This window comes from Typopeltis vanoorti, chromosome 15 (assembly GCF_054136105.1).
Source record: "Typopeltis vanoorti isolate ZY-2024b chromosome 15, IOZ_Tvanoo_1.0, whole genome shotgun sequence".
Classification (NCBI taxonomy): Eukaryota; Metazoa; Arthropoda; class Arachnida; order Uropygi; family Thelyphonidae; genus Typopeltis; species Typopeltis vanoorti.
In genome coordinates this window covers 24,436,387-24,580,565 of record NC_143563.1, presented here as the reverse complement: position 1 = coordinate 24,580,565, position 144,179 = coordinate 24,436,387, and the positions used below count along the sequence as shown (strand labels likewise).

Genomic DNA, 144,179 nt, shown 5'->3' with positions numbered 1-144,179 from the left:
TTATTAAACTTATTACTGTGGTTATTACGTGTGCTTGTTTAGTCAAGAATATCAACATTGAACCTCAACTATTTCCCAGTAGCGATTCCCAGTAGTCATTCATTTATTAGTAATATTATTTATATTTTCGTTTGACATTCAGATTTTCATTTCAAGGGTGATTGTTCGCGACTGCTGTTTGCGCATGAGCTTTGTGTGTGAAGCATGCGCTTTACATGCTAACAACATGGAGCACGTAAAGCGCATGCTCCACACACAATCTTGCAATGTGACGTGATCGTATTCACATAGTAATATTTCTATTATTCTTCATAGCGGCGAATGTTGTAAAATTTCACAATGTTACTTGCAAATTTTTTCACACACGGCACTGTCGTGTTATACGTCTTCAGAGCTCTCTTGCGGGATGCTGACATTTGTTTCTTTACATAAAATAAAATAAAAAACAGAAAATAACATTTTTGTATCAAATATTGATATTTCCAAATTCTGAAAGAGGGGGGGATATCACACATCTGTTTCACAACGAACAGCAGTCGAAAAAGACTTAGAAAAAGCTCCTCTACTCCACGATTAGAATCGAAGTCAACATTTTTCTTTATTCTGCTTAACGCTATGGATGCAGGCTCCTTCTCTACAGTGCAACACATGCACCGGGAATAAAAATTATATATATAATGTATATAATTAGTAATGTTTTTAAAAGTGAGTTAGCCTATCTCATACATAAATGGAGGGTTTTTCTTTTCAGAAACTCTAGCTTTTTGTCACTCAGAACAGACAAACTGGCACTGTGAACGCACAGCAGTGAGTTCACAGTGCCAGTTTTTTTCACGGAGATAAGTACTACGAAATGAACTCATTATTTGCCTGGAATGAGTAGCCAGCAATAGAAATTTATCAGTTGGAAAGTAACTCTTAAAAAAGTCAATAAGACTAACATTTTGAAACTTATTTCTTAGTTGTTACAAATCATTATTTCCATTTGAAATTCTTCGGAAACCCTTTCAACGTACACATTAAAGGGTGATGAGAAAATATCAAAATTAGTTTCATTTTCGCGTAAGTTTTTTCTTCTTGTAGTCTCTGTATTTCCTCTGCATATTTTTTTCGATTCAGGTGGATTTTCTTCTCTCTAAATTAGAAAATGAGCCATATTATTAAATTCCAGTTGTTGCCGATTCCAAATTTTTAGTTTATTTTCAAAGGCTTTTATATTATCGAACATTTCATTAATAAGTTTATTCCTTGAACATTTACATTTAATTCGTTCAAATATTGAGTAATGTCAATGCAAAGTCGCACATCCAGTCCTTGTCATTAAATTCTGGAAACGGGTTGTCTTTCATTTCAAAAAATAACTCAATTTCGCTCTTCAAATCGTACACCATTGTGCTACGACTTAACCATCGAAACTCGCTGTTAAAAAGGATATCGCTATATTTGTTTCCAATCTCTCAAAAATTCTTAAATTCGCGATGAGTCAGTCCTAGTCTAATAAAATTTACAATTTTGATGATCGGTGGAACAGCATTGGACGTTTTCAAAACTTTTGCTCAAATTTTCCTGGTGCAAAATGCAATGACAAATAATTATTTTACGTCCTATTAATCTTTTTATGTCTCGGATAATAATCCCGACAAACCAACATTCATACTAGACATGGCTCTAGCTCCATCTGTTGTTATATCGACGATCTTTTCTATTGGAATATTTAATTGATTAAGAACAGTTTTCAGTTCCCATATATATCCTTTCCGGTAGTAGTTCCTTTCAATGGAACTAAAGATGCAAATTCTTCGGTGATGTTAAAACTAGAATCTGTTCCTCTCAAAAAGACAGCAAGTTGTGCCGTATCACTAATATCAAAACTTTCATCCGAAGCCAAAGAAATCCATTCTGACTTAGATATATGTCCCTGCAAAATTTCTTCAATACTTTAAGAAAGATCGTCAATCCTTCTTGCGATTGTACAGGGTGTCCCAAAATTCACGCAAGAAGTAATTTTGATAGAAAATACAGGTTTTTAATTAAAAATTGTAATTTCTTATTGATTCATAAAGTATACAGTATAGGGTTATGGGTTATGCATGGAATAGCATATCGGGTAAATGGCCTCCACGGTTTTGCTGGCACATACGCACTCTTTTGTCGAAATTTTCCATGACCGTTTTGCATAAATGTGGCTGAATTTCGTTGATACAGCGCTCAATTTCCTCCTTCAAGGCGTGGGTGGTCGTGGGCTTGTTGGCATAAACCTTATACTTCAAAAAACCCCAAAGAAAAAAAGTCCAACGGCGTTAAGTCACATGATCTGGGCGGCCAATTCTGATCACCAAAACGAGAAATTACACGACCAGGAAATGACTCATGCAGTAATTGAATTGTTTCTCGGGTTGTATGGCATGTGGCACCATCTTGTTGAAACCACATGTCGTCCACATCCATATCTAGCAATTTAGGCACAAAAAACTGGATTATCATGTCGCGATAGCGAGCACCATTAACTGTTATTGCCTTACCAGCCGAATTTTCGAAGAAGAATGGACCGATGATGCCTCCAACCCAAAATCCGCACCAAACATTGACACGTTGTGGATGCATTTGTTTCTCAACAATCACTCGTGGATTTTCTGAACCCAAAATGCGACAATTTTGTCGATTAACGAAGCCATCAAGATGAAAATGAGCCTCATCGCTGAAGATGATTCTGTTTGAAAAATAAGCATCCACTTGTTTTTGTTCCATAATCCATTCAACGAACTCTCTTCGCTGTGTGTGTGGTCATTTTTAATAACCCTGAACTGTCAGCTGTCACGCTGTCTTTTTTTCCTCGTTTGCAACACTTTACCGCACAAATGGCGCTAAATTTAAATCTTGCGTGAATTTTGGGACACCCTGTAAATCGCGACAAGTTGATTTTCGAAATTATTGTTATCAGAGAAAGCGACATCTGCTACCGCTAGTAAGCATTCTTTTACTATTTTTCCATCAAAGAATGATTTCATTCTTTTTTGCCAAAATTTGACTACAATGTGACTTGCACGAACTGCAGTATCTGCAGTTAATGAAGCACCTCTAAATACATTTTGGCAAAAATGTATTGGCGTTGTTCAAGGTTTTTTTTTTTTTTTTTTGCAGTTGATTCGTTTTGTCTTTGCGCAAGTGTCCTTACAAATTGTCAAATTTTGAAGAATGTTTAGTTTTAAAATGCCTCTCGATGTTATATTCCTTGAGAACAGATATCTTTCACATATCAAGCAAACAGCATTGTGTTTTATGCAAGTAAAAAAAAAATAAATAGTCGCATGTCCATCTTTCGTTAAACTGACGATTTTCGCCCTCAACTTTGCGTTTTCTAGATTTTGATCAAGCACAGGATTCTGTTTGTAAAAAAAAAAAAAAAAAAAAAAAAAAAAAAAAAAAAAAAAATTAATTAAAAATTAAAAGACGCATTTTTTTTAAAAAAAGAAAAAATTACGTTACCGTTATAAATTTATGCTTTACTTAGGCTTTGAAAGAACTTGTATCGATAAGTTTATTCAAGAATAATGCAACTACTTTCATATATCGTTAAGTTCGAATTAAGAATAATGCAATACTGGAATCGTTAATTCATCAATAAACACTGGAAGTAGTATTGAATTAAAAAAAGTTGCAGGCTATGTGGAAAACCTTTTGCGAGTTGACTGTTGAGATATGTACAAAATTTCCCTTCACTTGGACAGTACATAACAGCGAAAGTTACAGTATCTTTCGGTCTTGACTATACTGGCGTGATCCTTGGCCTTAGGGCGCTTCAATTCTTGATGTTTCACCCGAGTACTTGGAATCGGTTCGTGTTATTTGATCTTTACCCATGATGCAGCAACTTTTGCAAACGGCTTGGCCGAGTTCGTAGGATTAATCCCACTCTTTTACTCGGTGTTAGAAATAAGAAGTTTAGTCATGGATCACCTGTTGGTCAGTTATGGTGGCATTGTCAGTAATAAGAGGTTGTTACACCACCGAGAACAACCCCCCCCCCTTATCCTGAAAATAAAGGAAACTAGTTAACTCACCTTCAGTTCAAGATATCCCTTATAAAACTTTTTTAAATAGTGGTGCGTTCATAATTAGAAGAAACACACGCATAAACCACAGTGAAAATTATTTAATTGTAAATATTTCATCCTAAGTATCTTAGGACATCATCAGTACAGTATTTAAACAAAAATTAGGAATAACATACAGTTAGGGCGCACGATTACAATAGAATCTCATGAAAACGTGCATAACGTGCTAAAGTAGTACAAAAAAAAAAAAACCGTTAATTATTTAACACAGTTTTGTATGATAATTTCCCGTACTTTAGGAATAGTAAGAACGTCGTTGCGGTTTAGGTTTGGTCTGTGTAGTAGGGCTTCAGAACTTTCTTTGTATAAACGTTCATGTTTAAATAAAGATCTATGTAAAAGTTTAGCCTTTTCCCAATGGATCCTATGGTTTGGATTTTCAATTCCGTGTTGAGAGAGGCCAGATTTCTGCAGTTTAAGAAGACGAATGTGGTCCTGATGTTCCGAGATGCGTTTCTGAACAGACCTACCTGTCTGTCCAAAGTAAGTTAATTTGCATGAGCATGGAATCTCATAAACACCAGGTAACATCATCTCGGAACATCAAGACCACATTCATCTTCTTAAACCGCAGAAATCTGGCCTCTCTCAACACGGAATTGAAAATCCAAACCATAGGAGCCATTGGGAAAAGGCTAAACTTTTACATAGATCTTTATTTAAACATGAACGTTTATACAAAGAAAGTTCTGAAGCCCTACTACACAGACCAAACCTAAACCGCAACGACGTTCTTACTATTCCTAAAGTATGGGAAATTATCATACAAAACTGTGTTAAATAATTAACGGTTTTTTTTTTTTTTTTTGTACTACTTTAGCACGTTATGCACGTTTTCATGAGATTCTATTGTAATCATGCGCCCTAACTGCATGTTATTCCTAATTTTTGTTTAAATACTGTACTGATGATGTCCTAAGATACTTAGGATGAAATATTTACAATTAAGTAATTTTCACTGTGGTTTATACGTGTGTTTCTTCTAATCCCTTATAAAGTTTTTTTTATTCGCGTGCTATATGGGATTCGAACCTAGATTTTTCTAACAGGAATTTAAAGCAATGAAAATCGTTGATACCAATGAGTGTAATTTTGGGAGAAATAAAGAAAACCTAAATCACCACAGAGAACTTCTATATAGCTTCCTATATAGAAGTTCTCTGTGGTGATTTAGGTTTTCTTTATTTTACCTTGGATGTAATATGCGTTAAAAATACCAAGAAATTTTCTACTTGGTTTTAATTCCTTTTCCCAAGGAAGCAAAGCAATGTTTTGCGCGTGAAATATATTCACGTCTGAGCTACTTGTATATAGAGGCTAATGACTTCATATCACTTGCCTTGGTATGTATCCCATAATGCAAAGCACCCCCCCCTTTCGGACGTATAATATATAATACTATGCATTATATGAGATATATATGCCTTCTATGCCTTCTGCATTACTTCAACCTTGGCATCTCTCCAGGGTCTGACTCCCACTGATGAGATAATATTTTATATATATATATATATATATATATATATATATACACATATTATATAATATTACAGATTACATGAAAATAATTGATATGATAATTATTCATATACTTCGGTTAGGTGACAGGAAGCTTTCTTTCTCCCCCCCTTTTTTTGGGGGGAATGATGTTAATTCTAAGTTGGAAAGTGGATTGTGATGCAGTCGCCCTACTCAGTCAGGAGTTGATTCCAGTCTTGGTGGAAGAGATTTAGAGTGTTCTTCTTCCTGTGGTGACGATGCTCATGGATGAGACGGCTACTCATCTTTTGTGACAGCAAATAGATTGGCAGTTCCCTATTTCAGTGATGGTATTATTTTTATTTTATTTTATTATGTTGAGTCCATACACGAGTGGTTGGTTGATCAACCTATAGTGCATTAGTACCGTGTATGGGTAAGGGTTATGCTAACTGCTTTTGTGTGTCGAAGATAAAAACTATATTCACTGCTTTCGTGGTAATGAAAAGATAGTTGCAGAGCGAATGTTTGTTTGTTATTTTTACTATGCGTGTACAGAATTGAAATATTCTTGTTCCAGGCTATTTAGCAGAAGTGACAGTTATACGAAAAATCTGGGTTGTTACAGCAGAAGTGGGAGGTGTCTGTTGTGCCACATTCCCCCACTGAATGTTGACATCAGGCATGGTGGCTCTAGTGTGATATGGCGGATACCAGTGAAATGGTGTTTGCTGAGGTGATACGGGATTATCTGGTGAGGTGCTTTGGTTGGACTGTTGTAGTATTTTGTTTACATTGGATGGTGTAAATCACTCCCATGCATTGCTGGTTTTTATCAAAAGACAGGCGCTGAATCTTTTGTCTCGGATGAGTCTGATTCTCGAATTCCAAGTTTGTGAGTGATTTTGGAAATTGCTCGGATAGAGAATGTCGTCCAATACCCTCACACCTTGCCAGCTCCATGGAGGAAAAGAAAATCTCTTAGTGATGGGATTCCTTACCATCGCGTTGTGGAAAATTGGCTTCATGAGCATATCAGGATGGGACGATTTCTTCAGTGTGTGCTGGAGATTTAATTCTTCCATATTCGAAGGGCATCTCTGTAAAAGACTCATTATCATTCTTCAGGTTGAAAGAGAGACACCTGTAGGTTGCAGAACTGAAATATATTTGGTCACGCGTTTCTGTGCCATCTCCTGTTGTTGGGTATTAAGGAAAAAGCGAGTGCCGAACGTTGTTATTCTGTGGTTAATAGAGTTCAAGTTTTGTCCCCCTTCTTTAAGAGAAGTACTTAACTTGCAGTAGAAAAACCAGATTGTTTGGGTCATATGAATCGATAGATGGTTGACTGTATTTGTTTGATATTGCACTGGTGTTGTGAGAATCTTTAGCGTATGCCAAAAGACACTGGTAGCTATGTGATTAACAATTATTGCTCTCCCACTTGTGGAGGCTCGTATTGCTGCCCACTTTCCTAGTACTTGCTTGAAACGTTTAATGAGTGTATCCCAGTTCTTATCCACGTAAAAGAGTACGTTTCCTAGATAAACTCCCAAGTTTTTGTTTCCCTCTGCAGACCAATACTCAGACATAGGGGGAATCGGTTTGGCTTCTTCATTTGACACAGTCTGTATGTATATTTATAGAAATGTTCCTCTTTGCTGGCTATAACTGTCACATCATCAACATATACTGTCAGGGTTATGACTTGGTAAGAATGATTATAATGGGATCCACTAAGCATATATAGATGTATATAGATAGAGTTATATATATGTGTGTGTGTGTGTGTGTGTGCGTGTGCGCGCGCGCGTGCGTTAAATATTTAATATGTTTTGATATATTTACTTTCTTTTTTCCATATTTTACAACTCAAAATATATAGTATATATTTTATAATTAAAATTAAATTCGGAGTTGGAGTTGTGCTCCTTTTAAATTTTTAAATACATACATTACTAATAATTTGTTATTAAAAATTAGGCCATTAAAAAGACAATAATAAATTATAGGAAAAGGTGGGAAATATATTACTTGTGTAATACAATTTTTTGTGATATAATTCATTTTAGTTCAATAAACTAAAAAAAAATGTTTTATTTTCACATCTAAAACTTTTTTCGTGTTAATACGATCGCTTATGTTTCTCTGACATTAGATCTGTGGCTTAAACCCAGTATTTCCGCATGTAGGGATGTTCTCGTTCAGATTAAGATCAATAAAAATCGATTGCGACTTGTCTAGCCGAGAATAAATGTATCAGTTAAACATTAGTCAGTGTTGTAAGCAGACGTTCGCTTCTTCTTCTTCCTTTATGACCTCAGCCTGTCTACCGACTTTCACGATGTTTCCGAAACCCCTTGGAGTCGTCCCCCCCCCCCAAGGCGACCATTTTGCCAACTGCACATGTAGGCTTCAGTACTATAGGATAACATACAAAAGTGAGGAAAACGATATCCCAAATGATTGGTGCCGTATCGATTTTGCTTTGGGGGTGCGTGCCTGCAAACACATCAGGAACCATCAGCACATAACACATAAAGAATATACAGAGAGCACGGTTGGTAGTTTTGTACCCTGGGAGAAAGTTCCTCTCTCAAATAATAACACGAAAATCGACTATTTTAATGCTGACAACTTGTTAAATACTTATTGTACCGCTTTGTGGTGACAAATGCATGTTTTGTAAATGTTACACAAATTCTCAAGGAAATAAGCACTCGGGAAAATGTAATCCAGCAATAAATTGTAACGGATTTAATATAATTTACTTTACGAACTTACTTTTGCCAAAATAGAGCCTTATAGGCTCTTTTACTAAGTTATGTGGGCACTTGTTGAGAGTTCACTTATGAAAATACGTTTCTGACATCACGTGATCACTACGGTTACAATGAAGGCCATCTTAGGTTACTGTCTGTTCTCTGATAAGAACAAGCAGTTAAACCACTGAAACCTAAACGAACTAATAATATGCGAAGGTATGGGTTCGTGGGCTGAGTTCGTGTCTTTTAAGTAGGCACACCAAAGCAATCCGCATGCAGAATATTATATTCTCATAAGCTCTCAAGAAAATGTAATCTGAAAATCAATATTAATGGATTTGATAGCTTTTACTTTAATATAATTATTATAAACATAGCTCCCACTTACATTTTTACATTAACGTATAAAGTCTCAGGATTTAATCTTGGACCGAGTTGAGTAGACGATTTGAGAATACACACTACGCATCACATACGACCTATGACTGAGCATCTGCAATGATCGCCAATGCATAAGTAGTATAGAAATAGAAGACACGACACAACATAAATAAATAAAATTAAAAAAAAAAAAAGAATTTTAATTAGGAAAAGATTTTTGGAAAATTTTCTAGTGTTTTTTTTTTTTTTTTCCTTTTTCTTTGGGGAGAACCAAGGTCCCCTGGTCCCCCTCTGGGTGGCCACTGTATAACGTTATAAGATACGCAATAACAACATACGCATTCTGTCCAGACCACAAAACATATGTCAACCACTGCAGTCTAAAATGGTTAACAAAATGGGAAAACTGGTTTTCCAGGAGCAAAGAGATGCCACACTCAATACGCAAAATATTTAATGTAAAACACTTATGTCACTACGCTAATTACAGAATAATCGGAACAGATAAAAAACTATCTCACATACAAATAGAACTGGGAAAAGCTTCCAATATAATTACAACAAACTGCTATTCGAAAACAGAAACCTTGTGACGTATAACTTGTTACATAGCGAGAGCTGATAACCGCACTATGCAGACACTAGAATGACACTGAAAAACAAACAGAAATTACTCTAGATAAGTACAGCAAATTTCCCACAAGTGTCAACACCAAGACAAACCACCTCTACTCTTACTTGCACTTCGCATTGGCCAAACATGGAGTAGATTAATAGACGCGCGCTGCCGCTCTTTGTGTGTGTGTGTGTGTGTGTGTGTGTGTGTGTGTGTGTGTGTGTGTGTGTGTGTGTGTGTGTGTGTGTGTGTGTGTGTGTGTGTGTGTGTGTGTGTGTGAAGCTAAAAAACGACGGAATACACTGGTTTATCCTTATTCCCGTAGTCTCCCATGCGTGTATATACTGTGTGTGTTCTTCTTACCGATTAACCTGTTTACTCAATGAAAAAACCGTACCACTTGTGTATGAGACCGGCTAACTCACCTTCAGTTAAAAACACACCCTTTTAAAGGTTTTTCTCGTTCAGACGGGAATCGAACCTAGCTCTTTTCAGCCAAAGAACATCGTCCAAACGGACTGAACCGGAAGCTGCATTTTTCAAACCCATTTCGTAAAAATCAGCAAGTGCTTATTTGATTCCTTTCGCCTGTTCGTATAACACATTAAATTGAGCAAGAGTGTAGTTAGCAAGGGTGTTAGAACTAGATTTTTGGCTTGGAGAGTGGTGAATGAGTGAAATAAGTTGCCACGGTCTGTAGTGGGTGCCATGAGTGTGAATGAGTTCAAGGCAAAGTATGCTAGATACTGCGCAAATGTTGGATAGTTCTTGACATGACGTTTAGGACCTCGATCGATGAGTTTAAGGATTCCTTGGAGTAGCCCGTAATAACATTAATATTAATATTTCACATATTTAATGAAATCATATTATACACTTATAATAAGCCTGAGGTACTGTTCTATTTTGGAGTGGAATGATCATGCACCCTCTGTCCAAAAAGAAACCGAACTTCTGATAGAAAATAAAACACAGGCCAATTATAATTATTCACATTATTTATTTCAATCAATAAACTCTCCCTCGGCTTCAATACAGCGTTTGGCACGGTCAATTAATTCGTTAAATGAGTTTTTTATATCGGTTTTTGGGATACTGTTGAAGCTCGTGGTTACTGCCGCTTGAACGTTTTCAATGGTGTCGTATCCATTTTCTTTTATCGGCAAATGAAGTCGGGGGAAGAGGAAGAAGTCACGGGGTGCTAAATCAGTTGAATACGGCGAGTGATTCCACACACAAACTTGGTTTTTGCTCAAAAACTGTCTCACAATGTTTGACCGATGAGATGGTGCATTATAGTGCAAAAGTGACCAGCTGCTTGCATCACGATATTCATGCCGTACACGACGAATTCTCGCTATCAATCGCTTCAAAACTTCGAGATTAAACTCACCATTGACCGTTTGGCCAGGCGGAACGAATTCTTTGTGGATAATGCCCTTGGAATCGTAGAAACAAATCAGCATTGTCTTTACTTTTTACTTCTCCAAGCGACTTTTTTTTTCGGATGCCCCTCTTCTGGTAGTCTCCATTCAGCTCTCTGGCGCTTTGTTTCGGGCTCATACTCATACCCACGTTTCGTCACCAGTAACGATCGTTTCAAGGAAGTTTGAGTCTTTACGAGCGGTTTTAATGAGGTCCTTGCAGTGTTCAATTCGATACATTTTTTGGTCGTCGGTCAACTTGGGGGGAACAAATCGCGAATTCAATTTACGAAGGTCCAAACTATCGGTCAAAATGTTGTGCACAGTTGATTTTGGAATGCCCAATTCACCTTCAATCAATCTCAAGGACGATTTCCGGTTTTCTTTGATGAAATCAAAGCTTTTCGTCATCCTCAAGCGTCTCACGACCACTTTGAAATCGCTTAAACCACTCTTAAACTTGAGTACGGGATAAGCATTCATCACCGTATGCTTTTTGAAGCATTTGATGCGTTTCGGTAAAACGTTTACCAAGTTTAACACAAAAGTCAATCGCAGTTCTCTGTTTGAAACTCATTTTCTGACTGTCCATCAAAACACACTGTCACTCTTGGCACTATAACTCGGCTTCTAATGAAACAGATGTCATAAACAGTTGACACAACACTAATGAAGGTGGCCGCTTTCGACAACAATAAAGATACAACAGGTGGCGCCACTAGTTTCTTCTATTTTCGAAAAGTTCGGTTTCTTTTTGGACAGAGATGTATTATATAATTATAATATACTACACTAAATTTAGAATTCTAATTCACAGGACATACATAGGTGGCGCCTTTTTCTCAATATCTCTTGTCACGAAATGCTTCTATTATCAGTGTGTGTGTGTGTGTGTTATTATTCTTGACTTAAAGAAATCTTATCGAATTCTTATCAGAAAGGTGCGTATTTAATGAATGAAAGATAAAATTTCCCTTTGCCGCTGAATATAATGCTGTGTTGAGTAGAATTGATAAGCTAAACCCACAGGTTGATGCAAACACTTCGCTTGCCTGGAATTCCCCTAATGACGTCATTAGCACTTGAGTTTCCAGTTCCGGAAGTATGTCAACAGGCATATACGTTTTACAGCCACACCCACTCATTCAGAGAATACTGTTTGCTAATACAGTAGAGATTTAAATAACAATTTGAATCATTACTCTATCCGTTTTTTTTTTTAATTTATTTTTTTAATACTACGGAGTGCTCGAGACAAATTTAATTATCGAGTTTCAGTTTTGGTGTGATTCGGATCTCAGCTAGTTGGAAACATTTTATTGATAAAATATTTTCTTTTAAGTGTCTGAGTGGATTTGAATAAAATTTAGTTATTCGAATAGAGGAAATAATTCTTTAAAAAAAAATTAAATTCAAATAAAATGACAATAAAAATATGTTGTGATCGATCTACTATCAAAAAAGACAGTATTCAATTGTCGCTTTTTAATAAAACAGTAAAATCATGCCTAACACAAACACACATATCGAAGTATATTCTCTGGGTGACCGAGGTGGATGGCATACTTGCCCCCCCCCCCCAAAAAAAAGGGTGTGAGTTTGAATCCCGCCGTAGACATGGATGTGTGTAGGTACATAGACGTGGGTAGATACTAATGTACCTACTCATGATACATAAGCATATACTTTATCAGGTGATAACATCCAAAGAACATCTGATAATGTCAGGTGTTGATCATCAGGTTCTTTAGCAGGTGTAGACAAAAACAATTGTCGATCAGAACGAATCATATCCATTGCTTGTAAATATTCACATTTGAATCCTGTCCACGATGTGCGGCATCTGCACCTTCTAAAAAAATTCTTTAGAAGAGTTTATTGACTGAAGGTAAGCCAGATTCATATGAAGATCTGCATATGAAAAACAAACAAACTAGCCCTAAAACCAGTGGCAGCTCGTACATAAGCACTGCTAGACACTGCAGCACCCCCAAGGAAAAAATGAAAAAATTAATGTTTGTGTTTATAAATATTTACAATGCTTACAACATTATACAGGGTGGCCATAAAATAACTTTCCCTCTTTGGAGGCATCTGTAGCTAAAACCAATAAACGAAATGAGACCAAATTTTATATTGAGACTTTTGAAGGCATATAAAGATGAATTCCGCGAAAAAAAAAGATTTAGTACAAAAAGTCGCCGATAGGGGAAATTTTGGCGCTGGCAGAGCAGAGCATTAAAGGCAGATAAAATGGAATAATAACATTTCGACGGTGTAAGCGACAGCCGCGTCTCTCATTCCGGCTGGATATGTGGTACATTACAATGATAATAATAATTATAATAATTAAACTAAAACAACAACTTGCGAGAGACACAGAAATTAATGTAGTTATTGAACTCACAGGAAATAATGTTTTATTCATCAGAATCAGGGTCCCCTGGACCACATACACGATTTTCAATGTGCTGACCAACAAATTGCATCTGGTGTGCGACATGTTCTACAGCTGAGCATAAGGAGTCGATTTGGATGTTCATAAGATCCAGTTTTATGTTCCCTTTCATGATATGCAAGTTGGGAATGCCACCAACATACTCAACGGATTTCAAATACCCCCACAGCAAAAAGTCACATGGAGTGATGTCCGGGGATCGAGGCGGCTATGCCTTCGGAAAGAACTGACTAATAACCCCCCTCATTACTGAAATGCTGGCGTAAAAAGCACTGCACTGAACGTTCAATGTGTGTCCGTGCTCCATCCTGCATAAAAATTATGGAGTCCGAACATTGTCTTTGCTGCAATGCAGAAATGACAAAATTTTCCAGCATAAATATCTCCAGTAATGGAGCAAGTTACAGGACCTGTAGGGGTAATACGCTCAAAAAAGTATGGTCCTATTATGAAATTGCAGTAGCAACGTCTCTTACTGTCTCTTCTTGCACTGCTTTCCGTCCTCTGCCAGGTCTAACTCCTAGTGATCCAGTTTCTTCAAACTTCTTAATCATAGCTCTCAGTGCTGCAGCTGACATAGGACTTGTATGCAGGTTATGAAGCTTTCTAAATTCCCGAAGGGCCGCTACGGCATTGCATTGTTTAAGGTAAAACAACTTAACAAGTAAAGTACACTGAGGTAAGGTAGGACGCATATTAAGCATAATTCGTCAGTCATTGGAAAATTTGCATAAACCTTTTTACCTGCATTTACTGCAAATATTTGACAGCTTTCGGCTCCGCCAGCGCCGAAATTTCCCCAATCGGCGACTTTTGGTACTAAATCTCTTTTCTTTTTCTTTTTTTTTCGCGGAATTCATCTTCCCGTGCCTTCAAAAGTCTCAATATAAAATTTGGCCTCATTCCTTTTATCACTTTTAGCTACAGATGCCTCCAAAGAGGGAAAGTTATTTTATGGCCACCCTGTATAAATGCAATACATGTTAAAGGTTACAGCTTATGATTTGACATTGACCGAATAGTTAATAATTGAAATTTGTTCGATTAACGCTTTAGATTACGAAACAAATGCACTGCGATCTAACTCAGTGTCGGAATCATCACGTTCGGCCAATTGCAGCTAGACTCGCCAATATTCGTTTGCGCTTGTGATTGCACGTTACAAGTGATTCCAACATTGCTCGTTTGGGCAGTGTCGCTTACAGATTAATCGTATGCTTGCGCGCGTTATTTCTGTTAGATACGAAACTTTTATTATTGGTGCGTGTTCGTGGTGAGGGTGAAATAATTTTAATGAAGCAATTTTTAATATGTAAATTTATTTATTAATAAATGAGGAAGATTAATAAATTAATATATTAATTAATTAATTAATAAAACTGATTAGGAAAAAAAGAATTTTTTTTATTATTTTGGATATGCATCACCCCCACTTAAAATTTTCACCGGCCACTACTGCCTAAAACAATCAATGATTTTAATCTTCATTCGAAAGAATACCAGATGAAAATTATCCGTTGGGACTCTACCAGAGCTAGGACTGAAATTGAACAATCTAGTCAAAGGCAGTACCAATTCCATAGCACCTTCTCGTAAAATGCCAGCTGACCAGCTGACATCCCATCTTCGCCCACAGTTTGTAGATCTCTACTTGGCGTTTTGCCAAGAATAGTCGATTCATGCTGAAGGACGTACGAATTGGCCGCCAAAACGCGAAACCACGTGCTTCATATTACCCTATTATCGGAATGGATTCTCCTCCTGTTGACATGCGCAGAAGTGTCGAGGGGTCTCGAATCTGTGGGCGTACTATAATCCTATAGCTGTATTCACAACAAGGTTCTTTAATAGTCTATACACCTCTACTTCCTCCTATCCTATACACCTGCACCTCTGCTTCCACATCAGCCGTTATCACATCTATTACTGCAATGTCTCCACCTCGATGATACTCCATTGCCAAGTGATCGCTTAATTCAATTATTTCTTCTGTTTCAGTCATCTCCCTACCATCATCAATCATTAAAATCTTTCTACCATATTTATTTTTCTTTTTATTTGCCGCGTACTTCGATTTTAACTTTCTTACCAAACTGGTCACCTTTCTGGCTTGTGTTTTATACGTTCGTGGGCTAACCGATCACCTTTTTGTTACACATGCTTTTTTTTTTTTAAACTCATTCTTAATGATGCATCTCATCCATTTAAATCCATCTTTATTTATCCACTCTGGGTATGCAGTCTACCATCGTTCCTTCAAACACCCCTTGGTTTCCCATCGTTCTCCGGCAGTTCGTCCTCTCATGGCACTGCGCCAAATAATCTCCTGAGTTTGTCGTAATCACCAGCTCTGTAATTCCCCTCCACTCATTGAGTTTATTTGCCTATACATACATCAGATATCATACTTTAGCTTACTTTAGTTCTTTTAGTTCAATTTTGTTTTTAATTCTTGTTTGGTTTAGTTTGGTTCTTGACTTTCTTGCGAGCAATCGATGACGTCATCTTCCTTTGCGTGCGTAAGTGCTCTTCTTGCAACACGTCCTATAAACTCTAGAGAGGAAAGCACATCCCGCTTCAAAAATATTAAAATCTGGTCGTTATATTTAGATGTAGTGGCTTTGTAGCATTGTAAGTAATAGAAAGGAGACATTTGAGCAATCGCTTAGCGAAATAAAATATTACGCAAGTAACCAAACGACTACATTTTATTTACTTCCTACTTCTTTGAATGAAACGAAAAAAGAAGATAAGAGATCTTTATTTCACGCGACTGGTAAATATAATACACGTGAGACCTCGAAGATATGTGTGCAATATCAGAACGGCTCTAAACAGAATAAATAGTTTACGAAGCTCTTATCTCGCTACTGCGCAGTGAAGAAAATGACAAGAATAAAGCAAAACAAGTTGACTGCGTGAATAGATGCGTATTCGTTTTTAGCGCCACCAAAAGAGCACCAGTGATATTATTTATAGTAAAAATATTTTATCAACAAATGATGTTCATTTTTTTCGTTCGTCATAAAAACATATTAAGCAACACATTCAGATTTTGTAAAACTTCCGAGAATACTAAAATAGTGCAAGTCCAAGACTATTCAAATGTTTATCTTAAACCGGTTTATTCTTCTTAAAGCTTACCGAGAATGACTTTTTTGCCTCCGTATGAGACCGGATAATTGACCTTCAACTGAAAAGCTGATAAAAGTTCGCGTCACAGACAGGATTCGAACCCTGTAATGCTACTTGATATTCAGTAATGAATAATACATCTGGTTTGAATGCCTGCAAGTGTCGCGCACGTATTTATTAGGCCCCGGATGTTTGTGAAGTTTTTTTGTTTTTTTTTGTACGGAATTTCGTTTTGTTCAATGCATTTTAGGTATATACTGTATTTGCTATTTCCCATAATTTTTATTGCATATATGTTTTTTATTTATTTTTTATTTTTTGTTCTTGGTGGGAGATTTTTAAAGCCGCTATAACAGTGTGAATAACACCACTATAGGACTGCGAAAGGGTGTTGGTTAGCAGTGGCTCTTATTTTGATGATTTTGGAGGACAGTAGAAGAGCCACTGCTAATTCAGCTGAGTGCTGTCCAAGAAAGTATCTGCAGAAGAGGCACAAGGCAGAAACTGAACGTATGTGTGAGAGGGGGGATCGTTAATTAGTCAGATTTAATCCTGTATCGCATCGACCAATCTTAGAAAGGATTTTAGTGCACCACCCGAAATATGGGAGCAATAGTCCATGACGGGCGGATTTGGGCTTGTATAGAGAAAGTGTGAAGTCGTGTGCGAAAAAGTACACCAAGTTTTTTGGCAGCTGCAGAAGCTATACTTGGAATGTGGTGGTGAAAGGAAAGATCTGAAGTGCAGGCCAGTCCAAGAAGAGAAATCTGATTGTGTTTGGATATCTGAGAGGGAGGGATGCGAACTCTTTCTTGCGAGAGATCAGACAGGAATTAGTTTTGATGGCATTGAAGTTTGCAAGGTTGTCTTGCTCCACTGTGATATAGTTAGGAGACCCGAATTGAGTACTACAAGGTTTGTCCAATGAAAAGGAGGAATTGAGTGTACTGTCATCGCCAAAGCTATAAATAGGATTGGAAGTCTGTGAGAGCAGGTCATTTATACAAGAGGAAGGGAGTGGGTGAAAGAACAGACCCCTGGAGTAGCTTCATTGGTGAAGAAATCTGAGACCATCTCCCATGACAAGTAGTGAGCAACCAGTGAGAAAGTTGGCGATCCAGTTGCATAGTGAGGACGGTAGACGATAGGATAGCAGTTTGTTAAGTAGGCCCCTGTGCCAAGCCAGATTAAATGCTTTTGGAATATCAAGGGCAACCACGTGAGTTTCTCCAAATTTTCCATGACTTGAGTACAGAGGTGGATGGGTGGTGAAAGCAAGATCAGCTGTAGATCGCGAGTGGCAGAATCCATACTGCTGGTCAGTGATTAATTAGTATGTCCCTAGATGGTTCAAGAGTTGGTTGTTGACGACCTTCCCCATAATTTTAGAGAGGACAGAAGTGAGAGCAATTGAATGTTAGTTCGTTGATTGATTTTAACACCTTTCTTCGTGATGGCTAGATTTGGGCCTATTTCTGTGTTGTAGGGTAGATGCTAGTTGAATTGGATAGATTGAAGAGAAGGATATGGGATAGTGTTAGTTCTGGCACAAAATATTTTAACACAATAGGTGGAATACCATGAGAATGAGATGCCTTGATTGTGTTCAGATTATTAAGGATTCTTCAGATTTCTTTTTGTCGGAAGACTATTTGAGACATGAAGGGAACCATTCTTGGTGGAGTGGAGGGATCTTTGCTGACATCATCAATGCAGGAATTGGAAGAGAAGAGTGATACCAGTAAGTTGGTCTTTTCTTTAGGTGAGGTAACTAAAGTACCATCTGAATGTGAGAGTGGTGGAAACCTGGGTGGATGGAAGTTGCGTCCAATGGCCTTAGCAAGGGACTAGGAGTGACTGTCATTTGGGCAGGAGGCAGGTTTGAAGTATTTGGCCTTTTCAAAGTCTGACTTGAACTTGGTGATGACTGTTTTACAACTATTGCAGGCTGCATAGGCAGAGTGAGCATCAGGAGCTTTTAGTCTTGAGCCATTCTGGGTAAGCAGAGATTTTTCCCTTTACAACATTGGCACACTTTTTTTGAGAACCAAGGCTTGGAATTTGGAGTGGAATAAGGGATGAAAGTCTTCATTCCTGTGGGGATGATTTCTGTTATTCAGTCTGAGCAGGTGTTTGGATCAGAACTGAAACAGTAGTTGGGCCATGGGAGAAATAGAAATCATGGAGGCCTTCCCACTTGCCACTCTTGCAGTGCCAAGCAACACAAAACTGTGAACGGGTGGGGGAAAGTTGTTCAGTGTCAAAAGAGACTTGTATGAGGTTGTGATCCATGAGGAGAACTGACAATCCCAGTATACTTGGAAAGGAACTTGTTAGAAAGAGGTCAAGTGTGTTGGCAAATTGGATGGGTTTGTCAGGTATTTTGGTAGGAAGATTGATGATGTCAGTTAGGTCATTGCTGATGGCAAACATCTCAGCATCACTGCCTGCTTGATGTGAAACTTGAGAAGAGAAGTTGTGGACATTGAAGTCCCCAAGAAGGATGACCCTCACTATTGAGGTATTTCGACTGCACAAAGTTGAGCTTTAGAGAAAGATAGTCGAAAAGGTCAGAGTAGTTGATGGGGTTTGGAGAGAGAGCATATAAAAAGGACAGATTGATTTGGTAGAGAAATTTCGAGCAAAAAGTAAATCAAACAGTGGGGATTCAAAGATTTGCAGTCTCTGGTATGGTACGTACGCCAGTTCTGATGAATGCACAAGTCACTATACGCTTCAATTACCCAAACTACACATTACACAATTGAGGTGTACAGTGACTGTTGAGGTTGCCAGTTGGGGTTCTGATGGAATGGTAATTCTAATTTAGATAACTGTAGGTGGCGGTGCACATCATATTGCTGTTTAGGCCACGGATGTTGGTGAAGTGGATGTGGAAACCTTTTTTTTTTGTAAGAATTAATGTTGGTAGGTTGTTTGGTTGTATTTCTGTTGTTATTTTATGATTTTTGTTGGATTTTTGATGCTTTTTTAATGGTTGGATTTTTTATAGTTTTTTTTAACTATTTTTTGTGGGAGAATTTTTGAGATCCACAGTAAAATCGCATATCTTTGAGTTGTGGTCCATTGTATTTGGTGAGGAAGAGATAAAAAGAAGTGGGGAAGTGAGAGGTGACAGACATAAAAACATACCGCCCACATAGATGGAACCCAGTCTCTTGTCCATACATGGCCTCGACAGTTTCTTCCCTGCAGCCTATTTGGTGTCCATCTAGTCACTAATTGGAAAATTACGTGGTTGCAGGATTTGACCTTAGCTGATCGGGAAGCCTCCAGATTCGTTACGAACCAGCGGCCGGCCTGCAGAACCGTTTTACTGCTGTAACCTCGAATGGGTAGGTGCTGTCTTCTCAGTTAATTAATTGTGCTATGAACAGTGTGTCCAGGAAGGCCTTCATCTCCACTGCTTAGATGAAGAAATCGCGGGGCCAGAACCCAGAGACTCTACACTGGGGACAAAACGTGGGAATAGTCTCTTCATGCTGCCAGTATGCAGGACGTGGTTTTTCACCGGGAGATAAAAATCATCTCTCACCTAGAGGTCTACATCCGGTTCCACTTTAAGATTTCGGGAAATGACTTCCTCACTTCTGTGAGGAATTAAAACATCGTTTGGACATAAATGGAACCCTGATAGCGAATTTGAGAGCTATGAGCCTTCCTTCTCTTTCTCAAGCCAATGTTCCTATTTGTCATAATGCTTGTTTTATTTCATTGCTTTATTTATTTTTTTTCTGATTAGTTTAACGTCAGAAAGTCAGTCAGAATGCTCTTTGAAAAATGTAATTAACACTTTCATTGCCAACTGAAAATTGGAATTTCGTGTGGTGGCCAAATTTTTTTTATTTAGTTAGCGACGTCCACGCGATAACGCGTGATTGGCCGTTTGGTGAGAACTCGCATCGCGAGATATCGCGTGATTGGCAATGAACGTGTTAAGCATCGGAAACGCCATCAATGTATTTGTCAATCTATCTTATTTATTATTTGGTGTAGTTTAATACTTTTATTTTATTAAATTATTTATTTTTATTTTTATTCCAGCATTGTATTAGATTGTATCCATTCTAGTATTTTAAAATAGTTCCACTTTTTTTTACGAGATCGTAACGGACGGTATTTACACGTACTTCTCTCCTACTACAGTTTCCCAGCAGGTTGTCGTAATCACTCCAACAGGTGGGGAGGGAAAATCTATCGAACGCTTCAGTGAAATCCAATTAGCTCGCTTTATTAACCGATAGCTCTCATAGATACGTTTAGATGATAAAATATTAAACTAAATGTACGGTTTAAATTTTGATAATAATGTTATTTATCTTTAAGCAAATAACACTTTGTTATTTGCTTAAAGCAACCCGGAAAGTGTTAATTTTTTTCTCCCATTTTCATTGCTGAAAAAATTATTTTGATTCGCGGATTGTATGGATAAATACATCTACACTTTTAGACACTTGGAATTCGAACAATGGTATTCACCAGACCAACAGAAATTCATTTCTTCTTCAATCAGAAACCACAAAGCAACATGGGCACACGTAACTAGAAAATGGCACACAATACTCGATTTAGATAAACCAGCATTATAAAGGATAATAGCGTAGTTATTTTCTTCAGATAAGTAGACAAAAAGAAACTATGAAAGATAACAAACACTAAAAAAATAAAAAAGCAAACCGAATATTTTATATTGTTTAAAAGAACAAGAGTTGATAATGAAATGGCTCTGAGTTAAGGACCTCCCACAGTTGATCTATTGACTATGAAAGGAATGCCGAAATAATTAAATATCAGCTAATGACACAGTCTGATTATATTGAATGCTGGTTGATAGATGACCATCTCTTTGGGATTGGCGTTTTTTTTTTGTTTGTTTTTTAATTCATTTTTGGCCAGAATATTTTCATTTTTAAAGATACTTGTAACCTGCATGAGGCAAAGGGTGATAGAGATAAGTAACTATGGAATAAAAGATGATAAGCAAATATTTATGTCTGTAGCTGTGTGTGTGTATTCATGGAGTTGGGTTTGTTTGCTGGATGAACCCAGATTTCTCTAACCAAAATTCTTCGTCTAAACCGACTAAGTTACCAAAGATTTTAGAGGAGAATAATCTCCATATGTAGATGTTCTACAGAACCAAAACTTCGTAATAATTATGAAAATGCGTTTCATCTTGTTATAGCGAATTCAAATAATGATAATGACAGAGGTTGCACATGGAGACCTAAAAACCACTCTAATCTTCCATGAAATAATTTTCTCTTTTCTGAAAAAAAGCTTGCTGTAAATGTGCAGTTGGTATCATGCTCGAATCGTATTTATAAAGAATGAAATTGATGGGCAGCTACAGAAAAGGCTGTCCTTGATATTTTTTCATTAGGATTACTTCTGGAATCAGTTATTAAAGCATAGTGTCTGCGCAACCACTGATTCTTCTTGGAGTTTAAGACAATTCTAAATTTTAAAGATTTTGAAATGGATTGTGCCCATTTGCATTTAATCTGCTAAACACCCCTCAACAGCTGCAATCACCTCTTGATTCGAAGAAAAACGCTGACCACCGAGGAAGAGTTTTAGTTTTGGGGAATAGGGTAAATGTTCCAATAATTCATAGTGCAGATCCCTTAATTTTCCCATTGCCAAACCACCTTTGTGGGCAGTTGCTTTGTCCTGATGAAAGATGATTTTTTCCCTCTGAAAACCAGGTCTTTTCTCACGAATTTTTTCTTCCAGTCTGGTTAAAAGATCGGAATAATATTCCCAAAACACCGATACCATGACCTTTCCTGCTGATGGAACCGACTTTGTCTTCTTTGGCGCTGAACAGCTGGCTTCTGTCCACTGTTTTCATTGCTGTTTGGATTCTGGTGAATCCAAGTCTCATCCATAGTAATAAATCGACACACAAAATCAGTTTATTCTTTTTAAAACGCTCCAAGCACTGTTCAGAGATTTTCATGCGAGCGCGTTTTTGATCTGCTGTGAGCAAGCGCGGCACCCATCTTGCGCAAAGCTTTTTCATTTGCAATTCTTCATTCAAAATATATTACTATTTATTACTATTATTACGGGCAACTCCAGGGAGTCATTAGACTCATCGAGGGTATAACCCCAAATCATATTCATCACAACTATTTGACATTCACACAGTATCTATCATACCTCGCCTTAAACTCATTCACTGTCACAGCATCCACCACAGACTCAGGGAGCGCATTCCACTCATTCACTAATTTAAAAGTAAAGAACCCAGCTCTAACACCTTTACTAACCACACTTTTGCCCAGTTTCCATGGATGTCCCCTAGTCCTCCCACAACCAGCCCTGTTCTCAAAAATATCTTCTGAATTAATTTTATAGACACCCTTCAGTAATTTGAATGTCTCAATCATATCTCCCCTCCTCCGCCTATCAACAATATATCCCTACACGTTCTTTTGAAATGCCCATAGTCTCAGCAATTTCACGCACTTTGACTCGCCGGTCATCCAATACCATACAGTGCATTTGATCAATGATTTCTGACGTTGTTACACTTTTTGGACGTCCTTCACGTGGATCATCTTAAAGACTGGTACGGCCACGTTTAAACTCGGCAGCCAATTTCTTAACTGTCGAAAACGAAGAAGAGTGCCCAGAAACTTTAATGAACTTCGAATGAATTTCTTTTGCCGTTAAACCTTCTTTTGCAAAGAATTTTATAACTGCACTAAATAAACTCAATTTTATCCATTTCAAGGGATACGGACAACACTTTTGCTTCAGACAGCTGTATAAAACAAACTACTTGATAGAATGACTTGCAATTTCACATGGATGCTTATGACAGATGTACCAACTTAAAAAAAATCTTGCCATCTATGATCGAGAACTTTTCAGATCACCCTCGTATATCAACCTACACGTACATCATCTTTCTTTTTATAGGTGCAACGTTTTATTATTATTATTATTTCGATTTTCATTTTCCCGGTTTCATATTTACATAAGTAACGCATTTTTTTGTTTTTCATTTGAAATGCCTTCTTTTGAAATATTAAATTGATTTTAAACTGACCAAATATTACTCGATTATAATACGCTTCCAGCTAGGTTCACGAAACAAAAACCGCTGAATCTTTTGTTGTGAGGCAGGGTGTTAAGAGAACATCTTATACAGCATGGGGTCCATAAACTCTTCAATTCATTGTCCCATGAGAGGTAATTAGACATCGTGCGGTCACTAGAATATTTAAGTCAGAAGACAACAACAATTTTCAATCGTCTAAGGATTTTAGGAACCAGATTTGTAAAAGAAGAAAGACCTTTGAAAACGCCGCCACAGATTGTGAAAGTAAATTTGCTCTTTAAGCAGTTGGATTACAAGGAATTTTTACACCTTTATTAGCAGATGAGACTATTGTAGTCTTCTTGCTATAGCTGTTCAAACTAATTGATACTGTCAGCTTAAAGAATAAAGCTTCTGTGTTAGAGATATCCCGCAGTGTTAATCTGTACGTTGGTTTTGCTCTAACAAGAACGAAATTTCCGTTTAAATATGTGCACGGGTATTTGTCTTTCTTGTCTTTGTTGAGAAGGAAGAAGAAAAGAAAGAGAAATACATTCTTTACCTAATGTTGTGTATCCCTTTTTTGTTTCCTGTATTTTAGAAATAAAAATACTGCAGTGGTAGATTCAGAATAATGAAGAATCATAATTACAACGTAGTTTAGCAATATAGGCATAGTATAAAAATACTCCAGCGTCGGTTCAGTTATAATCTAGACAGAAGAAGAAGAATTACGAAAACAAAAGAAAAATAAAGCGAGAACGAGGTTATGTGATACATAACCTAGTTCTCACACAAATTAAATAATTACGTTATGTAGATTGATCATAACGCCTGTTTTTCAAAGATGACGCAATGCTTCCTTTGGTTGTAAAACCAAACAAATGACGTAATTAGTTTCACTAAAATAAAAATAAAAAAAAAAGGTTTTATTTAACCAATGTCAAAATTTAACTCTAAGTTAACTACTTACTGTCATTAAAAATATACGTATGACATGTTATTTTGTATATTTGCGTTTTTTTTTTTTTTTTTTAATTCTTATTTTAAAGAGGGCGCATAATTCGCAGTAAACATTGAAAATGATCGTCTGCTATTTTATGTCGAGCTTTAGTTTGTTCAATTGCAAGGAAAAGTTTGCTTCCGGGTGTATGATGAAAGCACTATTAAATAGGGTCTGGTTTAGTCCCGAGGGGGGGAAGAGGGGGAAATAGTTCCACTGAATAAAGGAGCATCCATGACTATTGTTGCAAATTACCGACCGAGCAGTATATCAGGAGTCGTTGTCAAAGTCTTGGAGAAAGTAGTCAAAAGAAAAATACAGGAATGGATTGATGAAAATGAGATACTGTACGGGGGGACAGCATGGTTTTGTGAAGGGTAGATCATGCCTCAGTAACTTGCTCAAGTTTTATAACACAGTGAACGGCTGAACTGGATAAGGGTAATGGGTTTACAGTGATACTGCTGGACTTGGCTAAGGCATTTGATAGGATACCACATGGAATTCTAATCAGTAAACTGCAGTATATGGGGATGGATATAGGGTTAGTGACATGGATAGGTGGCTGGATGATGGAGAGATATCAGAGAGTAGTAGTGGTGTGAGAGAATAGTGGTATGCCGCAGGGTTCTGTTCTTGGACCACTACTATTTAATTTGTTCATTAACGACATAGGAAAGGATCTGAGAGGAACAGTTCATTTGTTCGCTGATGATGCAAAGTTGGGTAGGGCAATAGTGAATGCAGAAGATGTCAAAATTTTGCAGGACGACTTGGATAGATTGGAGTTCTGGGCTAAGGAGAATGGATGTCAATTTAATGTGACAAAATGTAAGGTTATGCATTTTGGGGTGAAAAGATTAGCAGCAGCGTACCACATTGGTAAAACTGTACTCCAGGAGATTGATGAGGCCAGGGACTTGGGAGTGTTGGTGGATAGGGAGATGAAGTTTAGGGTGCATATTGCAAAAGTGGCTAAATCAGCTCATCAACTCACTTGGTTGTTGAAAAATACTTTGACGAGCAGAGACAAGGAAGTTATTGTACCTCTGTACCGAGCCTTGATAAGACCTCATCTCGACTACTGTGCCCAGATTTGGTCACCTCTGTTCCTTCTTGATGGGGAGGAGGTACAGAGTATCCAGAGGCGAGTGACCAAGATGATAGCAGGTCTATGGAATGAATCTTATGAGAACAGGTTGAATATTTGTGGGTTGCAGAAATTGGTTGATAGGCGGAAAAGGGGAGATATGATTGAGACATTCAAATTGCTAAAGGGTTTCTATAGGATTAATTCAGAGGATATTTTTGAGATCAGGACTGGTGGTGGGAGAACTAGGGGACATGTATGGAAGCTTGGCAAGAGTGTGGTTAGCAGGGGTGTTAGAGCTGGGTTCTTTACTTTTAAAGTGGTAAATGAGTGGAATGGGCTGCCAGAGTCTGTTGTAGGTGCTATGACAGAGTGAGTTTAAGGGTATGATAGATGCTGTGAGAATGTCATATAGTTGTGGGGATATGATGTTTATGGCCTCCCTCGATAAATCTAAGGCCTCCCTGGAGTCGCCCGTAATAATAATAATAATAATAATAGAATTTAGTAGTAAAATCAAAGTAAGACAGTTTGGCTACTGGCCAATGCACTTGTTAACTTGTGTCAATGTTAAACAATTGCATACAGTTGGTGTGCACGAGCTCTTTATTTCACATAATTGTTTTTAAACCAATGTCTCCATATATTCTTGCTGATCGAATTCAAACTGTAGGTTACCCACCACTGCTGTAAAGCATCAGAATCCAAAGATAGATAGAGAGAGAGAGAGAGAGAGAGAGAGAGAGAGAGAGAGAGAGAGAGAGAGAGAGAGAGAGAGAGAGATTTATGAAATGTAGCATTCAGTGACCTCTGGTGACTTGATATTCATACAAAGTTTAATGAATATCGTATTCATTCCCGGATTCAAAGTTATAAAAACACACACAGACACACACACACACACACACACACACACACACACAAAAAAAAAACGTAGACATGGTCATCTGATAGCTGGTTTCTTTATAAAAACTAGGTTAAAAATAACTTAATATATTTGAACTATAGAACCGTTACTCTTTTGACCCCCACCACCACGTATCACTGATTGACGATCACTTATTTAAACAAAAGTTTTCATTAATAAAAACATCAGGTCTAAAGTATGGAATTTTGTTTTTCAATAGTGAGATCCTTTTCATTATCGTTAGAAAAATAAACTGGGGATTCTAGGAAGAAATGGCATCATAATCCATCGTAATTATGAATAAATATGTGTTCGTAAATTATATTCAAGGCTTTATACGCAAAACTGTAGTCTCTATACTTTTTATATTAAGAGAAGTAAATAGTAGAGAAACGATTAAATATCATGAAGTATAATTTAACCACTCACACAGTCCATAAATATTATTTTAATATTTCCGGTGTTTTACTTATGCATATAAATAATTATGTATTGACCGTCGAACAAATATAATCGATTTTTCAATGCTAATTATTTATGTTACCAAATATAATTATAAATATATTTTGCACTTTACGCGTACTGTGTTCATCAAATTTACAGCATTGTGTTTATCGCCATACTGTTGTGAAAATATCATTGGCGCATCATTCCTAAAAAAGCATGACGTCATCCTTACCAAACGACGTGTATGTGTGATAGATACCTCAGCAAAATTGCAAATGTAATTTGTCGTGTTTGATCTTGCGAAACAGATATGAAAGGTATTTTATGTATATAATTTAGATGTATATAATTTTCGTGGTTATTCCATTAGCAAAGAGATAATGTTGAATCGAATGTGGCGAAGAATCGGAATTAAAGAAGGCTGAATCCTATCCTTAATGATTCTTGATAATAAGAGAAGTCAGTGACTCACTTCAGTTCTAGGCTTAAGAGTGATTTGTAGTTATTTCTGATAGTGATTCAAAAGATACAAAATGTAACTTAAAAGTTCAGGAAGCAAATGTTGACACTTTGCTTTTAACATCGCAATTCATGGCGAAAGGATTCTTTGGTTACAAAAAATAAAATAATAATAATAAAATAAAAATAAATAAATAATCAGATGATGAGCTGTCTGGAAAAATCTATCCCACAGGGGTGGGATAGATTTTTCCGAACCAAGACTCTGGATCTGTCCTGGATCGGTTGTTCTCTATAGGGCTTCACATTGTCCTGAAGGAACATGCCTTTGCAGCTAATCAGTGTAGACTGTTTTGGGAGTTTTCATCGACTCCATTGAGATGCGATTTCTTTCTTTTAATAGCTTGCTCATCTTCCATATCTGATGATTCTCCTGTAGCAACAAGAGGTAAAGTTATCTTTCAGTATGAAAACACACAGTTTATAAAAATTGTCTGGAAAAAGAATTATCAATGCACTGACGCAATAACAGATACGGAAGTAACATTCCCATATCCCCTTTGTAGCATCCCCGTACCTTTTGTAGAAGCTCAAAAGGTTAATGAAAAGTGGAGCAGCAATGCACGATTGGTCTAACAGCCTAAGAAATTCTTAGCTGGTTTGTCCAATTAAAAAGAAATTCCGTCTTGGCTGGCTTGCCTGAATTTGGAATGAAAAACCGGAGTTTCCGGAAGGAAAATTTTCCATCTCTGTATGAGACCGGTTATCTCACCTTCATTTCAAACTACCCTATAAAGATGCTTCCTAAAGGATTGGAACCCATGTTTTTCCCCTCAACGAAAGGACACAGTCGAAACCGACTGAACTACAGTGTGTGATAAAGGCATCGGGATGACAGTGCAACAAACAACTGCTTGCTTCCATCTTGTGATCCTTGATCATAAATCGTATTGTCAAAACAACATTCTACAGTCGATTTTTTTTTTTTTTTTTTTTTTTTGCCAGCCAATAAAGATTATTGAGTAACAAGCTGAAAGTTTCTCTAGTCAGCGACAAGTATCGAATTTATAGCGATCTTTTTCTGAAGGTTTAGCATTCATTGCAGTATGGAATTAGAAACTTGGCTCAAAGGCTACACAAGCATCTGCGTAGATAGAATGTACATTAACACATCGCTACAGAGATACACTTGATTTAAAAACACAGAAAAATAAGCATAGAAATCCAGTGACAACGTCACATGTTTGTATCACTTTCCATACTCACTGGATATTATCTGCGATGTTTTCCCCAAAATGAAACTACAACGTTTGGTAATGTTCATTAGTTTAAAAAAAATATAAAAAAAAGATCAAAGCAGAGATGGATCCTCATCCCAATCCCCTCTTTGATTTCTAGAGCAAGAATTACGAGTAAAAAAATGAAAAAAAAAATTAAATCCTTATTACCCCACCTTATTATAGTATTATAATACGATTACACATTTTGGCCAAATGACTACAGTCTGCAATACAAACAACTAAAGATAATGTTTCAGATTTGTGCAAACGGTGATTGTCCAAACGAAACACAAAACAAGTAATAATAACAAGTAAACGCGCCATATAACGCGAGGTCTGTTTTCAGCCATCTGGTGCATTATATCAGTAACCAAATCCCTATTCATTCGCTGTTTGATAGCTGGTGCCATTGACTGTCTATCCTCTTGTGTAGTACTTCCAAATAAAGGACGGAAAACCCAAAATCTTCTATGGTTATATGACGACCATTTTTCTGAAAAACATTTTAAAATATTTGATTTACTTTTTTTTTTATTTTTATTTTTAATGTAATTATATTTTAGCAGTTTCTTCCACATAAAATGTAACAGAATAAATGTAATCATGAAAAAAAAAATAATAATCATTATTACTAAATTATCACATAGATTGTTTTTATCATTTACCTTGTTACATTTTTATTCTATTAATATTTTACATTGTTATTATTTTATTTAAAACATTTCAAAATATTCGATTTACGTTTATTTTATTTTTTATTATTTATTTTCATAATGTAACGTAGGACAGATGTAATGACATTTAAAGAGAATTTTATTATTATTATTATTATTATTATTATTATTATTATTATTATTATTATTATTATTATTATTATTATTATTAAACCTATGGAGTCAAAAGACTCATTGTGCGGAAATTATTACTAAATTACCAAAAATAGATTTTGTGTTGTTATTATTTTACGAGAAAGATGCCCATAAACCTTTTCTATCTCTAAAAATGGGGAAAAAATGTATAAAATAATACCGCTCGATGAAAAAGTTTTCTTTGAAATTTATTTTAGCCTACTGATTTGTTCCAAATGATAATAATTATTGTTTCTATTAGCATTCTTCCTCGTTGCTATACTCAAGTTCAGAGTATACTTAGAATTATTTTTTCTGTACTGATACTATTATATAGTACACTGACTATATAATAACACGTATGCCACAGTAAATAACTTTATTATGTAAATATTTCGTCTTATGTATCATAAGACATCATCAGTACACCTATCGAACAATAGGAATTGAATTCAAAAAACAGCAGTGCGCGTGCTTAAATTGGAAAAGTCTTCCAATTAATTCTAGTTAATCTTAAATCTTCCAGTTTAATCATGCGCGCTACTGTTTTTTGAAGTCAATTCCTATTGTTCGATAGGTGTACTGATGATGTCTTATGATACATAAGACGAAATATTTACATAATAAAGTTATTGACTGTGGCATACGTGTTATTCTATAGTCTTTAAAATTAAAATTAAATGTTACGCTAATTACGGGTATAGACCATACTGGTCTGTTCCAGTCTCATTATCCATCTAATATCCTCTTTTGAAGTCTACCCGTTCTCTTTCCAATTGGTTTATGTTTTATTAATTTAGAATATTGGGTGTTGGTCATAAAATCAATACAAGAAATACATCAAATTGTTGAGTATTTCTTGTATCGATTTTATTTTTTGTTCTTTTAAAATATCTTCGTTGCTTTTTTGTCTAATAATAATAATAATAATAATCTAATTTCACTTATTTTTATTCTTTGTTTATTGCCCAAATTTCGATGCCATTTAGAACTCAAGTACTGTATATTTTCAAGCGTGTTTCTTTTTGTACAATATTTGGATCGAGTGTCCTATTTATTAGGCCTAAGTTTTTAATTTTGTCTTTTTCTCCTTCCTATGATATTTCACATCCAAGATAATCAAAAGTATTTATCTGCTCTATTATTTTATTATTAATAACTATTTTACTGGAATTTGTCCACAAAATAACATTTACGATAAAGAGCAAGAGGCTCTTTATCGTAAAGATTTTTTCCGGAGGCGTAAAATAAGTTAAGGGGATAATAAATCCCTCATTATTTTAAAGCCGGATACGAAACTCGGAGATCGAAACTCTTAGATTTCAATCTGCGAGTTTCGTATCCGGCTTTAAAATAATGAAGGATTTATTACCCCCTTAACTTAAAATAACATTTAGTTTTATCTATGGATATTTTCATTACAAACTGTTCTACTATTATCAAACTGTTTATCTGAAAACCACATATGCACAGAGATGATTTATTTGATTACTATTCCCCAATTGTTAAAAAAAATGTTACAAGTTTTTATCAAAAATAAGTTTGTGAGTATCTAAAATTGGTATAGTTAATTCACTTTCCATTCATTCACTTTGTTGTATGTGTCATTTGTATACATAATGCTGTTTTTCTAAACAAAGGTGAGATTAAGTGAGCGAAATAAAATTGTCTTAAGGATGGTAAGTTGCCAATGTGATCGAGCATGGCTAAATAGCTTTTATTAAATCACAAAATGGCAATAACCACGCCAGACTCGGTCGCTGCGTTACCGCCAAAAAGGAGACGCCGTGAAGAACGAATGACAACGTACCTTTAGTGGCGTGATGCTCTGTCGGCTGTTCCTGTTTTTATCCACCCTCCTAAAATATAGCTGATGCAATATTACCTTTTTCTTCATCAGCCGTAACAATTTCAAATAAACTAGCAAAGCTTTATGCAGAGTGTCATTTCTGATTATTACGTTTATTCACTAGGTTTTTTATGCATCTTTGTGTCGTTTTATTGCGAAATATGTGAGTACTATTAAGGGGGAACGTGCACTGAAGCATCCATTTACGCGCACGTTGCCTGTTCAAGTAATGTGGCTATCGAACCGGCATCGGTGTCGACGTCACCTTAAAAGCTGAGGGAGTGGGTTATCTAGTGAGATTTGGGTTTCTGGATCTCATACTGTGTGATGAGGGGACATAGAGTTAGACAGGAACTGTGCAACAAAAGTTTTCAAAATATGGGTATTCTTTTATCATGGAAGTGTACTGTGTTATTATCAAGTATTTTATTAGTGTCTTTAATACAAAAAACTTATGGTAAGTGTTGTTTCTCCCCCACGTTAAGTTGATTTTTTTTGTCTCTTTTTTAAATTCTGTTTATTATATTATACATTTTACTTTTTTGCAGTAAATAGTAATGTTTATGGATAAATCGTGTATGTTATTCATTAGATGTATTAATATGATGTATACGTTAGTGTTGAGCATATGGCATCGTGTTAAAAAGGCATTTAATACAATCTGTAACTTTAAATACCTCATGTACGGCTTTCATAAAATAACCTCTACAAATAATCCATAATTAGTGTGTTTCTAAACTGTTGCTTTTCTTAATTTGGTCTTCTCTCCGTGCAAGATGTCGCATATTTTTGACGTGTGTCTCTTTCTCTCCACTGATCTTGTGGAGCCGGTAGTACTATATGATACAAAAACATTTGCTCATCAAATCCAAGAGATCGAAATGGAAGTTTAATTATTTTATATTAATAAAAAATTTTATTTCTAAATCTAATACTGATTGTAGACCTTAAACTCTCACGAAGTATCTTCATCTTGAAATCGCGATTGTCTGAAGACTTACATCGGCTTATCCAAATGCCACAGGAAATATATAAACTGTGGTCATCAGGTCATTTGCCTATTCTTTCTTTGTGGTACTGTCTGTGGCTTCCAGTTGGCTGAACTCACGATAATGCTATGAATATTGAGTTCTAATATATCATTTAATATGTGGATGTTGATCTATTTTGCAGTCAAGTTACGTCTTGGCCAATTCTTAACGTTATCTTCAACGTATATTTCAAATTTCGGAAGTGAATAACAGAGTGTAATTGAAACTCCACTGCATTTTTTTTCTCTGAATTTAATATATTGTTGAATCTTAAAAAGAATTATGTATAGTACAGTTGTGTAGCACACATTATTTATACCTGGGATTTAGTCCTTAGCTCCTTATGATAGAGCCGATGGCCTTCACTTCAGGCCTAAAATAATGCCATACGTGTACCTTTCAGCTACAGGCAAACAGGCCCAGCCTTCTTAGGGGTGAAGAGGATGCAAGTTATTATTATGTGACACCTCCAGGGAGTCCAAAGACTCATCGAGGGAGAGTGTGCCAACAGCATCGAACGATTGATCCCCTTCCTACTACTAACCGCGCTAAAACTTGCTTAACTTTTTGCATGAGCAAAAGTTAAGCAATTAATAACAGAGGCTCTACCAATCGACCAATCTTTGTTGGCAATTGTAGGGTCTCACTTCGTACTGAGGCCCAATTTACAAACTTTGGCTCTGCAAATCAGTATAACATTAGTTTAGTTCGAGTTCGAGGATTTTTTTTCTCCTATCTTAAACTTTATATTACTAAATTGCCTTTTGATATAATCTCCTTTAATCAAAGTTAGTTAAGAATGACCCCTTCCTACTACTAACCGCGCTAAAACTTGCTTAACTTTTTGCATGAGCAAAAGTTAAGCAATTAATAACAGAGGCTCTACCAATCGACCAATCTTTGTTGGCAATTGTAGGGTCTCACTTCGTACTGAGGCCCAATTTACAAACTTTGGCTCTGCAAATCAGTATAACATTAGTTTAGTTCGAGTTCGAGGATTTTTTTTCTCCTATCTTAAACTTTATATTACTAAATTGCCTTTTGATATAATCTCCTTTAATCAAAGTTAGTTAAGAATGACTTATCTTAAGATTGTAATTTAATTTGTTATTACAAACATTGAATTTTATGATGTGCTTGAATGCATACTCCTTTTATTTTTAATTAGTTCTGGGATGATGGGAAATGATTTGATCAACCCAGTATTTATACTAGTTGTGTAAATATTAACTGAAATTTTAAGAGTGATTGATGTAATCTAAACTTATTCCAATTATTTAAATAATTCTGAAGCTTGGATTTTAATTCCTTCTAGGACAATGTTCCTCTCATCAATTCAAATGTGGTAACAATAGGTGTGTTCCTTTGTCCTGGCAATGTGATGACGATGATGACTGTGGCGACAAAAGTGACGAACAAAACTGTGGTAAGAACGCTTGTCAGTTTAAAAATTGATTTCCAATTTTGTATTTGGTCATCAATAAAAAGGATAGTCATAATTGAGGGTAGGTTTCTCTCTTGAAATAATTAAATGCTCATTTCATTCATCATGGGGGGGGAGTGTTCTATGAGTCTTACTTTGGTTGCTTGCTCAGCTTCAATTGTCATTACTTGGATAGTGTATGCTGCTGCTGATCTTGAACTACTTGAGATGGGCATATTACAACTAGTTCTTTGTATACTTTTGAGGCTAATTTTACTGCTGCTCTCATTGACCTGGAAAGCTATTTATTTCTAAGGACAGAATGCAGTTGTCAAATTAATGCTTGCTTACTACCAACCAAGCTAAAGTGGTAAATATGGAGAGAGAACATGGATCCTTCATTTATAGTTATAAACATATAATCTCTGCATGAAATTTTCATAAAAAGTTGAGTAAGAATACAGTAATTTTGTGTGTTTAATAGGAGTTTGTTTATAATGTTTATGCCAATATGGAGAATATACTAATTTTCTATAGGCCAACTTTGGATCATAGAAATTGGAGATTATACTAAATAATAAGCATTCCTTTATATTGTGAGGATCTTTTTAAAGAGATGGTGACGTGACAGCTTGTGATCAGTAAAACTGGAGTATTTGAAGAATTATGTTAACAGTTACTAATTGAATACAGAGTGAAAAAAATTAGATAACTGAATGATCTTGTGATTTACACTGTCTTGATCATATTCACTGTTATACAGGCTATCTCAAAGTGATATAGGAGTAGAACAACCATTGTTCTATTTCTAGATAACTGTACTTGATCCTAGTTTCATCTGATTTGCATTCTGTCTTTGTCTTGATCCCCCCCCCCCTCTTTATTTATGATTGGCTGAGACAATAGCATATCTCCTCTGACTAGTAATTTGTAAGTTTAAATCCAACATGATTCATGGATAACTGAATTATTTAGTGATCTAAAGCAGCTTGGAAAAGTACTGTTTGGTTCTGGAGATTATCTAACCCTTGGCATCATGCATAGTACAAAATATGCATAACTGTCTTCCATAGTAGGATTCTTGTGGGGAAATTATTTTCCCTCTGAAGAGTACTAAAATTATTAGTCAGTTGATGATCCTTGCAAAAAAAAAAAAAAAAACTTTAATATTTCAGACTGCAAGTTTCAAGAGTTTCCTCTTGAAACTCAATGCTGTCTCAGCTTCTTTGAGAGTGCTGCTACCTTATTTCAGACATTATGAAGTCTAGACATTACATTATTCAGAGTAATATTAATTTGCAAATCAAATACTGCAACCAAATAAAGCTCTGCTGAAAATACTGGAACTCGGTAAATTTAAACATGCATATTATAAATAAAGAAAATCAAATTTTATAAAATTAATAACCTTAAGTTTCACTTAAATTACATCTTTCTCTCACTCTCACTGAATTACTATGCACACAAGTAAGATGCTTATTCCTTTTCATACTACACCATTACATTAAAAACTGTCTTCATTTCAGAAAAAAAACTTCGGTGAAATATGAAAAAATTCTGTTTATGTTAAACAACGTTTAATTTTCTTGACCAAAAAGGTCTGGAAAGACTTTTAATGGGATTATATTGATCAAGTGCATATATAATAAACAACTATGTTATACCAACTAGTTTCACCAACTAAGGCTGTTGGCTTCAGGGTACATAACTGATGTAAGGCACTAAAAAGTAAAAAAACTGTTACAAACTATAATCAACCGATTCTAATTATATTAAACAAAGAACAGAGCGAATACAATACATGCATAGAGCGTGCATGATATCACTTGTTATTTAGGAAGGTTCTATAGTTGGCACTGTAATTCAGTTCTGGTGAGTTGAAGGATCTGATAAGGATCTTCCAGATCACGGACAAGATTAATCCTTGGTTCCTGTTAAGGTTTTGTATACAGCGGGCAACTGTTGTGGCCTCCTTAAAAATTCGGGAGCGGAAGTCCTCCTCCATGTAAGGAATTGTGCTTCTATCCCACTCTATGGTATGGTACGTTCTTGAGAAATTAAAAGCTAACCCCAATTTTTCTTTTCTGTTATTATTGACGTCACCTATGTGTTCTTTTTGCCTAATTTCAAGGCTCCTTGAAGTTTGGCCGATGTAATTCAAGCTGCACGAGCAGGATATGTTATAAACTCCAGCATATTTGGAGAAAGGATGGCTATATTTTGGAGATCTTAAGAATTGTCTAATCGTTTCTGTGGGTTTAAAGGCCACTCTTATTTTATGTGGTCTAAGGAGTATAGCAATCTTATTGGAAACTTTAGTATTGTACACATGTTGAAGAACCGTGCCTCTCTCCTTACAACAGATCAACAAGACCTCCAGGAAGAACTATCCCTGATATCCACCAACCTTACCATGAATGGATTTCCTCGAAGACTCGTCCACAAGATACTTTTCTCTGAACCCCGACAAAGACAACAAGATGATATACGTTATATTTCTACCATCATCATTCCATACTTAGGGACATTTTCCAATAAGATTGCTAGACTCCTTAGACCACATAAAATAAGAGTGGCCTTTAAACCCACTGAAACGATTAGACAATTCTTAAAATCTCCAAAATATAGCCATCCTTTCTCCAAATATGCTGGAGTTTATAACATACCCTGCTCATGCGGCTTGAATTACATCGGCCAAACTTCAAGGTGCCTTGAAATTAGGCAAAAATAATAAGAGAAGAAAAATTGGGTTAGCTTTTCATTTCTCAAGAACAAACCATACCATAGAGTGGGATAGAAGCACAATTCCTTAATGGAGGAGGACTTCCGCTCCCGAATTTTTAAGGAGGCCACAACAGTTGCCTGCTGTATACAAAACCTTAACAGGAACCAAGGACTAATCTTGCCCGTGAACTGGAAGACCCTTATCAGATCCTTCAACTCGCCAGAACTGAATTATAGTGCCAACTATAGAACGTTCACTAAATAATAACAAGTGATATCATGCATGCTCTATGCATGTATTGTACGCGCTCTGTTCTTTGTTTAATATAATTGGAATCGGTTGATTATAGTTTGTTACAGTTTTTTACTTTTTAGTGCCATACATCAGCTATGTACCCTTGAAGATGCCAACAGCCTTAGTTGGTATAACATAGTTGTTTATTATATGCACTTGATCAATATAATCCCATTAAAAGTCTTTCCAAAATTCTGTTTGCTTTTTTAAGCAACTGCCTAGTACACAATAGTATTGCACTTGCTTCCATACAAATGGAGTGGCAGTGCATGCAAATTACTAACATTTTAGTGATAGTCACTTATTCGGAAGTTGTAAATCTTTTTTTTTTTTAAGCCAAGAAATGATACAAATGAACTTTTTTTTTTTATTTAGTGACATTTGTTTATACTATGAACAATTTAATATAGTGATATGCTATATATCATTATATTAAAACATTGTGCTTTTTTATAATTTAGAATAGTATAAATTGTCAGAATTAATATCCTAAGATTTCATTTCTTTACAACCAGTTCAATTAGTAATATCCATTTCAGATCATACCATCAATGTGTCTCCTCCTTCCTTACTTATATCATTTGAACTTCATTTCTTTCTCTCTAATTATTCTTAAAGGATCTCCATTTACCTTTTAAAAATCGAACCACATCTAACTGCTCTGGTCAATGGTTTTCACTCTCTCTCCATTTTATTTTGGATACCTTTTTTTAAAAATATAAACCAATTAGCAAATTGGCATTATCTACTTTCCCAAGCCTCAGGTTACCCTTCAGTCTATTTGTTTGGTTCTTGTAAACTGACTTGCTTCATTTCAAACCTAGGAATACATAAAAAAAAAAATTGGGAGAAAGGTACAATAGAAAAAAAAAAATCTCTTTCTAGGAGACTTCTTCCATGCAACCACAAAATAAATGGATCTAAATATACACACAAAACTGCAGTAAATATGGGTAATCTCAGACTCCAAAAATAATTGAGGGTATTCTGAAGTCTCTTTTTATCCTTCTGATATCATGTTATACCTGTAATTTTTTTTCTCTATTTCAGTTACAGCCTTGTGACTTCATAGGATTTTCAGTCATCAGGATCCCCATGTAATTCTGTATGTTGTCTGTTTGATAACTGCTCTTTTCCTGGACTTGTTTTATTTTCATTTATCTGCAAGATCAAACTCATTAATGCAAAATGCATTCTTGCTTATTGGCATGGCTTATGTGCTATATGTGGATATGTACTCTTGTTAAGAACCAGAGAGTCAAGAATTTATGTTAAATGCTTCTAGAAAAAGCAGTTGAGTCAGAAGCCTCAGACTTAATGGGAATTGATATTCTTGTGTTTTTCCAAGAGCTCTGAAGGAAAAACAGATCTCTATCCTGAAATTGCACGTAGGTTAATAAATAGCAGACGTTCCATATGTCCTACTTATATCCTATTTATCTTCTATGTCTTCATCATCATCATCATCATGCATTTCAAGGATTTAGGCCTAGCGTGGCCTGTTCCAGCCTTAGAAGTCATCGTTGAATCTTTTAAGAGGACATCCTGGTTTTCTTTTTCCTAATGGCTTATATTTTAAGGCTTGTTTTGGTAATCTTTCTATTTTCATTCTTTGAACATGTTCCATCCATTTATGTTTTGTTTTTTAATTTTTTCTATTACTGATTCTTGGTTTAATTATTTCATAATTTCTTCGTTTCTTTTGTGATCAAATAGGGTATATTTTGCAGTTTTTCTCATAAACTTCATTTCTGCTGTTCTTAATCTTTTGTTTGTCTTTTTGTTTTATTGTCCAGATTTCACTTCCATACAATAAGACTAGTAGGGCTAATGTATTGTATACTTCTAGTCTGATTTGGTTTAAATATAGAGTTAATTACACCTGTTATTTTTAAATATTTTGCAATTTTTGCATTTATATCTTTTTCATTTTCATATGTGATCATACATCCTAGGTAGTTAAATGAATTCACCTGTTCTAAGATATTGTTATCTATTACTATCTTAGTTCTTGCTGGATCTTGTCCTTTAAAGGCCATAGTTTTTGATTTTTTTGTTGATATTATCATACCATGAAGATGAAGACACTGAATCTTCTATATCTTAAATAGGAATAACAAACATAACACTTGACAGAAGTAATTTAAATATACTTCAAATGATTTGTGTGTAAATTAAAAAATTGTCAAAAAAATAAATAAATAAAATAATGCAATCTGATATTTCTCTTCTCCACCTGAGATAGGTGAACCACATGTTAAATCATTTCTATATGCAGTATCTCTATTTAGAATAATGAATAGTGGATATTGAAGTAACTTCTGTTTTATAGAGAGAGCTGTAGTTGATCAGAGCTTCCTTTGATTGCTTAATAAATCATTAGATGGCAGTCATCTTCCCCCCCTTTCTTTTCTGCTGTTTTTCATGTTATTTTTTATTGTTATGTATCATTCAGTTTACTTAATTTTTTTTTTTTTTTTTTTTTTTTTGAGTAAAAATCATTTAAATTTTCTGAAAAAAACAAGTGAAATGGAATATGCATCTCTTACTCTCATATGGAAATTTATTGTAAGAGTCATTAAATATTAGGAAATCTGAAACAGTGTGGTAATAAGAAAATAAAAATTATAATGATATCCTTAATAAGTTCATGAGTCAATGATGGGATAGATTTTTTTTGTTAAAATTTTCATGTCAGAATTGAATGAGAAAATTATACTGCTTGTTCACTTTGTGTCAGATTATGATTTTCACATAGAGACAAAAGTAGCTTGCTTTAATCATGTGAATTTCTTCTTTCATAGAGAACTTAGTTATAGATGAGTTTTGTACTTGTGTAACCAGATGTGTTTAAGCATGTCTTATAATCCTGCAAATTAAGTTTTGTGGAAATTTTTTTTTTTTTTTTTTTTTAACCTCGCTTGGTTACAAATTATACAGGGTGGCCCATAAGTCACAAAGGGAGTTTAAAATGTGAATGGCTTTTTTTGATTATTAATTATTTTGTTTTATTTTATTAGTATTTTAAGGAACATTTCACAACCCAACATTGCTAGAGCTGCAATGGAACTCCTAAGGCATATTTTTGGTGAGTGAATAATTTTACAAAGATCTGCGATTAATTGGCCATCACGTTCTTCAGATTTGATGGCTTCCAATTTCTTCCTATGAGGGTTACCTGAAAGAAAAGTTGTATGTGAACAAGTCCTAGACAATCAGCAGTTGAAAGAAAACATTCATACAGAAATTAGGGCGCTGTAGCCAGAAACATTAACAGCTCTCATGGATCATGCCATAGAAAGGGCTGTCTTTGCGAAGCTGAAAATGGAAAGCATTTATGTGATGTGGTTTTCGTAACAAATAAAAAAAAATCTGCAGGTTCTGTATTTCATTAAAGCTAAAAATAATAAATAAAAAAAGTTATTAAATGTTTAAACTCCTTCTTGTATTCATGGGCTACCCAGTACTTGCCAAGAAATTTTATTCTTGTTTAATCCTTTATCCAGGTATAAGCAAACAAAATTTTGCATGTGAATTATTTCCAGAACTAGCCTACTTGTATGTAGAGGCTGCCAATTTCACATAAATTGTTTCAGTATTCCATAATACAAAGCACAACTTCACTTTCAGAAGTGAATGTTTCTATTCATTATGGGAAAGGTAGGAATGGAATGAAAAGAAAGGAATGGCTGATGTAGTGGGTAGTGTGTGTTTCTTGAAGAATTTGGGAATGTGTGTGTGTGAGGGGAACAGTATGGGAAAGATTGTTCCAAGAGGTGTATGGAATGAAGGAAGAAGAGAAGTTGGTTTGGTGACTTTGTAGTTGACTGTATATGGATGTTGACTAGCAGCTGCCTATGTTTGTAATGATTAGAGGAAAGTGGTAAAAATGGTGGTCAATTCATTGGAGCAGCATCCATAAGACATACTGCAGAAATGGAGCATTTATGGGGAAATTGACTGGAAAAGGGGATTTATTCAGCAGTATAACCAGTGGTTAGCTATGGAAATTTTAACAAAGGGCTCACATCATTGAACTAGAAAAAAAAAAAAAGCCGCATTTCACACAAAAACTTTTATTAATACAGCTTGTATAAATTCCAATCAAAAAAGTATGAGAGGACAATCAACCTCTAAAGGCTGTCATTTTTAAACAAACATTTCATGATCTTCTAAACATGAAATATTTGCACGCAATCAACTGTATTAATTTATCTTGCACAAGAAAAACATTTTTTAATTATCAAAATATAATAAGAATGAAATCCTTTATAAAAACATTTTATTGGCTACTGATTTTACCATACGATTGGCTACCAGAATGGAGAGGGGTAAAGATAGTGCATGCGCTTGTTTTATTTTTAAACCTGGGCGCATTCGTTATAGAGGAGTTGAAACAGTAATTCCAAATAATCTATACACTGCCAAATAGACTTAAATTTTGATAAGGTACCGTATGGGTTTGTCGCTTAATATGTTTCAAAAAAAAATTTTTTTTTAAATAAAAAAGTAAACAAGAAGAACAAGGGGCTCGCAAATTTCAGAAAAATTTAACAAATGCCTCGTGCGAGCCCCCTATAGCTCACCACTGAGCAATAACCCTTCTGGACATTCCAGCATTTTGAGAGAAGACATTTTTAGAATGCTGTTCTCACATCCCTAGATGAGTTCTGGATTTATAAAACAGGGAGCAGAGGAGAAATAATGTATACAACAAAAGAGAATACCAAGTTTTTTTTAGGCTATGGACATGGCATCTTTATTTTAAGAAGCTTTTGACAGTATTAAAACTCACTAAATTATCTTGGCCCCACTTGAATGGCTAGAAGATAATGTTTAAGACTAGCCATTGAAAATCTTGAAGCTTTATAATCCCAGCACTAAAGTTTTGAAAATGAAGAGGAATTAAAAGAGTACATAATAGAAGGTGGTTTGGGTATAGTCATCAGCAAAGCTATAATTAGGATTGGATGTTAACAATGGAAATCATAGATGTATAGGAGAAAGTGTAGGTGAAAGCACAATCTTAAGATGGCTGGCATTGATAGAAAAATCAATTAAACCCAATTTGACAGGCAATGAATGACCAGAGAGGAACCCGCAGTTTCCACTTACCAAGGCTAATAAAATGCCAGACTCGATCAGATACCTTTTGAAAACATTAAGAATGATCACTTTTTCTCCAAATCTATTCATGACGTGGGTAAGGTGAGCAAGGAGAGGTCTACTGTAGAATAAAGAGGATGGAATCCATATTGATGATCAGTAATTAACTGATGGGTCTCTAGTGAAGAAGCTGGTTGTTGATTACTTCCATCACTTGAAAGTATTGAGGTGAGGGCAACAGGATAATATGCTGGTTGACTTTTCTCCTTTTTTAGGAATCGGCTAGATAAAAGTTTGCTTCCATGCTGAATAGATGCCAAATGAGTAGGAGTAGGCAATACAAGATGAGTATTAATTCTGGAGTACAATCTTTTGATACAATCAAAGGGATGCTATCTGGATTGATGTATCCTTCTATTTGTACTAAGATGCTACTGATAGTTTGGGGAATAGTAATTGGAGATTTACCTTGATCATGTAAATAAGAGTTGAAGATTGCTAAATGGTCTGCCTTAACTTTAGATGTTCTTACCGCTGGCTTGGTTGGCCTTGTGGTTAGCATATCCGCTCTCCAGCCAAAAGGCTGTGGGTTCGAATCCCACCATGGGCTTGGATGTAAGTGGTTGTCTGTGAAAATACTAGTGGTGGTGGTAGACAGTAGATGCCGCTGATGTAGATGATGACGGAGACTGAGAGATCTAGAGTAGGTGCCCTCCTTAGATGAGTCTTAGGACTCCCTGGAGGTGTTGTGTAATAATAATAATAATAATTGTTCCACTAGGAATTAAAAAGAGAGGTGGAAACATAAGGCAGAATATTTCTCCAACAGCCTTAGCAAGGGACTGGAAAGCTTGACTACGATTTGAGCAAGAGGAAAGCTTAGTACGTTTGGCCCTTGAAGTGTGCTTTAGATTTGCTGATTTTTTTTGCATTTATGGGCTATAGTATAAGTTAAGTGAGGCTGGAATTTTTAGATTGATCCATTAAGTGTATGCTGCATTTTTAGCCTGTACTACTGTGGCAAATTTGTTGGAAAACCAAGTCTTAAATTTCAAGGGTAGAGGATTTTGAATGGAATAGGGGTAATAAAGGCACTGCCCCCCAAAAAGAATTTATTTGATCAGAGAGTGCTCAGATCAGGAGAGTAGAAATAATAATCAAACCATGGAATATAAGATGCAGAAATCCTGAAGGTCATCCCAGTTGGCATGACCTGGGATGTAGTGCCATAAGATATTTGGCTAAGATTTAGTTGGAGAAGGGTGATCTGTAGAAAAAGAAACATTGATAAGGTTATGATTGAAATTGTCTAGAGGAGAATTAATGTTAATGGTGTATTTGCAAGGAGTGCTGGTTAAGAAAGTTCCAGAGTGGATAGAATGATCAAGATTATCTGGAATTCTCATAGATAAGTTACAGTTTGCTAGATCATTACTGATGGCAAACATTTCAGCTTCTCTTCCACTCTGGTCTGTGAAATTAGAGAAGGGAAGCCAATCAGAATTATGGACATATCTTGCTGTTTTGGTGAGACTATATGTAATCAATTTTCAGAGCCAGATAATCAGAAAGGTTAGTATAATCATCAGAATTGCAGTAGTAAAGAAAGCTAATGAAGGCAAAATCCTGAGCCAAAGCAGATTGTGTCATAAAGGAGATTCCAATCTAATTTTTTGGCATGGGATCAGTCTTGACAACTCCATGTTCTCTCCTCTTATGGAAGTGCATGCATGATGGCAGGTGGAAAGTTTAGTTCAGGTAAAGTTGGAGAATGTCGGTTGTTCAGTAATAATAGATTGCGTTTAGATGTCTATAAGTGGTGGTGCACATTGTTGATAATAGGTCCCTGGATGTTGATAAAATCTATGTGAAAGTGTCTTTTATGTGAAGTTTTCTTGGATGTTTTTAATTTTTTTTTTGTGGAAATTTTAACAATTGACACAATTTTTCTTTTTATTCTCTTTCATAATAATGGAATATTGCTGGTTAATAATCAGTTCTGTTTGGCAAGCATTTGCAAGGGGCACTTTTTTTTGCTGGATCTGGTCATGAACTAGAGCTGTTTATTTCCAAAAGTTTACTGTGAGTGATGAGTAGGAAAGCCCTGTATCTCGATGAATAAATATTCCCAGAAACCTTTTAAATATGCTGTCCATACAAGCTTTAATATAAAAGTCAAAACAATTATCATTATCATGTGACACCCCCAAGGAATCAGAGGACTCGTGTGTGTGTGTGTGAGGGGCACTCTACCTCCAATACCCCCACTGTTTCCCACACTACCCAGTTCTCACACAACAGTATTTTTTTGTCTGTAAATTGCATTTTGAGAAAATTTTTCCAGGATTTCCTCAGAATTATTTTTGTTGCAAATCCAATTAGAATTAGTATACAATTTTTCTGAAGTCGATGTTAAGGTTTTATGACACTAAAGCTAGCATAAGTAGGATTTATTGAATTGTAAAATATGTGCAACTAAATTTTCAGCATATTAAAGTAAACAGACAAAATGAATGCAAGGAAAAATGATTTTAAAAAATATGCAATATGTATGAATGATTTCTGTTATGTTGCACATATGTTATCAGCTGTCCCAAATTCATGCATCAATTGCTGAAATAATTATTTCAGGTCTGTAGGATCTAATTAAGGATTTCCACATATTGTGCAGAATTAAGCTTTGATTTTCCTGTTATAGGATTTTTCTTGGGAGTGCAAGCTTGTCAGTTACATCTGCAAAAGTGCATAAACATTCTTTTGCTCAGTCTCCTCATGTTTGAGGACTCATGACCCTAGCCACAATGTCTCTCCATTTCTTTGTCTTTTGTTGCAACAGTGGCCAACTTCAAAGTAAGTCTGCTAATCTTTTTAATCAGGTTCAGCTATCTTGGTCATCTTCATTTTCTTTGTCCTTCCACTTTGCCCTGAATGGTAAGTTTTTCTAGGTTGTCATTTTGATGTCTTAAAATGTGACTGAAATATTTGAGAATTCATTTACAATGTTGCATAGCTGCATCTTGATTTTTAGTTGACTTATACTTTCATTATTAGACCTTTTCTCCATCCAGGAGTCTCTCAACATCCTTCTCCAGCATCGCATCTCGAAGCTATTTATCTTGTCCACATCTTTTTTTTGCTGAGTGTCCAAGATTCTGCATAAACCTAGAGTGCATTTAATACCATAGATGCATATTGAAAATCATCTGCTGCATGGATGTTCAAACATTCTATGTTGTATTTTGGAGAGTGCAGTTGCTGTCTAGCTTAGCCAACCAGACCAGATGGCTCTAATCTATAACTTTGTACATTATTTGACAAACTTATCTAAAGTTTGTCAAATAACATGCATTAGGTATAGGAATATTGTTAACATATTAAAAGTGTACATTCACTGGATCTTCTTGATTGCCCTCATAAGCAAAATTATTTAATGCTTGAAATAAAGAGCAAACAGTTGCTTTCTAAATTTAGGATTAGTTTTGAAGTGCACAGGTGAAATTCATAATCTTTTTTTTTTTTTAATGAAAAATATGTAAGTGCACATGTTCATCAAATGAAATTTTCAGACTTGTAACCATATATTATAAACTATTTAACTTTGACAGTTTGTCTGTAATTATACCTAACTTAAAAAAAAAACATTTAATTAACAAGCCATGTTCTTAGTTTGTATCAAAACACAGCAATACTAATAAATATGTTCTAGAATTTCTGAATCAGTCACATTTACTCTTATTGTACATTTAATCTTATTGTATTTTGGAATAATATAAGATGTAAATATTTTTTCCTAAAATATAATGGCAGCTATTATAAAGCTTAAGTTTAGCAGCAGGGCCATATGGCATGTTTCCAGTTCTTGACTAGTTCTAAATATACTCACAGAGGAGAAGGTCTTTGATTGTCTATTTTTTAAGCATATTAAATCTTAGCCATTGTTTGATACGGACATATTGAATAAATTTAGTCCCATGATTTGTTCTTTAATAGGAAAATGTCAGTGTTTTAGAGAGCTGTGTTTCTCTTTTTGTTGCCACAAGCTGTTCATTCTTTACCTTCCACCTTTTGGTTTATATCTTGGGTAGTAGACTGAAAATTGATTTAATTTAAAGAATTTTCTGGAATGAAATCTATTCCTGCATTGTGTAGTAAACATATGTGATATTAGTTTAGTGATTTCAGGTTTGCATTTCTGATCTCCATGCATAATTTCACTCCCATCTAACTTTATTTCTGCACTAGTTAAGAAAAGTAGATATTTTTAGTGTGAAATAAGTTATTACAACATGCACCTCTAAGGATTCATTGCAGGAGGTGGCATGTTGTAAAAACATGACTCTAATACTCTATTCCACTACATGCATCTTGATCTTTATTCTGTGCTCTCTACATAGAGGTCAAATAGTTAATGTTCAGTGTAATGAAGCCCTTTTATTAACAAATGGCAGACAAAAGCATTTGCTGCACTGTGTGGCATCCATGACCTTGCATTGCAAGATGTGTAATGTAGCATTGGTGCCAGCTGTGTGTGTGTGTGTGTGTGTGTGTGTGTGTTTGTGTTTGCAAGCTTGATTTTGCACAGCCTTATTACTTCGTATTTCATTGGGATGACTTTTTACTGGTCTTTCTTGAAGCTAAACAGATTTAAAAAATGAGTGAAGTTATATCAGCAACAGTTAGATTAGGCTAATTGGGGATAACACTTCCAAATTGAGAAACTGGTCATTTTGCATTGTAAGGGGGAGGGAGAATCTTAAAAAGTATATTTTATCTTTAAGCTTATCCTTTCTATGTAAAATCTGCAGTGTTTTTGATCATATTGATTCTATATGTTTAGAAATATAAAGTTCTGGTTCAAGAATCTAAAATGCAGCCGTCAACTAGTTTGTTTGGGCATGTTCCATTTTTTTTTTTTTTTAATTATTAAATGTTATAATTCCTTGACTCATTTCTGAGGAAAATTCAGAAAAACTGGATACAGCCCTATACCACCTGCATCAATTCAAGTAGTATAGGACATTATGGATTGGTTTGAGATATGCAATGAAAATATTCCTAGAAAAATAAGACCTGAAGACTAACTTCCCAGGTTTGTTATAGGCTATCTCCTGAAATTATCACCATAGCAAAACTCCATTGAGAATCACATACAAGCTACTTGTTTCTCTCTTGTTTACTTGCTGTATAGCCAGTAACAGAATGACTTATAAAATAATGTAATGTTAAATTTTCATTGATTAGCTTTTACTTGGAGAAAAATGTTGGATAACGTCCACCATTCTCCTTCTGTTAGTGTTCTTGAATATACCATCTTCTTGCTCTCTAACCAACATGCTGTGCATTTGAATTCCACCATGGGCATTGATGTATGGAATTGTCTTCAGATGGGCAAAGAGTAGGGTTTCTGGAGTACTGTATTTAGAAAAATATTAGCCAAACCCCACACTACTAATGTACTATAGGTTTATGATCTTGTATGGGTGTGAGTTACATTAAAAATAAATAAAATAAAACCGTCTTTTTCTGTATACATTCTCCTTGATGTTCTGAGAAATCATTCTCATAATGTAAAGTTGCTATTCGTTCAGCATAACTTATATTCTTTTACCTGTATGTATTTTGTTATACATTTTTTTTTTTTTTTTTTTTTTTTTTTAATCAGTTGAAGACGTCAGTTCACTAGAATCCTAAATGGCATCTTCTTACTATCAAATGTTTTGAATGAAATTTCAAACGGCACTTGCACATAATTTTTTAATATCCAACTCGGGATAAATTCGGAGAATAAATGTTCCAATAGTATAAATATATGTGACTTGCGAAATGAGGTTTCAGATATCGCAATCAGAAATTAATCGTGTTACACCTTGTTTGATAACATAAACCAAGAGTTTCTGAAAGCACATCAGTTGCATCACTTTATTGAAATTGCTCTTGTTAGACCCAACAGCGACTGTATTTCTTGAAAACCGGTTAAACAGTTCGTAATATCTATCATGAATTTCGTAGTGCACACCTTCGTTTTGTCTTTTGCTTTTTGACTAAATATAAATGCATTTTTCAATCTACAGTTATTTGAGACTTTGTCCATTTGATTTTCAGATATTTAAGCACAGCTTGTGAATTGATTTAAATAAAAAAATTGAAGTGTTGTGTGTAGGTGGGGGAGTACAGTATATGGAAGCCGGAAATAACTGCGTGTGGATGGCGCGATCGTGTCAGGTGTTCTAGGCTCCACCTACTTCCAAATTGATTCTTCCACGCGGCGATGTACTTGAAACGTTATTGATATGAATAAAAGTAGTACCTCCGTATAGTCAGTCCGTCAGAGGGGAGGAAAGGAGTAGTGGTTTTATTATGCACGATTAACGCGCGTTCATTATGAATGCATACCTGAAGAAATAACTTGCTTGCGCTGGTGATACATTAACTTCCCACCGTGTTAATCGAATCGTACGGCCTACAAAATAACTTATCGCGTCCATCGGCAATAAAGATCTGAATAATGTGCAACAATTGTGAATATCGACAGAAAGCTTGGGGGGGGGGGACTTATTTTCATGTTGGTTGATTATAATAAAATTTAAATATAGATATTTAAATTTTGCTACCAAACTACTGTACTTGGAGAGTAACGAGAGGGTGAGCTTTGGAATAAATAATCCTTTCCGGATATGTATTAGGCTTAAAACGATCTCTTGCATTTGAATCTTATACATGCGCAGAAAAGTGAATGTATTCCTAAGGTCGTTCCACTAAGATTTCCAGGGCGCTCCTCTTTTCCTCGACTACCGTTTGTAAAAGTAAAATGTTTCTCCTAGGTGATATTTCATTCTGCCTACTTTGGATGGATAATGAATTAAAAAAGTAAAAGCTCAAGATTAACGATACTTCCATGAGTCGCGAGATGGCACTCTACACCACAACTCGTCATGTAAACTACTTAATCCATCTAGATACCACACCAACTACTGCCCAATAATAATATTTTTGGCAAGTGCATGGCTTTTCTCAGTATGTGGGAGATTAAAAAACCAGACTTTCCGGGAGTTAATTAAAAAGAAAAAAAAAAACTTGCTATCCCCGTATGAGATCAGTTAATTCACCAATTTGAAAAAGCTGATATTTATCTCTTGATGATGATGATTGAACTCGAGTCTACTAATCTAATTTAGACAATAAGCGTCCCCTAGCGAGACAACGCATCCTTAGAAAGGAATTAAAAAAAAAAATAGAGCAACTAGCAAATGAAAAGGGGAAACAGGTGTTTGAGTTTGTAGCTCGACTGGGAATAAATTTGGGGCATCTTCTATTAGTGTGATTACTTGATATCAACTCAGTAGAGTAGCGGCTGTGGTAGTACGCCTGCATTGGTGAAAAATTTGGGGAGGAGGCTATCCATGCGAAATTACCAAACAGAAAATATCTCTAAGTTACAGAGGATGGAGTGTAGATCACAGAATGATACTCTGCTGAGCAGCCCTTGATGCAAATCAAATGTCTTGGCTGTGAGGAAAAACAAAACTTTTTCCAAACGCTTTCCATGTGCCCAGATGAAAACCAGTTGACTCGCTAAGTTATTTTAGAATGGAAGTGAGGGCAATGAACCGATTGGCTGAAAGCAGAGTTATCTTTTTTGAAATAGATTGAATATTGGCTTTCTGTTAGTGAAAGACTATATACAACCTGTTGTGCATAATTCTAGTGCGGTAGAAGTTGATTTTGCCGTCATTGTAGGAGTTAGAGATTATGCCAGGTCTACGCTCTATTTAGATGTTCTTCCAGAGGACACAGAACAGAAAATGCATCGAATGGCCTAAATTTACAGAAGACCAGGTTACTATTGTCATTTCTACTAGAAGCTACTTTCTGTGTTTTGATCGTTTAAGCCGTTATTAAGTTTTCAGTTATACGGAAATATTGCGTTAGTGGAGATTGCAATTTGAGATCATTAATATCAGTGACTTTTAACAAAATTGTTACGAAGTACTCTTGATTAAATAATTTAATAAAACCTTCAAATTTTTACAGATTATAGTCCTAATAAATAGAACATTCGACCCAAATATAGTTTAAAAAGAAACGCGCTTGAAAATATACAATACTTTAACAGTGCTCACATTATTATATGGCAGTGAAATTTGGGCAATAAGCAAACAAGATAAACAAAGAATAAAAACAAGTGAAATGAGATTTATGAGAACTGCAAAATACACATTATTAGACCAAAAAAGGAACGAAGACATTTTAAAAGAACTAAAAACAAAATCCATTGTAGAAAAACTAAACAATCATAAACAAAAATGGATAGAACATGTAAACCGAATGGCCAACACCCGATATCCTAAACAAATAATAAAATAATATAAACCAACTGGAAAGAGAAGGCAGGGTAGACCTCAAAAAAGGATATTGGATGGAGAATGAGACCGGAACAGACCAATATGGTCAATACCCGTAATTAGCGTTATGATGATGATAAAACCTTAACGTCACCCACATATTTCCAATAATGAAATACTTTGACACAGTAAAGTATTCCATTATTAGAAATATCTAAAAGTACAAATGCGTGTGTATGTGCGCACATGTATATAATTTTTTTTTATTATTATTACGTAAATACTGGCTTATTTATTTTACCGTGCTCAAGTTGGACGAGATCGCGTAAGCCTAGCCACATGATTTCCATAATCGCAGATCCATTATTGGAACACAGGAAGGATAGACGGTAAATTTTACAACAGTAGCGCATTTCGTTTTCTACTTTGAACCATACATAATTCCAGGTATTGAGCTACTGATATCCGGAAAAGCGAGTCGTCTTTCAGCGAAAGCAGATACAGAAAGACTTCCTGTAGAAATACGATACAAACCCTAAGCCACTGTGGAAGAGAGCTGGCTAGTGCTCGAGTAGAACTTCCTTTTTAAGTAACAAGATGAAAACAACAAAAAAAGAGCTCGCTATTCTTAGTTATTTGAATATCTGGTATATTAATGTTCTTACAAACCACCATTACCAGTATTCCTTCCATCTTAGGGAGATTAATTTTGATATCTGTACTAATATGTGGCTTGTTTTGAATTATCTCGTATTATTTTAGAAAATGCGTTCGCTATCCCTATACGGGAAATAGCTCGCCCATTGTAGTTTACGTTAGTGTGTGAGAAACGTGACTTTCATCAGAACCGTAACAACCATTGATGTTCATTTTTCAGTCGGTGTTCAAAAAACTGACGATGTTCACTCGAATATTACGCTACCAAAAAAAAAATTAAGCTCATCATTTTCACTTCCGCATAGTATTTTGCTTACTTATTTTCTCTTTCTTCCAGGAGTAAAAAAATATATTGTTCAGAGACTGACTCCAGTAGGTTTTTTTGAAATCCCGTACGACAATTATTTTTTAAAAAATTTCAATACTTCACCGCATTATATTTATTTATTTTTTGGGATAAAACTTATTCAGCATGTGTGTTAGTCAAAAAGTTGTACTTTTTTATGGATTTGTTATTTCCTTATTTCACGAATTAGGAGTACAGGTTTGAGGCTCCATAAACTATCCATGCTTCAGGAATGGCAACTTTTTTGCGTGGAAGCGTGGGAAATGAGCAATCGAAAATAACTTAAAAGATTTGCCAATTGATGATCCTCTAGTGCAACGATATTGTTAATTGAATAAGCAATGCGACACTCGTTTTTTTTTCATCCAAGTTAATCTTTTTTGACAGGTTAGATCTTGCATTTCTGTCTTATGCGAGTTGCATCAATCCATCTATACCTACTGGCCACCGAATTAGAAACTTTGATTTAATACGTGTTGGACTCCTTTAGTCAAAATTGCATGCGGTTTGGCATAGATTCCACAAGATGTTGCATCTACTTCTACAACATACCAGACAGTCCTTTTAACTGGCTGAGATTTGATGAAAGATCCGGGGTCTTTGTCCCCGGATCTTTTTTCTAACTTGTCTCATGCATACTCAATGGGATTCAGATATGGTGGCCAGGGTAGATGGTGAATTTCCCTGGCATGCTCGCTGAGCTATTCTTTTATGATTGACAGTAGCATTGTCGTCTATGAAACATCTGTCACCTGATAAAAAGTCAACATTGCAGGCTGGACTTGATCAGCAACAATGTGCATATTCCTTGGAGGAGACCCAACCTTCCAGCAGTATCAGGGAATCCGTTTCGTACCAGCAGAACATGCCCCATCCAGAACCATAAGTTGTGTTTACAAGGCAAGATTCATTCTTCATGGGGCTCCCACCAAACTCAGTGCCTACCGTCGGTACATAACAGGGTTATACCCTGAATTGTCGGACCGCGTGACTTTTTTTTTTTTTTCCTAGTCTTTCAGTGTCCAGTAGCGGTGTTCCTGATACCACTGTAGACGAACTTTTCGGTTCTTCTCAGAAATCGGTGGTTTTCGTATAAGCATGCCTTTTCAATTCCCTGCACATAGTGAGATATGGTCGGGGAACAGCCTTCATTAAATGCTTCGGTCAGTTGCTGTGCACAGGAAGTTTTTTATCTGTACACTAGCCTTCTCAGAATCTAGTACCGGACAGACACTGTCGGACCGAAGTTACGCTTAGACAAGCCATGTAGGTTATTTTCCCACTGATTAAACACCCAGGATAGCTCACCTTTTTAGCTACCAGTCATTTCTGTTTTCAAAATCGTCGCTGCAGCCAGGCAGACGCCAACAGTAAAACCTTCATCGAAGTGCAAAAGATCCTTTGTGTTTTTTCCATTGTGACCAGCGGCATACTTAAATAGTTGCCTAGAACACTTGATGACACAAATAACCGAATATTTTGCATATACGTAAGTGACGTTTAAGTAAGACACTGACAACAAAAATTATAATGAGCAAAAACAAAGAGGGACAACTAATTGAAAGTGAAACAAAAAGAATGGCCAGATGGGAAGAATACTTCAAAAGATTTATATAATAAAAACAGCTCCCAGGATATTACGATTCCAGCCACGGAAATGGAAGAGGAAACAAATATCTTTACCAAAGAAATAATAGCACACAACATAGAAAAACTGAAAACTAGGAAAGCACCTGGCATTTATCAAATACATGCAGAATTCTTAAAAGCAGGAAAGGAACAACTTTTGGAACCATAAAAACATTATTTGAAAGGATCTACAAAAACGAAGCAGTGCCTACTGATTAGACCAAATCAGTCATAACTCCTATATACAAAAAAAAAAAAAAAAAAAAATTAAAGCATGTATAGAACTGGCACTATGAGAAGAACAAGCAGGTTTCAGACCAGGGCGAAGCACAATTGATCAACTATTCACCTTAAGACAGCTAATAGAAAAGACACTAGAGTACAACCAAAGTTGCTACATAAATTTCATAGACTTTCGTCTGGCATTTGATTCAATCCGTATAAGAAAACTATGGAAGAATTTGGAATTACCAACAAAACCATAAGAATAATAAAGAATCTGTATGAGAAATCTGAAAGTGCAGTACGAATGGAGGACACCTTAACCAACGGGTTCCACACAGAGAGCGGGGTAAGACAGAGATGCAATCTATCACCAGATCTGCTCAATCTTACACTGGAAGAAGCGACCAATAAGGCCTTAAACAACGAAGACTCCGGAATCAAAATATATGGGGAAATTGTAACAAATTTAAAATTTGCAGACGGCATTTCATTACTTCCAAGCACAGAAGAAAATCTACAGCGAATTTCTGATAAAATAAAGGAGGAGTGTATAAAATCTGGATTAAACATAAATATAGACAAAACAAAAATTATGCAAATAGGAAAAAGAAACACCAATCTGAAAATTGAAATTGATGGTAAGAATCTAGAGCAGGTAGAAAACTTCGCCTACCTTGGAGGAGTTATTGAGTACGATGGCGAAATTATAAAAGATATAAACAGACGAATCAGTCAAGCATCCCAAACTTTTGGACGACTTAATAAAATATGGATGTCAAGAAACATCAAACAAGTAACAAAAGTAAGAATCTATGAAACAACGATCCTCCCAATACTCCTCTATGGAAGTGAATGCTGGAATCTCAAAAAGGCTGAAGAGAAAAAATTATTAGTTATTGAAATGGATTGGCTAAGAAGATTACTTGGAGTATCTCTGCTGGATCGACTAAGAAACGAAGACATAAGGAAACGACTAAAACAAGAAATAACAATAATGGACAAAATCCAAGAAAGAAGACTGTGACGATGGTTTGGCCATGGGAACAGAAAGACTACTATCTAAAGCCCTGAATAGAACGATGGAAGGTAAAAGATCCAAAGGACGGCCCAGAATTAGATGGATAGACAAAATAAAAGAGGACCTGAAAACCAAATCACAACAAGCGACACCAAGCTGGACAGAATTGTTCGGACTCTTCAGGGACAGACAGAAGTAGAAAGAGTTCATTCGGCCTCATCATCATCCACATAGATGGTGGAAGAAAGTAGAAGTGGCGTTTACGTATATCTGCATAAAGGCTTCTAATTCAGTGGGTGATAGTTTGGTCTTTTCACTGCCAAACTGACATAAAACTCTGGTTTTGATAACGTTTCTTGTTCCATTTTGTTTGTCACTAGACTACGTTAGATAAAAGAATGTGTGTAAATGGAGCTCCAATGTTAACTATGGACATGACTCGTTTGTTCCATTGAAATATTAGTATTTTGAACGGTTTTTTCTTAGTAACTTGTATGGACCAGATGTATAAAACTTAATACAGATCCGTTATTCCGGCGATTCCTTTTTGACTAATTCGAAAACTTGACCCCCCATCTGGCCTGAATCTAGCTTATTCTGAGTTTCTCACAAATTTTCTTAGCGCCTTTCATTTATGCTTGCATAAATTTTACTGGGACGCTTTGGTAGTGAAATTTCTGTGCAATTCCCTCATTTGTTTTATTGCCTTTTTTTTTTTTTTTAATATAAATGAGAGCTAATTCTCCAGTTGTATTGCCGACTTTTGAAGTTACTTTCTCTCCAAATTCAATTTTTTTTTTTTTTTTAGCCCTCTCCATTTTTATTGAGATCTAATTTGTTGCATCTGTTATTACGTGTTACAGCTTATCCTTTAGTCAAAAGAATTACCTAGTGTCAACTGGCACCAGTGGTTCCTTTCACTGTCGTTCTATGTGATGTCAAAAACCCACGAATGTTAAGTTTTATGCCTGACGGGCCCGTAGTTTCAACTTTGCCCAAAGGCCAGAAATGTACATTCAATTGCTAAAAACGTAAAAATCTTTCGACGGGGATGCGGAAGAAAAGACGTTACAGGTAAGTTTTGTCTATTCAGTATGACTCTTGCAACAATCAACCTCCAATGCGAAAACATCAGGCCATGCAAGTATATGCATCGCCTGATGCGAATAGCGAATCAAAGAACATGCCGTTGAGGTCACTGCACTGACGTTTTGTAGCAGGTACTACGGGCGAATAGAAACTTAGTTCCTATTCTCAGACATCAGGTGATGTGACATCACCAGCCGCAAGTATCGATTTTGTCTTGAAGCACAAGGCGCCTTCAGTGTACTATCTTAAAGCGATTTTCTATCCAGATAGTACTACTATCGAAACTGTTCGTTGTTGGCTGGCTCCAGTGTAGTAGAAGTACTTAATGTATGCAGACGCCAATGACTCCGGTGCCTACGATTAGCCAGCCACTGAGACATGGCTGTCACTACTACTGCTGTCATTTGAAAATAAGTTATAAGGCTGACTGTATTCAAATTCAGATGCTTCCTTTCTAAAAAAAAAAAAAAAAAAAAAAAAAAAAAAAACCTACATTTAGCGTTTAATATAAAGCAAATTTATCGTGCACATTACCTGCGTGTTAATTCTAAACAACTAATTACTGTAGGTTCGATGTATAATAATAAATTTCCTTGGTTTATTATCCAAGTACAGTATTTGAATAATTGTATAACATCTCTGTTGGATCGCTTGAAATAGAATCGTCTACCCACGTCACTACAGTTGTTATTCGAAAGGTTTTGCATCCGTCTAAAAGCGTTCATGCAACTACTTTTACGAAAAACAGCAGGAGATATATGCATATGATATCCTGCTGTTTATGTACACTGTCTGGCACCTAGAATCCGCACCGTAGTTTATATTTTGCAAGCTATTAAAAAAAAGAATAGGACCATATACACGTTGAGTTTTTGTGGTGAATCCCAATTTCCTCAATCTTCTGATTTCAGTCAGCAGTTATGTAATAGTATCTAATTTCAAGTGTAGTTATTATTAATTGATCGTTAGATCAAATAAAAACGTACCATTTTATCTTACCGTCTTCTGTAACGCAGACAGGAATGACTTCTGGGTTTGGATTCACTTCAAGAATGTGAGCTCTCGGTATTTTGAAGGCCGACGACGAATTAGTTGGTCTCAGAAGTACTGAGTTTTCGCTTTCAAAAGAAAACCAGCTTACGAACACATGCGATTGATATATCGACATCGCATGTCCTTTGACTTTGCGCTTTGGTAGTGCACTAAAAAAAAGTTTATTTTTTTTTCCATACTTATTTTTTTTTAAGCGCTGTTGGACTTAAATCTGCTTTATTAGTAGCATAAGTTAATGTTGAACACGAAAAGCAGTGTTAAAATCGAGGCTTGAGTATTATTTTTCGCAACAGTGGGTAAGAGTAAGTAAGCCCTGGGGGCATCAAATACATCGGGAATAGCTAGTGGCGAGAATTCTTTTGGGCCATTCTGAAGCATATGATACAGGAAGTGGTTCGCAGTGGCGTGATGCGCAGTTTTCTTTGGAACAATTCAGAGAATTTCCCCGTGGTTTGGCTTTGGAGGGAGCACTTGATTATAGTTGAAGGTCCATTAATAGGACTCTTCGACGTTTTTGTTTTCGCGCGCTGTCTAAAGAACTTCATACATATATTAAAAATAATGCGAGACATCATTAAAATAACAAATTAGCTAACTAAATAATACCGGTACTATAATTTCATATGGCGCGGCAGTTCTTTCAATATTGCTCAGTTGATTTCGCCTCCACGTAAAACAGCTTTAACGGCGGTGCGTTTATTGCTATTTCTGTGTCAATATTCCAGTTGTCTGCTGGTGGTGTGACTGCTAGTTGTCGAATGAGACGTGTCGTCTGTTGTTACGTCATCATCAGTTCATGCTTACCACGCGAAGACTACGTCACCGCGTCGCCTTACTTATAATTTTCTGTTTATGTAATTATAATTTGGATTCGTTTATTATTAATAAGACATTTTGCAATGTCGAATTTCAATCGGCTAACCTGATCGCATTTTCGTACTGCTAAAAGCTATGGGAAGAAGTCTTCTAGCTTAGCACTATCGCAATACACCGGAATGTAAGTGAACTTCTGAATCAAAAAATATTTTGATTCAGAAAATATTTATTATACAGTGATTATTGATAGTTTGGGCTCGTCATCAGTAAATGCTTGAAGGATGGAACCTGTCTTCAAAAAGTTATTTCCTTCGACTAGCTTCTGTTCGTTTGGTTAACAACTGGTTATCATTATGAGCTAACGCCTCTGCTCGACTTATTTGTCTCATGAAGAGAAGTTCATCGGAAACAGTTACTGAAAATTTCGCACGTGGGCTTCTTATCACCAGTTCGACATTCGATTGTTTACACTAACAGGGCAGCCACGGGTTAAAATATTTTGGTTTCTGATATCGTTCGGACTGAACGCGAGTGGTTTGAGAAATTCAACTCCCTGAAATACCTTGCCCTTGAAAAAAAAAAAAAAAAAAAAATGCAGTGTTGATTGAAGCTGTCGATATCTAAAGATTCGTAACTTTCGAAATGTTTGGGGATGTTTAGATATTTTGGAGTGTACTTGATTATCTGCAAGCCAAATCTGACCTGTTATGGTCCACAAAAAATCGAGATGTAGCTCGTGGCATAGCTAACACAGAAAACTATTGAATTTTTTTTTCATTAACTCCAGACTGTTTTGCTCTATTTAAACGAGTTGTGCCTAAGTCACTCTTTCTTGCTTTGCAAGAAAAACCCTATTACCACTGTATGATATCAGCTAACTCATTTGAAAAAAAGGCCTTGTAAATATACTTTGCGTCATGGCGAGATTCGAATCTTACAAGCGGAAACGCTTGCAAAATGCAAGTCACAACAGGATCGTTATGAAATATTAATTTCATACAAACTTAAACAGCCTTTCTTTTATATTGACGTTTTACATATTGTTCAGAAATTAAGTTATGCTTTCTCTGAACGAGCCTAATCAGGCCGAAAAAAAAATTCTTAGTCTAAATTTAAATAAATCCATAAAAAATGAAATAAAATACTGCAGTCACCATCTATATAATGGGGCCACTGCGACCTTTATATAAAGCCCTGATCTGAATAGAAAGAAGGCGAATGTATAATTCACTGAATTTAGAAGCGAAAACTACAAAAATTAGTTGAAATGATTTTAGATGAAAACATTAAGAGAAATTGAAGTGAAATACTATTCCATAAAATCGCGAACAATCAGGAAAAAATGATAATACATCCAATAAATGATTCGATCAGAAGAAGAAGAAAAAAAAATCGTACAGAACAAATACCGGATAACACGGATGGGGGGGACGGGGAGACAAAAGATTGCAAAATGTTTTGGAAACAGGCTGCAAGCAACTGAACTTAACAGTGTGAAGAATTCATGCAGCTTAATAATGAAAAATGTGTCTATTTTATAATATAGCATATAGAACTGAAATATGTCAATGCCGTGACATATCCACGGAGACTGACCTTCGTTGTCTTATGTTACTTGGCCTGATTTCTTAGCAATCAAAAATTCGACTCTAAATAATCTTTATTACAGTTCAAATTTGACGGGATGTTAATTGATTATGAATAAAAACATTCCCAATCTCTGTAACTTTTCAGTTTTTGTGGCATTAAACAATATGCCACAATGTGTTTTTATATTACATAAATTTCACGATGGCGAAGGTGATTTCTCCTGCTTTACATATTCATGATTCGACGACGTCTAAGTTTTAAATCGTATGACGACGTTCCAATTTCTGCTTACAAAGGAGCCATTGCATCAACTTAGAGCACGACCTAATTTGCAGACGAACTATTACGTATGTGACACACCTCCAGCCTATATCATTGGTGGAGATGAAACGCCTGATGTGACGTCGTTCACCTTGGAATGTTGCTTCCGGGAGAGCTATCTGGTTTTCTTTCTACACACGCGTGGTATAGAATCGCTCCAACTTTACCTGAGTCTACAGTAGACGGCCTTTAGGTCACAAGAACGCATCTGACTAAAGGTTAATAACAGATGTTATTGCCACTTTGAAATTACTGCACACAGTAATTTCAGACGTGAGAGACCGATTTATTGTTACGCATTTATTTAAAAAAAAATAAATCGATACTCTTATTGTTATAGTTTAACAACTCTTATTGTATTTCGATCTTAGCCATTATTTTCGGATTTGCGAATATTAGGATTATCGGCGAATCATGAATATTATATAAAGTATATAAGACTCACAAACTCAAAATATGGCTATTGAAAAAAAAAAGTACTCGCCCAAAAAAGAAATAAAAAATCAAATGCTTTATATATATATATATATATATATATATATATATATATATCCGAATTACAGAAACGATCTCAGCAAATGTAGACATTAAACCAAATATTCGCACAATTAAAATAAATATTTTAATTGTGCTTCAAATATCCGAGTATGTTTACACTAAATTTAAAATATTTAATGATTGACTAACAGCTTGACTTTAATTGTAAATTCATACTGAGATGTTTGCCAATATCTGGCTTCGGAAAACATCATAAGCAACTTGATATTGGAAGATATTGTAATTACTTTCACTTATTAATTATATGCAAACATTTTTGAAAAGTGTTCAGAGGTCTGATACATAACATCCTTGCAAAACAGTTTTCTCGTATTTGGTTTCAACAGTGAAGTCCTACCCTCTCAAAAAAAAAAAATAAATAAATAATAATAATAATAATAATAAAACCTTCAAGCAAGTAATTCATTAGCACTAGAAATGTTCTCAAATTTAGACAAGATTGTAGAAGGATGCTAGAAATCAACGTGAGAAAATAGAAAGTGTGGAATTGCCTGCTGTTGAACAGGATGTTATTTTGCAATTCCCATTTTTCAGGTGTTTTGAATGTGTGAACACTTTACATTTATTTAGTCTATCAATATGCAATTTCTTACAGGATTCTGGATGGAGGTATTTTATTCAAATTTGATGTTTGGAATGTTTACAAAAATTTGTCATTCTACTATTTGTTATGCTTAGTTAATTTTCAGGAAATGGGCAAAAATGTATTGAAATTGGAACTCCCATCTGGATGGATGGAATTTCAACAAATTTAGGAATTGGGATGTTTCAGTTTGGTTGTCAGATTTGTTTATTTGAAAATGTGAATAATTTTTGAAGTAATATTAGTAATTTTGCGATGGTTGAATTTGGATTTTAATCCTTGGTGTTTAAATTGCTATTAAAATTTCATTTCAGTTGGACTAAATTATTCAAAAATATTATCCCTATTAAGAACTAGCAGGAAATTGTTGTTGTGATAGTGAATCATGGAGATATAAAACATGTCCCTTATGATTGCATATAATCATGAGACATGTTTTTGTAACCATTCTCATACAGAACTAATACTTGCAACATCTATAAACAGACTATATGCAAATTACAGGACTCTGCATGTATTTCACATGAAAATTTTGCATTATTCAGTTTTTGTTTCAGTTAGATATTTGCTGGAACACAAAGAGCATGTCGAAATTCAATATTATAGTAATTGCAACAATGGATTTAGAAAATCTGTGATTTAGATGTGGACAAGACTGTTCATGGGTTCTGTTTGGTTTTAGTTGGCTTCTGCATTTACTTTCAATGAATTTGGTAAAATTTATTTGCTCATGGATCTCTAATAAAGAAAAAGAATTATCACGTTATTCAATTTTTATTTCAAATTTCTTTGTGTGGTAAGTTTACGTTATGGGAAGAGCTCTGAGTGATAGTATAGTACTTATGTGAAAATCGTGTCGCAAGTTATATCATGTATGAGACGTCCACCTGTTTTTTTGGCTAGTGCACCATAAATCAAACCATTTGATTGAAATGATTCAGCAAATTTTTGACTCATTCTAAATACCAACTTTTATTAAATTCCTTTCAGCCAGTGTGGAATAAAATAAATGGAAATCGGATCAGATTCAAACCTAGATAGAACCTCATGGACATGTTCATCTTGTATGCATCAAGTTACACATTTTCTTAACTTCCATCCAGCTAGAATGAAGTTATTTCAGTGTAATTTTCAAGGGTAGTACAGAAACCAATGTCTAACTACTACATCAATATCTCTGGTGTGGTGGTGAAGATTTTAGAGAAGTTGTTAATATCCTGCATATAGAAATGGGTAGAGAGACAACCTATACTCTGCAAGGAACAGCATGGATTTACTGAAGGAAGGTCATGTTTTAGCAATTTGTTTGCTCATATTTTATAGCAATGTTATGGCAGAGTTTGATGTGATACTGTTGTATTTTGTTAAGGCATTTGATAGTATACTACATGAAAGTCTGTTGCATAAACTGGAGAATATAGATTTGGAATATAAACTCTTTACCTGGATGAGTGAATGGTTGACAGGTAGATATCAAAAAGTGATATACAGTAGATGTGCAGATTTCAGGAGATAGCAGTGGTATATCCTACAGTTCACTCCTTGGGCCATTGTTGTTCAGTCTATATACATTAATGACATTAGGAAGGGTCTGTTAGGATATGTGCAATTGTTTGATGATGATGTGAAGATAAGCAGTGAATTGGAGATGCTACTGATATCTAGCACTTACTTACAGAATGATTTGAATAAGTTGGAAATTTAGGCAAATGAAAATGGCTATCAGTTTAATATTAGTAAGTGTAAAGTAATTATGCACTTGGCATGAAGTTTCCAACAGTATATTTTATTAGTGGGATTGTGTTGCTACAAGAAACTGATGAGGCTATTGATGGCAGATAGGAATTTGAAGTTCAAAGGTCACATAGTAAAAATTGCAAATACAACTCTAAGGATAATTGTGATGTTGAACAAACCTTGACATGTAAAGATAAGGAAGTCATTTTGCCTCTTTACAAGTCCTTTATAAGACCATACCTGGTATATGGATTTGCTCTCCTCAGTTCCAAGGAGATAAAGAAGAGTTATAAAGATTATGAGGACAGATGGAGAGTATGTGGACTACAGACTGGTTAACAGAAGAAAGAGGGGGATGATATGATAGAGATCTACAAACTTCTGAATGGGTGTCATAGGATGTAGTCTGAAAATTTTCTTATATATATATATATATATATATATATATATATATATCGTTCGATGCTGTTGGTGCACACTCCCTCAATGAGTCTTTGGACTCCCTGGAGGTGTCGCATAATAATAATATGGAAGGTGGGGAGAGAACTGGGGGAGGAGAAGCATCCCTGGACGTTTTTGTTCACTCTTCAGAAAAGGGCAAGAGTTAGATTCCCTTTCCCCCAGAGAGCAGTGAATGAGTGGAATAGTTTGCCTTTATAGATCATTATGTAATGAGTGCATTTTGTGTGAATGAGTTTAAGGGAAGATATGACAGCCACCCTGGTTTGGGTAATGTATAGCCTCCCTCATTGAGTCCTTTACTCCCTAGAGGTCTCAGATGATAATGATTTTCAAGACATTCTCGACTTGCCTCAAGGTCAAATTAAAATAAATATTTGAAAGGCTAGAAGTTTTGTGAGGATTGTAATACCACATTTCAATGAAACCTATCCAGTCACTCCCAGAATAACTTGTATCTTTAATGAAAGGGATGAAAAACTTGTGACCATGTCTCACATCTCTTATCCATGCCCTCCCAGTGGCTTTATATACTGCTATGCTTGGAATCTCTCTCCAGTTACAGGCTAGCAATTACTTTGTTAGCTAGTTGGTCAGGAGGCTTCCTGACATCATTCAGTTTGGCCAGTGGGAGTTTTATTACTATACCCTTAAATGGAGGATATGCTGCTTCCCCAGTTTAATGATGGTGTATTGGGCATGCTCTTGTAGAGTCATTTGTGTATGTGGGATGAAGGGAAATAAAGCTGAGGTCTTACTTAGGAAACTAAACATGGTAATAGCCACTTACAGTGCTCCTTTAGTACTTAGGGCAGCAGTTTTCACTCAGTAAAAATTATCCATCACATAGGGATCTAATTACCTAATAAGCTTATGTTTGGTCATATGGAGTTTAATTGGCTGAGTAGAGAGTGGGTGCAAATCATGCTGTGGCATGGTTGTTGGGGAATGCATTTTTAGGAGGTGTGAGACTACCACTATTTGAGGTAGTAATTTTTAGTCTTCAGCTGGTCTTATATAATTATATATAAAAAATCAGGGGTGAATATTCAGGGTATGCAGTGCACATTCATGGAATAGCAATATCACTGATATTATATTTCTGCATTTATTCCCATTAAAGACTCCCCTAACTGTTTCCTGGCTTCACTTAAACATAGTATATTAATGCTTCATTAAGAGGACACTTCAACATGTAAACATTGCATCACATTTGCATTAACAGCCCATATTTATAATGGAAAACAGTGTTGACAATCTACTGAACGTCCTGTTTTCTTCCGAAGTTTTTGTGGATTTTATGATTGATTATGGTCGAAGGAGATTGGAACTTGTGTATAAATAAGTAAAATGAGTTATTTCAGCCTTTCTTAGGTTCAGTCTGGAAAAATAATTTCCCAAGTGATTGCTTTTTCTGGTTTCTGTGCATATTATATGGCTGTAATTAAAGATGGTATCAAAATTCAAATTATCTGTGTATTACAAGTATTTGCAATTGATAATCTAATCTCGCCACAAAGTGTATAAACCATTTGTGCTTCTCACGTGAAGCATAGCTATTGTTCATTTGATCTTTATGCTTTCCATATTTAAAATTATATTAATTGATAAATTAAGTATTCAGAGTTATCATACAATTAATTGCATTGGACCAATTAAGATGAGTGCTGATGCAATATGCACTCTTAACTTTCACGACACCACTGATATAATATATTTCAATGTTTTTAATAATAACTTGATCTAACATTAACAAAAAGATTCAAAATACAGTGACTCCTAGCTTGATGGAATTTAAGAAAATTCATTCATTTAATTCCCCCCCCCCCCAAGGTTAGTTTTAAAATTTTTCTTTCTATTCTGGTCTTAAATAAATTTCTTTAATCTTAATTTATAGGACTATATTTATACTTGGTTGCAGTTACAATAAAATAAATAAAGATGAATTTTATTTATAGAGATAGGTCATTGTCAGTTTTCAGTAGTAAGCTTGCAAATATCTTTTTGGTATGCATTATTGCTCTTTTAGAATTAACCATTGGTGGGGTGGGGTGGGGAGGTGTTTCCGTAGTTCTCATGCTAGAGGAAGTGAGCACCTTTTTGATTATTTGTCTGTGTGTCAACTTTCTGATATATTGGCTTGAATACTGTCTTGTATACAGTTAATTTAGTGTTTTGACTAATTTCTCTCTAATTCCATATAAATTTATTCAGTTGACTACCTACCATACTAACTTTGTTGATTCATTATGTTGGAGTTAATGGACTTTTTACAGCACTCACAAAGAATTAAAATAGAATTTAATACTTCCTATATTTCGTCCTAGTCACTAGGACATCTACGGGGATTACAAAGACAATTAATGTAACATGCACACAAAAACTTACAATACTAAGCCCAACCACGTGGGTGACAATAAAGTCCTATCTAGGTGGAGCGCCCTCTAAGGGCAGTTGTAGGTGGCCTGGAATGTAAGGTGGGACCTCTGGCGATGACTGTTTCCCAAATCTTCGGAAGCTTAATGCAACCGTATTTGTTAAGATTTGGTTGGTTTTTGAGAGCTGCTGCTGCTTCTAAGAAAAGTCTCTCTTTCTTGAATTTGCTGTGGTGGCGCATGGTGGTTTTTTTCCATGATACTCTGTGGGTGGTGTCCAAAACATGGTCAGCCAAGCCTGAATGGCCATAGTTGTGTTTAACGATGTACGACTTGTGTTCCTCTAGGCGGATGGATGCTGATCTGCCTGTCTGTCCAAAGTACGCAAGCTTACAGGAACAGGGTACTTTGTAAACTCCAGGCAGAGAGAGAGGAGGGAGCTGATCTTTCGTAGAATGGATAAGGGTAGCCAGTTTGCGGTAGGGCTTATATGCTGTGTGTAGGTTATACTTTTTTAGTATCTTAGCTATTTTTTCCGAAGTGCCACAGATGTAGGGTATGGTGATGGCATTTTTAAATTCTTGTTGATGAGAGGGACGGGGAATGGGGGTGGAATTGATTATTTTTTTGATACTGTGATCGCTGTAGCCATTGGAGAGGAAAGTTCTGTGTATGTGGTTAAGCTCAGTAGTGAGGGCGGTTTGTTGATTCAGTTGTCTATTTCCATATTTAATTTACTGTCTTCACTAAAAATAATGCCACAACTGAAATGTTTTACTTGTTCTATAGGTTCTCCATTCACAATGCAGTTGATATTTTCAATGTTTCTGCTTATTTTCATTGTCTTTGTCTTTTTAATACTGACCTTCATACCTTATCTACTACAACAGTTATTCAATTTAGTCATGGAATCTTGTAGCGGATTTATTTAGAAGTATAACATCATCCGCATAAAGCAAAGAGCTGACATTAACATCTCCAATTTTGATATCATGTTTAATATCACTTTCCTTCATAATGTAATCCATATAGATAATGAATAACAGAGGAGATAATGTACATCCTTGTCTGATGCCAGATTTAACATTAAACCACCTTCCTATACTTCCTTCAGTTCTAACTGCTGACTTACAACTCAAATAAAGACTAAGTATTGCTTGATATAATGCCCCATTGACACCAAATAACTGCACCGTATTGAATAGCTTCTCTATTCACACCTTGTCATATGCCTTTTTCAAAACAAAAGTTAAATACAGATCTTTTGTTATATTCCCATGATTTTTCCACTATTTGTCGTAAAGTGAAGATCTGATCCTGACAGCCTCTATTTGGCCCGAATCCAGCTTGTTCTTCACCAAGCTTTTCTTCCACAATTCTTCTCAACCATTTCTCAAGTATGCTTGCATATATCTTACCAGGAACGCTGAGTACGGAAATACCTCTGTAATTCTCGCATTCAATTTTATTTCCCTTTTTATATATGGGTACTATGAGAGCTCTACTCCAATCATCAGGAATTCGTCCCTCTGTCCAGGCATTCTGAACTATGCAGTGCAGCCACTGTAAGACTTTTATACCTCCATACTTGAGCATTTCTGATCGAATATCATCGACTTCTGCTACCTTTCTGCAATTCAGGATTTTGATGGCTTTTTCTACTTCAAGTATGGAAATACATTCCTGACTGCATGTCTGGTCAGTGTTTTTACCACTGTGTTGTCATCACTGCTTGTTTCATTTAGCAATTTTTCAAAGTAATTACTCTATACTTCAAGGATATCTTTTTCTCCTGTTTTCATGTCACCTTTATCATCTCTAATTCCTTTAACAGCACTCTTTCCTCCATTTCTGCTTCTTCAACAACCTCCAGAATATCTTGCCACCTTCTTGATATTTATTTTCTATATTATTGCCAAAGTCCTCCCATGACTTTTGTTTAGCTAGTTTTACAGTGTTTAGCTTTCTTACACTTGTCTCTGTATTCTCTAAGAGCACAAGCTTGACTTATTTGCCAGGAACTCTTGATATGCTTTCTTCTTTTCTTTCACTGCTCTTTAACTTCATTTGTCCACCATGGAGTTCTAATTTTTCTATCCTTACAGACAACCTCACCATATGCCTCTGTGGCTGAATCTGTTTTCTTCAGGGTTTGGTTCCTATTCTCAAATTGTTTGATTTTTTCTTCAATTATGTTTGTGTATTTTAGTCTACAGTTCACATCTGAGAGCTGCTCATCTTTTATTTGCTTTAAAACCTTTTTTTTTACATGTTATTCTTTTCAGTATGAGATTCAACTTTATTCTTCTCAAGACTAAATGGTGATCACTTGCAATTTCAAATTCTCTGTACATTCTAGTGTCCTGCACCAGAGAGAAAACATCACTATCAACAATAACATAGTCAATGAGACTTTTCATATTATTTGCCTCTTCTCTCCATGTGTATTTGTGCATTTTACTAACATCATTTTCCAACATTTTTATGTTGGAAAATCGTGTTAGTAATCACCAGTCCTCTTCCTGAGCAGAAATCCAACATTTATTTACCATTATTATTAGCTTTGCTCTTTTCTCCAAATTTTCCCAAAATATTTTTGTATGTCTGACAATCATTTCCTACTCAGCTATTTAGAACCCCAACAAGGACCAACTTTTCACTTTTCATTGTGTCAGTTGCTTTTTCTAAAGCCTCAAAAAATTCCTCCACTTCTACCTTTAGTAGAACCTTCTGTGGGACCATAGGCACAAATAAGTAGCATTGTCTAGTTTTCTCATTCTTATATTTGCTCACATCACTCTACTTGAGACCGCCTGCCATTCAAGATTAGCCTTGTATTTAGTTGAATACTATGGCTAGTCCTTCTTTTCCTTCATTGTCATTGCCTGAATATAACATTTTATATTTATTGCTCAGAAAGATCTCGCCAATTTTTGCCTTTTTTTTTGTTTCAGTCACCCCTATTATGTCACTTTGGTACTTTATCCAATTCCTCAGTCAGCTTCATTTCTTTGCCATTCAGGCTTCTTATGTTGATAGTATCGATCCTGAACTCTGATGTTGATTTGGGGTGGGTTGCCCCAACGTTTGGGGCCTTATTTTTAGAGGTACCTGTGGCATAGTATAATAATTAATAAATAACATGCAAGTCCACAGTAATAACTTTAATATTTCATACTAAAACTAATAGTATCTTCAGTGTTACAAACAGATAGGAATGGAATACAAGTAATGAACCTTTTGGTGGATCGCCTATTAAAACACAATGTTGTTGCGAGCTAGGAAATGAAAGAAATTAATAAATAATTAATATTTATGATAATTGGTTTTTTAATGATTGCATAAAATAAGTCTCCCAGATCTTCGAGAGAGAGAGGCAATCATTTCGATTTAAATTCGGTCAGTGTAAAATAGCTTCACAACTTTCTTTGAAGAGGCATTCATATTTGAACCTGCATCTATGGAGGAGAATGGCTTTATCCACTGGATAGTATGGGTAGTGTTAATACTGTGTTGTGCTAGACCAGACTTCTGAGGTTTGTTGTAATCAATATAATATTGATGTTCTTTAATTCTTTTTTCTACAGAATGGCCAGTTTGTCCAAAATAAGAAACATTGCATTCACATGGTATTTGGTAAACATCAGCCAAAGATAGAGATGACAGTTTATCTTTTGTAGAAGGCAATAAGGAAGAAATTTTGTTGATAGGAATATACGTGGGAATCAGTTGGTATCCTTTTAAAATTCTACCTAGAGGTTCTGAGATTCCTGGACTGTAGGGAATTGGAACTCTGCAGACTGTTGAAGAAACCTTAGGTATTGGAACATAAGATTCAATTATCTGTTGGATTTGATTAGGGTGGTAATTATTAGATTCCATTAACTTTTTAATGATGGAAAGAAGACAAGAACTTTCCATTGTTGGCTTACATGTTATTTATTAACTGTTGGGGGCCCTTGTTTAACTGGGTGATGCCCCAGCCAGCATGAAATTCTGTCATGTTATAGAATCATTTTTTATTTTGGTCGGCTAAATCCCAAGTTGCCAGCCCATCCTCGTTTGTTCAGTATCCAGGTACCACGAGAAGGTGAGGATTGGACACTAGGTCAGAAGCCTTGATCGGTTTCTGCATTCCTTGAAAGGCTATGTGGAGGTCTCCTCAGTTATATTGCTTTGACCCTTAAGCACCCCATGTGTGTGTTCATCCAGCAAATGAAATGGAAATGCATATTTTGTCTCTTGGAATATAACATCCTTTCTACTCCAGTTTATAAAATTATTTATTCTTAATATGCATGCCATGGCAAATGACTCCTTTTTATGGAAACTGTCAATTTAAAAATCTAAATACTAATATTAAAGTAATCCTGTTTTTTTTACTAATACCTGTCTAGAGAACCTTTTTAAGTCAATCTTTAATGTAAAATGTATTATTTTGTTTCAGAGGCCAGAACATGTTCAAATACAGAATTCCAATGTGGCAATGGCAAGTGTGTACCAAACAGGTGGCAGTGTGATAATGAAAATGATTGTGGAGATAATTCAGATGAGAATAATGACATTTGTGGTAATTATTTATCTTTCAGTTAAATTTCAACTATTATAAGGAATTTAAATATAATGGGAATTGTACATAATGATTTAAACGTGAGTTATAGTACAGTAGCCCCCTCCCATATCCACAGGAGTTTGGTTCCATTGTCTTCCATGGATAGTAGCAAACCACTAGTGAGACCTAGATTTTTGCACATATATAGGAAAATTGAAGCAGAAAATATTAGTAAATTGACAGTCTCACATGCTAGGACTGGATTGTTCTTTAGTGAATACGTTATGTAGTTAATATATAATGTATACACTAAATTGTATGGCTAAATAAATAAATAATAAAAAGTTATTTTTTTATTAAATGAGGTAATTTCTAGACTACCACTTCACCCGTACTATCCAGGGATGCTATCTACCGCATTTGGGCACACATTCCATTGCTCCTCGATAATAATATTACATATTTATTTAAAATTATCATGAAACAATTTTTAAGTCTTTAGAATTTACAAGGAGCAATGGAATGTGTGCCCAAATGCAGTAGAACGTACCCCTGAGTACGGGTGAAGTGGCAAAACAAAAAAATTTGCCTCATTCAACAAAACTTCGTCTTTAGACATACAATTTAACCCACATAATATTTATGTAGAACGAAATGAGAAAATATGCTAATGAAAATGTAATTGTTAATAAAATCTTAACATTTTTATTCTTATTAGGAGGAATCAACTGAGATCAGAACACCTCGTTGTGTTCAGCTACATATTTATTCATCTTCTGAATCTTTGGCAGTCGGCTGCTTGCTTGCCTACTGAACAAATGATGTGGACGGCTAAGGATCATCGATAGTAGAAGCTTTGTTATTTGAAGCTGCCGATTTTGTCTCTTCAATTCAGTAAACAAGTTCTGCAAAGGTTCCAAAGCTTCTGTTATTGTGCAAGTAATTTTTATGCTGCACCCCATTATTGAATCATAATCCATTATCTGTTCCTTTAATGTTTGAGCTGTTCGGAATATCGTGACAAATTTTTTGAGTGTCCATGCTGGTGGTTCTTGTTCACTTTCATTCTCATTATCTTCTTCTGTAGAAGATTTGGCAAGATCTTTCAACTCCTCGTTAGTGAACACCTCACTATGTCCATCTATGTAATCCTTCAATTCTTCTGTCATATCGTCAAATCCCTCTCAACCTATTTTCCGTGCTGTGTTAATTATTGTTATCTGTGAGTTAATATCAGGGGTGTCCTGGGAATTATGAACGGCATCACTCCACAAATTCTTCTTGCATACAGTTACCGTTTCTGGTTTCAGTTAGTCTCTTGATGAATACAATTGCATCTGCAGTTGTGAATGATTTCCAGCATTCCATGACTCCAACATCAGCAGAATCCTCAACCATTGCATGAATCATATCGAAAACCTGCCGAACGTATGAGCCTTTGAAGCATCTAATGATACCTTGATCTAGTGACTGAAGCAATGAGGTTGTATTAGGTGGGAAGAAAACCACTTGAACATTTTCATCTTCGGTGACTAGCGAGTCAGGGTGCCCTGGAGTGTTATTTATTATCAATAAAACTTTAAATGGTAATCCTTCCCTCTCCAAGTATTTTTTTCACCTCCAGAATAAAACATCGATGGAACCATTCCGTAAATAACATGGGCGTGACCCACGCTCAGGCCCGTATTCATGGGTGTGCGAACTGTGCAGTGGCACAGGGCCCAGCGCCAATTGAAAAAAGAAAATCAAATAATTTTTTAAAATTATTATATAAATTAATATTGAATATATAAAAATATTCTTATATTGAAAAATATATGTATATAATTTTATAGCCAACTATTGTTATAGTAAGCAAAATATTTTTATGTATTTTCTTGGTAAAATAAACACTGAGTTTTTCATGAAAATACATTAAAATTATACTAATGACGGCGTGTCGTTCTTTCGTTGGCACTGCATCGCGTTTTTGAGATCAAAGGAAGCGGAGAACATGATGCGTTTGGTCAAACAATGAGTATTGAAGATCCTAAAACTGAGACACCAGAGGAAGGTGAACTATTTACTATTAATGATCCAGCAACATGGCTCAAAATTTTGAACAACACAACACTAACACAAATTGTACAACATGGTCCACCATCTCCTCTGACTGAAAATGATTTTCCAAAAGATGTTTTTCCACAGCTCACTATGTTAGGACAATTGCAAATGGAGAGAAGAAAAACAGAAGATGGCTTTGTCTATTTTTTTGTTTTTGTTGCAAATTATTTTCTTCTGATGATAAATTTTTATCTAATAATGACTTTTCTGACTGGTGACATGTAAGTGAAAGATTAAAGTCGCACGAAAACGAAATCCAGTGCACATGAAATGCATGTATTCCTGGACACAAATGGAATGCAATTTAAAAAATCACAATACAATTGATCAGGCAAATCAAATTTCATAAAATTTGAATCAGAACGGTTAAGAAATGTTTTAAGACGAATAGTAGCAGCAATTCTTTATTTATCTGAACATAATTTAGCTTTTAGAGGTAATTTTGATACTTTGTACACAGCCCATAATGGTAATTTTTTAGGAATCATAGAATTAATTGCAGAATTTGATCCACTTTTAAAAGATCATTTAATGCAATGTTCAGGAAAAAAAATTATAGATAATAATCAAAATTCATATCTATCACCCATTGTGCAAAATGAATTAATTGTTGATGTGGGAACCAAAATTCAACAAAATATTGTAAAAATGATACGACAGGCAAAGTACTATTCAATAATTCTCGATTCTACTCCTGATGCTAGTCATCAGGAGCAAATTTCAGTAATTTTTAGATTTTTACATATATTTGAAGCAGATATTGAAATTTGTGAACACTTTTTGATGTTTTTAACAACTAATGAAACTACTGGTATATATGAAAATATAAAATCACTTTTGAATAAATTAAATCTTAAATTGTCAGATTGTAGAGGGCAAGGGTTATGATAACAGAGCGAATATGAAAGGAGTATATAAGGAAGTCCATGCTTACATTTTAAATGAAAATGAAAAGGCATTTTATATTCCTTATGCTTGTCATAATTTAAATTTGATTTTAGGAGATGTCGCAAAATCATCAATTATAGCAATAATTTTTTTTAATGTTATACAAAAAATATATGCATTATTTGCTGCCTCAACTTCACCTTGGGACATATTAAAGAAATTTGTTAAACAATTAACTCCAAAACCGTTATGTGATACAAGATGGGAATGTAGAATAGAATCAGTTAGAGCTGTACGTTTTCAAATTCCAGAATTTTTAAATGCACTAAAAGAATTATCTAAAACTGCATCAGATAATACTATCAAAGTTGAAGTGGTTTCAATATATGAACAAATAGATTCATTTGAGTTTATACTAAGCCTTGTAATTTGGTATGAGCTTTTATCAAAAGTTAATTTAGTAAGTAAAGTATTACAAAATGCAAAAATTCCCATAGACGTAGTGACTAAGCATATTAAAGAGTTAGTGCAGTACTTTGAAGAGCAGAGAAAATCTGGAGTTGATAGCTGTTTTGAGATTGCTAAAGAACTGTCAAAGCTATTAGAAATAGAAATTAAATTTAAAGAAAGTCGAGGACGTCGAAGAAAAGTATTTTTTGATTATGAAACGCCTGATGATTCACACATAGGTGATAAGAAAGATAATTTTAGGATAAATTTCTTTTTTGCATTTTGGATACTGGTCTGCAATCTGTCAAAAAAGGATTTGAATTGTATCAAATTCACAAAAAATCATTTGGATTTCTTTATGATATGAAATTAATAAGAAAAATGACAGAAAATTAACTAAAAAGAAAATTTTGCTGCAAATAACTGTATCAAAAATTAAATACAGATATTGATGGATCTGAATTTTGCAATGAATTATTTTTAGAAATATTGTTCCAGAAGATGCACCCGTTAATATTTTAAAATTCATAATTGCAAATAATTTGTTGGATATTTATCCAAATATTACTACGATATTTAAAATATTATTGACCACTCTAGTTACGGTTGCATCAGCAGAAAAGTCATTTTCCAAATTAAAATTAATAAAAACCTATTTGCGATCTTCTATGTCTCAAGAACGTTTGTCGTCCCTGGCAATAATAACTATAGAGCATGGAATTGCAAAAAAATTTGAATTTTGATAGCGTTATAAATGATTTTATTGATAAGCGCATTAGGTTAAATAAAATTTAATATATTAAGATTTCTTTTAAATCTTATAAGTTGTTATACATATATTTCATTCTTTATAATAAAAAATGGATATATTTTTTATATTATATTATTTATTTATATTATTAAATAAATCATTGTTTTGGCGTATTTATATGATAATGTATACTTACATAATAAAATAATGTCATGTACATACAAACACATATTTATTTTTTCCCTTTACTTAAATTGATGCTAAAGAGCATACTTGTTTATTTATGTGCATAAATAGTTTTCATATTTGATTTAATTAATTAATTAACAAGATATTCTTCCATTTAAAATTTCCATAAATGTTACTAACTTCCAGGAGCCCTGCTTTTCCATTTTCGGAAAAGCAGGGCTCCTGCTTTGCATACACTTTCGGATTTGATTGTCAAAAAACAGGCAGACAACTTTTGTTTTTAAGGGCATGTGGATTCTTTGCTCAGTAAACAAGGCCAGGTTTAATTTTATGACCAGCTGCACTGCCACAAAGTATCTGCATCAATATGTCCTTAAATGCTTTAAAGCCTTGTGCTTGCTTCACAGTTTTATGGATGTAGATGCATCGGGGCATTTTCTTCCAAATGAGGCTAGTTTCATTACAATTAAAAACTTGCTTAGAATGATAATCTTTCTCTACAATAATTGTTTCAATTCTGCTCAGAACAATGCAGCAGCTTTCTCATCAGCTGATGCAGATTCTCCTGTAATTTTTATGTTTTTTAGATTAAACTTAGTTTTCAGTCTGTGCAACCAGCCCTTGCTTTTTGTCATAATGTGTTACCGTCAATAAGAATCCTTTTTCTTGTCATGTGGTCTACCCACAAATTCAAAGCTTTCTCTATCTTGAGTAGCGCCTTATCATGCACTGTACCCATAACTTTTGCAGATTTGGGCACAATGGAAAGACTGGCATGAATTATTTCTTTGTTCTTCAACACTTCACCTATCGAAGATTCATTTTTATTATAGATCTTGGTAACGGTTGCAACTGACTTTTTTCTACTTCAATCATATTGATAATCTTTCATTTTTCACTAATACTGAGCACTTCATGTCTTCTCTTCGGTTTTGAAGCCATTTTAAAATTTTTCACAATTTATTTGCTTGAATTTAAATGCAATTTTTAATTGCAATTGACTGCTTTCTTCAACAATTCGAGTAAAACTGAACATGAACAAACACGCCCATTTAAGTCAATGCACCTAGCAAAACAAGTGTTTTGACAAGTTTTCAGCCTGCGTGTACGCTACACCCGACCATTTCATGCACTTTTTCAAACCATGGATAAGTGAAGCTGCAGATACTGGGGAGGCCTACTGTACTTAGCCCACTGAAAAGACATTCAGATATCTTAATGTTCTTATCTTTGAATGTTGAATTATGTGGAAAACTAATTTATGATAATTCCTAACAGATTTACTTAATTGTAACAATGTTCTTTTGACTCCTTCACTCATCAGCTTTGTTTAATTTATTACTAGAATTGAAATTATGAACGTTTACAATTTCTTGAAAAATATGACAGTATTTTTAAGAAGATTTGCAAATTTAGGCCTTAATTTCAACTAATTTGTATACCTATTGGTCCAACATGAAATGGAAATTATCTGTTGCACCATTATTTGTAAGTATTTATAGTGTTACTCCTTACGATGCATGTGTTATGCACTATGAATCTATATTGATTAAAATACATTGTATTAAGTTGTGTAAGCTTCCTACAACTACTAGATAAGAAACTTTTGGGGACTTATTTGTTGGCTCAATCCACACACCATTCGTTCATTTTTATTTGAAACAAGAGCTGAAAATTGGTTTCACTAATCTCTGGAAACAGTTACATAAATTCTTAAAAGCATGTTAATTGACACTTGTTAATTAAACAATTTAAATTGTACAATCAGTTTTCTCAGCAGTTTATAAGTCATATTATTAGAATGTACAGAAGTGGTTGCATTGGGATACGGCAACCTAAAGTAGAGATCCAGGAGACTTTGGAAATTAGCTTATTTCCAGTGATGGAATATGCAGAATTTGACTGTTAATTGGAGATATTAATATTAAAACTTAAAGTTGAAATATTTATTTTCCCAGAATATTTCTTTATATTAATTTTTTTAAAGAGCAGAAACACTAATAGACTGAGAACAGCTGCTGATAAGTTGAAATTATTCCTTTCTGAACTGAATTGAAGACTTAAGGATTTTCTTGTGTTATAAGAAATATATATCCTAAGGTGGATGGATTTGATTTTCAGCAAATTAAGTTTAAGTGAAGTAATAAAAGAAAGAGAAGTGTTTTTTTTTTTTTTAATTGGAGATATGAAGCAGCTGTATTTTGTTGCAAAAAAAGTTAGTTTAATCTTGTGTTAAGAAACTGAGTTATTAGAGAATATAAATCTAGAAAATTTTTACAGACCAGTATATAACGTCTTAACTTCTATGATGCTAGTTTTGCAGAAGGAAGCCCATTATAGGTTGCATTCTAGCTGGTGACTAGAACTTTGTTTTCCAGCCAATTCTATAGTTAATTTTTGGCACAGGCAAGTAAGTTTTTCCTCCAAGCAGAACCTTGGGTTTTTAATTGCATTCATGAGAATACTAGTTAGGATTAGAAATATTGCCTGTTATGTGACATGGGAATGCAATCAACTCAGCAATAGTGAGATGTAGGGACCAGTTGCTTACCAATTTCAAAAAATTTAAGGATAAAAGATTCTCCCTTTGGAGAATGAAAAGGTTTCAAGATTTATTTTTAATTTTTTTTCCTACTGGTCTTTTACTTATAATTTCAAGTCATTGATCTTGCACGCGCGCGCACACACACACACACACACACACACAAAAAACTAACAATATTTCTGATAATGGGTGGACTGTTTTCTTACATTAGCTAAAAATTGAGGCTTTTCAATAAACAACCTAAAAGCTACATTTAAAAAGGTTTAATTTATGCTGTTTTAAAAAGATAAACATTGACCTTTTGTGTGCTTACATATAATACTCCTTATTGTTGATCAAATTCAATAAGACAGGCTCAATAAGATATAAGTTTGATTCTTAAAACAGAAGTCAAATGATTTAATTAAAAACTCGAAATAAGACTTATTGTACATCTAGATTTCAGCCCTAGGCACTTTTTTATTTTTTTGAGTTGGTAGAAGCATTGATATACTGAATTTGAAGGAAAAACAAATCTATACATAACCTTGAATTTAATTTGTTACACTCCCTAGTTTTGTGAATAGCAGTAACTTGATATTGTATTATCATTTTATGCAATGATATTATTCTTTAGTTTCTTGTCAGGTTGATGCTGCCTTTCTACATCTCATTTAAACAATTTGAGAGCCTCTCATTTGTTGATTTCAGATGCAAATAAGTATGTCTTCATACTTATTTGCCTTCAAGTTACCCTTGAAGCTTTCCTTTTGATTTCCTTAGTTCGAGGGGAGGAGATCAATGGTCAGCATTGATAGCTATCAGTGCTCATTGAAGGAAATATTTTGTAATCTATGTTAGTAAAAGCTGTCCCTTCTTTCATTTGAAAGGATTTAAACTATGACTAATAGGTCCATTTAATGTTTTAATTCCATTAAAGCCACAGATGTTGATGACTATCAGAAAATGTTGCATTTCTTTCAGTTTGTACATCCACCACTGATTTTTAAGGAGTTGCTTTCTACTTATATCTCCAGAATTTGTTTCTGGATGTGTTTTAATTTTTATAGAGTAGTTAGTGTGACACTAACTACTCTGACAGTTATGGAAAACTTTCCACAAGTTTGATGTCCCTGTTATTTTTCTTCAAACTGGTCCCAATGTTTCTTTACTAGTAACCAGCCATTTCTACACAGGCATATCTGACTTTCTAACAAGAATAGCAGACTTGATTGCCAGTTAGTGCTGTTAATACTTGTAGGGCTTTTGTGTGTGGGGGGGGGGGATGGGTGGAAGGAATGCTGAAACTTGCTATGCTTTGCAAATCTTTCTAAGCTTCATCTTGAATTCTCCCTCTTAGGAGGAATCTTGATATCATATCAGATATATTAGTCCCTTATGAACAAAACATGTGAAGTGGTAATCTGTTACTCACTTCATTGTATAATTTTGCACGTGATGTTAATTATAATGCTACTTGATAACTCCAATATATTGTTATTTATTTTTATTATAATCATTAAAAAAAATAACTTAATAAAAGATAAGTTGTGTGATATAACTTTTGAAGCTATTCTGGGCATCTTATCATGTATTTGTAAGGGGGGAAAAAAGCAAATTCTTAGTGATATGAAATCTTTTGATTTACAGAACATAAGACCTGTTCACCTGAGCAGTTTGCTTGCAAATCACCTAGTGGAGTTTGCATTCCTATCACTTGGCATTGTGATGGCCAAGAAGACTGTATGGATGGTTCTGATGAATCAAGTGATTGCAGTAAGTTTAAGCAGAAACAAAATTAATGTGATGTTTATTGGTCTTAAAAATTACTGAATTAATTAATTATAATAATGAAAAAGATGGTCTTTGCATAAAACAGGTTTGCAGAAATGATAGCAGTATGTTGATTTACTAAGTAAATCAACATACTGCTGTTGATTTACTAAGTAAATCAACAGCTGCTTTAATATCACTAAAGTTGACATACTGAGAAAAATTAAACATGAAAACTAACTTATGTGAAATAAATTTAGTAGTTTTATTCCTGATTTTATATAATTGGGAATTTTATTGACTATTTTAGTCCTAATAACACTATAGTGGCACTTTTTGAAACTTACAACGTTAAAATTTATTTCATGTAAGTTGGTTTCCATATTTAATTTTTCTAAACTCTGCTATCGTTTTTGGCATGAATTGCCTTGCTCTTTCATGAAACACCCCAAAGGAGCCCACTTTCTTGTCACTTTGACATACTTTAGAATTCTATTGATCTTGCAGATTTGTTTAGAACTCATTTTAAGTTTAGCAACGTAAAAGCAAATCATGCAGATTATGTGATAAATCATCATAAAATTGATTTCTGAATGAAAATTGTTTCTGCACAGAAAAGGATTTATTATTATTTATTTTTTTTTTAATTTTTTGTTTGCCTGTTCATTGAAGAAAGAAAGAGGCTTATATCTCAAAAGAAATTTGAGATATAAGCCTCTTTTGTCTCATTTTTCAAATATCTCACTATTTTAAATGCATTTTTTGCAAAATTTTTAAATATCTAATTACACTCAATTTGTCTACCTCTAAGCGTGTAATAGCTCTACGTATTTGGTTGGATTATTATGAAATTAGTTTTTGGAATCCTCACAAAAAATTTTGGTGATGTTTTAAGTCTTAGGCCATTTGTAGGGCCAAATTAGCCAACGTTTAATGTCAGTGTTTTGAAATGATAAAAACTTATTAACTTCAAATAAAACTTTTATATTCAGTAGGTTTTCCCAAGTTAGTTGCAAATAGCGATGTAGATGTGTTGTATCATTCCCATTATGCTCTGGGAAGGTTATACTTAGCTCACATGATCAATGTTTTAATATTTGACTTCTTTCTAAAAATATTCTTTCTTTAGGATATGTACAATAATCTCTGAATTCTGATCTTCAAATAATCAAATACTTTGTAAATTGGTCCATAAATCATGGATATTATTTCATTCAGCTTCTAGAGCTACATTATCCAACCAGTTCTTTTAACTGACCAGCAAATCAGTTATTCTAACATTCTCAGTTAATTGAAAGATTACTGTATTCTCAGTTAATCACGATTTTATAGTAATTAAACATATGAATTTCTAAGCTAGATAAGACTTCAGTGTATGCAAAATTATTATACAAATTTATATTTCATCATCAAATTCCTGCCATGTACCTTCAAGGGGTATACAGGATATGATAGTACTATATGAAAAATTTACATCATTACTAACTTCCTATCTACAATTTTACTCCAAATTAGTCTATTACTTGTCAAAACTCCAACATTACCAGATCTTATATTTCTATCGTCTAAGGCACTTTGTACCATATCAATCAACCTATATCTTGGTCTTCCTCTGGGTCATTTTCTTGCCAACTTCGCAGAGAACACTTGTTTTGCTAATCGCTCCTCGCCCATTCTGTTTAAGTGATTCTGTTGTCTATTTCCATATTTAATTTACCATCTTCACTAAAAATTGTGCCTAAGTAGCTGAAATGTTTTACTTGTTCCACAGGTTCTCGATTCACAACACAGTTGACATTTTCAATGATTCTGCCTATTTTCATTGTCTTTGTCTTTTTATTGCTGACCTTCATACCATATCTATTACAACAGTTATTCAATTTAATCAGTGAATCTTGTAGATTAGTAGCAGATTTATTTAGAAGTATAACATTATCCACATAAAGCAAAGAACATACATTAACATCTTCAATTTTGATATCAGGTTTAATACCACTTTCCTTCATAATGTGATCCATATACATAATGAATAACAGAGGGGATAATGTACATCCTTGTCTCACACCAGATTTAACATTAAACCATCTTCCTGTACTTCCTTCACTTCTAACTGCTGACTTACAACTCAAATAAAGACTAAGTATTGCTTGATATAATGCCCCATTGACACCATATAACTGTACCATATTGAATAGCTTCTCTATTCGCACCTTGTCATATGCCTTTTCCAGATCTACAAAACTTAAATACAGATCTTTGTTATATTCCTGTGTTTTCTCAACTATTTGTAGAAAAGTGAAGATCTGATCCTGACAGCCTCTATTTGACCCGAATCCAGCTTGTTCTTCACCAAGCTTTTCTTCCACAATTCTTCTCAACCGTTTCTCAAGTACTTGCATATATCTTACCAAGAACACTCAATAGGGATATACCTCTGTAATTCTCAAATTCTGTTTTATTTCCCATTTTATATATGGGTACTATGAGAGCTCTACTCCAATCATCGGGAATTTGTCCCTCTGTCCAGGCATTCTGAACTATGCAGTGCAGCCACTGTAAGACTTTTATACCACCATACTTCAGCATTTCTGGTCGAATATCATCTACTCCTGTTGCCTTTCCACATTTCAAGTCTTTGATGGTTTTTTCTACTTCAAGAATGGATATGTATGCCTGACTGCATGCCTGGTCAGTGTTTTTTATCACTGTGCTGTCATCACTGCTTGTTTCATTTAGCAAATTTTCAAAGTAATTACTCCATACTTCAAGGATATCTTTTTCTCCCATTTTCATTTCACCTTTATCATCTCTAACTCCTTTTACAGCACTCTTTCCTCCATTCCTAAGCTTCTTCAACAACCTCCAGAATATTTTGCCACCTTCTTGACATTTATTTTCTATGTTCTTGCCAAAGTCCTCCCATGACTGTTTAGCTAGTTTTACACAGTGTTTAGCTTTCTTACATTTGTCTCTGTATTCTCTAACAGCACAAGGTGACTTATTTGCCAGGAACTTTTGATATGCTTTCTTCTTTTCCTTCACTGCCTCTTTAACTTCCTGTGTCCACCATGGAGTTCTAATTTTTCTAACCTTGCAGACAACTTCACCACATGCCTCTCTAGCTGAATCAATCAGGGTTTTCTTCAAGGCTTGCCACTGAATCTCCAAGGTTTGGTTCCTGTTCTCAAACTCTTTCATTTTTCCTTCAATAATCTTTGTGTATTTTAGCCTACAGTTCACATCTGAGAGTTGCTCAACTTTTATTCGCTTTAAAACTTTCTTACATGTCATTCATTCTTTTCAATATGAAATTCAATTTTATCTTGCCCAAGACTAAATAGTGATCACTTCCAATTTCAAATCCTCTGTACACTCTGGTGTCCTGCACCAGGGAGAAAACATCACTATCAACAATAATATAGTCAATGAGACTTTTCTTATTCCTTGCCTCTTCTCTCCATGTGAATTTGTGCACATATTTATGTTGGAACAGGATGTTAGTAATAACCAGTCCATGTCCTGAGCAGAAATCCAACAGGTATTTGCCATTATTATTAGGTTTGCTCTTGTCTCCAAATTTTACCAAAACATTTTTGTATGTCTGACAGTGATTTCTTACTCTGCTATTTAGATCCCCAAAAAAATTCCTCCATTTCTACCTTAGTAGAACCTTCTGTGGGACCATAGGCACAAATAAGTCTCATTGTCCAGTTCCCCATTCTCATATTTACCTACATTACTCTACTTGAGACTGACTGCCATTCAAGAAGATTAGCCTTGTATTTTGTGTTGAATACTATGGCTACTTCTTCTTTTCCTTGATTGTCATTGCCTGAAGATAACATCTTGTATTTATTGCTCGGAAATATTTCACCAGTTTTTGTCTTTTTTGTTTCAGTCACCCCTATTATGTCGATCTGGTACTTATCTAATTTCTCAGCTAGCTCCATTTCTTTGCCATTCAGGCTTCTTATGTTGATAGTACCGATCTTTAACTTTGGTGATATTGAGTTGGAGTGTGTTTTCAGATTTGTTCCAGTAGGTGACTTTTCGCTGTTCGCCCTGGTTCCCTGGCGAAAACAACAGGGGCCTTGTTTAACCGGGTGACGCCCCAGCCGGCATAAAATTTTGTAATACAAAATGATGGTACAACTTTATATTTTATTTATTTAAACTTAAAATTTATTATAAATTTTATAAATTGTTTTCATTAGGTAAAGTTTTAGTATGAACTTAGTAGTAAAATAAAAAAAATTATAATTATTTCAGAACAAATTACATGTACATCTGAAGAATTTACATGCAACAACAACAAATGCATCACTAAAAGATGGAAATGTGACCAAGATAATGATTGTGGAGATAACAGTGATGAAGAGGGATGTCGTAAGTATTAAATTCAGAAAATAGATATTAGTAGGCATGTATTTATAGCATGTTAAATGTTTAATAAAATTATACAAAATAGTTCCCTCTTCTATAATTGTTGCAGTTTGACAAAGCATACACTAGCATTGTATAATTTATTGCATGAGTAAAAAATTTATTTGCTTTCCTGATTTAAAAAAAGATATAAATTTTGCATTAGATCAAAGTATATCTTTAATTTTTTTTTTGAAAAAAATTGTTTTATAACAAAAAAAAAGTGGGATATTACAAAAAACAAATACTAGTGGCAGATACGAGGAAAAGGATGTGGACCAAATAAAGAAATTCACTTTTTTGCAGCTTTCTGAGTTAAATTATCTATACTGAAGATGTTGAAAGATTGATCAAACTGCATAGCAATATCATGGTTATGGATGGAGCTTTCAGAAAGAATAACTATTAACTATGATGCTCTGTGGGCTCTCTTGCTCAGTTCTATAAGCTCAGCAACTATGCACTGTTAATCTCATAGTTGCATTTAATTGTTAAATTCCTGATTCGTATCCTTGAGGATACAGGATAATATGATTGTAATAACATAAAAACTATATATACTTTCTATTGATAATTTTCCTCTAAATCTGTCAAAACTTCCATATTGTCAGATCTTATTTCAAGGCATCTTACTGCATCCATCCACCTAGACATTGATGTTCCTGTGGGCATATTTCCAGGCATTCTGACATCCAGCATCTGTTTTGCTAACTTTTCCTCTCCCATTCTACTTAAGTGACCATACGATCTCGAATTAATGATGCTTATATATTTCTGAATGCTAACCATTTCAAGTCACTCCTGATGTCTTCATTTTTCATTAATATGGTTCTACCATTGATGCCATCTGTTCATTCCTTTCATTTTTCTCAATTCTCATATTCATAAGCTAAAATTGGTTTAAGCACTGTTGTATGCTATATTCCTGCCTATTTTCATAGCTTTAGTTTTTATTTGCTCATTTTTATGCCAAATTTGTTACAGCTTTTATTTAATGTACAATCAACCCTCAGTATAGCAAATGCCATTATAACAAATTCACTCACTATAACTACTATGAAGTCAGAAGATATAATACTATACAAAAGGAAATTCACTATAGCAAACTATTCCTATGATCTTTACAGGTTTGCTTTAGTGAGTCACTGTAGTTAAAGAATCGTGGTGACTTGCACTGGATTTATTTAGGTGTACATCATCGGCATAAAGCAAAGAGTTTAGTTTGATTCTGATATCAGGTTTAATTTGACTTTCTTTTATATTATGATATACACACATTGACCTTACATCATCCATCTTCCTGTACCTCCTTTAATTCTAACCACTGACTTACAACTTCCATGTAGATGGTATTGCTTGATATAATGAGTACCATTTTTACATTATGTAACTTGAGTTTTGAACAGCCTTTCTCTTGGCACGTCATCTTGCGCTGTACCTTTTTTATATATAAAACCTAAAATATTTTAATGGCATCTACTGGTGAAATATAGACAAATAATGATTTATGAAATCAAATGTCTTTTGCATTCTTAATCTAAAATGAATATTTACTACTATTTATGTATTTCAGTGGCCAGTTGAAACTTTTTTTTTAGGCTCTTTCCTCAATTGGTGAAACTTTTAACGAAATGAAGAAATGTTAATATCAGATTAAATTATTATTATTAACATTATTATAAGGATATCTTCATGGAGTCAAAATACTCATCACACGAGATCCACACTCATCTTTACCCATCACACCTCTCTTGACTCATTCACTGTCATGGTACTTTTAACTAATACTGGCAATCTATTCCACTCACTCACCACTCTCCAAGCAAAAAAATTAAGTCCTCACACCCTTATTAACTACACTCTTACACAACTCCTAAGGGTGACCTCTAGTTTTCTCCCTATTCATCATGTATTGAAAAATATTTCTTGTTTCAATCTTATAGAATCTCTCTCTTCTCAGCTTATCAACTGAACTTTGCAATCCACGCTCCTTCAACCTATCCCTATAGGGACAAATCACCAGATTGTTCACTTATGTCTGAATCCTTTTCATCACCTTCTGATCCTCAAGAAACCCAAGTGACCAAATCTGTGTACAGTATTCAAAATGTAGTTGAATCTTTCCTTATAAAGAGGGACAATAACTGCCTTATCTTTACTAATTATCCATGTAATCTTTTGAGCTATTTTGCCAACTTTTTCAATATGCCCTCTGAACTTCAACTCCTTGTCCACTTACTTCAAAGTCTCTAGCCTCATCAGTGTGATAGGTGCACAGTATATAACTTTTCAACCTGAAGTACATAACCTTACATTTTGTAATATTAAATTGATAATCATTATCTTTTTCTACACAGTGCCAATTTATTTAAATCATCCTGCAGGATATCTGCATCATCAGCAAATAATTGAATAAACTCCCCCCCCCCATCCTAAATCTTTCTTTATATCATCAATATACAAATTAAAGAGTAGTGGCCTTTAATTTGGTACAGAACTATGAGGCAGTCCACTCCTTATTCTCCTAGATTCCACTCCACTGTATACAAGGAGGTCAAAATTAAAGTATCCCTGTTTAAGGACTTGTGGAGTGCCACCCCGTGATTAAATGCACTGAAACTTTGCATGAATACATCGTGCATCATGAAGAAGAGATATCTGAGAAAGAAAAAAAAGTAACACTAAAATTTACCACCAGGTACATTATATATCAGATGTAGATATATCATTAATTTTTTTTTGTGTGTGTGAGAAAGAGAAAAGTGACATAAGCATAAATAATATTTTTATTTACTTCCATTAGGCATTAGGCTGTTCAATGTGCTGCGCTTCCCATTATGCCACAAACTGCATCCTTTGCACAGTTGTGTTCAATGGCAGAATGTAGCTGGTTGGGACTGATGTTGCACATGTTATACTGTCTTTCAGTGCTGGCAAGTTATCAGGATGATCCCAATAAATCCTGTCTGAGAAATTCCCAGATTCAGAAGTCATGGGGTAAGATCAGGTGAATGAGGCAACCATGCAGTGGGAAACACATAGCTGATCACTCTGGCTTCCATGAAATGTTTCTAAAGAATCTCCTGTATGGATTGACTGATGTGTAGAGGGGCCCCATCCTGCAGGAAAATGACCAAATTTATGCACAGGTGCTGATGTAATTGTGACTCAACAAAATTTATTATATTGCGATACCTCTTGGCAGTAACTGAGCAGGTCATAGGACTTGACTGGTTAATGCCCTCATAGAAAAATGGCCCAATGATAAACAAAGCAGTAAACCCACATCAGACAGTAACCTCAGGTGAACAAAAAGGAATTTGTAGAATGGTGTACATTTCATAAAAATTAAATTGCAATATGTTTTTGGAAAAAGTTACAAATTTCCTAAGGATGTAGTTAAGGAATTAATGTACAGTGTTTACAGAAAATTGTGTGGAGAGACACTTCAGTATGGAATATGTCCACCCCAAACTGCAATGCAGCACTCACAACATCAAGTGATTCAGGAGTTCTTGAAACTGACCAACTCCTCCTTCAGAGCAAGGATAAGGCCTTGGTTGTTTTCTGGAGGAGAATTTCAAGCAGCAATGTCTCCCTATTGTGTCTCAAACATGTTTTCAGATTGAGATCTGGGGAGCATTTTCTGACTTTTCAATTTGATTTCCTCAGTATCCAGAAGTATTATCTCCACTCATGTACGATGTGGCATGGCGTGGCACTCTCATCCATAAAAATAATTCTTTGCCTACAGCACAATGGAACAATCGAACGTGATGTTGAGGAACTTTATTGCAATATCGTTCACCAGTCATAGTCCCTTTATTCAGCACTTGTAGCTTGGTGCATCCATTGAGCATAATGCCTCCCCACACCATGACCTCAGCACCACTGTATCTATCCCTTTCAGTCATATTCTTGCAATGATAAGCAGTACTACTTTCAAGATTAATTGTTGTTTAGAATTGGAGGAAAGACCAAAATGATTCTCATTATGTAAAAAGTACATTTTCCCATTGGTGTCTTGTCCAATTTTTATGGATGTAACGCCACTGAAAACGTGCTCTACAATGAGATGTGGATAAAGGGACATCGACTTGCAGGTCCTTGGGTGTGTATGCCTACTTGGCGCAGTTACATTTTGCTGTTATAACCAAAAATCTGTCTTCATGCTCCACAGTAGATCCAGGGCAACCTCTTAGCAAATGTCTAGAACACATTCCATTGGTTTGAAACGCTGCTCGTAGCCTATATGCAACGCTATGTGAGATTTCAAGCTCTGTCAATATCAGTAATTCTGCAGCCTTTTTCAAGCTTTCCAATAATTCTTACCCATGTGAAATCATTTAGATGTCTTTTGAAACATTACAAGACATCTAAGTTTGCAACTGTATTCCTTTGTGAAAAGGGCTTCCTTCAAACACAATTGTCTTTTATCCTGTTTAGTGCTAATGTGTGTGGCCCCTTTGTGCACGATTCGAAAATTTGAATGTATATTGCTTTCTACTTGAAATAATCAGTTACACAAATTGCCACAAGTTGATTTGTCTGAATTTGCAGTGGTATTCTTCAGTAATAATGTTTGTCCTTAAGATTTACACACCAGTGTACCATGAAGTGCAGTTATGAACAACGTTCCCTCTGATCTAGGAAGGTCATGTCATGTCTGCTGAGCAGCATTTGGGTAGGGTTGAGCAACCACATGATAGGGTGGGGAAGCAAGTTTAAGGAAAGTGTTGTATATTTTTATTCAACTGAAAATATAATTATACATAAAATAAATGTATATGTCTCAAAACAGTGTTAAAAAGTAATTTAGTATGAGCTACCGTCAGTTAGTCTTCTTTGACAGTAAGTGTGAGACAGTCTTGTGCAGCGGCCAGTTTACAATCATGCAGCCTAGAGGGAATATCGGTTATGAATCCCCAAAGCCTGTCTGTGGGTATGATCTTAAAATTTGCTTTTATCTTCTGTTGATTTGTTATACCCTAATTACTAATTATTTTTTTAACAGCTAATGTCACATGCTCAAGTACTGAATTCATGTGTCAGAATGGCAGATGTCTTCCTGACCGATGGAGATGTGATGGTGGTATAGATTGCACTGATGATTCAGATGAACTTGATTGTCCAACAACGCCTCCACCAATATGTAATTCACGAGAATTTATGTGTGCCAACAGACGAGACTGTATTCATATTTCATGGCAGTGTGATGGAGATGAAGACTGTCCGGATGGATCAGATGAAAGCCACTGTAAGTATCTTCCTACCAGTTTATTCATATTGTTTCATTTTGTTGGATCTTGATATTCAGTTTGTTTTTATTTTATATCCTTGCTTAAGCTATTAAAATGGCCATGTGGTGGCGGGGGGGGGCTTTGAAATTTGGTATCCAAATCTCCTATTTGGAATTTAGATGATTTTCTGGCTGTTTATTTATGGAACTGAACTCAGCTTTTTTTTTAATAGCTAATATATTAAAATGGCCACGTGGTGGTGGTGGGGGGCAGGGGGGGGCTTTGAAATTTGGTATCCAAATCTCCTATTTGGAATTTAGATGATTTTCTGGCTGTTTATTTATGGAACTGAACTCAGCTTTTTTTTTTAGTAGTTAATATTAAGAATTTGTAATAGTGAATTGAAAATTATATTTCATTATTATGAAGTTAATTTTACGACTTTTTTTTTGTATGATTTGTCAATGTTGTTATAAAAGAAAAAAATGTATCGATCTTTCTTTACAACACTTCATCAGAATTGGATAATGACCCTTCTCATTTTGGTCATCTGATGTTAGTTGGTTTCTCATTATTTATAAAAAGATATAGTTCAACTATCCATTCATTTACAGATGTTTTGACTCTGCTTTGACCATGGGATTAAGCATGCTAAGTTCTAACAGTATGAATTCCCTGTGAAAAAAATTACAAATTCCCTGAAGGCTTTTTGCAGCACTTTACCTGTTTTACACCATTCTCCACAAAACTGCTGAAAACTGGATTCCTAAATGCTATGAAAATTTTTAAATATGTCATGCAAATTTACTCCGATATTTATCTTAACTATGGCATCTGAACTCTGTAACTATTTTCTATGACAATATTAATCCTAAATTCACAATCACATCAATTTCTTGCAATGCAGTTCCTCTATGTGATATATAGTTTTGTTTTAAATCTTGAAGTGTAAGTTTGTTCATACTATCAGTATATTTAAATCATTCTGCAAGATCTCTATGCAGTCTTTGACTATTGCAAATCCCAGTTTAGCATTACTGGCAAACAACTGTATATTCCTCCTGAATCAATATTAACATACACATTGGAAACCAGCAGCTCCATTTGAAAGCCCTATTACACACTACTAGTCACCTGTATTCTCTGATTCATCTCTGCCATGTACTACTGTCCATTACACATCTCGCCAGCTTTATATCTCATCCTATTTGCTATAGCTGACGTAGTGCTCCATACAGTAACCTGTCAGCTTTTGGATAAGGGAAATGGCTACAACATGATAAAGCCCAGCAATATCATGCTGTAGCCATTTCCTTTATCCAACTTGGCTGTCACATTATTATAAAATGAGTAAATTATTAAGACAAGATCTTTCCTTCATAAAGCCATGTTCCCATATAGAATCATATTCCTGAAATCTTCCCATTAAAACTTTTCCAATACATAACCTCATTCTTAAGATATTAATTGGTCTTTTTAAAACCTCAGTCTTGGAGCCTCCTTTGTGCAATGAGCCCCTTTCTGGTCCTTTACCACTCTGTGTTGAGACTTAGTGTAGTAAAATGCGCTGCCATTTCTTTTACACTTTCTGTAATACATATCTCATCCAATCCCATGACTACATTCACTTTGAGATTCACTCATCTATCTGCCATCTACTCTGCAGATAGATGAGTTTCCTCTCTTGTCATTAACTGTGTCATGAATGCCTTTTTAGATTTCTCTCACTAATACTAGAGTTCCATACTTTCCCCCAGTTCTTCCCCTACAGTAATTTCTCAATGACCTGAAATCCTATTTGTAGTTTCACAATAACAATGCATGCCCTTCTTCTCATGCACTTGATAAAATAACATGGAGATGAATGTTTATAAGAAACTGTTTCTGGGGTTTCTTGAAGCTTGGAATGTTTGGGTATGACAAGGCTTGCCAATGAAGAAGGGCATGCATTGTTGTGAAACTACAAATAGGATTTGAGGTCACTGAGAAATTACTGTAGAGGAAGAACTCTAGTGTTAGATAGAAATCTGAAAAGGCATTCATGACACAGTTGATGACCTGAGAGGAAACTCATAGTAGAGGGCAGACCATAAAAACAGTTGGTAGTTGTTCCGTCCATGCCTTGGAAATATTGAGTGATTGCATGAATTTCTCCCAAGTTTTTCATGACTGCTGTTCAGAAGTGGAAAATGTTGGCTAAAATCTCTCATAGTTTGAATTCGTATTGGTAGGCATCCAGGGTTTTTTAAAAAAAAAAAAAAAAAAAAAAAAAAAAAACTACTCTGTTCATTATTTTACAGAGAATTGAAATGAGGTTAGTGGGACAGTAGTTAGTTTAAATAGAAAATGTGGCCATTCTCAGAAAGCATTTTTTCATTAGGTCATGTTACCAGCAATTTGTAGATTGAAGAATATATACGGGGGGGGGATCTGGAAAGTTTTGATAAATACCTAGAACAAAAATGATATTAAAGCAACTGATATAACCACAAGAAACAACATACAAGGATATAAGAACATAAGTTACCTTCATAACTCTGCTACTAGTATGTTCTTTCTTGTGGTTATCAGTTGCTTTAATATCATTTTTGTTCTAGGTGTTTATCAGCACTTTCCAGCCCTCCACTCCCCATCATATACCGTATTTTTTGGTGTATAAGACACACCCAAGAAATTTAATACAATTTTCTGGAAAAAACTTAACACAAAATATCTCAACATGTCAACTCAATACTGATAAACGTTGGTAACTGATTACTCGGATAAGATATTACGAAACTTGAATAGGGACTCCCCGTTCTTAGCCAATGACACACTAGAAGTCACGTGAAGGTCACGTGATCAATTTGATTGCACCATTAACTGCCTACAAAGATCGTGGAACATAAAAGGGAGTGCGTATGACTTTGAAAAGAGGAAACAATCTTCACCTTCATTATATAAGACGCACCCTATTTTTAAGATGAATTTTTAAGGTAAAAAAGTGCGTCTTATACACCGGAAAATACGGTAGTATCCACATGTGCATAAGTTTTTACTTAAATTTTATTGATATAATAATTTAATATGTGCATTTTTTTTTAATTTGCAGTTTTTCTATACATTAATTGTTACAGGTAATAACACTTGTCGACCAGACCAATTTCAATGCAGAAATCTTCATTGCATACCTGGGCAGCTACAGTGTAATGGATTGAATGAATGTCCTGATCATTCTGATGAAGAAGATTGTCCAGGTAATTTTGTCATTAATTTCTGAGCAGCTTTAATTTTTTTGAAGTTATTGTGTTATATATATCAGTAATGGCCAAGTTTATATATATATATATATGAAGGGAATATTTTTCTCTTGTTCAAATAATGAGGAATTAGTTTCAAAACAGAAATATGAAGAATGGAGGGAAGGAGGTGAGTTAAGTGTCATTTTAATGCCATATTTTTCTTCATAGGACAACACAGTATAGCTCAGATGATTCACAACAATATTTGAATAAGGAAAAAAAAAAAAAAAAGAATGATATACAAAATACATTCTTCATAGGCTAGATCTAGCTGATGTGCTGCTGCCATTTGGCCATTCCTGATATATATTGCAAACTTCATAAGCATAAACCTTAGTTTATGCAATTTAATGTGTTATTAACATTTTGTGGAAATGTTTATACTTATGATTTATTTATATTATGTATTATGCAGAGCCTGCACATCCTTGTGACCTCAATACCCAGTTTGATTGTGGTGGAGGCAAACACTGTATTTCATTAGATTTGGTATGTGATGGCAAAAATGACTGTGGTAATTGGGAAGATGAACCTCAAGATAAATGCCGTAAGTTGTATTGAATTCTATAAGAAAGTTTAGATTGTGCTATTATTATTACTTCTTACATTGTGTTAAATTTCCTTTAAAGGAAAGACCAATAAATTAACAAAAATTAATTTGCAGTAATCCCATCATGATCAGATAATTGACCATGTTGGAGAATATACTGAGAGTATGGTTAACTTGAATATTCAGAAGTCAGATTACATGGTTAACTGAGAGTTAATTTAACAATCCTTTAATGGATTATGTGAGTCATAATTAAGAAATCACTGTGTAATTGTAAAGGAAAATTCCTTTTATTTTTAATTTCAGGCAAAAATGAATGCGAAGTGAACAATGGTGACTGCTCTCAGCAATGTGTCGACTTGCCTGTTGGTTACAAATGTGATTGTTTTAGTGGCTACAAGTTAATAGATAACAAGACCTGTGAAGGTAAAAAATTTTTACATTAATTACTTCCTAGTTATTTATTTAAATGTATCATCTGTTCATCTTTTTAGAAAAACTGTTAAATCATAAAAGGTTTTTCCTAGAAAAGAATTTTACTTGTACAGTCAGTATTTCTCTTTTATATGAAATGAAATGAAAAACTTTTAGAAAAGTTAAAAAAGAAAGAAAAGAACCTGTACATTGCACGTGAGTTTTTTATGGAAATATTTCTCCTAAGTGTATCTTTCATTTAAACTGGTGAGTGGTAATAGGCTGATATCCCCAATAACAGTGAGTCAACCTTTAATATTAAGTAACCACTGTATGAATATGTATGGTAATTATACTCTTCAGCAGATTACTCATTTTCTAGGATTTTTGTAATACTCAGGGTACATCTGTGATAGGCAGAGTTGTTGCTTGTTTTATCTACAGGACAGCCAGCTTGTTAGAAAATTTCTCCCCCTCCCCCATCTGAATAAGCCTATATAAATTTGTTTAAAAGTAGTATTTGAGCATTATCTTTTTATCAGGTAAGTAATGCATGGTGAAATCACTTGGATATATAAAAAAAAACATCACTCAACTTTTTTTACTAGTTGTAATGACAGTAATCTCAGTATGAGATGTCAGCAAATGGGTCACATAAAATTAAGATCAACACCTTAATTGACTTTGTTAGTTTGCCCCAAACTCTTTTGAAGTTTCTTCTTTCTCCTTTACTGTTTCTCTCATCTGGTGGAAGAACTTGACTTCTTGTCCTGTAGACATTGTAAGGACTCCCTACAATAAATAGTCGATTCCCACTATTTTTGTAGTTTAATTCACTTGCAAATATATTGTGGATTTAATGTTGCTATGGTTTTTTATGTTACTCCCACCCACGGAAGGTTATTTGCAAACTTACTGTACATGTTATTGGATAGGCTAAAGATTTCTTCTATTTTTATCAATTTTATATACAGGGTGATCAAAATTAAAGTATCCCTATATAAGGCCTTGTTAAGTGCCATTTAGTGATCCAAATGCTGAGAAACTGCAGGAATACATTGTGCATCATGCAGAAGCAATATATGTGAGAGAGAAAAGTAGTTCAAAAATTTACTCCCAGTGGCATATGAATGGAATTTTTATATCACACAACTTAGTAGGTGCCAGGAGGAATTAAAAAGATGGACGCAAGTTTTTTTTTCCTGACATTCCAGTTGTTAATTCCATCATAAGTGATGGCACTAACTTTGCCTCAACATGCTTTGCTCTTTCTTGCCCATCTATACCAATGGTTCAAGATCAGAGATCTGTTGGCTGTGCTGCTGTGTTTCTTAACATTACAATCTCCAACCAGATCCTATTCATTTGCAGAAACTATACAGCAGAGTTGCATGCCATTCGGCTCACACTTGTTCATATCAAAGAAACCTCCTACCAAAAGTATAATTTATACTTTTGGTAGGAGTTCTTTACGGGCTATCTCTTCTCTGGTGTATAATCCACATCCAGTGCTTGGTCAGGTGCTTCAACTCTTTTACAAAGTGCTGTAAAGACTGCTACTTTTGATGTTTAGTTGTGTTGGATTCCCAGCCACATTGGAATTAAGGAAAATGGCATCACAGATGCATCTAGATCAACTTATACTTTCTCCACATTCTGTCTGATAGTCCCTTGTGCTGACACAGTTTATAAAATCTAAGTTCATTGCCCAATGGCAATACTACTGGCAGTCTAGTCAACATAGGAACAGCAGAGACAAAGTTGTTCTTATTGGCACTGCATAGGTCACAGGCACTGACCATTAGTCATATTCTGGTGAATTAGTCAGATAAGATGACATTTATCTGGCTGAGCTCTATACACTTGGCCAGATGTGGAAAGATTGCATGATGTTTTTAGATTTTTAGAAAACATTAATTTATTCAGACATTTATGGATTTGTTTATATGTAGATACTAAACTCTGTATATACATTTTATTTATTCATTTCTCTTCGTATAATTTTCTATATATATTTTATATTATTCACTAATTTTTATCTCCTTGTAACTATTGATTTACCTATCAGCACCCTCCTGGTATAGTATAACTTTTGCTGTCCTTGCACCATAACACCCCAAATCAATCATTTTTAGTAAAAAAATAAATAAATAATAAAGAATATTTATTTAATAACTTTTTAAGGACACTTCATCATCTAGGCATGTTTGCTCAGTACATATCCTTCCTTGTAGGTAATGTAAATAGTGCTTTTTTTTGGGTAGTGGTTGTGGAATGTAAGGCCTTTCTAGTAATCGACATAGCTATTCAGTCTGTTGCTAATAAAATCACATTCAAGTGCAATTTTATTAAATGCAAATTGTTTAATTTGCATTTAATTCACTATTTATTTAATTTAATTCACAATATTTATTATTAATGCAAAGATTAAATTCCATGTATATATAAACTTTAAACTATCTCTAGTTTGAGGAGATTTAAAAGATTTCAGAATACTAATAATATTCTTTTTTTTTTTTTTGTAGATATCAATGAATGTGATATTCCAGGTTATTGTTCTCAGAAATGTATAAATACAAAGGGGCACTTCAAGTGTGAATGTATTGAGGGCTACATACTTGAACCTAGTAATCACTCTCGCTGCAGAGCACAAGGTATTTACTTAGTTGTCTTGTTAATAGTCACTTTAAATTTCTATATATATATGTGAGTGTGAATTACTATCTCATAACTGCAGATACCTTAAAACATGTGGCTTTATGCATTTAATAATTGCATAAGTCGGTGATTCAACATTTGCAAATGTTAAATAGCTGAATACTGTACACATCAGAAATGTTACTGAAATTAATGTTTTGATGCTTCATTTTTCCTTTAAGTTACAAGGCGTATATTCCAGAAAATCATTATGCAAAAATAAAATGTTGCTAAATGAGAACATTTATATAGGAATATCTGACTGGATTTGCATATTTATAATATGTTACAGAAATAATATACCATTCTGCATCTTCAAGCACTTGTGCATTTAAAAGAATGAAAAAGCATCTGATTACTAACAGTTGGCTATCAAACTGCAATAACAATTGTTATTGCAGTTTGATAGTAATTATTTACTTTTGAAGTAATTACTACATACTCCAAGAATATCTTTTTCTCCAGTTTTCATGTCACTTTTATCATCTCTAATTCCTTTTTACAGTACTCTTTCTCCATTTCTGAGCTTCTTCAACAACCTCCAGAATATCTTACCACCTTCTTGATATTTATTTTTTATGTTCTTACCAAAGTCTTCCCATGACTTTTGTTTAACTAATTTTACAGTTTTAGCTTTCTTACATTTGTCTCTGTATTCTCTAAGAGCATAAGCTGACTTATTTGTCAAGGACTTTTGATATATTTTCTTCTTTTCCTTCACTACCTCTTTGTCCAACATGGAGTTCTGATTTTCCTATATTTGCAGACAACCTCGCCATATGCCTCTCTAGCTGAATCAGTTAATGTTTTCTTCAAGGCTTGCCACTAAATCTCCAAGATTTGGTTCCTGTTCTCAAACTCTTTCATTTTTTCTTCAATAATCTTTGTGTATTTTAGTCTACAGTTCACATCTGAGAGCTGCTCAACTTTGGGGTGCTTAAGGGTCAAAGCTGTATAACTGAGGGGAGACCTCCACATAGCCTTGAATGCAGAGAACCAACCAGGGCTTCTGACCTAATGTCCAATCCTCACCTTCTCGTGGTGCACCCTGTTGGGTATCTACATGGATACTGAACGAACAAGGATGAATTGGCAATTTGGGATTTAGCCGACCAAATTGTATTCTTACCGGTTAAACCAAAATACAAAATGATGGTACAACATGAAAAAATTTCATGCCAGCTGGGGCGTCACCCGGTTAAACAACGCCCCCACTGTTTTCGCAGGGTGAATAGCAAAAAGTCAGCTACTGGAACAAATCTGAAAGCACACCCCAACTCAACATCACCAGAGTTAAAGATCGGTACTATCAACATAAGAAGCCTGAATGGCAAAGAAATGGAGCTAGCTGAGGAATTAGATAAGTACCAGATCAACATAATAGGGGTGACTGAAACAAAAAAGACAAAAACTGGCAAGATCTTTCTGAGCAATAAATACAAAATGTTATATTCAGGCAATGACAATCAAGGAGAAGGAGTAGCCATGGTATTCAACACAAAATACGAGGCTAATCTTCTTGAATGGCAGGCAGTCTCAAGTAGGGTAATGTGGGCAAATATGAGAATGGGGAACTGGACAATGAGACTTATTTGTGCCTATGGTCCCACAGAAGGTTCTACTAAAGTAGAAGTGGAGGAATTTTTTGAGGCTTTAGAAAAAGCAACTGACACAATGAAAAAGTTGGTCCTGGTTGGGGATCTAAATAGCAGAGTAGGAAATGATTGTCAGACATACAAAAATATTATTGGGAAAATTTGGAGAAAACAGCCAAGCTAATAATAATGGCAAATATCTGTTGGATATCTGCTCAGGACATGGACTGGTTATTACTAACACCATGTTCCAACATAAAAATGTGCACAAATTCACATGGAGAGAAGATGCAAGGAATATGGAAAGTCTCATTGACTATGTTATTGTTGATAGTGATGTTCTCTCCCTGGTGCTGTACACCAGAGTGTACAGAGGATTTGAAATTGGAAGTGATCACTATTTGGTCTTGAGCAGGATAAAATTGAATTTCATATTGAAAAGAATAACATGTAAGAAAGTTTTAAAGCAAATAAAAGTTCAGCAGCTCTCAGATGTGAACTGTAGACTAAAATACACAAAAATTATTGAAGAAAAAATGAAAGAGTTTGAGAATGGGAACCAAACCTTGGAGATTCAGTGGTAATCCTTGAAGAAAACCCTGATTGATTCAGCTAGAGAGGCATGTAGTGAAGTTGTCTGCAAGGATAGAAAAATTAGAACTCCATGGTGGACACAGGAAGTTAAAAAGGCAGAAAAGAAGAAAGCATATCAAATGTTCCTGGCAAATAAGTCGGCTTGTGCTCTTAGAGAATACAGAGACAAATGTAAGAAAGTTAAACACTGTGTAAAACTAGCTAAACAAAAGTCATGGGAGGACTTTGGCAAGAGCATAGAAAATAAATATCAAGAAGGTGGCAAAATATTCTGGAGGTTGTTGAAGAAGCTTAGGAATGGAGGAAAGAGTGCTGTAAAAGGAATTAGAGATGATAAAAGTGACGTGAAAACGGGAGAAAAGGATATCTTTGAAGTATGGAGTAATTACTTTGAAAAACTGCTAAATGAACCAAGCAGTGAGGACAGCACAGTGGTAAAAAAAAAACACTAACCAGGCATGCAGTCAGGAATACATACCCATACTTGAAGTAGAAAAAGCCATCAAAGGCTTGAAATGTGGAAAGGCATCACGAGTAGATGATATTCGACCGGAAATGCTGAAATATGGTGGTATAAAAGTCTTACAGTGGCTGCACTGCATAGTTCAGAATGCCTGGAGAGAGGGACTAATTCCTGATTATTGGAGTAGAGCTCTAATAGTACCCATATATATATATAGAAAGGGAAATAAAACTGAATGTGAGAATTATAGAGGTATTTCCCTACTGAGTGTTCCTGGTAAGATATATGCAAGCATACTTGAGAAACGGTTGAGAAGAATTGTGGAAGAAAAGCTTGGTGAAGAACAAGCTGGATTCAGGTCAAATAGAGGCTGTCAGGATCAGATCTTCACTTTATGAGAAATAGTGGAGAAATCATGGGAATGTAACAAAGATCTGTATTTCAGTTTTGTCAATTTGGAAAAGGCATATGACAAGGTGCCAATAGAGAAGATATTCAATACGTTACAGTTATATGGTGTCATTGGGGCATTATATCAAGCAATACTTAGTCTTTATTTGAGTTGTAAGTCAGCAGTTAGAATTGAAGGAAGTACAGGAAGATTATTTAATGTTAAATCTGGTGTGAGAAAGGATGTACGTTATCTATATGGATCACATTATGAAGGAAAGTGGTATTAAACCAGATATCAAAATTGGAGATGTTAATGTATGTTCTTTGCTTTATGTGGATAATGTTATACTTCGAAATAAATCTGCTACTAATCTACAAGATTCACTGATTAAATTGAATAACTGTTGTAATAGATATGGTATGAAGGACAGCAATAAAAAGACAAAGACAATGAAAATAGGCAGAATCATCAAAAATGTGAACTGTATTGTGAATGGAGAACCTGTGGAACAAGTAAAACATTTCAGCTACTTAGGCACGATTTTTAGTGAAGATGGTAAATTAAATATAGCCATAGACAACAGAAACAACAAAGCCGGTATGGTAGGAAGCCAATTGAATAATTTCATATAGAATAAGAGAAATTAGTTGGAAAACTAAATTAGCTGTATACAAGACAGTGTTCAAACCAGTTTTAGCTTATGGATCTGAGAGCTGGGTCAGAAGTAAAACACTTGACCCTTTGGTCAAGTGTTTTACTTGACCAAAGGCTGCAGATATGATGGTCTTGTGAAAGATTAGAGCCATGAACAGATGGCAATATCATATTAAAAATGAGGATATTAGGAAAGAACTTGACATTGTTGGCATCCAGGAATGCGTTAGCAGAGCTAATCTGAGGTGGTATGGTCACTTAAACAGAATGGGCGAGGAAAGATTAGCAAAATAAGTGTTCTCTGCCAGGTTGGCAGGAAAACGACCCAGAGGAAGACAAAGATATAGGTGGATTGATACGGTACAAAGTGCCTTAGACAGTAGAAATGTAAGATCTGATAATGTTGGAGTTTTGGCAAGTAACAGACTGATTTGGAGGAAAATTTTAGATAGGAAATTAGTAATGATGTAAATTTTTCATGTAGTACTATCATATCCTGTACACCGCTTGAGGATACATGGCAGGAATTTGATGATGATGTTTTTCTTTTCAAAATGAAATTCAATTTTATCTTGCTTAAGACTAAATAGTGATCGCTTCCAATTTCAAATCTTCTGTACACTCTGGTGTCCTGCACCAAGGAGAAAACATCACTATTGACAGTAACATAGTCAATGAGACTTCTAATTCCTTGCTTCTTCTCTCCATGTGAATTTGTGCACATTTTTATGTTGGAACATGGTATTAGTAATAACGAGTCCATATCTTGAGGCAGAAATCCAACAGGTATTTTACCAACAAGTTTACCATTATTATTAGCTTTGCTCTTTTCTCCAAATGTTTACAAAATATTTTTGTATATCTGACAATCATTTCTTACTCTGCTATTTAGATCCCCAACAAGGACCAACGTTTCAAAAAATTCCTCCACTTCTACCTTAGTGAATATCTTTTAGGTGATTAATTTCATTGCCTAATGTGAGACCACTATCTTGCTTATTGGGGGCTTGAAGTAGTGTAAAGTTCCAATGTGGGCTTTTGAATAGGATTTTCAGATTATCTTAAAGCCTCTTACACCACTAATAGGTTAGCAACTCTCAGTGGAGGAGTTCCATAAAATATCTGAGTAGGCACTCCTTGGAGGCTGATCTGAACAAACTGGTTCTGTTTAATGTGTAAGATTAGTCAATTTGGACTGGGAACATTATAGCCAGAGTTGATAGCAGTTTGTTATAAGTGGTTAGCAAATGAAGCTAGAAGAGATCTGTGGATAATGGAAATTGAAGTTTAGTGATCATGTTTGCAAAGGTGGTCATTAATCAAATAAACAAAATGTCGAAGAAAACACTAACTTACAGGAATAAAGAAATTATTTTCCTACTTTACAAGGCTTCGATGAGGGTCACATCTCGACTATGTAAGTATGTTCACTTGGGAGTAACCAAGATGATGTCCTGCTTATGGAATTGTGCATATGAGAATAGATTTTAGGGAATGTAGTTTTCAAAGTCAGCATAGGGAAAGAAAGATGACAGAAACAGAACTTTATTATGAAGATCGTATGGTATAGAGAAATGAGATTTTAAAACTTTTGGCAGATGATTGTAGAACATGGTCATCTTTAGAGACTGAGTAAGCATATTAGGTCCAAGTCTTTTTCATTGTATGTGTTGGATATGTGGAATCAGCTGCCAATGGGTGTTGTGGGTGCAAGTTTAATTGATTTCAAAGATAAGATATATTTAGACATTGTGTGACTTGAAGAAGCTCTCCCTTGAAGTTATTCTCTGGAGAATCATGCATAAAAAATATAGCTTTGCTTCATAAGTCCTTATGTGTTTACAATTTATAGATATCAGTTGTGAGTAATACAGTTAGCTCTCACTATGGCAAACACCACTAATACGGAACTCTCAAAGGTTCTGTCTGAATCTTCCATAGATAAAAAGCTGTTCTAAAGAGAATTCACAGCAGCAGCAAACTATTCCTATGGTTCCCACAAGTTTGCTATAGTGAGAGTTTACTGTATTCAGCAGCATATAAATTTGTTCTACATTGCTGAAAAGTAAAATGCAGTCATTACTTGGAATTAATCTGTACAAGTTTCATACATTTCAGTCATTCTTTAATAACATTAGTTTTTATTACTCTAAATCTAGAAGGACAACAGGCCCTGCTTTTTGCAAACAGACATGATATAAGAAAAATTAATCTGGAGACATCAGAATATGTTTCGCTGGTAGCAAATCTTCTCAGCACAGTTGCAGTAGATTATGATTTTCGTAGAGGAACACTCATATGGGCTGATGTTGCTGAAGAGGCTATCAAAAGGTAAGGCAGAACGAATTATGCTGTTTGTAAAGCATGATAGATCATTGCTGTGTATTTAAAATAAATCTTAATTTAGTTTTTGTAAACTTGATGCACTTTGTTAAATTTTGGTGTTGAATATAATTTAACTTCTCAGTTTAAAATTCAAGATCTAAAGATGTGAAAAAATATATCTTAGCAGTTCGATGTGTGATATCCATCTCACTACTGAATGTGTATATACCTTTTTAAAAAAAATTCACACTATACCATTCAGTATTGACTGGATAGGCATTTTTTTTGCTTTAAATGTGAGGTCCAGGAATTGATAATTTTTTTATTTAGAAAATGTCTCATTGATAAACAAAGATACTTTTTTTTGCAGTGTATACTTAAAAAAAAGCATTTTTTACTTTCTTTTAAGAGCACTTTTAAAAAAAATGTTTTTTCTGTAACTTGGAATTTTTGAATGCTGTAAAAGTTAGAAAAATCATTTGCATCACTTCAAGTTCAAAAATTATTTCTGCAACCCAAATACAATTTTTTATGTTCAGTAAAATACTAAGGTTAGTATATATTTTATTCTTTAGTGCTCCTATTGATACTGGAACTCCTGTGACTACTCTAATTGATAGCAATGTTAAGGCAGTTGATGGCATTGCAGTGGACTGGATCTATGGACACATATATTGGACTGACACTGTTAGAAAAACCATTGAAGTAGCTGATAGAACAGGAAAAATGAGGAAGACTTTATTTAGTTTGGACTTGGATGAACCTCGAGCCATTGTCTTGAATCCTTTAGCTGGGTAAGTGCTGCAAAAAGAAAAAAAATGTAACCACCATATATTCTTTATTGTTTAACTACCATTTATGTTCAGATAAAACTCTCATAAAATTTGGAGGATATAAATTAGAGGAAAAGGAGTTAGCTGTTTTTATTTCTAATGTGGATGTCATAGTTGTTAATATTCTCCCTTTAAGGAGAGGAGCTTTAAAATTGTACAATTTAGTGTGATTTTTAAAATAAGAAACTGTATTCTTAAATATTATGGCCTAAAATTACCAAATTGGGAAATGACTTAAGGCAGTCATATAAATGTGCATTTTGCAGTATCATTTTTATATAGTGATGTTGTTTGTTATCACAGAAAAATTGCCATTTGTAATACAATTTCATTTTGAATTGTTTGCTCCTGTAAATGGCCTGATATAAACATCAGTTGAGCACTTGACATTTCAGTAGATCAAAAATAACAAATCTTATTCAATTTCAGCCAGCCAAATGGAGTTATTGCTTTATATAATATCAAATTGTTCTGCCACTTAATATAATATCAAACTGTTCTGCCTGGTAGATGAATTTCGTCTACAGGAACCATAGCTCTACTTCTAGGAATCTGAGGATAGTTTGCTATAAGTTGTTAGCAAGTAAAGCTAGAATATCTGTGGATAATGAAAGCTGAAGTTTTAGTGATCACATTTGCTAAGGTGGTTGTCATTACATCAGATCAACAAAATGTTGCAAAACACTAACTTACTGGAATAAAGAAGTTAATTTTCCCACTCTACGAGGCTTTGAGGGTCACATCTTGACTTATGCAGATATATTCACTTGGGGGGGGGTAACCAAAATGATGTCCTGCTTATGGAATTGTACTTATAAGGATAGATTTGAGGGATGTAGTTTTCAGTTAGCATAACTTGGGGGGGGGGATTCCAGATTATCTAGTCCCCCCACTGTTAGGCCTTACAGATTTAGTCTTTTGTGGGTTATAGCATTCTGGTTGTAGAATACAAATTTCTACATCACATGACTGCTCTTTCTGTTATTTGGTGAAGCTCTAGTAAATGCTGACCAATTAAATTTGACAAAGTTTAAACTGTCAAAGGAGTTTATTAATATGAAATCCTGTGCAATAAGTTGCCTTTCACTCATCTCTCCATCAGCCAGCATTCAACCTTTTTCCACTTTGTTTGAAAAATGGCACTATATTTGCAATTTGTTTAGTAAAGGGCAAATGTGTATGTGTGGGTGAGGGGGAAACTGATTTGAATCATAACATAATGAACAGCTTCTGTAGCTCATCAATATTGACAGTACCATTTTGGTTGGAAAAACATTGATTTGAATCCCTTCTAGGACACGAACCTTTTATCATGGCTTTTCAAGTAAAGGTGAATAAGCCAATCTCGTATAAAGGTGGGAGGATTTTTCATCCTGCAAAACAAGAAACTGGCCAGAAGAATGAACACAGTTTACAGACACAAGGCAGTTAATATGCCTATCTGTAAACTGTGTCTGCTATCACAAGCAGTAATCAGGTCTCTGAGAAGAAGTGAAGACACTTGGCTATGAAAAAAATGGGATGAAACATGAACATTTATAAGGACTTTTGACTAATGACATTTCAGCTGAAAGTGAATTACTTCTTACAGTTGTAGAAGAGTTTCACCTTTTAGAAACTCTTTTTACTTCCCTAAAGCAGGCAAACTTCAGAGAATATGTAATTCACAAACATCCACTTAATGCATTATAATAAATTTAGTTTAATGCTTTATCCAAGTGTGAGCAAACAAAGTTTGCGCCTGAAAGTATCTTCAGGACGGGTATAGTCCCCCAGTCCTGAAGATACTTTCAGGCGCAAACTTTGTTTGCTCACACTTGGATAAAGGATTAAACTAAATTTATTATAGTCTAACCAAGTGAAAAATAAACTTTCAAAATCCACTTAATGCACATTTGCTAAATGTATTATTACAGTCCTGGGAATGGAAGTGGCAAGTAGTACAACTACATTTGGTCAACTCTCACTTAAGCAAACATAGCTGTAACAAACTTGATCACATAACTAACAACTGAAAAGTCCTGAACAGAGCCACATATGCTTTGTTAAACAAAATTCACCATAGCAAACTATCCACAATAAAAAAAAAAAAAAAAAGTGGATAAAAATAAAAATTCCTGTCAGTCCCTTTTGTTTTCTTTAATGAGAGTTGATTGTTAAAAAAAAATTATAAAATATTTTGTGATAAACTTCTTATCATATTCAAAAGTTAATGAGTCTGATGTAACTTTAGATGGATGTTCTGGACTGACTGGGGAGAGCCAGCAAAAATTGAACGTGCAGGTATGGATGGTAGCCAGCGACAAACAATTGTTTCATCTGACATTAAATGGCCTAATGGTCTTGCCATTGGTAAGTTTCAATAATTTTTCTAGTATTTTTGTTAGATCTGTCCAATATCCAATTTATTAATTGGGCAAGTGTAATAACATTACACTTTCCCTATTTAACTTCTGACAATATGATGTATGTTATCAATATAGAATTTATTTCTTTTATCTTCAGATTTTGTAAGTGAAAGGATTTTCTGGGTGGATGCAAAATTGCACATTCTCTGCAGTGCAGATTACAATGGACAAAATCAGCATGTAATCTTGTCTTCTCCAATTATTCTTAAGCATCCATTTTCTATTGATGTATTTGAAGTGAGTATTTTTTTTTCTCTGCCTGTTTTACATGCAGCATTTAGTTTACATAGTAGACTATCATAATTGATGGAAATATTCATGTTGAAAATATCAATCCTTGAGCCACTTAGAATCAAGTGTTAACCATATTTGTTTTTCTAGATTTAAAACTAGCATTACCAAAGTATGCACACAAACACATCCATTGTGTAATAGTACTGAGTGGCCAAGCACATACTACTTGAATGAACTGTTGGACTGATTTTTGCAATCATTTCATCCTTGTGATAGTACAAGAATGGATAGTACACAGTTGTTTAACTCTCTGTACTATTCATTCTTTATAGATATTCAAGACAAAAACTTGACTTAACTTGCCTATAATCGGATTCATACATACATGGAAATATCCTCACGCCACATTGCATCATTATCCTTCATAAAAATATGGTATCATTGAGGCAAAGAAATCACTACCTCAAGTGTGCACCGTTATAAGAATAAGCTCAATATCATCTTGCAAGAAAATGATTTTAACAGAAACTTGTAATGGAACATTAAAATATACTCAATCTAGCACTGTGACACAACCCTACTTAAAAGGCACAGTTCTTTTTTGGGACATGATTAATTTCAAATGTTGCCGTCTCTACATTGGTAGAATGCCATTTGTCCTTCCAAAAGATCACAAAGGCCACAAAAAAAAACCTGCCGTCCCAGATCGTTGATCACTTTGTCAACTGGCACAGCACTAAACTTGTTGCATAGGTCAAAATTTCAATCTGAAAGACTGATTCTGTAGATCCTTGTAATTTAAACAAATGATGCTGAGAAAAGATATTATCAAGAGTGTAGCATTTGGAAAGATTTACAGTTCTAACTTGCGATGTGAAATCTCTGGAGTTAATCACAGCATTTTTTAATTGTTAATCATGCCATTACACCTCTGACCAGTGGTTGTGGTGCTATGTATTCTTGATAACACCACTTATAAAATCTAATGAAACAGTTCTGAATAGTTTCATTTTAACTAGATTTAAATTGATATATTCACTCTTTCTTAAGTAGCTTCAGTTCTGGATGTTTTTTGAGTATTAACTATTCATTAAGTTGTAATTTGCTTTACTTAATTTTAGATGTGCATCTCACAGCCAAGGATGTGAAACATGTAGCCACCCTCAACATTAGATCACTATACCGACCTGGAAAATTACAATTAGTCCAGGAAAATTTAAAAAGACTGAAATGGAGTATTTTAGGTTTATCAGAGACACATTGGTGCAGAGATGGATTCATGGATTTACCAGAAGACTGTACTTCTCAGGAAGATAAGATAACATACACAGAGAAGGAGTTGCATTACTAATTGAAAAGAAACTTACACACTCAGTAATTGAAATAAACCCAGTGTCTCCTAGAATAATAACAGCCAAACTTCAAGCAAAAGAAAAAGGTCAAACAATTAAAATAATCCAAATACATGCACCAGACAGTAACCATTCAGAGGAAGAAATAAAAAATTTCTATGAAGAACTACAACAGGAAATAGATGATCCCAAAAATAGAGAACTCATGATAGTGATGGGAGATTTTAATGCTAAAATAGGACAGTTCACGGCAGACAAAAAAGATGTGATGGGGAAATTTGGATACGGAGAGCTTAACGACAGAGGAGAACAATTACTCCACTTCTGTAAAGCAAACGATCTAATGATTACAAACACATTGTTCTATCAACGCCCTAATAATAAATATACATGGACATCCCCAGATGGTAATATAAAGAACTGCATAGAGTATATCATCATAAACAAACAATGGAAAAGATCAGTAAATAATGTACGAATACGAACATTAAGAAGTTTTGATTTTGACACTGACCACGAAATATTACTGCCAAAGTGAAGATAAAATTCAACAGGAAAAATAATATCAGAAAAGAAGAAAACATCAATCTATCAAAACTAAAAGATAGCTCAAGCAGAAGTCGATTTTTAGAACAGATGTGCTTGAAATTAAAACCCTCCATTTTACAGAACAGTGGAAAATACTGGGAAGAAGGAAAAGAAACAGTGTTATCAATTGCAAAAGACACTCTAGGTTCCAAACCTAAAATGAACAAACAGTGGATAACCCAACAAATCATAGCTACCATAGAAGAGAAAAGAGAGGCCAAGATACTTGTAAACCAACAAAACAATGAAGAGAATAGAGAAAAATACAGAGCACTAAAAAATAAAGTTGATAACCTATGTAAAAAAGCCAAAGAAAAATGGTTAGAAGAAAAAGCTGAGAAATGCCAAGAAGCATACCAACAAAACAACCTGAAAGTCTTCCATGATACTGTAAGAGAAATTACAAAGGAATTTTCAGCAAAAGCGGTAACAATGATAAACAACAAGATGACTGAAACCGGGAATATTGAATATATAAGAAAAATCTGGTCAAACCATTTTAAGACTATCTTCCACCAAGGAAACAAAACTACAATGCCAACAATAGAAGAAAATAATGATGACCAAAAATTTTACAAGAAGAAGTTAGATACGCAATAAAACAGATGAAAAACAATAAAGCACCAGGCATTGATACTATCCCTACTGAACTGTGGTCATATGGAGGCAGCATATCAATAGAATATTTAACAACCCTATTCAATAAAATACTACAAACATTAGAGATCCCAGATGACTGGAGAACTGGAAAGATCATCCCAATATACAAGAAAGGAGACAAAAGAGACTGCAGAAATTACGGACCAATCAATTTACTCCCTCACACCTATAAAATATTCATAAGAATTATACAAAATAGATTAAAAAACACCTACGAAGAAATGATAGGCATAGAACAAGCTGGTTTCCGATGAAACTATTCAACAATAGACCAAATTTTCACATTGCACCAACTAGCAGAGCTCAGCTGGGAAGACCATAAAGAATTATATTGTTGTTTTGTGGACTTTAAACAAGCTTTCGATAACATCAACAGAGAAATCCTTAAAATTCTACTAGAAAAAGCAATAGACAAATATATAATATAGTTTCTGATAAAATATTACTCTAAGACAAATGCAATAATTAAAAAAGACACACTCACAACAGAACCCATAGAGATCCAAAAAGGATTAATGCAAGGATGCCCATTATCCCCATGCCTATTCAACATATATCTAGAAGAAGTTGTAAAGAAGGCAATAGACAATGAGCCTGGAGTCAATGTCAACGGTTTAAACATAAAGAATATCAAATATGCAGATGATCTCGTCCTTCTTGCAAGAACCCCAAATGAACTACAAAAGTTGATTAGTAAGCTAAACGAAACCTGTAAAACATATGACATGACAATAAATATACAAAAGACAAAAGCGATGAAAATAGGGAGGAACAGAACTACCATCTCAGCCACCCTAAACGGAGAACAAATAGAACAGTAGACAATTTCATATACCTTGGATCAAAACTAACACAATAGATGAACTCAAAACAATCAAACACAGAATAGCGATAGGATGGACCACCATAGGAAAATTACAGAAAATCTGGAAAACAAACAAGATATCTAAACAAGCCAAAATCAAATTATATGAAGCAATAATTATACCAACAGTCATCTATGGAGCAGAAGCGTGGACAGTTAAAAAAAGAGAGGAGAAAAAACTGCTGGCATTTGAAATGAAATGCTTAAGAAAAATAAATAGAACAAGTTGGATAGAAAAGAAAACAAACATCACAGTCAGACAAGAACTATTGTATAAAAAGACAATAATAGAAAAAATTAGAAAACAACAACTGAGATGGTTTGGACACACTGTACGCATGGATGCAGACAGACTTCCTAACGTCCTAATCAATACTTTTCCAACTGAAAAAAGATCTGGAAGACCAAGAATTACCTGGCTAAAATTATTAAAGAATATCTCGGGATGCAGAACATATAAGGAACGTTTTCGAACAGCAAGGAATATAGAAGACTGGAAGATCCTGCTCAAGAGAAGACTCAACCCAGAAGAGAAGAGATCTCATTATGCCATTCTGAAACATTACTTCACTGTTTGATTTATCAAACAATGAAGTAATGAAATGAATTTGCTTCAAGTAATGAAGCAAATTCATTTCAGAGATATTAGAGTTGCTTAATGCTGTATATATATCTCAACCCTATACATGAGAGGTTTCAAGACCTACAATACATCAGTATGTGGGAAAGTTTGAAAAAAGAAAGAAATCTGTTAATGCCTTTGGATTTACATATTATACATAAATGTTATAAATCTTAGGCTGTCTACAAAATGGATATTTCAGTATTTATAGAAATTCTGGGTATAATTAAGATCTTATTCTTTTAACACTACTAGTGCATCTTTATATTTCGTTTTTTCTCCCTTTCCCTGCATGATTATCTACTTGGATTAATGTTACAAGTTTTCTTAATAGGCAGTCAAACAAGCAGGACAGGTTATTATGCACTTTGCTAACTGCAAAACAGCTACTGGTGATTTTTCAGTAGTGTTTTTACAGTTTAGTGGAAATATACTGTTAACCACTTCATATGTTCAGTATCTCTAATGTGGCAACAAAATTAGACTGAGAATTCACATTAGATAAAATATGGATAAAGAAAACATTTTTTTGTTCATCTCTCTCTCTCTCAAATCTTCAGAGGACTTGAACATATTTGTTACCATATTTATACATACTTTGGAAAATTTTGAAAAAGCCAACTACTGTGATGTCAGTTCTTCTGCACGTCATGAATACTGTCAAATTAGTATCCTATTTAATTTGGTAAGTAGAAAATCTGGAACCAAATCAGAGGAGTAAGGAGGATTGAACTGTAGCCTACTGATAAGCCAGAAATGTTAGCAATGCACGACATTTCGGTGTGACATTCATGCAACAGCTGCCAAATAGACTTCTAGATCTTGGATGCACATGCTGCTTGATCTTGATGACAAATGTTTCAATACCTCTGAGTAGTAATTACTAGTAGGTCCTGGAACAAATTCCTTATAAATTATCCCTTTGTGATCAAACCTTAGCATAGTTTGTTACAATTTCTGGAAACAAATCTTTTTTCTAAGCTTGGTTATTGTCATTCTGCATATTGTCTACAGTATGATCCTGGTCTCAGGATCATACTGTAAGCAGTCACTCTCATCCAGGTTCACTATTAGCTGGTTGAACAAAATTGTTGTAGGCATCCAATCAGTGTTTTCCTCATTACTCAACACAGAACAAACTGCAAATTTTTCTTTTCCTGTTTCTGGTAAATATGGATCTTATGATCCAAATTTGATCATAAGTTCTTTTTATATAGACAAACTATGTTCAGTCTATATAAAACAACTTATGATCAAATTTGGATTAATGGGACTACTTAAGCCACTCCTGTGCTTCTCTAGTGTCCTCTCCTGGAGCAGTTTTTTTTTAGTCTCTCTGCTTTTTTGATGCACTGTAAGTCGAGCATTTAAAGCGTGGTTGTAGTACCATCGAAAAAAAAATTTTCTTGTTTGTATCTAACAATTTATTCTTCAGTTGTTTCTTGAATAAGTATATTTTCAATTAATGAAACTTTCCTTTTTAGTTTGTTTTAAATGGAAATTAGGTTTCTACCATGATTGAAATACTTCTTTTTTCACCAAAATAATCCAAATAATCCACTTATGTATGAAATAATCGATATGCTAACATTCCTAAGTTAAAACAAAGTTTTGTGCTCAATATCAATTTTGTTCACTGAAACTGTGTTATAATTTTAATACTGGTCTTGTAATAGCACCATATTACTTATGAGTACACAAATTTGAGGGTAAACTTGAAATTAGATTAAATTATTTTTTTTACTGATTTTCATCTCAAAAATAGATTGTCTTACTCATTTCAGATTCTAATGATCAATTATATACTAATTTAAAATAGTCACATGAAATTGGAAATATGTCTTGACAACATTATTTAGCCAAACATAATTTTCTTATAGGATTGGGTATATTGGACAGACTGGGAGTCAGAAGCCATCCATCGCATTAATAAATTCAATGGACAAGATTTGACAAATATAGCCATTGGAGTTTTCTCACCTATGGATGTACATGTTTATCACCCATACAAGCAGCCAAATGGTAAAATTATTATAGAAATTATTTTGCTATTCCTCTAATCTATAATGAATTCAGCTGAATTAATTTTACTTTGACTTTTATAAGATATTTATACAGATAAGGTTTCAAATCATTTGGATTTGTAGTATTATTAGGCTGTGTGTGCACTTGCAATTTTCTGTCATGCAATTATTTAGTTTCAAAAATGGAACTCAGTTTTTAATAAGAATGCATTACGTATGCAACTAAATAATCACAGTGATTAAAAAGTGCAACCAGTCCTATATTAATAGCCTCACAGTTGTTGCAAATTAAAATAAGTCTATGGACAAGTATGAACCTGCATGCACCACTTGCAACTACTCAATTGCAGTTCTCGGCAAAGCATCGAACAATGTTTAAACATGTCTGACAATGAATCTAGTAATGACAGATCATTAGTGTTTTGATACAGAAAAATTTAATATCAGAATTAAGAAAAAGGTTTACTCTTAATGATAAAAAAAAATAATAAATAAATAAATTGAAAGACAATAGTGATTGGAATCTTAATGAAAAATTGTATGAATGTTGTAAGCAATTGGATAAAATTATCATGTTTTGGTATATTATTCTAGGTGCTACTATTTGAAGTAATTCATCAGAGCTTTTACTACTCATTCTGTAGTATTGGAAAAAATTTTAGGGCAACTTTTTAAATCGTGAATTTTATAAAATTGTCCTCTCAGCACCTTCTGTCAGTGCAGCAACAGCCACAACAAGTTTTTGTAAAATCCATTTTGAAACTAACAAAGTTGCAAGTGAACATATAATATTTTGTCACAAGTATGATTTTACAATTGCATCAACAGAAAATCACAGGTGTATGTGTAGCCTTAACGTGGCAGTTTTTGGTGCATCTCTGGATTTTCTGGAGGAACCTTAGAAATAATGTTGTTATTCAGTTCCAGGAGGAAATGAATAAGTCACTCAAATAACAACTAAATTTATGCTCATATCTCCCAACCAGGAACCTAGCTCAGTTGGTTTTCACAGTGCCCTTTGGTTGGAAAGACCTGGGATCAAATCCCATCTACTCCACCAGCCACTGAATTAGAAACTTATTTAATCATGTTGGATGTATAGGCATTCAACCTTCAATACCAATCCTCTTCAATTTCCTGTGCATAGTTCAGTGAGGTGTGGGGGTCAGGAACAGCCTTTATTAAATGCTTCAGTCAATTGCTGCACACAGGAAGTTCTGTTTGTCTGTATAAGCCTTCTCAGATGAGTCATCTCATTCCTGACACTGTCTTAGGACCACAGTTATGCCTCTTAGACAAGTAGTGTGGGTTATTTTCCCATTGAATAAACACTTGGATGATATCTCTGTTTTCAAGAAACCAGTCAGCCCTGCTGTTTCCAAAATTGTGGCACTAGCCACACAGGCACTCACAATAAACCCTTTATTGAACTCAGAAAGATTCTTTGTCCTCATTGCGATCAACATTTGATCACAATGACGATTACTGACAGCAACATTCCTAAATAGTTGCCTAGAGTGTGTGGCAATGCACATGACCAAGTATTTTACATATATGCTGCATTAGTGACTTTTATGTGTGCGATGCAAAGTACCTTTATCACAGCTTTTCAGCTGAAGGTGAGTTGCCTGGTCATATATGAAGATGGCATGGTTTTTCCCCTCCTGCAAAACAGGCCAGCCAGCCAAAAGAACACAATTGATAGTCTCTACAGATAGGGCAGATGCTATAAGAGCATTAATTAGGTTTCAGACAGTTACTTTGCCTTGATAAGCCATTGAGCCTGACATGTAGAGAACATGGGATCTTCTAACCTGTTGCAACAAACCTTTTGGATCTGCAAAAGTAGATTGTCTTAGACAGTTACTTTACCATTGAAAAATTTGAGTGGATTGTCTTAAATTTTTGGTTGGGAATCAGTATCTGTTGGTGGTTTAGAGAATCGGAGTTGTACGATTTCTTTTGATATTTTAATTATGCAAACCAACTCATATAATTTTTATTTGTGGCTTTCTCCAATAATTTGTCATGATGAAGAATGACTTAACCACCTCACCGGCCATTATGGATCAAATATGCATCCTCATACATTTCATATCCATCGTATATTTCAATGTAATATCAGTGATATTACAATTTTAATATGTACTTCGCATCCATGATAACCTTGATACCTATAGACATCTTCACCGGTAGCTTGGCTAATTCTCAAGAGATTTAAATCATGAAAAACCAGCCTTGTTATCTTTTGCTCTCTCCAACCAAAAGGCTATGGGTTCAGATCTGTTGTAGCATGGATGTTACTCATTAGGTAGGTGATAGATGATTATCATCTCCTAGTGAAATCATTCTTTTTATTAGCCTGAAATAACTCGCAAAGTGCTCATGTTCCAACTTTTCGTGAGTGGGATTAATATAAAATAAATACTTCTGCACATGAAGAAACTCAACTCTTGTAAAATATGGTATGACTGCCGAAGTGTGGCATATTGCTATAACTAGTGAATATGCAAATATTTCTTGAGTATAATACTTGTAAAATGTTGATACCTTTTTTGTAGTTTGTTGTTCTATTTGTATATTAATATTGGGTAGAACTTGAGAAATCCAGGTATTTGCTGATGGATGTTGAGTAAGGTGGAATTCTAATGATTGCTCTGCAAGAGTCTGAATAGACAGATTTTTGACCTTTCTTTGCAAAAAATTTTTTTGTTTTGGTGGGAGATTGCCATTCTGCATTTTGTTTTGGTATTTTCAGTATGCCCTGTAACTATCATCACTTGTGATCAAATTAGTTTTTTTTTTTGGGGGGGGGGAAAGCAGCTTTATTGAGTTCTTTGTAGTGGTCAATTTTCTTGTTTATCATTTTTTTTTTCTTTTTGCTGTTGTTTAACACATGCAGAACAAACCTTGTAAGAGATCTGTCATTAGCACATAGATCTCCTCCTGAAATTGTAAGTTGCACATCTGTCATTGGTTATGATTTCCTGAACTTTTTTCCACCAATTCTGGTGGGTGATCAGAATATTTTAGATAGACCAGAATGTTAATTTAGTGATTCTCTGCCTGATTGAAACATTTGTCACTCAAAAACATAAGAATTTGTTTATTTCCATGAACTTGCTTCATCCAACATTTTCATGTCACTTGTAGCTTAAACACAACTTAGCATTGGCTCTTTTTGTTCTATTTTAATTTCATGACAAACAAGAGATATTTCACTTTAGCACTCTCTCTCTCTTTAAGTATGGAAGATATTAATGTCAACAGTTACACATTTATTTGAAGAACATATCTTTTAAATGACTGTCTTATGACAGTCTAATTTTCTAGTTGCTGCATGTGTATCTCAACGCAGTGGTAGGTGGCTGGTTGGAATTCAGGGACCACATCACAATGCTGATGATACTAAGGATAAGTTCATTGCACCTCTTAAAGAGAGTACATTAACAAGTAACCGTATGTGTCGATTTAAAATATATATAATATAATTGTGGGGTGCTTAAGGGTCAAAGCTGTATAACTGAGAGTAGACCTCCACATAGCCTTTAAAGGAATGTGGAGAACTGACCAGGACTTCTGACCTAATGTCCAATCCTCACCTTCTCGTGGTGCACCCTGTTGGGTATCTACTTGGGTACTGGATGGGCTGGCAATTTGGGATTTAGCCGACTAAATTGTATTCTTATTGGTTAAACCAAAATAAAAAAAAATGAAGGTACAACATGACAAAATTTCATGCCGGCTGGGGCGTCGCCCGGTTAAACAAGGCCCCTGTTGTTTTTGCCAGGGAACCAGGACGAACAACGAAAAGTCAGCTACTGGAACAAATCTGAAAACACACCCCAACTCAACACCACCAGAGTTAAAGATCGGTACTATCAACATAAGAAGCTTGAATGGCAAAGAAATGGAGCTAGCTGAGGAATTAGATAAGTACCAGATCGACATAATAGGAGTGACTGAAACAAAAACTGGTGAGATCTTCCTGAACAATAAATACAAAATGTTATATTCAGGCAATGACAATCAAGGAAAAGAAGGAGTAGCCATAGTATACAACACAAAATATGAAGCTAATCTTCTTGAATGGCAGTCAGTCTCAAGTAGAGTAATGTGGCAAATAAAAGAATGGGGAACTGGACAATGAGACTTATTTGTGCCTATGGTCCCACAGAAGGTTCTACTATTGTAGAAGTGGAGGAATTTTTTGAGGCTTTAGAAAAAGCAACTGACATAAGGAAAAAGGAAAAGTTGGTCCTTGTTGGGGAATCTAAATAGCATAGTAGGAAATGATTGTCAGACATACAAAAATATTTTGGGAAAATTTGGAGAAAAGAGCAAAGCTAATAATAATGGCAAATATATGTTGGATTTCTGCTCAGGACATGGACTGGTTATTACTAACACCATGTTCCAACATAAAAAAGTGCACAAATTCAAATGGAGAGAAGACGCAAGGAATAAGAAAAGTCTCATTGACTATGTTATTGTTGATAGTGATGTTTTCTCCCTGGTGCAGGACACCAGAGTGTACAGAGGATTTGAAATTGGAAGTGATCACTATTTAGTCTTGAGCAGGATAAAATTGAATTTCATATTGAAAAGAATAACATGTAAAAAAGTTTTAAAGCGAATAAAAGTTGAGCAGCTCTCAGATGTGAACTGTAGACTAAAATACACAAAGATTATTGAAGAAAAAATGAAAGAGTTTGAGAACAGGAATCAAACCTTGGAGATTCAGTGGCAAGTCTTGAAGAAAGCCCTGATTGATTCAGCTAGAGAGGCATGTGGTGAAGTTGTCTGCAAGGATAGAAAAATTAGAACTCCATGGTGGACACAGGAAGTTAAAGAGGCAGTGAAGGAAAAGAAGAAAGCATATAAAAAAATCCTGGCAAATAAGTCAGCTTGTACTCTTAGAGAATACAGAGACAAATGCAAGAATGCTAAACACTGTGTAAAACTAGCTAAACAAAAGTCATGGGAGGACTTTGGCAATAATATAGAGAATAAATATCAAGAAGGTGGCAAAATATTCTGGAGGTTGTTGAAGAAGCTTAGGAATGGAGGAAAGAGTGTTGTAAAAGGATTTAGAGATGATAAAGGTGACATGAAAATGGGAGAAAAAGATATCCTTGAAGTATGGAGTAATTACTTTGAAAAATTCCTAAATGAAACAAGCTGTGACAGCACAGTGGTAAAAAAACACTGATCAAGCATGTAGTCAGGAATACATATCCATACTTGAAGTAGAAAAAGGCATCAAAGACTTAAAATGTGGAAAGGCAGCAGGAGTAGATGATACTCGACCAGAAATGCTGAAGTATGGTGGTGTAGGAGTCTTACAGTGGCTGCACTGCGTAGTTCAGAAATCCTGGACAGAGGGACGAATTCCCAATGATTGGAGTAGAGCTCTCATAGTACTCATATATAAAAAGGGAAATAAAACTGAATGTGAGAATTACAGAGGTATTTCCCTACTGAGTGTTCTTGTCAAGTATGCAAGTATACTTGAGAAACGGTTGAGAAGAATTGTGGAAGAAAAGCTTGGTGAAGAACAAGCTGGATTCAGGCCAAATGGAGGCTGTCAGGATCAGATCTTCACTTTACGACAAATAGTTGAGAAAGCATGGGAATATAACAAAGATCTATATTTAAGTTTTGTCGATCTGGAAAAGGCATATGACAAGGTGCCAAGAGAGAAGCTATTAAATACGCTGCAGTTATATGGTGCCAGTGGGGCATTATATCAAGCAATACTTTGTCTTTATTTGAGTTGTAAGTCAGCAGTTAGAATTGAAGGAAGTACAGGAAGATAGCTTAATGTTAAATCTGGTGTTAGACAAGGATGTACATTATCCCCTCTGTTATTCATTACCTATATGGATCACATTATGAAGGAAAGTGGTATTAAACATGATATCAAAATTGGAGATATTAATGTCAGCCCTTTGCTTTATGCAGATGATATTATACTTCTAAATAAATCCTCTACAAGATTCTTTGACTAAATTGAATAACTGTTGTAATAGATATGGTATGAAGGTCAGCAATAAAGAAAGATTAACAAAACAAATGTTCTCTGCCAGGTTGGCAGGAAAACGACCCAGAGGAAGACCAAGATATAGGTGGATTGATACGGTACAAAGTGCCTTAGACGATAGAAATATAAGATCTGATAATGTGGAGTCTTGAGAAGTAACAGACTTGATTTGGAAGAAAATTGTAAATAGGAAGTTAGTAATGATGTAATTTTTTTCATGTAGTACTATCATATCCTGTACATCCCTTGAGGGTACATGGCAGGAATTTGATGATAATATAATTGTATGTTGTTAGATGTCAACTAGAAACCCTGATGTAGAAGAGGAATGATTATGAAAGATATATAGAAGCTGGTGCCAGCCAGCTTGATGGTTGACTGAGTGGTTAGCATATCTGCTCTCCAGCCAAGAGGCTGTGGGTTCTAATCCCACGTAGGCATGGATGTTTGTGAAACTCTCAACATGGACTGGGTCACCATGGGAGTAGTAGACCCAAAACCCCCTGTAATAGAAGAGGCCTTCACCCTGCAGTCGGTAGAAATACAGGGTGTCCCAAAATTCACGCAAGATTTAAATTGAGCGCCATTTGTGCGGTAAAGTGTTGCCAACAAGAAAAAAAAGAGAGCGTGATAGCTGACAGTTCAGGGTTATTAAAAATGAAGTGCTACACAAAAGAACAACACATTTTCATGGATTATGGAACAACAACAAGTGGATGCTTATTTTTCAAACAAGCTCATTTTCATCTTGATGGCTTCATTAATCGACAAAATTTGGGGTTCAGAAAATCCATGAGTGATTGTTGAGAAACAAATGCATCCACAACGTGTCACTGTTTGGTGCGGATTTTGGGCTGGAGGCATCATCGGTCCATTCTTCTTCGAAAATGCTGCTGGTAAGGCAATAACAGTTAATGGTGCTCGCTATCGCGACATGATAATTCAGTTTTTTTGTGCCTAAATTACAAGATATGGATATGGGCTACATGTGGTTTCAACAAGACAGTGCCACATGCCATACATACAGCCCGAGAAACAATTCAATTACTGCATGAGTAATTTCCCATTTTGGTGATCAGAATTGGCCACGCAGATCATGTGACTTAACGCCGTTGGACTTTTTTTTGGGGGGTTTTTTGAAATCTAAGGTTTATGCCAACAAGCCCACGACCACCCACGCCTTGAAGGAGGAAATTGAGCACTGTATCAACGAAATTCAGCCACATTTATGCAAAACAGTCATGGAAAATTTCGACAAAAGAGTGCGTATGTGCCAGCAAAGCCATGGAGGCCATTTACCCGATATGCTATTCCATGCATAACCCTATACTGTATACTGTATGAATCAATAAGAAATTACAACTTTTAATTAAAAACTTGTGTTTTCTATCAAAATTACTTCTTGCGTGAATTTTGGGACATCCTGCATATATAGGCTGTTCATTCCCCCCCCCCCCTTTTCATAGAAGCTGGTAAAGAAATTTTATATAGAGGTAGATGACATTTTTCAGTATATAGTAGATGGGACAAGTACAAAAAGTCATCCCTGGAAATTAGCAGGGCTACTTAGGTAGTATGTCTCTAAAGATTTAGATTTTTCTGTTGGAGAGTACATCTCTGAATGAGTTTAAGGTATAAGTGATTCATGTCTTTGAGTTGAACAGGTCTCCGATGATAATGTGTCATGATCCTATGTAGTAGTAATGCAGTCAGCTATATTTTATCACCCTCTGGTGATAAAGCTTTCATTCTCCAACCAATAAATAGGTCTTGAGTTTGAATCCCACTGCAGGCATGGATGTTTACAAATGTCTTTGGGTGATTAATTGAATTTCATCTGAGAAACCACCCTCCTTACTGGAGATCTGAAGTAACTGGAAGAAAGTTCTATGTTTGATTTCCAGAGTAGTTTCAGGATTATCTGATCCTTAGCCCACCCATAGTACTAATGTATGATAGCTGTATGATCTTTTGTGGGTGATATTAACTTTTTTTAGTTAGTTATTCACTTTTTTTTATTTATGTATTTGTTTTCTGAAGCAGACATAGCAAATCAGAATGTTGTAGTTGGATCTTCATTTGCGATAATAATGCAATGCTGAAAAATTTACCCATGGTTTAAGGCAATGTCCTATTGTGAAACAACATGAAACAATTGTCGGTATAAACAAGTTTTTGATGCTGCCTTAACCTATTTGTGATACTTTCTAATAGTGGTTGTACACGATGCTGTACAACCTTTGCTGTACAGCAAAAGGCTGTACACGATGTAGAGCATCCTTGAACTCATACAATTGAGGGGGGGGGGGGCATTTAGTAAAAATACTAAATTCCACTAGCCAAAAGTCACTTGTTAATTTGATTTTAAGTTCAGTAAATCATCACTAAATTTAATTTCAAGATTTATTGATGAATAAAGTTAAATTTAACTATTAAGTAACTTGTGGCCAATCCCATGGTGTGTATTATTATTCTAATGTGTATCTCTATTAAAACTTAATATTATAAATTACTTGAATTCTTTGAGTCAGTGTGATAAATCAATTTGTGTTGGTGTTTTTATATAGGTACCAATCACTGTGGACGTCTTCTTGGTCACTGTTCGCATCTTTGTCTTCCTGCACCAAGTTTATCAAACCGATCTGCCTTGTACTCATGTGCTTGTCCAAATGGCTTAGAATTAGCAGATGATATGCAGACATGCATTGCCACACGTAAGTTAAATTTGTTAGATAGCCAACTAGAAATAAGCGCAGATAGAAGATATGGTAATAGCATTACTGTGATCTGTATGTTGAGAGGGTTGTATGATGGAGAGAATAAGGTTTATTAATTCTCTTAGAATTATAGCTGTTAGACGTGGTGTGATTATTATTGAGGGAAGCCTGGTTTGAACAGATGCCGATGGCTCTGCTAACTAGTTTTTATAATGCCACTCCTAGGATGGGGGGAGTTAGAAAATTTGTGGAAGTATCTTCATGTATAAATAATAGTTTCTCTGTACTATGGGAGAAAAAGAAGTGATCATTAGGAAGATTTAATTACATCATGTACCAAGGCAAACTATTAGTCAATTCGAACTATAGCAAAGATCACTGTAAGACTCACTTGCTATTATAATCTACTGAAAGCATAATACATTTTTTTAACAATGCTTTGCTTAAAGAACACTGTAGCAAACTGTCCTTTTGGTCCTCATGAATTTGCTAGTCAGTTGATTGCTTTCTTTTTCTACCATGAATTTGATTCTGTTGAGAGGAATGTCTGATATCGTAGCCATATAGAAAATTTAAGAATGTAGTTTCAGGAGCATGCTTTTCATTATTCCATGACATAAATTTTGGATCAAAGATCTAAAGTGGATAGAAAGGTAGAATTTTTTTACAAGATGTGGCCAGTAAGAAAAAGTTTTTTATGAATTGTTTGGCTGATCTTGGATGTGGGATGATCAGCATCTGTGTGGTCAGAACAGGTTATTAGCTGTGTGGACTTTTGGTAATCTATATATCTGGGGAATTTCATTGGAACTAAAGCTAGTTTGATCCCCTAACTTTTTCAGGAAGTGAGTAGTGGCATTTCACTTATCTTTTTTTTTTTTTTTTTACATAAACTATAAAGAACAAAGTTGGCCCTTTTTTTTTTAATTTCTTTTTAAGGGGAAAAGCATATGCATGTTAGGTATGTTGAGCTTTGATGGTTATTGTCTGTAGACAGTTTGCAGGTGCTGCATTTTGTATGTCATGAGGTCTAATGTAAGAACTTAACAAGTCACTTCAAAGTTGGCCAAGACTAAGGGTGCTGAATGCTTTATCAAATGCCTTTTTGGAAGAAAAGCTTTTACAACTTGAAGAGACTGAGAAGCTCCTTTAAGTACAAACGTGACTTGGAAATCTTTAGACTATCTGAAGCCAGTCTAATGTTGATAAATGTTGTTCGGTGAAACTTCCCCAAACAGCCATTTCCATGTTTGTTTGAGTGCATGTTAGTTCTTATACTGCATTTCTCAGTGATATCTCTGTAATAAAGACAAAATATTAGTGTCATTTGGTCCTTTTGCTGTCTTCCATTAATTCAAAAAATGAACTTCAACCAGAACTCAAGCCTAAATATGCAATATAAGGAATGACAACTTGAGCTGTTTAGAAATCAAGATATCCCAAAGGATTTTTCTTATTTTCTTGAATGGATAACTAAATCCATTAATACATATGTATATATCTGTTTTGTTTATTCGTTCTTGCACGTTGACTCATTCTATTCTATGACCATCTGCTGTTGCTTGTAACATGTTCTTCTTCTTGCAGAATCTTCTAGCTCAGCCCCTACTCTGGAGATAACCACTAACACTTACTCTATTTTTCCTCTGCCATATTCCGGTTCTAACATATCTAATACTGAAAGTGAAGATCTTTCTTCTGATGACACTAACTCAGTAAATCCAATTACTCTGACAAATTCTTTTCCTGCAGGTGATTTAGGTATGTGTGCTAATTTACTATTCTGTCATTGCTGTTTTGTTTGCATGTCTCAGTGAATGTGACTGCATTTAAAAATTGAGCATCTTTATGTGTAATTGTCTGTCTGTAATGCTGTGTGGTAGTGAATAATGGAAGCCAGTTGGAAATGAACACCGTTATTTTACTGTCTGTATATTATTTTTATCAACATACACATTGTAATAACTGCTGTGATGAGTGCATTTTTTTATGCATGTATTTGATCTTCAGTCAAGTTTATTTAACATTGACTTATGACACTGAAATGGAATTTAATGCTAATAAACTAACCCTGCTACCTCATGCATTGGTTTGTCACATAGTGAAATTCACATTCATAATTTCACACTTTATGGATACATAAAGGCAAAATTCGCATTTTGCTTTTATGTAACCTGCCACACTTTGTAACGATCATAGGTACTATAGATATAGATAAATAAAGACAGTAAAATATCAAGTGTCTGATTTCAACACCTTCCACTGGTTTGTAATAGATTTTACCAGTGTTCTATGATGTGAATTGGTGTGTCTGTGTTTTATTTTTTCTCTTAATAAAGGAGTTGGACATGTAATTCATTTCATACTCCTAATTTGAGTATTTATTATACTCAAGGTATTTCAAGATGGCATATTTGTGTTGCACTATATTTAATTGCATGCTGTTTAAATTTGTTGTTTTCTCTGCTTGTTTTCAATATTTGCTTAGTTTATTAAAACTTATGTTTAGCATTGTATTTTAATTCCTGACTAAAAGTTTTGAGAAGGAATTATTATGCTCCAAGTACTAGAATGTAGTTTGCTGATGCAGTACACTCACAGTTATGTTCTGAAATTTTAAAATATTTCGGGTTTTTTCCACCTCAGTTCGAATATTGTAGACTAGAGATATGTCTACACACAGAAAATCTTCTGATAGTAGAGTTTCTTGTAACATGTCAGTCAGGGCATTTTCAAACTTTAGAACCTCTCATTAAGTCTGGTTCATGTTCATACCAAAAAGTTTGAGTATGAAGCTTTTTGGTATGAACATGAACCAGTATTGCTTGAGTATTGCTGTTATCCAGAGTCAGATGTTCGTTATTCAGTTCTTCCTTGTGCAAATGTAGCAACTTTCATTTTTCTTTCTTCCATAAATCTCACCTGCTTGGCCATGCTGACAATGGCTTTCTTTATGCTATTATTCTGTGCTTTCTAATGGACTTAGAAGCAAAGTAGAAAAATCAGTAACCAGTAACTTTAATATTTTATATATATATTTAATTTGGATTAAATGAACTACAAACTGTGTTAGACTGAGAAAGAAAGATACAAATTTTATAAGATAGGCTAATGTTTTTTTTTAAAAAAGATTGAATTTTACCTTTTTACTCAATCTTACTCAAGTTCCTGAATGCTAATGTCATAAACATATTTACCAATTTGATTTGTTTGGGATAATCATAATTTTAAAAGCATAACAAAAATATCAACACAAACGTTGAAACAGTTTACTCACATGTAAGATGGCAGTCCAATTTGTTTGATTTTATGATAACCTGAACTGTAACGAGATCACAAGTGATTTATAAATAATAGCTGCTGAGTGATGTAGTGACAGTTATGAGAGACAGAAAAAACAAAATTCATTCATCTTTTGCAGAATACCAGTCTGCCTAAGGGATGTAACATAGAAATAACTTTTACATATGTGCTGCTGAACAAATGTATGAATTACTGTTTTGTAAATTTTATTAAATTTATATGAGCCATTTAGAAAAAAGTTTATTTCTAAAACGGGAAATTTATTTCTTTTATATCTTCAAAAAATTCAAACACCTGAAAGGCAGAAGAGCCTAGAGCAATCAGATGCCTTGACAAATATCAAGCCGATTGCCTGGGTGATGCTTGTGGGATATCTCATCATCATCAAATTCCTGCCATGTACCCTCAAGGGGTGTACAGGATATGATAGTACTACATGAAAAATTTACATCATTACTAACTTCCTATCTACAATTTTCCTTCAAATCAGTCTGTTACTTGTCAAGACTCCAACATTATCAGATCTTGCATTTCTATCTTCTAAGGCACTTTGTACCATATCAATCCACCTATTTCTTGGTCTTCCTCTGGGTCGTTTTCCTGCCAACCTGGCAGAGAACACTTGTTTTGCTAATCTTTCCTCGCCCATTCTGTTTAATTGACTATACCACCTGAGATTAGCTCTGCTAACGCATTCCTGGATACTGACAATATCAAGTTCTTTCCTAATATCCTCATTTTTAATATGATATTACCATTGATGCCATCTGTTCACACCTCTAATCTTTCTCAGGACTCTCATATCTGCGGTCTCTAGTCTTTGGTCTCAAGTGTTTTACTTCTGACCCAGCTCTCAGATCCATAAGTTAAAACTGGTTTGAACACTGTCTTGTATATATACAGCTAATTTAGTGTTCCGACTAATTTCTCTCTTATTCCATATGAATTTATTCAATTGCCTTCCCACCATACCAGCTTTGCTGATTCTGTAGTCTATTTCTATATTGAAATTACCATCTTCACTAAAAATCGTGGCTAAGTAGCTGAAGTGTTTTAATTGTTCCACAGGTTCTCCATTCACAACACAGTTGACATTTTTAATGATTCTGCCTGTTTCCATTGTCTTTGTCTTTTTATTGCTGACCTTCACATACCATATCTATTACAACAGTTATTCAATTTAGTCAGGAAATCTTGCAGACTAGTAGCGGATTTATTTAGAAGTATAACATCATCCGCATAAAGCAAATAACATACATTAACATCTCCAATTTTGATATCATGCTTAATACCACTTTCCTTCATAATGTGATCCATGTAAATAATGTACATCCTTGTCTCACACCAGATTTAACATTAAACCATCTTCCTGTACTTCCTTCAATTATAATTGCTGACTTACAACTTACATAAAGACTAAGTATTGCTTGATATAATGCCCGTTGACACCATATAACTGTAGCGTATTGAATATCTTCTCTATTGGCATTTTCATATGCCTTTTCCAAATCGACAAAACTTAAATACAGATCTTTGTTATATTCCCATGATATCTCCACTATTTGTCGTAAAGTGAAGATCTGATCCTGACAGCCTCTATTTGGCCTGAATCCAACTTGTTCTTCACCAAGCTTTTCTTCCACAATTCTTCTCAACCGTTTCTCAAGTATACTTGCATATACCTTACCAGGAACAGTGAGTAGGGAAATATCTTTGCAATTCTCACATTAAGTTTTATTTCCCTTATTATATATGGGAGCTCTACTCCAATCATCGGGAATTCGTCCCTCTGTCCAGGCATTCTGAACTATGCAGTGCAGCCACTGTAAGACTTTTATACCACCATACTTCAGCATTTCTGGTCAAATATCATCTACTCCTGCTGCCTTTCCACATTTCAAGCCTTTGATGGCTTTTTCTACTTCAAGTATGGATGTGTATTCCTGGTCAGTGTTTTTTACCACTGTGCTGTCCTCACTGTTTGTTTCATTTAGCAGTTTTTCAAACTAATTACTCCATATTTCAAGGATATCTTTTTCTCCCATTTTCATGTCACCTTTATCATCTCTAACTCCTTTTACAGCACTCTTTCCTCCATTCCTAAGCTTCTTCAACAACCTCCAGAATATTTTGCCACTTTCTTGATTTTATTTTCTGTGTTCTTGCCAAAGTACTCCCATGACTTTTGTTTAGCTAGTTTTACATGGTGTTTAGCTTTCTTAAATTTGTCTCTGTATTCTCTAAGAGCACAAGCTGGCTTATTTGCAAAGAATTTTTAATATGCTTTCTTCTTTTCCTTCACTGCCTCTAACTTCCTGTGTCCACCATGGAGTTCTAATTTTTCTGTCCTTGCATACAACTTCACCACATGCCTCTCTGGCTGAATCAATCAGTGTTTTCTTCAAGGCTTGCCACTGAATCTCCAAGATTTCGTTCCTGTTCTCAAACTCTTTCATTTTTTCTTCAATTATGTTTGTGTATTTTAGTCTAGAGTTCACATCTGAGAGCTGCTCAACTTTCATTCTCTTTAAAACTTTCTTACATGTTATTCTTTTCGATATGAAATTCAATTTTATCTTGCTCAAGACTAAATAGTGATCACTTCCAATTTCAAATCCTCTGTACACTCTGGTGTCCTGCACCAGTGAGAAACATCATTATCAATAATAATGTAGTCAATGAGACTTTTCTTATTCCTTGCCTCTTCTCTCCATGTGAATTTGTGCAAATTTTTATGTTGGAACATGGTGTTAGTCATAACCAGTCCATTTCCTGAGCAGATATCCAACAGATATTTGCCATTATTATTAGCTTGGCTGTTTTCTCCAAATTTTCCCAAAATATTTTTGTATATCTGACAATCATTTCTTACTCTGCTATTTAGATCCCCAACAAGGACCAACTTTTCCTTTTTTTTTTCATTGTGTCAGTTGCTTTTTCTAATGCATCAAAAAATTCCTCTACTTCTACCTTAGTAGAACCTTCTGTGGGACCATAGGCACAAATAAGTCATTATCCAGTTCCCCATTCTCATATTTGTCCACATTACTCTACTTGAGACTGCCTGCCATTCAAGAAGATTAGCTTCGTATTTTGTGTTGAATACTATGGCTATTCCTTCTTTTCCTTGATTGTCATCGCCCGAATATAACATTTTGTATTTATTGCTCAGAAAGATCTCGCCAGTTATTGTCTTTTTTGTTTCAGTCACCCCTATTATGTCGATCTGGTACTTATCTAATTCCTCAGCTAGTTCCATTTCTTTGCCATTCAGGCTTCGTATGTTGATAGCACTGATCTTCAACTCTGGCGATGTTGAGTTGGGGCGTGTTTTCAGATTTGTTCCAGTAGTTGACTTTTCGCTATTCGCCCTGGTTCCCTGGCAAAAACAACAGGGAGCCTTGTTTAACCAGGCGACTCCCCAGCTGGCATGAAATTTTGTCATGTTGTGCCATCATTTTGTATTTTGGTTTAATCAGTAAGAATACAATTTGGTTGGTAAATCCCAAATTGCCAGCCCATCCTTGTTCATTCAGTATCCAGGTAGGTACCCAACAGGGTGCACTACGAGAAGGTGAGGATTGGACATTAGGTCAGAATCCTTGGTCGGTTCTCCGCATTCCTTTAAAGGCTGTGTGGAGGTCTCCTCTCAGTTATACAGCTTTCACCCTTAAGCACCCCTTTGACTCACTGAAATATCTTGAGTGAATGAAAATGACTTGCTTAGTTCTAGCAATTATTAGAATTGTTTCTTCCATGTGTGGTATCCATTTTTACGTAAGCTTTATCTTGATGCCAGTTTGTAGCCTGTCATGTGTCTTAAGTATTTCATGCTCCTGAGCTTGAAAATGTTTTGAATAATCTTAGAGCAATAATTGATAACATACAGAATTATATATATTAACTTATGTATTAATATATGATTATTCAATCAAATTAATAATTATTCAGACTTATGCATGTGTTTGTACCTAGCTTTCACAATATAAAAAACAGCCATAAACTTATTTTGATATACAGCTTTCATTTTTTGATACTTTTAAACTTTGATATTTAAGATTCAGTACTATCCATATCCAATAATTTATTTTCACTTTCAGCGACAACAACAACAACTGGAAAAACGACAGTGAGTACAACAACGATGACAACGACAACGACATTAGCAAGAGCAGATGTAGCATTCAGCACCACAGTAAGACCTTCAGACCTTCCTAAGACTGTACCAGCAGAAACAGTTCAACCAGATACTAGTACTAACCACTCCACTGAAAAGCCACAACCACATGTTCAGCTTTCTTTAGAGCACGATGTCGATACAGGCAAAATAGCAGGCATCATAATTGGTGTTCTTAGTGGTCTGGTTATAATACTGTCTTTGGTGAGTGCTTTTTTTTTTTTATGTTTTCATTACTTGTAAATACAGAAGGGAAGTGAAACATCTTTAGGATAGTAAAATAGCAATTTGCATAAAACTAATTTTTGGTAGAGATTATCCATAGTATTCTTGAATTTTGTATAATCACTTGAAATAGTTGCTTCCATCACAAAGCAGTGTTGATGTGCAACCCATCAACATTGCTTTACTTGTTATTAGCTGTAGTGATACTTGTCATTGTTTTATTTGTTGTTGGCTTTAGAAATATTAAAAACAGTTTTTTTATTTTTTAAAATTTTATATATTCCATAAACTAAACAATGTTTATCTATATTTTGTCTATTTTCCCCTCTTATCTGTAGGTATAGTTATTAACAAAGTATTGTTGAAAGTTTTTCACTTAGTTATATACTATAAATTAAAGATGCCAAGAAATTATATTCTTGGTTTATCCAAGTGTAAGCGAACAAAGCTTGTGTGTGAAGTAACTTCATGAACTTCACAAAATGAAGGATGAAACCAAGAATATTTATTTTCTTGCCATCTTTAATTTATAGCATAAAGTATATATGTGATAAGACATCAGCATCAGTTCATTGTTATTTTAGAATGTAGATCTTTTTCTATTTTGTAATATAGTTCATGGTGCATCTATAAATTGTGTAAGGCTACTAGTAACATTTATAGTATTTATTCTGACATTAGAAAGGGGGAGGGAGTCTGTTTTTGTATTTAGATTATGAAAATTGAAATTTTTTTTTTTAATTTTTATTTTATTACAATCAGATTTCATGAATATGCATGGGAGCAATAAATGATATAAGTAAGCCTGCTGAATAAGATAAGTGTGCGTTTATACATTCCGAAAACATATCTCGGAGTTTATCCTCTGGGAATATAAAGGATATAGTGATAGCCCATAAGTTTTGCTAGCATTGTATTTATATTTATACTTAATAATTTATAACTTTCAAATCTGAAAGCACACACCCCAACTCAACATCACCAGAGTTAAAGATCAGTACTATCAACATAAGAAGCCTGAATGGCAAAGAAATGGAGCTAGCTGAGGAATTAGATAAGTACCAGATCAACATAATAGGGGTGACTGAAACAAAAAAGACAAAAACTGATGAGATCTTTCTGAGCAATAAATACAAAATGTTATATTCAGGAAATGACAAAGGAAAAGAAGTAGCCATAGTATTCAACACAAAATATGAGGCTAATCTTCTTGAATGGCAGGCAGTCTCAAGTAGAGTGATGTGGGCTAATATCAAAATGGGGAATTGGACAATGAGACTTATTTGTGCCTATGGTCCCACAGAAGGTTCTACTAAGGTAGAAGTGGAGGAATTTTTTGATGCTTTAGAAAAATCAACTAGTGATTCTAGCAAATACAGCTGAAGATCTGCAGTACAATATCAACATTTGGTATGAAGAAACAAAGAAAAGGAATATGACCATAAATATAAATAAAACTAAAACAATGATCATATCTAGAAACCAACAAAAACACACAATAAAAATAGAGAATCATAAACTGGAACAAGTCCACTTCTTTGAATACTTGGGATCATATATACCAAGAAGATGGTAGACTAGACACAGAAATTAACAACAGGATAAGAATGGGGAAGAAAGCTATTCTATGCAATGAAAGGCCCACTCTTAGATAAGAAAGAAGTCACCCAGAATACCAAAATGGCAGTGTATGATTAGTGTTTCTACCAACATTAATATACAGTTGTGAGTCTTGGTGTTTAACAACAGGAAACACAAACTACAAACAATTGAAATGAATTATCTCAGGAAAGTGGCACAAAAAACAAGACTAGACCGAATAAGAAATCAAACCATAAGAGACCTCTGAATCAATTCGTGACACAAGTCCAAATGAGATGGTTTGGACATCTTAATCGAAAGGAAGAATAGCAAAAACTGTATACGAAAGCCAGAAAATAGGAAAAAGAAACATAGGCAGACCCAGGAAAGGTTGGCAAAAGGAAAAATTGAAAAGAAGCAAAACAACAAACCTTGGACAGGACGGCATGGAAAACTCCTTGGCAAAATATCTACGCTTAAAAGCATAAGAGATCATAGACGAAGAAGAACAAGAAAAAGCAACTGACACAATGAAAAAGGAAAAGTTGGTCCTTGTTGGGGAACTAAATAGCAGAGTAGGAAATGATTGTCAGACATACAAAAATATTTCGGGAAAATTTGGAGAAAAGAACAAAGCTAATAACAATGGCAAATACCTGTTGGATTTCTGTTCAGGATATGGACTGGCTATTAATAACACCATGTTCCAACATAAAAATGTGCACAAATTCACATGGAGAGAAGATGCAAGGAATATGGAAAATCTCATTGACTATGTTATTGTTGATAGTGATGTTCTCTCCCTGGTGCAGTACACCAGAGTGTACAGAGGATTTGAAATTGGAAGTGATCACTATTTGGTCTTGAGCAGGATAAAATTGAATTTCATATTGAAAAGAATAACATTTAAGAAAGTTTTAAAGCAAATAAAAGTTCAGCAGCTCTCAGATGTGAACTGTAGACCAAAATACACAGATTATTGAAGAAAAAATGAAAGAGTTTGATAACAGGAACCAAACCTTGGAGATTCAGTGGCAAGCCTCGAAGAAAAATCTGGTTGATTCAGCCAGAGAGGCATGTTGTGAGGTTGTCTGCAAGGATAGAAAAATCAGAACTCCATGGTGAACTAAGTCAGCTTGTGCTCTTAGAGAATACAGAGACAAATGTACTAAAGCCAAACACTGTGTAAAACTAGCTAAACAAAAGTCATGGGAGAACTTTGGCAAGAACATAGAAAATAAATATCAAGAAGGTGGTAAGATATTCTCGGGGTTGTTGAAGAAGCTTAGAAATGGATACTGTAAAAGGAGTTAGAGATCATAAAGGTGACATGAAAACGGGAGAAAAAGATATCCTTGAAGTATGGAGTAATTATTTCGAAAAATTGCTAAATGAAACAAGCAGTGATAGCACAGTGGCAAAAAAAAAACAATCAACAGGCATACAGTCAGGAATACATATCCATACTTGAAGTAGAAAAAGCCATCGAAGGTTTGAAATGTGGAAAGGCAGCAGGAGTAGGTGATATTCGACCAGAAATGCTGAAGTATGGTGGTATAAAAGTCTTACAGTGACTGCACTGCATAGTTCAGAAGGCCTGGACAGAGGGACAAATTTCTGATGATTAGAGTAGAGCTCTAATAGTACCCATATATAAAAAGGGAAATAAAATTGAATATGAGAATTACAGAATTATTTCCCTACTGAGTGTTCCTGGCAAGATTTATGCCAGTAAATTTGAGAAACGGTTGAGAAGAATTGTGGAAGAAAAGCTGGGTGAAGAACAAGTTGGATTCAGGCCAAATAGAGGCTGTCAGGATCAGATCTTCACTTTACGACAAATAGTGGAGATATCATGGGAATATAACAAAGATCTGTATTTAAGTTTTGGCGATCTTGAAAAGACATATTACAAGGTGCGAATAGAGAAGCTATTCAATACGGTACAGTTATATGGTGTCGATGGGGCATTATATCAAGCAATACTTAGTCTTTATTTGAGTTGTAAGTCAGCAGTTAGAATTCAAGTAAGTACAGGAAGATGGTTTAATGTTAAATCTGGTGTTAGACAAGGATGTACATTATCCCTTCTGTTATTCATTATGTATATGGATCACATTATGAAGGAAAGTGGTATTAAACATGATATCAGAATTGGAGATATTAACGTATGTTCTTTGCTTTATGCGGACGATGTTATACTTTTGAATAAATCCTCTACAAGTTTGCAAGATTCCCTGACTAAATTGAATAACTGTTGTAATAGATATGGTAATGAAGGTGAGCAATAAAAAGTCAGACAATGAAAATAGGTAGAATCGTTAAAAATGTCAACTGTGTTGTGAATGGAGAACCTCTGGAACAAGTAAAACATTTCAGCTACTTAGGCACGATTTTTAGTGAAGATGGTAAATAAAATATGGAAATAGACAACAGAATCAACAAAGCTGGTATGGTGGGAAGTCAATTGAATAAATTCATATGGAATAAGAGAGAAATTAATCGGAACACTAAATTAGCTGTATACAAGACAGTGTTCAAACCAGTTTTAGCTTATGGATCTGAGAGCTGGGTCAGAAGTAAAACACTTGAGACCAAAGACTAGAAATCACAGATATGAGAGTCCTGAGAAAGATTAGAGGCATGAACAGATGGCATCAATGGCAATATCATATTAAAAAGGAGGATATTAGGAAAGAACTTGACATTGTCATCATCCAGAATGCGTTAGCAGAGCTAATCTCAAGTGGTGGTATGGTCACTTAAACAGAATGGGCGAGGAAAGATTAGCAAAGCAAGTGTTTTCTGCCATATTGGCAGGAAAACGACCCAGAGGAACACCAAGATATAGGTGGATTGATACGGTACAAAGTGCCTTAGACTGTAGAAATGTAAGATCTGATAATGTTGGAGTCTTGACAAGTAACAGACTGATTTGGAAGAAAATTGTAGATAGGAAGTTAGTAATGATGTAAATTTTTCATGTAGTACTATCATATCCTGTACATCCCTTGAGGGTACATGTCAGGAATTTGATTATGATGATAATAATAAAAAACAGATGTGTAACTATGCTAAGCATTGCTACTCTATGATAAGCTAAGCACCTTCTGGTCATTATCTCAATTCTGATAGACCATCACATTGACAACTGTAAGATCTCCACCTGAATGATACACCTTTGCAAAGTGATTACTCAGCAACTCAACTATTTTGTTTGCTTCTGCCATCCTTTCTACATCACGACTGATTACAGTCATCCTTCCTCTTATTTGCTACATGACAAAACTCTTGAATTTAGTTTGGACTGCTTAGCTAATTCTCTTATAATCAGATTTGGCCTTTCTTACCATACTAGTCATCCTTCTTGCTTACACTTTGTACTACTAATGAGTATGTCGATCACATTTTTCTTTATATTCCTTCCTATATTTTGTTTTTGGCAGCTCTTACTTTATCTACTCATCCACTTTAATCCCCCCCCCTCCCACACCACTTAGTTTATCCTCCTGACTGTGGGTATGCATCTGATGCAGTTTACTTCCTTATATTTTTCTCTGTTCCCTTGGAGCACCTGCCAATTTAATGCCTAGGAATATTCGATATTCTTCACTAGAATGACAAACTTCTTAAGTTATGAAGTTTCAATTTTTCTATATTTGCAGGTGACTTTATCCTATTTCCTGGAAATAATAACTTTTCAGATTATCATTCGGTCTCCAAGGTTTGGTTCTTGTTTTTAAAGCTCATTTTCTTCTCAAATAATTTTTGTATATGTGAGTATACCAGTTCAACCTCTGAAACCTGAAATTAATTTTTCAAATATTTGTATGTATTTTGAGAAGCTGACATTTTTTTTAATGCTTTTCCTCTCAAAACTAAGTCTAGGTTTGTGCTTATTTTTCATTCCTTCATTTGTATCCAAGTTATAAATTCATCATCATCAAATTCCTGACATGTACTCTCAAGGGGTGTACAGGATATGATAGTACTACATGAAAATTTTAACATCATTACTAACCTATCTACAATTTTCCTCCAAATCAGTCTGTTACTTGTCAAGACTCCAACATTATCAGATGTTGTATTTGTACCGTATCAATCCAGCTATATCTTGGTCTTCCTTTGGGTCGTTTTCCTGCCAACCTGGCAGAGAACACTTGTTTTGCTAATCTTTCCTCGCCCATCCTGTTTAAGTGACCATACCACTTGAGATTAGCTCTGCTAAAGCATTCCTGGATGCTGACAATGTCAAGTTCTTTCATAATATCCTCATTTTTAATATGATATTGCCATTGATGCCATCTGTTCATGCCTCTAATCTTTCTCAGGACTCTCATATCACTTCTGACCCAGCTCTATAAGTTAAAACTGATTTGAACACTGTCTTGTATACAGCTAATTTAGTGTTCAGACTAATTTCTCTCTTATTCCATATGAATTTATTCAGTTGACTTCCTACCATATCAGCTTAGTTGATTCTATTATCATATATTTCCTCCACTGCCTCTTTAACTTCCTCTGTCCACCAGGGAGTTCTGATTTTTTTATCCTTACAGACAACCTCACCACATACCTCTCTGGCTGAATCAATCAGGGTTTTCTTCAAGGTTTGCCACTGAATCTCCAAGGTTTGGTTCCTGTTCTCAAACTCTTTCATTTTTTCTTCAATAATCTTTGTGTATTTTAGTCTACAGTTCACATCTGAGAGCTGCTCAACTTTTATTCGCTTTAAAACTTTCTTACTATTATTATTATTATTATTATTATTATTCTTGTTTTTAAAGTTACATGTTACATGTTATTCTTTTCAATATGAAATTCAATTTATCCTGCTCAAGACTAAATAGCGATCACTTCCGATTTCAAATCCTCTGTACAGTCTGGTGTCCTGCACAAGGGAGAAAACATCACTATCAACAATAACATAGCCAATGAGACTTTTCTTATTCCTTGCCTCTTCTCTCCATGTGAATTTGTGCACATTTTTATGTTGGAACATGGTGTTATTAATAGCCAGTCCATATGCTGAACAGAAATCCAATGGGTATTTGCCATTGTTATTAGCTTTGTTCTTTTCTCCAAATTTTCCCAAAATATTTTTGTATGTCTGACAATGATTTCTTACTCTGCTATTTAGATCCCCAACAAGGACCAACTTTTCCGTTTTTCATTGTGCCAGTTGTTCTGTTAAGGTAGAAGTAGAGGAATTTTTTGATGCTTTAGAGAAAGCAACAAAAAATTCCTCTACTTCTACCTTAATAGAACCTTCTGTGGGACCATAGGCACAAATAAGTCTCATTGTCCAATTCTCCATTCTGATATTTGCCCACATCACTCTACTTGAGACTGCCTGCCATTCAGGAAGATTAGCCTCGTATTTTGTGTTGAATACTACGGCTACTCATTCTTTTCCTTGATTGTCATTGCCTGAATATAACATTTTGTATTTATTTCTCAGAAAGATATCACCAGTTTTTGTCATTTTTGTTTCAGTCACCCCTATTATGTCAATCTGGTACTTATCTAATTCCTCAGCTAGTCCCATTTCTTTGCCATTCAGGTTTTTTATGTTGATAGTACCGATCTTTAACTCTGGTGATATTGAGTTGGGGTGTGCTTTCAGATTTGTTCCAGTAACTGACTTCGTTGTTCGCCCTGGTTCCCTGGCGTAAACAACGGGGGCCTTGTTTAACCGGGCAACGCTCCAGCCGGCATGAAATTTTGTCATGTTGTACCATCATTTTGTATATTGGTTTAAGCCAATAAAAATACAATTTGATCAGCTAAATCCCAAATTGCCAGCCCATCCCCGTTCGTTCAGTATTGAGGTAGATACCCAACAGGGTGCACCACGAGAAGGTGAGGATTGGACATTAGGTGAGAAGCCCTGTTTGGTTTTCCGCATTCCTTTAAAGGCTATGTGGAAGTCTCCTCTCAGTTATACAGCTTTGACCCTTAAGCACCCCTTTATTATTTTTTTTATTTATTTTCTTGGTAATATCCATTACTGAAATAAATTTTTTAGTACTAAAAGAACATTTGGGTAAATGTCCCATAGAATATGAAGGCTCATTAAACACAAAAACATTTATTGTGGTCTAGAACACTTTGAATTAATGTCATAGCAATTTCTGATGGACTTTAATTTCCTGGTGGAAGGTTGAAATAATGCTTTTGTTGACATTCATTATCTGTAAGCTTTCAAATATGTACTTATCGATCATGTTATATTATTTTTTTCAAGCATTTTTACGTTTATATTTCTAATGCTATGGTTTTTGACTTTCAGGTTGCTTTCCTAGTTTATAAGCAGTACCTTCGTCGAAATGTTACTAGCATGAATTTTGATAATCCAGTCTACAGGAAAACTACTGAAGATCAGTTTAGTTTAGAAAAGAATCAGTATCAACCTAGCCGATCGTATCCCCCTGTAAGTGCATTTCATTTAGTTTTACAACTGCTGATATTTGGCTTAGATATTAAAGTTTTTGTTATAAGACATTCTGATTTTGGAATATAATTTGGGGAAGAGGTGCATGTGATATGCTGCTGATCCTTAAGACATAAAATACAGGTTGTTTCAAGTTTTTTGGAAAAAAGAAAAAGTGAGTCTTTTGTATTGGATAAATATTTCATCTAGGTAATTACGGTTAGTTATTGATAAACTGCATAAAAACATACCAAAGAGTAAAGCATTTATGTTAGTATTTCAAAGATTTCCAAACTACTTTCAGCAATGTATTTGAGGAAAGACACTAACAAAACCATAACCTAACCTGATTTGCTATTACTCTGAGGAATAGGTAAAATGAGCTAATTTCCAAGCTGCAAAATAAAGTGGAGTAGAAGAATGTGTTAAGGTAATGCAAAATACATGACTGTTTTGAAGCTTTGTGCTCAACTTGAATCAGATGCCACCAAAACTTGTATATCCAAATTGAACAAAATTCTTCTGATCTCTTTTTGAAAAAAAAAAAAAAAAAATGGAAGATTTTTGAATTTTGGAATGATAGGAAGATATTTACCAGAATCAGTACAAGAGTTGGAGTAAAAATAAGGAGCCAGATTAATTTTTCTGTGTGTAATGGTGACTTACAACAGAACCATCTGAATGCAGAAACAGGGTTTGAGTCCCTTGCTGAAGCTACTGGTAATGGACTGAAACAGAGTGACTTTTTTCTCCCAATCCATCCACAAAGGTTAAATCTGTTGCACTCTTAATACTGTTGTTGTGCAAAGGATTAAATAATCTAGAAAATCCTCGAAACCAAACGTTACTCATTTTTAAATCCACAGGCCACTAAAAATTAGGGTGATCATCTTGCACACTGGATAACAGAAATGGTCTTTGCTGCCTTAAAGATATTTACAAACATCCATGTCACAGCAAGATTCCAAGCTATAACCTGTTGGTTTGAGAATAAAGAGACCATCTACACAAACATTTTGGACAACCTTGCATGTTTCTTTGGGAACCCAGGCTCAGTTAAGAGATAAGAATTTAAAATACTGTAGAATTGGACTGCAGATGCTTCATCTCTATAAATAGTTTCAGTGCAAATGGTTTGTTTTTACAGGACAAATGTATGTAAGACTGAAAATAATCTACAGAAATAAAGAATAGAAATTAAGATCATCCCACTTGGCATTCTTCTTTTAGTGCCAGACAAAAACCTTGTGTAGTGCTGGTATATTCCCATGCAGCATCTTACACCGATCTTTTTTGTCATATCATTGGGGTGAAGACAACCTTGTTGACTGCAACTACCAAAACGTAGCTTGACTTATTTCATGCAAGAAAGACCATACTTAACTGCCCTACTCCCACCCCTACCATTGATACTGAAAACCCCACATGAGATCAGATCTCTTCTTGGACTGATGCCTCTCACCTGGCATGGCACATAACATTCATAGCTTCCTGCCTCGTTAGGGGGAGGAGGAAACACACTAGGTAACCTTTTCTGCTCAAGACATCACCATTTCTTACCTATACAACTTCTAACACCATCTAAATCCCATTGATAAAAGAAATTCATTATGGCAAGCTGGTCACTAACAAACTATTCTAGTGGTCTCTACAAGTTTGTTATAGTGAGAGTCAGCTAATGACTTTCATTTTGCTTAAGTTATCATGGTTTTGAGTAAAAGTGGGAATTCTTAGTTATTTTTGAGGTCAAACCTACTCATGAAATCTTAAATGTATAGTGTACCAGTAATCCCTTTGGTAGCCAAAGGGATAATGTGAGAATTGTGCTCTGGCATCTAAATATGATTTGTCACTATGCTTTCATGCCAAATCAGTGATGATGTCATAAGGAGAAGTAGAAAATTATCTCTTTGGTAAAATGAAAGGCAAGAATCTCTCTTTACAAAAGTGTGTTTTGATTATGATACATACAGTACTAGATAATTTATTGCAAATTATACCCAAATAACATGAAACAATAGTATATGGAACATTTTATTTCTGCTAACCTCTGCTTTAACCTCAGGCTTGCAAATACTGCTAATTGCAGTATTTGGAATCCTTTTCCGGTTTGATCATTGTATGTTATAAGTATGATTCATTTTGCAAAAGATATTTAGAATTTTCTCAAAACAATACATAAAATTTATGCATGCAAGGATTTCTCTTACAGTAATCCAATTGAGGAAACTAAATTTGTTGGTTAGCTAACTGAGGGATTGGATTGCACATCTAGATCAGTTAACTGGAATCTATAGTTAGTGTGATTCCAGGAGTAGGTTGGCATACTAATCAATTCAAGGAAGAATTGAGAAATTTTGATTCTTGGCAGATTGGGTAATTCAGAGATCACTGTATTTGGAAATTGTAATAATGGGTTTTATTCAGTGAAGTCTTTCAATAAATTTTTAAATCTTAAAAATAGTATGGATATCTAAACAATTTTATTTTATTTATGAATTTATTTTTATTTATTTATTTATTTATTTTTTGCAGAGCATGGAGCCACTAACATCACCAGGAACAAATGAATTTGTGTAGTAATTAAGGACAAAATTAGTCATCTTTTACAAGCTTGATTTCTTCCCCAAGCAACTGTGATGTGTTCATGACAATAGCAGTGCAATTTGACAATTCCAGTGCATTTTTCACACAGTAATAAATTGCACTGCTTGGCAGCTTGAAATGCTTGTTTGCCATTGTCACCATCTCATCACAAGCTGCTAATTTTATTCAGAACCTCAATTATGGATGCTATTTGCAGGACCACAAAAAAATAAAAAATAAATAAATAAAAAAAAAAATGAAGGAAAAAAAAATTATGTAGTTCCCAAAGTGATGAGATATCGAGAATTGACATTACAGCTTTTCTTAGCTGACCTTTAAGTTCTACTGTGCGTGACTTTTCATGTGACAATAAGATATTTGAAGGCAAAAACTATTGAGTTCCTGTCTGCATATTGAAGGAGGAAGAGGACCCAGATGCTAAAAGTTTCTAAAAAAAATAAATTTTTCTAAATGTCATTCTAGACACTTCTTTAAGTGTCAAACATCTTAAATTAAGTGGAATTTGAAATTATCAGATTTTCAGCACAACTGCACTGATTTAAACTTACATTCCGTAATTTTATATTTAGTGTTTGTAAAAATATTAGTTTAATATTTCCTTGTACAAGTGCAGGAGTGAATCCTCTCAACGGAAACCTTTTTTTAAATGTGCAGTTTGCTTAAAATCGTTTTGCCAGTTCTTTGTTTTACTCTTTGTCCCTTTATAGAACATAGATTTCACATTTATAATCAGATTTTTTTTTTTTTTTTTTCAACAGATACTAAATTGCATTTTAATGGTTTTCTGTTCTGAAAACTGTTACCAAGGGTTTTATGATCAGCTACTAAGATTCTTGAGGCATCCAAATTTTTAAATGTTTAACTTAAAAGTGTATATTTTAGTCCTCATTATTCTGTATATAGTTCTTTTCATATAATGTTTTGTACCTAATTATTTTTGCATGGTTAAGTAAGCAATGGCTTTGAAAATGGTTTGTAAAGATAATACTGCAAGCTTTCTTCAGTAAAATATCTGCATATTTGCATTAATACAATATCTAGTTCTGTATTGAACTATAACAGAAAAATATCATGTACCTGAACATATTCAGGCATGTAAAAATTGGATAATACACCACCCTAATTGATAGTGTATTCTCAGAAAGCCTTGGAATATCTTTTCAGAACTAAGCACACTGAAGCACAGGTAACTAAGCACATTCATTGCTCAGTATTTATGTCCAAAAATTACTTTTGCATCTTTATTTAAAAAGGGTAATTGGAAAAAAAAAAAAAAATTGGTTTGTGTTTAAGAGCATTTGTGATATTGATTTTTAGTGTAATTTTTCTTAAGTGTGTCTAATTTATTTACTGGTGTATTCCCTTGAAAAGGGTATCTGATTCTGGATCCTGGACTGTATCTGAATATTAGGTTTGAAGACCTAATGAATCATTGTTGTAGATTGTCCTTGGCAGCTTTCATCACTAAGATGATTAGATTTACCCAGCCATTCCTTATTGACCATATAGGTTCCTGTTTATGTATAAGAATTAAGCCCAAAATGTACTAAAAAAAAATGGGTGAGAAAAATTGAACGATACGGCTTATTGTAAAGTCAATTGCAGACTAGTGATACTTAGTGCAAACAAGTGTGTGAAGATGTACAATGCAGCTTATCCATTTTTCAATCTAAACATATATTTTCCTAGGTGACTTAGAACTGCTGCAGTTCTGATTAAAGTCAGAGTTCACTGTTTTTTCTGAGCGAAAAGAAAGATACTTTTTACCATTAACGTATATGTATTGTATACTTTTTTAAATACTGTGACTGCTCTAAAAGCTAGAATGCTACAGTATCCACCTAAAATGTTTCTACAATTATGCCTTGTCATAGTTTAAGTTTGAAATAATTTTGCTACTAAATGAAGTCAGATTAAAAAAGAAAAAAAAAACAATATATTTTAGTTACTCAGAAAATAATGTGTACCATGAAAAAGAAATTTAAAATTAGAAAAGAATGTAGCAAATTGCAACAAGTTTTTCTAATTTCTGTAGACTGACCAGTTCCAGATTTTACTCATAACGTCCCAACACCTAAAGAACAAGTGTCCTAGTCTGTTACTGATGAGCAGCTGCTTCTCTAAGCAAAACAAAGTGCTCTTTGTATTTCACTGTAATTTTGTACAGAATTATGCTTAAGTCAAAATATTTTTTTTTTATTATCATTATGCATTTATAAATATTTAAAGTAATCTCGAGAGATGTCAAATGGGAAAAGTAGTTTGACAATAAAGCTCTCAGCTCTTTGTGTCCTTGTGCATTTTGTCAAGAGATCAGTGAATTTAAATTATTTTGCTCATAAACTTTGAAATATTACTTTTTGTATTGTATGTTCATAAAGTGGCTGATTAGTATCTAAAATTAAACGTGTAATTTTTAGAAGAATCATAACATTTTCAAAAATGTTATATATTCAGTTAATATTTGATATGCAAAACAGATTTTTAATTTATTAAGAAACCTGAATATTTTTGGACTTTATTCTGATGTATGAAAATAAATGTGCCGTAACTTATTTGTATATTAGTCCAACTGAGAGCATTTTCCTGTGGCACATTTTTTTTTTTTTTTAAGGTGTTGTCACAAACTTTACCAAAAAAAAAACAAGAAACATGCTAGTTTTGGAATACAGAAGAAAATGCCACCCTGTGTTTTCTGTGTGATATTCATCTTTGTACCTATTTTATGTAGTTCAAAGCTGAATTTCTCTTTTTGTTGTATTGCTGTTTGTTTGTTTTTTTTTAAATAAATTTCTTTATAGAAAAAGTATTTAGTGACTAATTTTTTATATTAACAGAAGAGAGTGGTGTTGCTTTTTTATTCTAGATATTAAAGATCTTGATCTAAATTGTAGTCTTATCTGGATATTATCCCACTCTTAATTGTACATGCAGCATTTAATAGTTGTTGACCCAACTTTGGCCATTCATTCAACAAGTTGTAATTGCTTGTATTCTTTCTACAGTAAGAAATGCTTCTCTAGTTTTTATTTTTAGTTTGATTTTTTTTATTTTATTTTTTTTCTCTAAAAAAAAGGTAAAAAATTGCCTAAAGACAGTGTGCCATATCCAGTGACAGCAAAGGAACTAGAAATGGATTATCCAAGACTTTAAAAAAAATAAAAATAAAATAAAAAAAGCTAGAAATAAAATTACTGCTGTTAATTAATTGTTTGCTAAAGATTTGCTCACACTTGGATAAAGGATTAAACTATATTTATTATACTGCTGTTAATAGTTTGAATTTTTCTAGTTTTTTTTTCCCCTCAAAATACAGCAAATATGCAAGAAAATATAAACAAGGTTGGAGTCACTTTATACTATGTAAAGAATATCACTGATAGAATCGCTAGAATGTTGAAACAGGACAACCTCAAAGTAGTCTTTGCATCTTTGAGAAAGATTTTCACAATGTCAAGATCACTCAAGCAACCTCATCTACTTCGACATGGGCATTTTGTATTATTTATTTTCCAATTATGTATAGGATATTGTAATATAAAGAAAATTAACTCTAGTTTATTATAAGGTTCCTGTCAGCAGTTTTCTTCCAAATCTGTCAGGTTGCTAACACTGTCACATTGTCTTCTTTTGTTCCATCAATCTGCATCAATCCATCCAGATCTTGGCTCTCTGGGTCTTTTTTTTTTGGCATCAAACACCTGATTTGCTAATCTTTCCAATTTTGTTTAAGTGGTTATACCACCTTCGATTAGCTCTGCTTGCATGTTCTTTTAATACTGAATGTCATTTCTAATATCTTAATTTTTAATGTTTGTGACACTGATTCCATCTTGTGTTCACTCGTAATTTTCTAATCTGTATGTAAAAATAATTGGTTTGAACAGTGTTGCTTACATTCAGCTAGTTATGTCTTTTAGCTGACATCTTGTTCCATGTAAATCTATTCAGTCTGATTTCCACCATACCCTCCTTAATTAATGTTTCAGTATTTAATTTTGAATCTTCTAAAAACTGTATCCAAATGCTCTACTGGTTCTATAGAAAGTTGAGGATGCATTTAATGTTTTTCTGTTCTTGCTGTATTCATGTTTGACTTCTTGTTTCTGATTTCTATACCAACCTTATTAAAGCAAATACTTTAGTTGGTCTTAATAACTTTTATTACTTATTTTAAGAGTATAACATCTGTATTATGCAGTTTCCTCAATAGTATGATCCATATTGTCAGCCTGTTTGGTTAGGTGTACCCACTCTCCAACAGGCTATAGTTTGAATCCTGTCATGAGCATGGGCGTTTAATTTTGCTTGGTATAAATTTTGTTGCCAAGTGAGACTGCTGTCTTGCTTACTGGAGATCTTGAAGAGGCTGGAAAAAGTTCCATGTCTAGTCTCTAGAGTAAGGTTTCTGGATCATGTGAAAAAAATAAATTTAATATATAAAGAATAAATTATAATAATATATAACATTAAAACGAATTATGCTATCCGTAGTACTCATGTATTATAGGCTTATAACTAGAGTGGGAGTTTCATTTAAAAAAAAATGAATAGCAATGGAGATAGCTTATGTTGGTACTTTCCTATATATACAAGTTTCCTTTACTTGCTTTTGCTTGTTTTTCTTCACAGTTGAATTTTCTTGAATAATGTTATAGTGTACAACTACAACATTATTCAATAAAACAGATACAGTGCAAGTCTCCAAGATTTTCCAACTAAACTGAATAACAGCTGTAACAAATTTGGCATTAAAATAAGCAGAAAATAAACAGAAAACTTCAGCTACATTTTAATGAAGAATTATAGAATGTAAAATATTTCAGCTAGATTGGCAGTTTTTAGTGAAGATAGTAAAATTAAATATGGAAAAAGACAACCAAATATACAAGACCAGTTTTTTTCAAAACTGGTTTTAATTTATGGATGCGAGAGTTGAGTTAAGAATAAATCACTTGATCAAAGAGTAGAGACTACAGAAACAAGAGTTCTGAAAAAAATTAGGAGAGTGAACAGATGCCATCAATGGAAGAAGCATTAAAAATGAAGATACTAGGAAGAAACTTGATATTAGCTCATACATTCATTGCTAACCATCTAAAGTGGTATGGTCACCTAAATAGAATGAGAAACGAGTTAGCAAAACAAGTGTTTGATGCTGGGATGATAGAAGACCCTGAGGAAGGTAAATCAATTAAGTTCAGAAGATGGAAATATTAGATGCAACCATATTGAAGTGCTAACAAATAACAGACTAATCTGGAAAAAAATTGTTGATAGATTAGTAATGTAAAGTTCATCATGTAGTACTGTCATAGTATCCTGTACATCCCTTGAGGATACATATCAGGAAATAATGTTTTCCAATACATCTTTCACCTCTTGATTCTGAAAGATAGGCTATATGTTCTGTTTATTGTTCCATCTGCACCATATAATTGTCGTAATAACTGTAACACCTTTTCTCTGTGCAACTTATCCATTTCTACGGTCAAAAAACTCGAACACAGATTCCCATGGCTACATATCTTAAAGTAAAAATCTGGTCTTAACAACCTCCTTTTATCTGACAGCAACTTGTTCTTCCTTAGTTTCTTTTCAACAATATTTCTACTCTCTTTTGAGGTATATTTTTATTATATTATATAGAGATTGGTACTCTGTCAGTTATACTCCAATCATCTGGATTATATGTTGTGTAGCCAATGTGAAACTTATTCCACCATATTTGAGCATTTCTGATTTTTATATATATATAAAAGTCTTCCAGCTACTACTGCACATTTCAGATGTCTGATGGCCATATCTGTTTACAATTGTAAGGATGTTGCAACATCTGCCTGTTGTTCCAAAAACCTAATTTGAAATCTTTCAAGGATGAAAGGAACTCTATAAGACCCAAATGAAGTCAAGTAGATGCAATAAACTGGCCTCAGCTTTAGTTGTTTCAGCCTGTCATGTTAGGCCAACTAATCTACTTAGCATTCCAAAGAAAACTTGTTCATCAAGTATTTCTCTGGACCTTTTTAAGTGAGTCTACAAAATATGTAGTCTAAGCAGAATTTTGTACTTGTCTTAGATTTAATTAGGACTTTATTAGGAACCATTCTTCTGTTCTTCACTAAAATAGTGTGTCACAAGTAAGAACAAATATAGGTCATTTGCCAGTCCATATTCTTAGCTTGCTTAATTAAAGGACTAGGTTACTGAGAATCTAACTTACTTGTATGGAACTTTGCTGGTTGCCTTCTCTTATTCAACAAGATTCCAGGGTCTTTATTTTATTATTTTTGAAGTTTACTTCAGTTGACCCTTGAACAACATGGGTTTGAACTGCATGGGTTCACTTATGTGTGAATTTTTTTTGGAGATTTGCAACAATTTTAAAAAACTTGCAGATGAACTGTATAACTTAGAAATATCAAAAAAAAATTAAGAAAAATTTATGTCACGAATGCATAAAATAGATAGATGTAGTTACTAGTCTATTTTAGCATTTATTACCATAAAAGATGCACAAACATATAAAAAGTTGAAATTTATCAAATTAAAACACTTACAGACCGTACATTGCACCATTTGCCGCCTAGAGAAATGTAAACAAACGTAAAGATGCAGTGTTAAATCATAACTGCATAAAATTAACTGTTAATTAAATTTAATGAATTAGCATAAAATAAAAAAAACGATTCATTCAATAATGTATAGGCTAGGCCAGTGGTCTCAAACTCAAATTGCATGCGTGCCAAATGCACGATGTGAAAGCAGCTGACGGGCCAGGATTTTTTTTTTTTTTTAACAAAATGAGAGTGAACTGGCCCCTAATGTATGGATACCACGCCTTTATAATTATGAAACCCTTTTATAACCTTCATAACTTGAGAATAAATAATGACAACCTATTCTCTTTTATTTATTAAATTTTTTCTTCGACACATACAGA

At 34.6% G+C, this 144,179-nt stretch overlaps 1 protein-coding gene across 1 annotated transcript; it reads left to right on the top strand.

Moving 5' to 3' along the window:
- The first annotated feature begins 31,588 nt into the window (after positions 1-31,588).
- On the top strand, positions 31,589-140,045 carry LOC150098511 (very low-density lipoprotein receptor-like). The gene is made up of 19 exons (XM_090405667.1): positions 31,589-31,785; positions 33,675-33,785; positions 69,153-69,275; positions 77,813-77,938; positions 82,205-82,321; positions 87,372-87,614; positions 90,714-90,833; positions 91,294-91,425; positions 91,735-91,854; positions 94,368-94,496; positions 100,399-100,570; positions 101,140-101,358; positions 103,631-103,749; positions 103,903-104,042; positions 110,007-110,148; positions 118,761-118,907; positions 126,314-126,594; positions 134,489-134,629; positions 137,165-140,045. Exons 1-19 carry the CDS (start codon positions 31,656-31,658, stop codon positions 137,207-137,209), a joined length of 2,757 nt encoding a protein of 918 aa, XP_090261793.1. The 5' UTR covers positions 31,589-31,655; the 3' UTR covers positions 137,210-140,045.
- Positions 140,046-144,179: the final 4,134 nt, after the last annotated feature.

What these genes read in the sequence shown, in the direction of transcription:
- LOC150098511 (XM_090405667.1), top strand. Translation starts at nt 31,656, where the DNA reads ATGAGGGGACATAGAGTTAGACAGGAACTGTGCAACAAAAGTTTTCAA. An exon ending in CAGTGATGAAGAGGGATGTC is followed by an intron (nt 82,322 to 87,371) that starts GTAAGTATTAAA and finishes TTTTTTTAACAG; the next exon opens with CTAATGTCACATGCTCAAGT. An exon ending in GTCTTGAATCCTTTAGCTGG is followed by an intron (nt 101,359 to 103,630) that starts GTAAGTGCTGCA and finishes ATGTAACTTTAG; the next exon opens with ATGGATGTTCTGGACTGACT.